The sequence below is a fragment of the Enhydra lutris genome, unplaced genomic scaffold, assembly GCF_002288905.1.
Source record: "Enhydra lutris kenyoni isolate GAN:26980312 unplaced genomic scaffold, ASM228890v2 scaffoldscaffold56, whole genome shotgun sequence".
Lineage (NCBI taxonomy): Eukaryota > Metazoa > Chordata > Mammalia > Carnivora > Mustelidae > Enhydra > Enhydra lutris.
The window spans coordinates 5,104,702-5,248,880 of record NW_019154140.1 but is presented as its reverse complement, the minus strand read 5'-3'; the positions used below and the strand labels follow the sequence as shown (position 1 = coordinate 5,248,880).

At 41.1% G+C, this 144,179-nt stretch overlaps 2 protein-coding genes across 3 annotated transcripts in view; both read left to right on the top strand.

Annotated features, from left to right (window-relative positions):
* The window catches only part of LOC111157806 (solute carrier family 38 member 2), a 14,040-nt gene extending 4,312 nt beyond the window's left edge, over window positions 1–9,728 (top strand). The window contains exons 1-13 of one of the 2 annotated variants that reach the window (XM_022519467.1): window positions 19–32; window positions 830–903; window positions 997–1,089; window positions 1,218–1,299; window positions 2,710–2,792; window positions 3,217–3,275; window positions 3,367–3,534; window positions 3,932–4,011; window positions 4,127–4,227; window positions 4,781–4,905; window positions 5,285–5,429; window positions 5,543–5,640; window positions 6,690–9,728. In XM_022519467.1, coding sequence (XP_022375175.1) covers window positions 19–32; window positions 830–903; window positions 997–1,089; window positions 1,218–1,299; window positions 2,710–2,792; window positions 3,217–3,275; window positions 3,367–3,534; window positions 3,932–4,011; window positions 4,127–4,227; window positions 4,781–4,905; window positions 5,285–5,429; window positions 5,543–5,640; window positions 6,690–6,788 — 1,221 coding nt within the window. In that variant the 3' untranslated portion in view covers window positions 6,789–9,728. Of the gene's footprint in view, window positions 1–18; window positions 33–829; window positions 904–996; window positions 1,090–1,217; window positions 1,300–2,709; window positions 2,793–3,216; window positions 3,276–3,366; window positions 3,535–3,931; window positions 4,012–4,126; window positions 4,228–4,780; window positions 4,906–5,284; window positions 5,430–5,542; window positions 5,641–6,689 lie in introns of those variants that run through there. The other variant, XM_022519466.1, reaches the window with a different exon arrangement.
* A 41,935-nt stretch (window positions 9,729–51,663) lies between these two features.
* Window positions 51,664–121,377, top strand: LOC111158010 (solute carrier family 38 member 1). The gene is made up of 18 exons (XM_022519786.1): window positions 51,664–51,983; window positions 57,630–57,800; window positions 66,892–67,000; window positions 70,855–71,071; window positions 80,896–80,971; window positions 81,255–81,370; window positions 101,551–101,624; window positions 103,256–103,348; window positions 103,659–103,740; window positions 104,746–104,828; window positions 106,260–106,318; window positions 106,439–106,555; window positions 108,300–108,379; window positions 109,975–110,075; window positions 112,668–112,786; window positions 113,288–113,429; window positions 113,540–113,637; window positions 115,403–121,377. The coding sequence occupies exons 4-18, from the start codon at window positions 70,950–70,952 to the stop codon at window positions 115,502–115,504; spliced, it is 1,464 nt and encodes a 487-aa protein (XP_022375494.1). The 5' UTR covers window positions 51,664–51,983; window positions 57,630–57,800; window positions 66,892–67,000; window positions 70,855–70,949; the 3' UTR covers window positions 115,505–121,377.
* Window positions 121,378–144,179: the final 22,802 nt, after the last annotated feature.

The window sequence follows — 144,179 nt, the reverse complement described above, 5'->3', positions numbered from 1 at the left end:
GAGGAAAGTAAATCTGTAATGAGAGAGAACCTGTATCCTTAAAGGAAAACTAAGTGATACTGGGGAACCTCTAGTTCCCCCTATTCTTTTTTTTTTTTGTTGTTCCACCCAGTGGAGCCAAGAGCAACCGCAGTCAGACTGATAGGCTACTTGTTCTAGCACAGGCATTGTTTAACTTCATCATAATACTGGGCCTGTATTCCACACCATGGCGTGCAATACAGTACATCATCCCAGGGCTTACTTCTTTTACTTGTGCCTAATTGTTCTAACGCTGTGCCGGATGCTTCCAATGTTGGTATCTCACTCCCTTCCTAGTCTCCTTCCTCTTCTTATTTACATAGTCCAAGTGGTCTCAGGGTCTTTCCTGAACCTGTCTCAATTGGATTTCACAAGTGCCTTGTGCGCTACATTTTTACTGACAGGCATTACCATCATTTTACAGATAAAAGGAACCTTAAAATGCAGAGAAGTGGCAAGAATACAGTTAAATATTTTGGTGCCAGAACCAAATTCTAGGTTTCATAACTCCACCACCTTAAAGTTAAGCTTTCCTGGGTTTCCCAGCATGCTTGGTGCAGCGGATAAACTCCTGCTCTTAACCAGTACCATGGAGCTAACACCTGAGACACAATACAGGTTTTTAATACCAGGTTAAGGGAAGATGTTGACACTAGCCTGGATGGTAAACACCAGTTCTTAGGGGCTTTCTACCTATCTATCTAGCACAGAAATATTAGGACATAATGTTTTGATAACAAGCACAAGAATTGCCTTTACATATAGCTGTGCTTATGTATAACCCTGTGCCTTTTCCTTCTCTCATCAGAATCCTCCTGACATTTGTGTCAATATTTTCCCTGTATTCTGTTCATCTCCTTCTGAAAACTGCCAATGAAGGAGGTATGGTAGCACTCTTGATACTTCTAAAACAATTACACCTGTCAGGATTTTCTTCGTTCGTTCCTTCATGCTTCTGTGTTCTTCGTATTTTAGGGTCTTTATTATACGAACAGTTGGGACATAAAGCATTTGGATTAGTTGGAAAGCTTGCAGCCTCTGGATCAATTACAATGCAGAACATTGGAGGTGAGAATTTTTTAAAAGGTCGTTTGGGTAGACTTTTTACTCTTTGTGTAGCAGAGTGGTGACACGTTACTTTTGGTGTTACATGCCACATTTTGCACTTGTAATGGTATAATTTTGTTTTCCTCCAGCTATGTCAAGCTACCTCTTCATAGTGAAATATGAGTTACCTTTGGTGATCCAGGCATTAATGAACATTGAAGATACAACTGGGTAGGTGCTAAGTAAGGTTACTCATAAGAAAAATTATAGTCTAACATGATTAGATACATTTTATCAAAGTTGAATACAAAATACTTACCAATTATTTTTCGTAAATGTTCCTCTTGAAATTGACCAAGAAGTCCCTCATAGACTGATTTGAAGTCTTAAGAATGAAAGACCAAAGATTGAAGCTCATGCTGTAATTCTGGATAATAATTTCTCTAACCTGTGTGTGAAAGCAGGTTTTGTTAACTTTCTTTTGGTATTTGTTCTCTAAGAAATTGTAGCAGAGTAACACAAAATCTAATCTAAGTCAGGTTGAAGCTTTGAATTACATTACAAATCAGTCCTGTCTGATTTTTCATAAATTTGAAATTCTTAAAACTTAATCTGTTCAAATGCATAAGACCAGCAAACCTTGGGCCACGTTGTAGAAACCTTATCCTTGTAGCACAGTTATTCCTCCCAGTGGACTAACAGGTTTTTATCTAGAGTAAACATGGGGAAGGGCAATTTACTTCCCCACTTACTTACAGCTCGTTATCTCAAAATAGAAGTGTGGTTATCTCTTTGGCTTTAGAAATTTAATAAGCTGATCTTTAAACATTAGTTTTCTGTGGGGTCTTTGTTGCTGAAGTAAGTAAGTGTAGTGAAATTCACAGGACAATTAGAATTTGAAAATAGTGATTTAAGAGAGGGTATGGTTGATTACCTGGGAAGGAAAAGACATTGTTAAAACATTTATAGGAGACATGGGTAATATTTTCTCTAAGTTCAGAAGAGACCTTTTGACTATTTTTGGAGTCAAGGTGGGTCAAGGTGTCACAACATAACTCTTGACAATCTGGAATAAATCCTGGTTTGGGGGGATTGGGTTTTGTTGTTTGTCTTTGCCTATGTGTTTTACCTAAGTATGAGAAGATTTCCTTATTGAAGTGTTTAATAATTCCACTTGCTAATAAGTGTCTAAAAGAAACTTGTTTTAAATTTCCTTGTTTCTCGCATTAAAAATTGTAAGCCAAAGCTATAACCGAGTTGGTGTACAATTCTTCTAAAAATGCTGAAAAATAAGATTACTGACTTAACAATGCTGCTTTGTTCCCTACATTAGTATCAAGCCTTTAAGAAGCGTTTTATGTTATGAATCAGCTGGCAGCCTTCCCAGAGCAAACAGTGGGACAAAAGTTATACTGTTCATACCCCATTTCTAACCTGAGTGAATATTCAGCTAGCACACAGCTAGAAATTTACGCCTATCTATATGCTTTTTGTGAATAAGAAGTGCTTTTTCCAGACTTGCCTTTTTTTGTTTTTATTTTTATTGTATCTCTATGAAATGAGTCCAGTAAGAAGAGGTGTATAGTCTCTTGGGAATGTTCATGATTGGTTTTGACCTTGTGTTTCTTTTCTTTAATTCAGATTGTGGTATCTGAACGGTGACTATTTGGTTTTGCTGGTGTCGCTGGTGCTCATTCTTCCTTTGTCCCTGCTGAGAAATTTAGGTGAGTAAACTCATCTCTAAAGAGAGCTGAAATGAGCCTCTCACTAGCTAGTTGGCTTTCTCTTAATAGACACTGAAAGCTAAAAAGCTCCCAAAAACATGACTTCGGGAGCTGCCACGTACACACGTGTAGGCCTTTTCAAAATCCTAACAGTGGCTACCAGGATGGGCCGGGATATTTTAACACTTGATAATATTTGTGCTTTGTAAATAGTAATAACACAAAATGAAAGTTTCTATTATTTTAGTTATTAGCAAGCATTGTTAAGTAATTCTGTCTATACCTCAGTACATAAGAATTAGAAATTTAATATTGTATTCATTACTAAAGACTTTCAGACAGAATTGAGTTACTGCCTAAAACTTGAGAAAATCTTTTTGCCTGAAATGTGTTCTATTGAAGCAATAATTTCTGCCTCCTACAGGATATTTGGGATATACCAGTGGCCTTTCCTTATTGTGTATGATGTTCTTCCTGATTGTGGTAGGTATAACTCTTTTTTAAAGCTAGAGATTGGTTTATGAGCCCAGTCACGTTATTCAGTTTAACAAATGCAAAAATAATCCATTTTCAGGTGATTTGCAAGAAATTTCAGATTCCTTGCCCTGTGGAAGTTGGCTTGATCATTAATGAGACACTAAACAGCACCTTAACCCAGCCGACGGCTTTTGCACCTGAGATGGTATTTAATATGACGGACGATGATTCTTGCAGACCACGTTATTTTATTTTCAACTCACAGGTGACTAAATGTTTTTCTTTTCTTAAGATTTTAGGGAAGAAGAGAGGGATACTAGCCCCTGGAAATTTAAAAATAACTCCCAAGGTAAAGGGAGGAGGGGTAGTAGCTACTCTTTAGAAAACATGAGTAGCTGATTACTGAATTATTGAAAGCTGAGAAGAAAATGTTAGATTGTATCTTAAAATGGATGGAGAACTGAAATGAAATAATTCTGTGATGTTAATAATTGACACATTCTGAGGTTAGGATGTTGATCACACTTAGTGAAAGATTAGAAGAAGGAAAACTTTAAGGGTTTGATGCTAAAATTCATTACTCTAAAAATATAAACTGCAGACCTGTGATGACCCAAGTGTGTTACATACGGATTTTAAGTAAGTGTTTACATTTTTTACAGACTGTCTACGCTGTTCCAATTTTGACCTTTTCATTTGTCTGTCATCCTGCTATCCTTCCCATTTACGAAGAACTCAAAGGGTGAGTGCTCTACCTCTTTTTATGTAAAGTCATTGGGAAAGTTAGAAGAACATTTGATTACTGCTTATAATTACTGCTCAAGGATATATCTGTATTTTTCTTTGAATTTACATAGCCGCAGCCGTAGAAGAATGATGAATGTGTCCAAGATTTCATTTTTCGCCATGTTTCTCATGTACCTGCTTGCTGCCCTCTTTGGATACCTGACATTTTATGGTAAATAATGTTTAGCTTTCAGAAAGAAACACTCCGTGAAGTAAAATTGATACTTGCACATGTATAATCTATCATTTAAATTCCATGTTTCGGTGTATTTCCTACTTGGAATGAGAAACTGAATTTAGAGCTGAGCATTTCCTATGGTCTTTAATCAGTAATTTCTCAAGCCCAGGGTCATAGCTTAGCCATTTGATGGCATTCTTACTGTACGCTTCCATCTGGGTTCATGCTATCTCCTCTTCCAGTCACCTTCACATTCCGTACCACAAACTGTAAGCCAGACCATGGGATTTAGCTATGTAGCTCCTGTTGTTTTTGCTGGGGGTCATGTGGCTAAATCTCTACTTGGCATTTAGGAACATTTTCCTTCAATGTTATTTTAATTGCATTAATTCTAATTCCAAATTAATCTTCTTAGCCTCTTAGTTTATACCCGTTTTGTGAGTAGCTAATAACTTTGTTGCGTATTTGCTGTAAGTTAGATTTCCCACCTAATCTCTAGAGGAAACCACTCACTTGAAGCTTTTTTTTTCTTTGTCTTTCCCCATAGAACATGTTGAATCAGAGTTGCTTCATACCTACTCTACAGTCATGGGAACTGATATTCTTCTTCTCATTGTTCGTTTGGCTGTGCTAGTGGCTGTCACCCTGACGGTACCAGTAGTCATCTTCCCGGTAAGTGGTCACCTGCCCTCCTTCCGCTCACCAGGAATGAGTTTTTAAACGTGTGAAGACTTGTGAGATTTTCTTCTTCTGTAAGAAGGGAAATGCTTTTAGAGCAATACCAAGTTGATGGTGGTTTTGAAGGGATTTTTTTAAAATACTTTGTAGATTTTTAAAACATTCTGAGTGATTTTTTTCCGTAATTGAAGACCTAAAGTGATCTTTTAACGTCGGATGTTAAGGAAACAGCAGTAGAAGAAGGGGCACAATTTAAGTATTTAGAAAGTTGGGTATTTTTAATTTTTTAAAAGATAAGCCCCTATTATTTGGGGATTTTTTTTTCCCCATTAATTTAAAGCTGGAATTTTCATATCTCTCTTTGCTTTTGCAGATCCGGAGTTCTATAACTCACCTGCTGTGTGCAGCAAAAGATTTCAGTTGGTGGCGGCATAGTATCATAACCGTGTCTATCCTGGCATTTACCAATTTGCTTGTCATCTTTGTCCCAACAATTAGAGATATCTTTGGTTTCATCGGTAAGTTTTAGAACGTGTCAGAGTCCTTCACCACATCAGCGATTTTAAAGTTTAAAAAAGGAATGACCAGTGAGTCACTGAATTCTCAAGAGGTGGTCTGCGTTCTTTCTCAGGGGCGTCTGCAGCTGCTATGTTGATCTTTATTCTGCCGTCTGCCTTTTACATCAAGTTAGTGAAGAAAGAACCTATGAAATCTGTACAAAAGATCGGGGTGAGTGAGCTGTTCAGACTTACAGAAACAGTAGTGATCTTCTAAAACTAGAATTACTTGATTTTAGTCCCTTAGTTCCACTTCTAAGTTTCTAGTGTGTATTTCTTGAATGGTGATCTTCACAGGTGGAAGGTTGGGTCAGGAAAGGTGGAAGACAGTTCGCCTTCGAATATAGGCCTAAGTTAATTGCAAGAAAGCAGTTGAGATATTTCAGAGGTAGGAGCACAGATAAAGAGTGTGTGTGCAGTGTGGAGGCGCTCAGTCAGCGTCCCGCATTAGTGGAGCTGGTGTTTGTCTGGCTGCCCACTTCGACACTTACATGGGCCTTCAAACTGTCTTCAAAGCAAGGAGCAGGGGGAAGAGGGCTATCCCTATACTTTAAAGTAATAAAATGTACTTTAAAGTGTAATGCAGCTGATTTTACAAAGAACATGATAATGTTAACTACAGAAGGTGCTGGGGGTGAGGTTATTTAGCAAAAATACTGCCTTTTAGTCCTCACCCTGCTACAGTTCTAGTCTGATTAAAACACTAGAATTGTTTATAATTCTATATAATTCAGCTGTCTTCTTGTTTTATTCAAAATACATAGTGGCAGTAACTGAAGGGGGTAGAATGAGGAGTAAATTTACTCATGTCTCTTAGAAAAGCTCTGGCTTTGACCAGGCTATATTGTAGGATGACTTCGGTTTGATTTTGTGACTTAAAATTTTTGAAGTTTTGAAGTTTTAAGAAATGTGAAAAGCAAATGAAAAACTAGTCCTGTTCTGCTTACGACATGAAGTAGTTCATTCTGTAAAGAAAAGTATTTACATTTCTGTCTGAAACAAAGGAATGAGAAAGCAAATTTGGGGAAGATTTCAAAAACCGAGTTACTTTGTACTGTACGTAAGCTCTTGATAACTTAAGACCGTTATCTGAGCAAGGTAAAAGTGTAGCCCTGGAAACACATCATTTCAGTGACTCCAAGCCCATTTTTAAAAGTAGGAAGGAATGTTCGCGGGTATATCTTCTGCTGGCTGATGAGTTTCTCTCTATGCTCGTTGCAGGCTGTGTTCTTCCTGTTAAGTGGCATAGTGGTGATGACCGGAAGCATGGCCTTGATTGTTCTAGATTGGGTACACGATGCCCACGGAGGTGGCCATTAACTGGTGCCGCTGAAACCCCGCTAGTCCACTTGATGCCAGTGTTGAGTCAACTCTCAACTTAACTATGAAATCTCACCTAATGTTTTCAGTTTCACTTCCTTTTGAAGTGCAGATTCCTCGCTGGTTCTTCTGAGTGCAGAATAAGTGAACTTTTTTTTTTCTTTTTAAAGAAACTATTCTGTATGATAGAAACGGATATGAACAACCAAACCACGAGTCTCGGGTTAATGGAAGTGACAATTTTATTCCATTCCAGAGAATGGACGAACTCTTTAACTTTTATCAAGCCACATGGTTGGCTGCGTCATTGTTTAACTTGGATATTTTATGATTTTACTTGAATGTGCCTAATGGAACCATTCGATGTGAGAAACAATTCTTACTAATTTACGGCAAAGTATTGAAATAACCATTGAGAAAAACACTATTATTTTTTTGTACCAAAAATATTTTAAGACCTCAGAAGCACTATTTTACTTTTAAAAAAAGTTGCTTTCTTTTTAAACTTTATCCGAAAAACAATTGTCAACAAATTCCATAAGAAAAAAAAACCATTGGTGTTTAAAAACAAATATTAGTATTGTGAAATGATTTGCCTTTTTGTAGGCATAATAAGCCAAATACTTTTTTTAACCCAAAAAAATTTTTAGAGAAAATGATGTAACGACAAATTGTACCATGAATAGGAGCATAGTTTTTTCCATCCAGACTTCACCATTAAAGAATAACTGATTGATTATATTGCTATACCAAATCAGATGAACTCGTTCATCACTTTTCTTCTCTGGCCCCAAATAATTTACTTCATTCAGACTGAAATACTTATGGCTTCAATCTACTAGAATGGAAGATACAAAGCAGTGGGAAGTAAAATAACTAATTTTGAGGTACCAAATAGTGCAATTGGGTAAAACAGGGTTTATTCAGTTGCATCTGTCTCCAGAGCTGTATTGACAGCTCTGGGGGGTTTTTTTGGTTTTTGTTTTGTTTTGTTTTGTTTTGGGCCAGCCCTTTTTTTGACATTGCTTCCAGCAGTGGGAAATGGGCATTTGATGGCTATAGGCCAAAACTATTCTATCCAGAGAGTACAACTTTTTGCAATGTTCATCTACTGCTGGAAGTGGGAATTACTTGATAATGTATGGCTTAGTTGTGTTCTTGTTTTGTCTACAGTAGAGGTCTAATTCACAGGTTACACCGGTATTTGGTATAAGTTCTCTTCAGACAGGCCACTGGGTTTTCTCATGCAGTAAGTTTTTAAAATTCCTTTGCACTGGATTGTCATCTCATTCTTGTACAACACAGAATTATTTGTTTACATCCAGCAAATGGTTAGCTAGGGAAAACAGTGCATCCTGAGTGTAAGTAGTTGGTCCAACTGCATGTTCACCCTTCCATTTCAGTGCCAGTTAGAAGTGAAAAAATCACGTGGCTTTAAGAGCACATTTATTGTACGTTATGGTGTATGGTGAATATATTAAATAATGTGGTACTTTGCTCATCAGACATCATGTCTAATATCTAATACACATAATTCCATTAGTGGTTGAGGGAAGCAAATAATGGAATCATCAATTGGTCCTCTGGCTCTAAGGTTTCCTCTTAAACTAAGCATTTTTAGTTTTAGGTAGGGGCCAGAAACATGGCAGACATGGTTTTTGTTACACATTCTTGTATTATATGTGACTAAATTACAGACAGGATATGTCTGTGAAGACCCTCGTGGAACTGGAAGACGTCTTGTAGTGCTACATCGGGTGAAACCAATGGTCCATTTGTGTTCTACAAAAATAACGTGATTGGGGACCATCCAGAAAGGCAGTGAAAAGATGGATTCTACGGCGCTGCTTTCATTTAATTGGGTTTTAGCACTCACTCCCTTCAGATCCAGAACCTCACCTCTAGTTCAGACCGAGAATTGGCACTTCTCCTTGAGTTCCTGGAAGAATTGCTGATTTCGTACCTGAGACCTGCCAGGAAGTACCAAGTAGAATTGTTTTCTACAGTTTACATCCTTTCATGCAGGAGAAACTACCGTGGCAACCAGGAAGGAACAGAAAAAAGGAATTTTCTTCTCACAGCAAATTGACGTGGGGAGGCTCGTTCAATCCTCTTTTGACTGTTGGAAGTTCAAAACAAACTGCCTAGGGTAAATTCCATTGCATGGTTTTCTTGGAGCTATCTTGTCTGCCCTGAGGTTCCTAAAACAGTGAATTCCCATTAATGAGCAGTCTTCAGTATTAAAACCACTGTCTTGTCACCTCATTTTGCATTACTGTCTTCCGTGGATGTTTCAGTTATAACTGTAATGTTATTTATAGAACAGCATTAATCCATTAAAGCTAACCTATTTTTCAATATTTATGATAATCTGTACATACATTGTCTGTCCATATGTATTTGTAATATATAATGTATATAATGTCAGGTTTGGGTCTTGGGTTCAAGTGTATATATTCCTGTAAGTTTCTTAACTGCATTTTGATGAACTCACATGTATCTATAAGAATTGTCCCCAAAAGTACCTGTACAGAGATTTCAATATAAACAAATTGACTGATTATGTAAACACTAAGAATTTAAAATATTGTTTAAATTGTATTTGCAATAAACAGACTGGATGAACATCACATTTTTTCATGAAAACTTGGTGCAACTTCAGATCTCTTATTTAAAATTTAAATAAGGTCTAATTTTCAAAATGCAGTAGTTTCAAAATGTGATCTAGTGTAATGAAACCAAATGTGATCTAATGTAATGAAAGATCTTTGAGAACCCTGGGTGTGTTAGCTTTCTGTATATAGTGTAAATACCCCCCCCCCCACTGTACTGTTAGAGGCCAGCGGTTCCAATAGGACTTGTTGGCAAAGAGTGCTACACCGTTTCAATGAAACAATGTATGTTTTAACTGAACTAAAATAAATACATGCTTAATCCTGAGTAACTGTTTTCTTTGAGGTCGGGGGGGGGGGGGGGGGGTAATGTGTGTTGTGAAATATCAGAGCGTAGGGGGGCCCCTGGGGGGGGAATTCTAATGAAGGGCATGGTGAGAAAAAAGTTTTTCCTGTTCCTAAAGTTTGCAACGTGTGAGGAGGAATACAAAGAAAATGGTAAAGGGCACCTCAAGGACCTAGGGTTGGGCCTGCCATAGGCCTGCCAGTAATGCATCAGGATCATCCAGAAGCTATTTAAAAATGGGGCTTTCTGGAACATGTGCCTATGGTAGTCTAATTCCACTGGTCTGGAAGGCAGCCCAGAGTTTTTTATTTCCTCCCCATCACCTGTGATGCAGAGGCACAGGTGAAAGTAAAGGGCACTGAGAAAGGTCTAGAAGTCTGGGGAATTCAGCTCAGGTGCTCCAGTCCAGGGAAGAAGAGGAAGCCCTGTGGCGGCAGAGCCATTGTAGGCAAGCTGAGGTTTATCTGACCGGTACTAGATACAGCTAACTATGAGGGGGCTTGCTAAGACACACAAGGTAGTGGTCGGGAATGGCCTACTGAGCCTTGGAAGTTTAAGGGCATATGCAGTGAGAGATCTAGGGCTGAAACAAAAAGGAAGATACCTCAGAGCAGCAGGTATGATTGGGAGTGGTTGCAAAGGCAAGTGAAATTTTCTGCAAGAGAATAATCCAGTAGCGATGGTCAAGCCAGTTATTTGTGGTTAGAAAATAGAGCAGAATTTGTAACACACCTGAACTGAAGAAGAAAAGGCTTAGCGGGTTATTGCTCCTCTGAGAAGTTTTAATTGAATGCCTACTGCATACAATTAACATACCCAAGGAAAAGAGGGTGGGGTTCTGTGTCAGACTCCAGTTCTAACAGAATCCATACACTTTGAATTAGCCACTCTAAAGAAATGATATCAAAATGAAGCAGAATGCCGATTAATCTGAAGTAAATATATTTATTTCAAATATATTTATATCAAGGGATGAAAATGCAGTTCTCTAACCACGGAAATACCAAAAGATATTTCCAGTAAACCTGAGGAATATTCTAGGAATGTTTCTAACTAAACTAGAGTAGTCTGTCCTGACTTGGGAATACTCTTCTCCTGGACAATTGGCTTAGATAAGCTGGTGAGAGTAAAGAAAACCTATTTAAATTAGCTTAAGCAAAAATGGTGCAGGGGAAAAGAGAACTTAGCAGGAGATCAGGTTCCTCAGAGAATTAGAAGATAAACAACCTTCCCAAGGGTCAAATGCTGGGTTTGTCCAAGAGACCTTAAGGACAGAAACCTACAAGACAGAATTACAGGCAGAAACCTACTATAGTGCTCCACAGTTAGATTCTGAGCAATTTCTTCAGCCAACTTCTCAAGATATGCATTGGCTAATAATGGGTCCTGATCTCCAATACAGCCCAGTGGGCAGGATGACACAGCACAAAAATTCATGGCTGCCAAGACCCAGCCTCGTGGTGGGGAGAATAGTTCTCAGAGGTGGAGTGACATGGTCATGAGCCGGAAATAGGGTCACCAACTGTCACAGCTTTAGCACTGGCAGTACTGCAACCTGGGGAACCCCTTAGTCCATGCAAACTGGGAGGGTTGGTCACCCTAACCCTAGTTAGGAAGGCATGCAGAAAGGTGTCTGATAAAACAGCCTCGTGATACCAATAAACTCATTTCTTCCGGATTTCCTTTTTCTAGACTTCTAGGTAGAACACCTGTCTTCTTTCATAACTTTGCCCCAAGTCAGTGGATTAGATCTTCCTTCAATTACATTTCTTATTTTCCCCACGTGAGTTGTAAGCTTCATAAGAGCAGACAACTGTCATTTTATTAACTCATCCCCAACATTCACAACAGTCCAGCACACAGCACATTAAGTACTCCAAATAATTGTTGAATGAATAAATATCCACTGTATTTCTTATAGCATAGCTGAGGTGAGGCTCAAACTTTTAAGTAAAAATTTCTAAATGCTTGTAAAATAAATACAGCGAGTACCATGAAATTCAACACTCTGACTTAAAAGAGAGTTTATTCAGCTTCAACCGGAAGCCTCTGTCTGACAGGAAGGCTTTCTTGCCTAGTCTGGGATCTGCCTCCAGGTGGCAGAAGCCATCCTTAACCTCTACTCCACATAAGTGATGCTGCAGCGGCGGTGAAATCCATTTGAAATGCTAGCCAGACCTGGTTGTGCTCCAGGTACCCTGAGGGGGAACATTCACGCCCCGGGTCTGGTTATTCTGGTTGCTTACTCCTTATGTCTTCAAGGGAACCATGAATGTTCCTTGGCCAACTCCTGGGGATGTGGGCCTCAGAAGGCTCTTCTTATGTTAGTGATTGATGGTTTTGTTGCATACACCCGAAGCAACGGCCCATGTTATACTGGCTTTTCAGGTTGCTCCACACAGATGCCAAGATTAATGATGTGCACCTGGTTTCATTGTTGGGGTCCTGAGTTTTGGTTGCCAAGACCGGTTGCCAAGCAGAATGTGCCTACGTAACCAGTCCCCCACAAAAGCCTTGGAGTTGGAACTTATTTTGGCTTCCCCGGGCAGAGACATTCCCCAGGCATCCCTGTAGTTCACTGTTAAAGAAAGAGCTCTCATTCCCATGTGGCCTCCGTCAAGGAAGTTCTTGGAACCCTGGGCCGGACCTCGCCGGATTCCTCTGTTGCCTCTTTTCCCTCTCCCTTTTGCTCTGTATCCCTTGCTGTAATAAATCTGAGCAAGTGAGTATCATCTGCTTTTGAGTCTCGGGAGCCCTTCTGGTGAATCACCAAACAAAACATGTGTATGGTATCTGTTTTTTCTCTACACCATCAGTTTGCAAACATCAGTATCTCTTGCCTTCTCCAGGAAGAATCTATCCACCGTGAAAGCCTTGAAGCCTTACTGAGCAAGTTTTACAAAATATCGTTTGGGGCATGGGGTGTCGAGAGGGTTAGGTACCAAAGAAATTTTTTTTTTTTACCTTAGGCATCCCACTGTTCACCACTTTGTAAAACCTGATTTGACATATTTCTTCTCCCAGGTCCCTCTGGCTATGCTTGTGAACTAGAGATTCTATCTGCCCTTCCTCCCACAACATACACAGCCTGTTTTCCATTCCCATGGGTAATTCTACTCTGTCTTCAAACCTGTCTATCTTTCCTAGATAAAAAGAAGTTCTTAAGTCATCAAGACTCATTTTCCTGAGGTAGCATTTTACTGAACACAAATTTATTGGACTTACCTTAGTATTCTTCTTGACTACTTACTTTTCCTGAAAGGAGTTGTGGCAAGTTCAACTTTCTCATCTGATTATATTAAAAATATCTGATGTAGAGTCCATTCTATAAATGAGAATAAAAGCAAAGCTATGCTGGCTAAAATGGGGAGGGGTGAGGTCTACAGACTAAGAGATCCAGCTTCCAACCTCCTTCCACTTGATCCATCTCTCCACAATGGTCCATGAGGTCCTACCGTAATCTAGAGACCTATGGAACATGGCGTGAAAACATGGCTCTAAATTCTGTCAGGAGATCGAGACCCCAAGATACCAAGAATCCTGCCAGCCTGAAGATCAGCTACTGAGTCACCATTTTCAAACAGTCTCTTTCTCTCCTTATTGACAAGGTGGTGGTGTCCTAGCATCCTGTCTGTAACCCAATCATCTTTTTTTTTTTTTAATATTTTATTTATTTATTTGACAGAGAGAGACACAGCAAGAAAGCGAACAGAAGCAGGAGGAGTGGGAGACGGAGAAGCAGGCTTCCCGCCGAGCAAGGAGCCCGATACAGGGCTTGATCCCAGGACCCTGAGATCATGACCTGAGCAGAAGGCAGGCACTTAATGAATGAGCCACCCAGACACTCCTGTAACCCAATCATCTTGACCTCAGTACAACCCAACAACCTCCAGATTGACACTAGAGTCACATAGAGGTCTCCGTGACTATGAATATGTGGCCGAAGAAATACTCAGGTCCTTCCAGGCATCTATCCCTAAGGTAAAGCGTATCTAAGTAGAGAATCTAGATTATCTAGAGTAGGTAAAGCAATCTAAGTAGAGAATCGGTACAGATATTGAATAATCTGTTTCCTGCCCCCAGTCAAAGATGATACCATTGCCAACAAGTGACTTCAGTTTGCCAAAAGAAGCCATCGTCTTTTCAAAGAGGTAGGGGAAGAAATCTTGAAGAAAAATTCAACTCTGGTTAGATCTAGTTCCGGTGGTCTTTAGCTGTAAAAGGACAAGTGATCACAAATGAATCCCGTGAATCATCTGTTTCTCAGGGGTTTCTGGAATTATTCCCAGGTCCTCAGTGTATAGCTTTAAACTTCCAAAGTTATACACATTCTTCCTGGAAATGTGGCAAAATCCCACATTGATACAATTTTTAAAAGTGAGGCATCTGGTCAACAGGCAGTAAAAGAAACCAAGTATATTGAAGATGCCTATTTTAAGGATGCAATTCCAGTAAGCAACTGTTTATTTTCTTGAGAGGAAAAGCACCCCTGAAGTTTTGGTAAATGACAGATTTTCTTCCAGTGTCTCCAATGGACTGCAGCCTAACACAGAATAGTGCTGTTTTCCAAGCCAAAAATAAGCTATATTTCTTTTTTATTTCCTTTCATTTTCTTTGTATTTCTCCTTGAAAGTGACTGAAAGTCTCAAGAGATGTGGAACTCAGAGTTCACAACCCTTTTGCTCCAGATAGAGGGATTGTATTTTTAAACTGATCCCTAAATAGAAAGATCCAAAGAAGGAAATATGTGGAATATGAAAATCTCTTCTCAAAATGCATGAGAGCCTCATAAATTTGAAAACATTCTTCTCTCATAAACTGTTCCAAAAAGAAATGTTTAGTACTTACTGCCTGTATTGAAGGCAATGAAGCAAGAGAAATTCCTTCTTGCTTGTGACAGAAAAACTAGTGAATTGCATTTTAAACAAGCACCTTTTCTTCTCTCTCTCTCTCTCTCTCTCTCTCTCTCACACACACACACACACACACACACACACACCATAATACACTGATAAGGTCTTGGGGATAAGCATGACCTTGTCGTTGTGTTGTGCAAAGACAGGTTCAAGTTCTGGTTTGCCATTACTAGCTATCTGATTGCTGGCAAGTTCCTCAATCTGCCTACGCCCCAGTGGGTTCGCTTTGTAATAAAATCTAACATAACTCACATCATTTCGTGCTTACCACCTGCCAGATCACACTAAGGATAATCATTATAGTCCCCTAAGGCAGGAGCTTTTTTTTTAATCCAAATTTTGTTGAAGAGGAAACTGAGGCTTGTAGGTCAATCTCAATCTTTCAAGGTTAAGTAACTTGCCCAGAAAGTGACGGAGTTGAGACTCGAGCCTCAGTCCTGATGCCTTACCATTAATTAATTTGCTCTCAAAGTAAGGATGAATAAGAACTGCCCATTTGGGGATTGTTTTGGAGATGGAGTGAAGTAACCCAGAAAGTGTTTTTCACTGTATATCAGACAATGGAATACTATAAACACTGAGAATTAGTGAACTACAGTTCATTTTAGTAATACCTTGAAGAAAAAAGCAAGTCTCAGAATATCACATACTTAGAGCTTTATGTGTGTTTCATAAACTTCAAAACAACGACAACTGGAGTATCTCAATTCCATACTTGTATGCTGGATACAACAATTAGAGAAAGAAGCAAGGGAGGGACATACACAACATTCAAGACAGCAGTTGCGGGAGGGTTTTGAAAAGGGAGGGAGGGGAGCGCACGCAGGTTTCATGGAAGCTGGTTAGGGCTCTAGTTCTCTAGTGTTTCAGGGGAACGTGGGAAAACTGACAAACCAAAGGGGGCCTCCTTGGACCAATGGTGAATGTGACTGATTAGGTCAGTTATGTACCTCAGAGGCCCACAAGGGGACTTTTACACAGTCTGAACCACATGAAATTGCCAACTTTTCCTCAATGTTCTGCCCTGGCAACTGGAAATTTCATGTTTTTGTTTGTTTGTTTATTTGTTTGTTTGCTTTAAGAGATTTTGTTTATTTATTTGACACAGAGAGAGACATCACAAGTAGGCATTGAGGCAGGCTGAGAGAGAGGGGGGAAGCAGGCTCCCTGCTGAGCAGAGAGCCTGATGTGGGACTCGATCCCAGGACCCTGAGATCATGACCTGAGCCGAAGGCAGAGGCTTAACCCACTGAGCCACCTAGGTGCCCCTGGGAATTTCATGTTTTAAACAAATAAGTAATCAATAAATATTGGTGTTTGTTTGTTTTTCCTATTTATCCTTTCTTGAGCTTGCTGGATGTGATGAGAGGCCTACACAGTCCACAGCAGCCTGGCTTCCTCAATGCCCCTCAGCCCAGGCTACAAGGACGATAGCGGTTTCCAGCCCACTACCAATTTTTGGTCTCTGTGTCCCAAGGGCTCTAAAGTGACAAGTTCATCTGGAATGCTGAATAATCGTTGAATTCATGATTGTTCAAAGTCTTAACGTAGTTCAATGGGAGAAGAAAAAGATTACACTGTGCACAGAGTAGGGAGAGGGGACTGGGCAGAGAGATGTACATAAGAATAGCTCTCAGGCCCCAGATGCTTGGTTCCTTTTATCCTGCCTCTCATAAAAAGGGGACATGTGTTGTGGCTTTGACGTTTCCTCTGGGATGTTGAAGCCTCCTCAGGTTCCCTGAGATCCCAGTTTTGGAACCCATGCCCCAGGCTGGCACTCACTTTCTGCTTCCTGACTCAGCCTGCTTCCTGGACTCCATCTTTGACTTCTGCCTTCTCTGACGGCAGCTTCCTTACACTACCAGGCTCGGCTGTCAGTCCCTGTTTCTGGCATCTGTGCTACATCCCTTGAGTGACAGGGCCCTTCCTATAACCCCTGGCTTGCAACCCTTCTCAGGTGGCTTCAAGCCATCGGCATTTCTGGAATCTGCCCTGGGACTCCAGCGTTGCCCCTCTCCAACCCATTCCCCATACTGCACTCAGACTTTTTCCACAGCACAGATGTGATCATGTCATTTGTCTTTTGAAAACCATCCATCAGCATGAAGCCCCAAATCTTTGTGGCCCTTCACGACTCGGACTTCTCCCACCTCCCCAGCTTTGCATCAGAGCATAGCGCCCACCCCTCCCTCCATATCCCAACCACAAAGAATCATTCCCAGAACCCACCCCACCCTTATACACTCCATGTCTTCATATAGGCTTTGTCTTCTGCCCATTTCCTGCTCTTCTCCTCTTTTCATCAAGACTCAGATCAAGCACCATGTCCTCCATGGTACCGTGGGCACTCTCTGAGCAAGTGTCTGATGGTTCTCTGAAACCGTCTCACTGTCTACACCTGGCTCACTAGACTGAAGTTCCCTGAAGTGGGAGACTGTGCTCCTTGTCCCTACACCCCAGCATCTAACAGTACTCGGAATAAGTGCTACATTAATAGTTGCAGAGTTACTTGGAATCCATTACAGGATGTCAGACCAAGACCTAGCTAGGTCTAACTCTTGGCAATGCCTTCAGCTTCCAGAAGACTCCATGTGTCAGGCCCTGAGATAATCATTAAGTATTCAAAGATGGAGAAAGTTCTTCCTTCCTTTAAGAAGTTCACAGTTAGGGCGCCTGGGCGGCTCAGTGGGTTAAGCTTCTGCCTTCAGCTCAGGTCGTGATCTCAGGGTCCTGAGATGGAGCCCCGAGTCAGGCTCTCTGCTCAACAGGGAGCCTGCTTCCCCTCTCTCTCTCTCTGCCTACTTGTGATCTCTGTCTGTCAAATAAATAAATAAAAATCTTTAAAAAAAAAAGTTCACAATCAAACCAGAGGAACAGACTAACAGTTAATTGCAATTTAATATTGGAAGTGTTATGATAAAGTGGGACAGAAAATAACAGAATGATTTAGTGCAGTATACAATTAAGAGAAGGCTTGAATGCATACATGGATTTGAATCCCAAACCCGTGCTTCCTAGATGTGTGACCTTAAGAATGTTATTTTCTTCAGCCTGAGTTTGCATCTCTGTGATGGGGGAAACAGTACATAGCAGGTAGAGAAAGAATGGTAATAAGAAGGGGGGTTATTATGGTAAAATTTATGTAATCTAATATTTATTCAGAAGCATGCAATTCAGTGGCACTAAACACATGACCATCACCCCTGTCCGTACCCAAAACTTCTCCATTATCCCCAAGAAAAACTCCATACCCAATAAACAACAACTCTCCCTAGCCCCTCCCCTCAGCCCCTAGTAATCTGTATTCTTCTACTTTCTGTTTCTGTAAGTCTGTGAATTCTAAGTACCGCATATAACAGGAGCATATAATATTTGTCCCTCTGTGCCTGGTTAATTTTGCTAAGCCTAATGTTTCTAGGTCCATCTATGTTACAGCATAGAACAATATTTCATTCCTTTTTATGGTTAAATAATATTTTATTGTATGTATATACCACACTGGGCTTTTTCATTCATTTGCTGAAGAACACTGGTTGTTTCCACCTTTTTGGCTATTGTGCTACGAACATGGACATAAAAATATTTGTTCAAGTCCCTGCTTTCAGGTTATATGATAATTCTATGTTTAACTTTTTGAGAAGCTACCAAACTGTTTTCCACAGGGGCTGCACCATTTTATGTTCCAACGAGCAATGCCCAAGGGTTCCCATTTCTCTCATCTTCAGCAACATTTGCTTTTTTCATTTTGAAAATGAAATTTTCATTTGAATTTGAAAAATCTTAGTCGGTGTGACTTACAATAAGAACAGAGGGCAGCTTCCTATCCTAGATGCATGACGCAAGGAAAACACAGAGAGCCTCGTTGGTCAGGAAAGATAAAACTCCCTTTTTCCTCCCTCTGGGCCTAGTCCGGAAAACTGAAAAAAGGGTCCAGTTAATGGAGAACCAAAAAAGAGGTGGGAAAGCAGAGAATAAGGTTTGAGAGTTCAGGGAATAGGGAAGAAGGAGAAGGCTGAGATACTACGAGAAGCAGTCAAAGATTATGTTTTGAGGATGAGAATGGCCAAGAGACTTTAAAGAGAGAAGTAATAATTTAAAAAACAATTTTATAAATTGCATTTTTTGGGTTTGTTTTCTTGAAAAGATGGCATAAGCCTGTGGTATGAAAAGCCCATCTTTCACTCCTGAGCCCCTAACCCTCTGCTTCCCTTCTCGTTAGGCATCTACAATTACCAGTTTCTTGTGTAATCTTTCAGAGATATCTGGCATCGTGTTCAATTTTAGAGTGTATGCTGGGCCGCAGTGCAACATGCTACTTGGTTTTTCTCAAGACTTTGGGGAACTTGGGGCGCCTGGGTGGTTCAGTGGGTTAATTCTCTGCCTTCGGCTCAGGTCATGGTCTCAGGGTCCTGGGATCGAGCCCAGCATCGGGCTCTCCACTCAGCGGGGAGCCTGCTTCCCCCCTCTCTTTCTGCCTGCCTCTCTGTCTACTTGTGATCTCTCTCTCTGTGTCAGATAAATACACAAATAAATCTTAAAAAAAAAAAAAGACTTCGGGGAACAATCTGCTTCCCCCAACTACATCATGCTAATGAGCATGGTGACGCTTAAGGAAAGGCCCACGTTCCATGTTTGGTAGGAAGCTGAGAGATGACACGGGCAGGAGAAAAGATCCAAGTGAGGTCAGGAATTCAGGAGGAATAAAAACATAAAACCAAGAAGAGACTATGAAAAAAACCAAGCCCTGAGAAATGTGCAGAAATCTGGGGGAAAGTGTTTCTGATAAGGGCTCCCACTATATTGACCCACATGCTGAAGACACAAAGATCCAAGACACCTGGAAGACTCGGGGAGACTCATTCTACCAATATTTGTGTTAAAGAGACCTACACATGACTTATCAGGATTGAATGAAATATGGTGGGTAACGCCTTTACCCTAGCACGGAGATACAGTAAACCTTTGGTAAGTTACAGTTGCTGTCATCACCCTTTATTGATTACTTACTGTTTGTAGGAGTTTACAAAGATACACAGTGTCCTTAAAGAACTCACACTGGTGAGGGTAACAGAGAAGTGGACCATTGGTTACCGTGACTGGCTTCTTCCCCTTAGCATAACACTTTCAATGTTCATCCATGTTGTAACCTATATCTGTACTTAATTTCTTCTTATTGATGGATAATAGTCTTTGTGTGAATATACTACAGTTGATTCATCCATGAAATGATACACTTTGGGGTCGTTTCCACATTTGGGCTCTTATGAATAATACTGCTATAAACACTTGCATGCAAGTTTTTGAACAGGCATATGTTTTCATGTCTCTTTCGTCATACTTCTTGAATTTTCTACATTTCTTTGCTTTATTGTGCCCTGCCCCCTTCTCTTTTTATCCCTTTCTCTCAGTTGCAGTTTCCTTGGGCCTGTCTTTGGTGGGACAGCCACATTTACCCTGAGCTAGTCTGTCCAACTGAAAAGATAGAGCAAGTGCCACCCTAACCAATACGGAGATTTTAACAATATGTCCAATGGCTGTAATTGATTCGATCCTTGCTACAGGTTTGAGTTTTAATCAGACTTTGTTAACCGAGCATTTTTCTCTGTCATTTTTTTAAAAGATTTTATTCATTTATTTGAGAGAGAGAAAGAAAGAGAAGGGAGCCCAAGCAGGGGGAGAGGCAGAGGCAAAGGGGCAAGCAGACTCCCTGCTGAGCCAGAAGTCCAAGGCGGGACTCAATCCCAGGCCCCTGAGATCAAGACCTTAGCCAAGGGCAAATGTTTAACTGACTGAGCCACCCAAGCACCTCTTAACCAAGCAATTCTCAATGCTACCTTTTATGGTCTGAGGTTCAGAAACGGTTGCCTTTTGCAACCTTATAAATTCCCAAATTTGTGAACGCTCTATTCCCTTTCCTGCGTGCAAATGGACCAATTCTTTCCTAAGCTTATCTCTTTCTTCTAATACCATGGCAAACTTCATCATCAGCAAGCAACACAGACTATAAACATCCTATTTTCCAACTTCTTCTTCTTGAACCATAAATTATTAAAAATTCGATGTGCCGCACAAATTACTTTAGATGACAACTGTACCAAATGTTTTACTCCTGCAGAATATGGATATACATCCTTTCATCTTCCAGTAATAGTTTTCTACCACCTGCTACCAGCCCCTAAGCCAATACCTCATTTTATGGAAATGTAATTAAAATAGAAATGTCTCTGACATCCAGAATAGGCTAGGTTATGCTCTGGTACAACAAAACTAAACTAAACTAAACTAAAACTTCAGATTGTCGGCAGCTTAACCTTGCAAAAGTTTATTTCTTGCTTATGCTACATGTCCAACACAGTTCATGAGAAAGTAAAAATAGCTCGGACGGTAAAAATCCATCCTGCCATTCATCAGATTGGAATAAAAGGCACAGATAAAGCCAGCTGCAGAGTTAACAGGAAACAATATTTCCCCCAAGGACACTCTGCCTCTGTAAACTGTCATCCGCCCCTCACCCCACCGCCACATAAGTGACTACTGCTTTCTCACTCTTTGAGAATCCATTGTCTAAAATCAGAGACTATCAAAATTTGAAATACTTTGATTTAAATTGTATGAAATGATGTCAGTAAGAATAAAACCACCCACTTGCCTGGGGGGTAATCTGGATTTACAGCCCAGGTGCAGACCTTCAGATAAGGGATTTGAGCACACACATTCCACATCTATCTTGTTGGGTCCTCCCCCCACCCACCCCCCGCCACCCCAAGGAAACAAGGCCCTCAGTCTCCTTTTCAATCCAGATATGATGTTAACCACTCCATCCAGCCTGGCTTTGCTTGGAACCTATCAAAACACTGATTTATTTAAATTTTACCTAAACTCGGGGCGCCTGGGTGGCTCAGTGGATAAAGCCTCTGCTTTGGCTTGGGTCATGATCCCAGGGTCCTGGGGTCGAGCCCCGCATAAGGCTCTCTGCTCCACAGGGAGCCTGCTTCCTCCTCTCTCTCTCTGCCTGCCCTCTCTGCCTACTTGTGATCTCTGCCTGTCAAATAAATAAATAAAATCTTAATTTTTTTTTTTTTTTTTTTTACCTAAACTCTACTCTTCCAGAATTCTATCAGTCCTAACTCTATCTTTCCCTTTGTTGGGTGAGATACCCGGCAGTTTCTCTAGTGTGTGGTCTCCCCCACAGCAATGGGTCAATACATCTGATTTTGCCTAATAAACAGTTTGTTTTTAGTGGTTTGGAGCTGATTGGGCTAAGAGAAGACATTCAACTCATTATAAACTTTTGGCAGTGGAAGATCTGTATTTTATATAATGAAATAATTAAAGCTTCTTGTCAGACCCTGCCTTGACCCTAAAAACTATCTTAGCTTTCCTGGAAAAATCAAGCCAGCTGGTCTGTATAACACAAACCCTCACTCAAAAGCTATGGGGTTTAGAAATAACAATAGCCAAAGTCCTAAATGGTTCAGGGTGACTTGGGTCCCAGGCTGTCTCTAAAAATGTCGCTGGGGCATAGCCAGACTGCCCGCTGAGGCTCTTTCTGTCTCTGTCCCTCTAAGACTAATACTCTGGAGGAAAGCCTTGTACTGTGTCACAGGTAGCTGTCATCTGTCAATACTATTTGGAGAATAAAACAGAAGGAAAGAAACTGTAAGTATGCCGTCCTTCTCCACTCCCCATCATCACTGTGGTTATTCCTAGAGAATAAGGAATGTGTTCAGAAGTGGTTAGCAGGAGTTGCACCAAGAAGCCTCAGAGTTAGAAATCAGGGAGATACTCAGGGAAAGGGATAGGATATCAGCCACTGTCCCAACAAGCAACAGAAGCAGGCAGGATTAAAGGAACTAACGAGGGAAGACGAAGCATCTGGGACATGTGCTGGCAGGAAACCATTATGGCCACTTGGTCTGAGAAGGCAGAGGGAGGGAAAGGTAGAGTCTTGTGAGAGCTGCAGATGTGGAAGAGGGGTCCAGGTTGTAGAGGGATGAAGCTATTGCCAGGATCACAAGGAGGCAAGGGATAGGAGTTGAGGAGAAAGACCATAAGAATAAATATCCCAATCTCTCTACCTTCACCCTCCAATCTGACTGCTGGTGCCTCCCATTGGCCAAACCCAACTGGACTCCAAAAAGCCAAAAGCCCAGGTGGTGCTTCAGTGAAGGTCAACCTCTAGAAGCACAGTTCGGGGTGGAAAAGAACAGATAATGGGCTGAGGTTGAGGGTGGAGCCAACGGAGACTAACAAGCATAGGTGTGTTGAGAAACAAAGTGGGAGATAATCTTGGGCAAATGCAAGAGATAGGAGAGGCACTGGAGAAAAATTAAGGGTTATGTCGTGAGTCCCAGGGTATCAGAAGTGAGGGCAGTGGTCCCTAGTTCCTGACCGGATGTCATGGGTGTCTGGTCATTGGATGGGTCATATCAAGAGTAGGGCCTTGAGAAGTGACTTCAGAAGTTTAAAAAAGACTCATTGTGGGGCAGTCTTGGGTTCAGACATCTCTAGTGCAGGAAGCTGTCCCTGGAAACCAAGGTATCACTGCACTTCCACTACAGCCCTCAGGCACTGCTGGTGTGGAATTCTTGAGTGACATCCGCTGAAAAGAAAGTTGTTTGGGCCCAGGGAAGAAACATCTCATTTGATTTTAACGAGGTTGCAAATGACTCATTCTGTCTCTATTTCTCATTTAATTTATTTTTGCTTTATTTTGAAGACTATGTTCTTAAAGGAGCCAGCCGTGGATTGGCTCACTGAATATTATAGATAATTTCTGATAATAACTAACAATAAAACTGGTTGGTAGGCTAAGAGGATTTGTGCTGTTATTTCTAATCTGTTTTATAGATTAGAACTTTTTTTTTTTTCAAAAAATGTAATTAAATGTATGATCCAAATAAGCTCTGTATCTAATCACATGATGTACTTTTTTCTGTGTAGGAATTTTTTTTATTGATAATTAAGGAAGGATCCCTAGCCCCAAAATATCAGTTATCATACCTATAAGATTAAAAACATAGCGTAATTTAAAGCCTGTAATATTACTTCAATGTACTTCCTTACTTTAGCATATTGATGACATTGTTCATTTTAATCCTTAAAGAATATCAAATGGAAAAGCAATCAAAAACTCCACTTTGTTTTTGGAGGGGACTTTATCATTGCTTGCTGGGTTTTCCATTTCTGGAAGAAATTCATTGCTTAAATAAATGGGGTATAGGAAAACAAGACTCACACATACTAGTAGAGAACAGAAGTAGAAGGCAAAGTCTTCACGTAGAACTTCATTAGTCATTCTCTTTAATTCTTCACGTCAAATGCGTAAGGCTGTTTTGGCATTACTCTTAAAAAGAATTCTTTTACCTCTCCAGGAAGCAGGAAACGTTCAGAAAACAAACATTGCCTCAAAAGCTTCAACTGATGAATGTGAATATTTCCATAATCCTCCAAGTGGGTTGGAGCAAATACACCGTTAATGTTGCCTGCTTTTCCTGGAAAATTCTGACTTTTTTTTTTCCAGAATAAATTGGCTTTATGTAAATAACCTCCAGGTTATTTATGAAAAATGCTGTGACTCTGCTATGGTGAAGTTATACATAGGTGTGATTAAAAACAACACGTCTGTGACAATCTAGTTATGCCTTTCTTTCCTTTTTTTTTTTAAAAACAACTTTAAAAAGGGCGAGCCTGGGTGGTTTAGTTGGTTAAGCATCCAACTCTTGACTTCAGCTCTGATCTTGATCTCAGGGTTGTAAGTTCAAGCTCCACGCTGGGTGTGGAGCCTACTTAAAACAATAAATAGATAAAATAAGATAAGAATGGATAGCATTAAAAAATTTTTAAAAAAAGAGCTCTATTGAGATACAGTCTACATACTATAAAATGGACCCTTTTAAAGTACACAACTCAGTGAATACAACAGAGTTGAATAAACTAAATACAAATATGTATGTATTTATATATATATATACACAGACAGATTCTATTGTATGGATACACCACATTCTGTCTCTCCATCAAGGGATTGACATTTGGGTTGTGTCAACATTTTGGCTGTTATGAACAATGCTGCTACGAACATTCACATACAAGTCTTTGGACATATGTTTTCAATCTCAGTATACATTTGCACAGCTTATTGACATGTGCTTTTGTTTTCGGCATGCCTTCTGAGAGAAAGACACTTTACCATCAGTTATGCCCTCACATTCTCTGTAAGCCTGAGTAAAGAAGAGAGTAGAGGTAAAAGGGAGGGTGACATGGACCCCCCAAAACACCCATTCCCTGATTAAAAATGAAGGGTTACACTCACTAAGGTTATCTGGCAATTGCATGTTTCTTTTTTTATCCTGTGGAAAAAAATATAAGTAGGCAAACTAAGAACACACACACACACACACACACACACACACACACACACACACACACCTATGAATACATGTGTCTGCACACATGTAAAGCCTTCATCCAAAAGGCAAATAAAAAGTAGGAAGGCTTTCCAATTTAAATATTAATGTTATTTTAAAAATATCCCTTTTGGGGCGCCTGGGTGGCTCAGTGGGTTAAGCCGCTGCCTTCGGCTCAGGTCATGATCTCAGGGTCCTGGGATCGAGTCCCGCGTCGGGCTCTCTGCTCAGCAGGGAGCCTGCTTCCCTCTCTCTCTCTCTCTCTCTGCCTGCCTCTCCATCTACTTGTGATCTCTCTCTGTCAAATAAATAAATAAAATCTTTAAAAAAAAAAAAATATCCCTTTTGAATATCTGATCTTTAGTCTTTTTGGGAAACCAACGCATATAACTAAGTCTCGAAAGACTATTTTACCCTTGTTCTAAGAGGTCATATGCTCACTCAGGCCCAGTTTGTGATTACAGGATAAATTCATGTGAAATGAGTTTTTTTCTGCTTGCCTATTTTCTCAATTTAATTGAAAACTCATTCTTTCTTTTAGAAAATCCACTACAAATCCCCATGTTGTTATCATCTCATAATAAAGCAACGATCCCCTCCACATTGTAAAGTGAGTCGGCTATAACATGCTGAGTAGTCACTCATCACCAAGCAGCATGAGCAAGAGAGAATCCTACCCCCGTCCTGTTGGAGCTTCTTCTCAGTAGAGTGTTAACACGCCTTGCCTCTCACTGGTGTTGGGCCTCGTGCATTGTATCATTACATATGCATTTTCTCCTTAATCCTCACAAGGGACCCCACAAGTAACTTATTATCTCCATTTCAGCAATGAATAAACTTAGGCTTGGAGAGGTTGCATAACTTTTTCCCGAGATCACATATGTAGTTACTTGCAGAGCTCACATTCAAACCCAGGTCTTCTGACTTTTTCTGACTCCAGAGCCTAAATTTGTATTCACTCCATTACAGTGCCTTTATATATCATGAACCCGGATGAGCGCAAAGAAACCTGTACAAAATTTGCTAAAAGACTTCACCTACTTAGAACTCAGCCCTTAGATGAAGTTCTTTGTGTAAAACAGAGTATGGAATCAGGAAAGAAATTAAAAAAGTAGTCAAAATGGAGTTTATAAATCTCAAATACTAAAATACACACACATTGTTTATAGGATAATTCCTCAGGTTCTCTCTCAGAGACTTTTTACGGTGCTAAAATATACATAGTGTAAAATTTACCATCTTAACCATTTTTAAGTGTACAACTCAGTGACATGCATTTATATTGTTGTGCTATCATCACCACCATCCATTTCCAGAATTCTCTTCATCTCGCAAAACTGATACTACATACCCATTCAACAATAACTCCCCATTTCCTCCTCCCCTCAGCCCCCGGAAACCGCCATTCTACTTTCTGTTTCTATGATTTGACTACTCTAAGTGTCTCGTGTAAGTGGAATCACACAGTATTTGTCTTTCTGTGACTGGCTTATTTCACTTAGTATAACAGTCCTCAAGGTTCATCCATGTGGTAGCACGTGTCAGAATTTCCTTTCTTCCTATTTAAGGCTGAATAATATTCCATTGTATGTAAACGCCATATTCTGCTTACCCATTTTTCTGTCAATGGGCATTCAGTTTGCTTCCACATTTTAGCTATTGTGAATAATACTGATATGAATACGGGTGAATAAATATCTCTCTAAGACCGTGCCTTCAAATGTTGGGGTATATATCCAGAAATGGGCTTTAAAGGATCGAACTGAAATTCTATTTTTAATTTTTTGAGGAATTGCCATATGGTTTTCCACAGCAGCTGTTTCATTTTATGTTCCCACCACCAGTGCGCAAGGGTTCCAATTCCTCCAAACCCTAGCCAACACTTGTTAATTTCTGGGGGGTTTTTGATAGTAGCCGTCTTCCTGGGTTGAGGTAGTATCTCATTGTAGTTTTGATTTGCATTTCTCTAACAATTAGTGATGCTGAGCATCTTTTCAAGCGCTGGTTGGCCATGTGTATATCCTCTTTAGAGAAGTGTTTATTCAGGTCTTTGCCCATTTTTGAATTGGGTTTTATTTTATTTGTGGTTACAAGGGGATTACATTTAATACCCTAGAGTTATAACATGCTAATTTGGATTTATAATAGCTTACTGTCAATAATGTACAAAAACTGCTCCTTTACTTTTCTGCCCCTACCCCTTTCAGTTATTGAGGTCATAAAATGATATCCTTATATATTGCATGTCCAAAAACATAAACTGATAATTTTTTTAAAAGTGTCAGTCTATTCGATTATGTAAAAAACAAAATGTGAAGTTATAAACCGAAGTTGCAATAATACTAGCATTTAGACAAATGATTGTTTTTTTTTAAACATCTTAGTCTCTTAAATCATGCAGAAAATAAAAAACGAAGATATAAACCTTTGTTACAAAAATTCTAGACTTTATAATTGTCCCTGTATTTATCTTTGTTGGGCTTTTTATTTCTTCATGCAGCTTTGAGTTCCTGTCTATTGTCTTTTCATTTCAACCTACAGGCCTCACTTAGCATCTCTAGGAAGGCAAGTCTGATGGTAACAAACGCCCTCAGGTTTTGTTTATCTGGCCATGACTTAATTTCTCCCCTTAATTTTGACAAATAGTTTTGCTGGATATAGACAGCATTCTTGGTTAGTCGTTTTGTTCTTTTAGCACTTTGAATATATCAGCCTACTGTCTTCTGGCCTCCAAAGTTTCTGATGAAAAATCTGCTTATAATCTTATTGAGGATCCCTTAGATGCAGTGAGTCACTTCTCTCTTGCTGCTTTCAATATTCTCGCTCTGTCTTAGTGTGTTGATAGTTTGATTATAATGTGTCTTAGTGTGAGTGTCTTTGGGTTCATCCTACTTGGAGTCATTGAGCTTTTTGGATGGTTGTACTCATGTCTTCATCAAATTTGGGGAGTTTTATTACATGTTGTTTCTTCAAATATTCCCTCTACCTCTTCCTCTCCTCTCCTTCTGGGACTCCCACAATACGTATGTTGATCTGTTTGATGGTGACCCATAGGTCCCTTAGACTCTTTGTGTTCACTTTTCTTCAATCTTTTTTTTTTTCTTTCTGTTCCTCAGACTTGATAATTTCCATTGTTTTATCTTCAAGTTCACTGATTCTTTCTTCTGCTACTCAAATACGCCTTTGAATCCCTCTAGTGAATTTTCCATTTCTGTTATTGTCATTTTCAGCTTCAGAATTTCTTTTTGTTGTTTTTTTTTAATTTTGTTTTGTTTTCTATCTCTTTATTGATAGTTTCATTTTATTCACGTATTGTTTTCATGACCTTCTCCACATCTTCTTTTAGTTCTTTGAGCATCTTTAAGACAGTTGTTTTAAAGACTTTGGAAGATCTGCCTTTGGGTCTTTTTCGAGGACAATTTTTTTTTTTTTTTGGCTTAATGTTTTCCCTTTAATGCGCCTTACTTTCCTATTCTTTGTAGCCTTGTGATTTTGTTGTTGTTGTTGTTGCTATTGAAAACTTAACAGTTGTATCTAATAATGTAGTAACTCTGAAAATCACATTCTTCCCTTTGCCCAGGGTTTTCTGGGGTTTTTTTGTTTTTATTTATTGTTTTTGTTTCCATTTTGATTGTTGGGAGCTATCTCTGTGCCAGGGATCAACCTGAGGAGTAAAATTAAGGTCTTCTCGGTCTTTTCTGTGCATTTGCTCTTCCCTGGGCATGTGCAGTGACTATCCAATGTCCCCATATATGAAGTTGCTTTTTTTTTTTTTTTCCTAAGTAAGCTCCATGCTCTATATGGGGCTTGAACTCACAATTGTAAGATCAAGAGTCATGTACTGTACTGACTGAGCCAGCCAGACACCCGTGAAGTTGCTTTTGAAAGTCTTAAGGTCTTTTTGGTTTTTCTGTTTTTAAATGTCTTGATTTTTAATGTCTGACTCCCAGAAGAGGAAAAAGAAAAACAAAGGGGAAAAAAGGTCATTGGCCTTTTAAGTTCTCTGGAAGTCATGTCAGCTAGAGCAGGAGGGGCTTGCAACAATAGGGAGAAGTGCAACAACAATGGCCACCCCCTTCTCTGTCTGCATTTCTGTGACCAGAGCAGTAACCAGTAATTGGAGTGCAGATCTTCAGTGTTTGGAGGACAAGGTTCTTATTGCCCACCCTGAATCCTGCAAGCATATTACAAAATTCTTCTGGAATGCATGCATGGCTGTCCATAGTGGATCATGAGGGTGAGGTCTTGGGTAGCTGATACTGTGCTAAGAGCTGAAACTGACCGAAATGAACTGCAATTTGCCATCCAAGCCTTCCTCTGGAAGTTGCAAGCCTTCAACAGATTCCACAGTTCCAAAAATAGTTACATCAGACCAATTCTGCCAGTATAATTTTTGTCTAGGTAGGGAAACAGATTTCTGGCACTTCTGATTCCACCATCATCCCAGAAACTTTTATTTCTGATGATCTGTGATCTGATGATCACAATTCTGATGAGATTGGGTATCTGGTTTCTAAGCCCAAAGTAGATCAGAAGCAGGAATTCAGAAAGAGGACATCAACCAGCTACAGGCAGGCCCACAGTCTTACTTATCATCAGTGGTGCCAAAGCATTGCTGCCCTACCTCAGTGTTTGGTCTTTCAGCCATCCCTGCTCCACTGGTGGTTATTGCGCTGCTCTGCAGCACCCTCCACCCCCACCCGGCACTGCCACATGCCTCTCTCATCCACTCGAGGGCATTTCTTGCTCTCCAGTTAGTTGGAGACACCTGCCTCCCTTACCAGCTGTTTCAGAGAAAGTTGCCACAGCAAAGATGTTGTATCCTAGGTGATATCTTTTTCTTTTCCTTTATTACCATCTTCTCTTTCTAAACGTTCAGAAACATGCCAGCTCCTTTTAGCAGTCAGATCCTGCTGTCGAGCCTGAGCCACTCTGTCAGAATAAATCTTTACTCAAAGAGACTTTTTCCTCAAAGCCTCAACTGCATTTTCCAGAAGTTTAATATATCTTTCTTTCTTTTTTGGAGATTCTCTCTTTTACCATTAAAACCTTCTGCATCTGAGCCCCATTTGTTGTAAGCTGAATTCTCATTCATTCCCACTGAGCTCCTGAACCAGGGCAAATTGGGAGATACAGTTAGGCATCTGACCTATAGATCCTGCAGGAGTCATATTTCTGGAACTTTCTAATTCCATGAGGAAGGTAGTTCACACAGATCCTGCAAAGTACTCATAGGGAGCAGTGCTTCCTAATTCCACATGCCAGCCTATCAGAGGCTTTGTTCTGCCTTAGCAAAAATATTCTTACATCATCATTCACTTTCACCACATTAGTAAGCATACACAAACACACAATGTGTGCATATGCATGCCAGCATGTACACACACACACACACACACACACACACATACACACACAGAAATTAAATTTAATTTTCAATCCTGGCAATGATACAGTAAAACTATTGCTTTTAAAAATTGATGATGGCATTATAAATTGGAACATGTTTAAAAAATCAATATAGCAAAATGTATCAAGAACCCTAAAAATGTTCATTGACACAGTAATTCTACTAAATTATATATAGTCTCAGAAGATTATCTAAAATGTGAAAAAGCCCTGTTCTGCATTATTTATTATGTTGAAAAATTTTAAGAAAATTAATGGCCACCAGTAAAGATGTAGTATATGTATCTGCTGAAATTCTATAGTGAAATTAAAATATTGATATGGGCATTAAAGTAATTATAAAGTCTACATAACACTATAGGTATGGTACAATAGCTACCATTCACTGAATGTCTACTGTGTCCCAGGCCACATAGTAGCTATATTGTGGATATTACTTCATTTCGGTCTCAATAATTCTGTGGAGTAGGTATTACCCTTATTTGAGGCTCTTTTCAAGGTTCTTCTTTTATCCCCCCTGCTTTCTTTCAATTATCTCTCCATACTCTCTTCCCTTTCTACTTAAAGGAAAGAAAATTCCTCAAAGGAGCTCCTACCTGACTTCAGAATACGGATTTTTAAACATTACCCTAAACTGCCTCCTATTCAGTATGGTGTTAAACAGAAAAGCAAAAAGAAATCAGATTACTAAAGTATTATATCCACTACAATTTAAAGTTTAAAGATGTTGCCTCCAGAAAAAAAAACTTGGAAGGGAATATATAGAATTGATGACAGTTGTCCTAGGGTAGTGGAATCTCAGGGGGATGAAATTCTCCACCCCCCCCAATTTTCTGTAATATAGTTTCATTATTCTTATAAGCATAAATACTTTAAGGCCCCCCAAATGGAAGTAATTAGATTTTTTAAAAAATAATTGGATTCTGACATGATCAATCCTTTTCAAGTTCTAAAACATTCTTTATGGTCATTGTAATATTGTTTTCAGAATTTAAAAATATGCTAAGTACTAAAAAATGTCTACTCTATTTATGACAATAACAGTGGTGAAGCTTTCAAGTTTTAGAGCTTAAGGAGAGAAATAATTGTAATCTCATACAAACACATCAAGATAGTGCTTTGGGTGTTTCAATTTTATGAATATTGGCTCACTTGATCTTTCTGATACATGAAAGGTACAAGTTCAACTTTCTGAAAGTTATCCAGAAAGCTCACTCCCTAGAGTTTCCGTGAAGCCGCAGCTCCACCATATCTACTGGCTGGTCCACATGCCCCAGGAAAGGGCCCCTGGGGCATTTGCCAAACACATCATCCAGCCCCACTTGCACAGCTGGAAACACAGCTGCAGGCTGCAGCTGGCCGGAACCCTGGAGTAATCATCACTGAAAAATGCTGGAGGAAGCTCCCCTGAAGGTCCTTCCTTCACCACCACCCCCTCTTTCTGTTCCTCGAGGCTGACTCTTCCACTTAATAGGAAGAACAATTCTACTTAGTGTCGCTAATCAAGTAACAGCTGGTGAAAGAGGGGAGCCTCACTTCTTCCCCGCACTTCAGGCTCTCCCAAACACACCAAAAATATGGCAACTGCAGAAATCATGGGGACTAATACTGCCCCCACCGGGCAAAAAACTCAGCCAAAACTGCAGCTTTCATTCAGATTTAAACCTCTAACAGGGAAAACAGAGATTCAAAATGTCACTTCTCTTTCTTAAAAGCGTGGGATTCTTCTGATTATAAAATGAATACATTCTTAGTGTGGAAAAATGAAAATGAATTTAAAGAAGAAAATTAAATCACCCTAAGTCCTTTCAACCAAAATTCCCACTCAGTAATTATTCATTTCTGAAAATAAATTCCTGGCCTTTCAAAAATACATGACAGATACATTGATACACACTTTTTGATTTTACCATTTAAGAATCCTACTGCATACACTATTCAGTTTTCTCTTATATTTGATGTTACTGTATCTTCCCATTTTCCTATGCTGCAAAAAATGCTTTTAATGCCTTCTGCCTCAGATCATAATGTTAGGAAGCATTCCCTGAGTTTTGTTGAACTATTAGCACCATTGATTCCTCTTCCTGTATTTCCTAACTCCGCTGAATCCTCATGGGCATTCAGCGTTCTCTGGCTTCAGTGAGAATTAAGTACAGGAAGAGGAAAAGCAGGCCATCTGTGCGGGGAAGGTAAAACCAGTGTAAATTAAATGGGGTGTGAAAAAAAGCCACTTATGCTCTTTAAACATGTGCTACTTGAAGGAAATGCTCACCTGTGTACAGAACTAATTACTGAACACACAGGCTTCATTCAGGTGACCAACTGGTGCTGAGTGTTCTTTGTCCAAAAAGCAAAAAAAGCAATGCTCTTTTTTTATTTTTCATTTTTTAAGATTTTATTTATTTATTTGACAGAGAGAGAGACAGCTAGAGAGAGTGCACAAGCAGGAGGACTGGGAGAGGGAGAAGCAGGCTTCCTGTCGAGCAGGGAGCCCTGACGTGGGGCTCCTGGGATCATGACCCGAGCCAAAGGCAGATGCTTAAAGACTGAACCATTCAGGTGCTCTGCAATGCTCTTTATTTTATTATTTTTTTAAATAACATTTCAAAGCTCCAAAATGATCCAAGAGATTTTAATCAAACCTTAAACATTTCAAGGACGGTAAACCAAAAACAAAAGAAGCCTCCTTCTCTGGCTCTGGGACCATTTTCCTCCCAACTCTGCTTACCAGCTAGAGTTCTTTTGGACTTTGTATACTCACCCAGGGCTGTTTGCTCACACACCACCATCTCTTCTCACTGATGGGTGTCTGTTCGCTCCTCCCTTTTCTTTCTGTTTCTCCCACACACCCCCGCTCCTTGTCTTCACCGATACACCAGTAATATGGAACAGCGTGGTGCTCAAGGGTGTCCGATGCGATTTGAATTTGAATTCCGTCTGTGGCAACTTAAAGCAAGTCACATATTCTCTCTGTCCCTCAGCTTCCAATCTGACAAGTGGAAATAGCAGTATCCAGCTCATGGGACTGTGGTGAGAAGTCCATGTGTCACGCTCTCTAAAGCACTTTCAGAATGGTGTCCAGCACACCGTGACCACCTCATCACTGCTTCTAACATTTCTACTACTGGTGAAGAGCTTCCTAGATGTTTCCTTCACTTTCAGTCTCTCGTTCCCCGCCCCACGTGCATAATTACAGAGACCTCTGTGCTAGGGGAGTGCTTCCCATGTACCAACCCTGTCTAAGCTCTCTACATATTTTTACTCCTTACAACAATCTGTATGCTAGAAATTACATTCCATTTTATAGATGGGAAAACTGAGGCTTAGAAAAGTTCCAGTCTGTCCTTTACAGCCTCTTAAAAATGGCAAAATCCTTTTTAGTTATATAATTTCTTTGCTCAAATGTCCACAAGATATTCTATTAACTGTCCCCACGTTGCTTCAGCTTTCCAATTGTGGGTATTGGGTTGTACCTGTTAATGCATTCTCATTGTAGGCAAATATGGCCTTCCCAAGTCTATTCCTAAAAACAGCTCCAGTCCCGAGGTTACTTTTGATTCTACTCATGCCCCTTTCTTTCCTCAACACCATTTTCATCAAAAGACAGAGGTTTAAATTTGCATTTTTTTCTAGAATTATAGTGAAGTCCTCTATCCCGGTACTTTTTGGAGTACATAAACCATATTCTGGACGTCCCTGAATTTAACTGCGCATGCCTTTAAAGAAAACCAAAGCATGTAGTCAAGGATAAAATGATTGGTGTAAGCTGGTGGAATTTTGGGACGAAGCATCATTATTTTAAGATTTTCCAGCCACTTGGTTTGCCTGGGTGGCTCACTTGGCTAAGCAGCTGTCTTCAGCTCAGGTCATGATGATTCCAGAGGCCTGGAATCGAGTCCTGCATCAGGCTCCCTGCTTGGCGAGTCTTTAGTGAAGTATTTAGGAAGTTGTAATGGGCTAAAGGGAGAAGAAGAGAGCAAGATCAGGAGTCAGATGTGAGAATTTGGAGGTAAAGCCTCATGGCCCAGAGCAACATCTTCTCCAAACAATGTTTAGAGCGTGTAGTCTGACACTGGACTAGCCAAAGTGAGCACAGATTGTAGATTTGGATTTTTTTTTAATATTTTATTTATTTATTTGACAGAGATCACAAGTAGGCAGAGAGGCAGGCAGAGAGAGAGGAGTAAGCAGGCCCCCTGCTGAGCAGAGAGCCCGATGTGGGGCTTGATCCCAGGACCCTGGGATCATGACCTGAGCCGAAGGCAGAGGCTTTAACCTACTGAGCCACCCAGGCACCCCTGGAATTTTTTTTTTTAAGATTTTATTTATTTATTTGACAGACAGAGATCACAAGTAGGCAGAGAGGCAGGCAGAGAGAGAGGAGGAAGCAGACTCCCTGCTGAGCAGAGAGCCCGATGTGGGGCTTGATCCCAGGACTCTGGGATCATGACCTGAGGTGAAGGCAGAAGCTTTAACCCACTGAGCCACCCAGGTGCCCCTAGATTTAGAAATTTTAACTGCAGCACCTCTTGTCTACCCTTGTGTAGGGAATGATCAGAGGAACTGGAAATACTCACATTGAGGAAGAGACGACAAGACAGGTTGGGGTAGGATTGGCCTGGGCCAGGTGGTGGCTACAGAGAGAATACGTGGGAGGTTGACCTTGACTATCTAGGGTCTGTCATGTGGCAGAGGGAAGGGGATGGTGGGTGGCGAAGGGCAGAGCTGGGAGAAACAGAATAACCTGAAAATAAAACAAATAACCCCAAGTGGCTGGACTTACCACTTATCGGTGATGTTATAAAGGAAATGCCGGAGTTCCGGCTCAGAATGGTGTAGGTCTATGATGTTTCCAAGATCTGTCTGGTCACTCGTTTAGCTGGCACCTGGGTGGCCACTGGCTTACTTTGGGCAGGTCTGCCTGATTCAGGGGACCTGTCGAAGCCCCCACTCAAACTTCTTTCTCCTTTCTCTTTTTAATGGCTCCTTTCTTTTCTCCAACTAGAAGTGTGAATGTTTTTAGATACCCGATGATACCTTTCCGAACCCAAAGTAGGACCCCTTGCACTGACACATGATCTGGTGAGGAAGTGGAAGAGCTGACCGGGTGAGGTCCAGCCAACCCCACACTTCAGGGGCGGGGAGGGGGGGCAGCAGGCAGAGCTCGAGCCCGTGACCCCACTGCTCCACCTGCTCTGGGCTCTAACCATGGCCACGACGTGATAGAAAGGAGGGGAGCAGGGGAGGGTGGACTAATAAAGCAGCTATTGCCCCTTCCTCCTGCAAAAAATGAAAAGGCCCTCTGGGAGGTTGCATGCCTAAAGTTCTTGGCAAATATTTTAATTAGAGTTCAGACTTTGGCAAGGGCTCATTGCCAAAAGTCACTGAAACCGGGCATCAGACCCAGGAGAGGCCCTGGGGGGTGCAGGAGAGAGTGGGAGTGGCTGAAGGAAGGAAAGGAGGCGGATAAGGAAGGTGAGGAGGGCACCGGGCTTGCCCTTTGCCCCAGGGTTGGCGGCGCCAGAGGCTGCTTATTCCTCCTGTCTTATCTTGCCCTTGCATTCTGTTCCAGAAGTCAGCTCCCTTTCCCAGGGAAATGCGGCAGAGGAGTAAGTGGGTGGCTAGTCTCCCCAGAGAATGGCCTGGAGCAGCTTGGACTCTTTGTAGCTGGGGTGTGTATGCATGTGTGTGCCTTCCAGTGTGCTGGGGTGTGTCTGAGGGCTATGTGTTCTGCAACATTGACTGATCTGGAGAAGCACATGTCTTTAACAAGCCAAGCAGTGATGATGATGGTGGTGATGATGATGATAGCTAATGTCTACATGGCTCTTTTTTTTTTTTTTTTTAAGTTTTTATTAGTTATTTGAGAGAGGGAGAGAGGGAGAGCATGAGCAAGAGGAAGGGGCAGAGGGAGAAGCAGGTTTCCCTGCTGAGCAGGGAGCCTGGTGTGAGCTTAATCTCAGGACCCCAGGATCACGACCTGAGCTGAAGGCAGATGCTGAGTGACTGAGCTGGCCCTACATGGCTCTTTCTACCGGGGATTATCCTAGAGGCTCTACAGACACTTACTCACTCAATCTTCACAACAATACTATGAATAGGAGCTGTATCATCCCCACTTGGCAGACAAGGAATTGAGAAACAATGTGGGTAAGTCACTCGCCCAAAGTCGTGTAGGCAGCTCAAGGCAGAACCTCCATTTGAACTCTGCTGTCTGGTTCTGGAGACCATTTTCTTAACCATCAGGCTCTACTGTCTCTCATACTGACTATAAACAGAGTTAAGTGTTCAAGTAAAGAGTACCAATTCTTAACAAGATCTAATAAGTAGTAAGCACTAAGTATCGGGCCCTATTTAAGCTTGTAGCTCATGTAATCCACTCAACAATCCTATGAGATTGGTACTGCTATCATCCCCATCTTACAAGGGAAGACACTCAAGACCGAGGTAGCTGCAACTTGCGTGTGGACAAGACTAGAGTTTGGTCTATTAAGTAGCAAAAGCCATAGTTGTGAGTAGGACCTTATACCAAAAGAAAGGATGAAGGGCATCAACTTACTATTATAGATTCTTCATTGAAACCAACAAACAATTCAGGAATGCCCCTCTTAACTTGTATTTTTACTCCCATTATAGAATACTCTTTTATTTTGCCTCCATTTAAAAAATGGGTCGCCTTTCTCTCCCCTCCCCATGCCAGCATATCCACCTTCATCTCCAAAAATCTATTTCAGGGTATACCTAATGCTTTTAATGTCTTTCTGATGCCCACTCAACATGCATTTAGGTAACTCGGGCAAGCCATCAAAGGAATTAATTGGATAACGGTTTCAGTTACTTTGCCACTGGCATAGGAGCACAATAGCAAAACAAACACCCTAATAATTAACGGGACTGAAAAGCCCAGTAGATCTTCATGACTACAACTGTATCTCATCCATCTCTTTTTTATCCTAACAAATAGGAAAGTGCCTGGTAAGCAATCCATAAATATTTATTAAACCAATGAATGACAAAACGGAGTTTTGCTATGGGGCACCTGAGTGGCTCAGTCAGTTAAGTACCTGACTCAGTTTCAGTGCACCTCATTATATCAGGGTTGTGAAACTGAGGCCCACCATAGTGACAGGTTCTAACGCACTGGGCGTAGAGTCTGCTTAAGATTCTGTCTTTCTCCCTCTTCCTCTGCCCCTTCCCCTGCTTGTGGGCCCGTGCAACTGCACATGTGCTCGCGTGCTCTCTCTTGCTCTCTCTCCCCCAAATAAATAAATAAATAAAATCTTTTAAAAACTGAGCTATGCGGGGCCCCTGGGTGGCTCAGTGGGCTAAAGCCTCTGCCTTAAGCTCCAGTCATGATCCCGGGGTCCTGGGATCGAGCCCCATATCAGGCTCTCTGCTCAGCAGGGAACCTGCTTCCTACTTTCTCTCTGCCTGCCTCTGCCTACTTGTGATCTCTGTCAAATGGATAAATAAAATCTTTAAAAAAAAAAAAAACTGAGCTATGCTAGAATGGAGGAATAATTTCTAATTGTTTTGTCCGGTTCTACCCCTCATATTTACAGCACATAGAGAAAGAAACACAGGCATTAAGAGCAGAAAGATCTGAGTTTGAATTCAGCTTAGCTGCTGTCTATGAAGTCTGGACTAAGTTCCATCCCCTCCTGTCTGTTTAGGAATGTATGGTGAATTTCCATCCCTTCCTGTTCTTCCTGGCTTCATTTTATTTTGCTGCCTCCCTTAAGAAGGGAATGGAAAGCAAAGGAAATGAGATTCGAATTCTTGCATCCTAGTTTTTCGTGCCCAAGACTCAGATAAGTCAGAACAATGAGAACCCTAGAATCCTTCCTTTTATATTTCTTCCTGTTTATGACATCAAGTACCCTAGGGTGTGTGCATTGTTAAAAAAAAAATTCTCTTAAGAATTTTCTACTGTCGCATTTACATTTGTATTTATTGAGTACACATTGATACCTGATGTGGAAATTACAAGGCCTACTTGACTACAGAAGACATTATGGGACATTGTCCATGTCCCCCTTTAGAAGCCCCTAGAAACCCTCTTTTATTTGCTCTCTTACAGAAGTATCTCAGCCACAGAAAGCTGATTCGCCCAAGGTCACACTCAGGTTCCCAGGCAGCGGGCATCCAGTTGTGGACATGCGGGTAGGAATATTCGGCCCCTCACCCTAACCCAAGACAACCCCGAAGGGCCGCCTCAGCCTCAGAGCTCCCTGAGGCGTGGTCTGAGGCTTTGGCTGCCACTGTACCATTATCCAACCAACTTCTCTGTTCCCTGTGCTGCTTCCTTCCCTTCCTCAAGTGTAGATCCCAAGGGGATAACCTTCTCGCACATTCAACTCAGTCTTCGACTCTTCCCCAGGGAATCCAAAACTTCAACAGTTACCCAATTGGTTGATTATTAAACATTTTTTGGTAACTCGGACCAAGAGTCTCTGTTACTCCATATAGCAAACACAAGTGATGTCTTTCATTTTAACCCACAGAGTAAGAATGTCAACAAATACACTGTGGGTGGTTAAAACTTAAGCACATTCAAGGGCGGTGCCCCTGGCGGTCCCCAGATCGGTGCGCCCCAGTGTGGGGACGGAACACACCCAGGGACGCTCCTTCTCCCAGCCTCCGACCACCCTCCAACCTCTCTTCCACACACAGACTTCGCCACCCTCTTCTCGGTCGCTCTCCGCCCCCGGGGCCCGCCAGCACCCCATCCCGCGCCGGGCTCCCGGCCGCGCCAGGCCCGGTCCCCGCGGCCGAGGCCCGTCCACCGCCCGCTGCCTGCGCTCCGCGGCCTCGCACGCTGCCGGCCTCCCCGCCTCTCTCGGCACCGCGAGGCCCAGGCTCCGGCCGCCGGGCCCCGCACCCCCCCGCACGGCCCCGGAGAAGCCCGAGGGCGCCCGCGGCTCCCGAAGATGCAGCCCGGAGCCCCCGCGGCCGCTCCCCGCACAGGCGCCGGGCTCCTCGCTCCCCGCCGAACCGCGGCCGGGGCCCCACGCGCCCCTCGGCCCCGGGACGCGAGCGCCCGACTCCCCTCCGCAGGCTCGACCCGCGCGGGCGGGCTGGGCGCGGGGCTCTCCCGGAGGCTCACCCGCGGGCGCGCCTGGGGGCCCGGCGGCCTCGGAGGGCCCTCGGGCTGCTGCCAGAGCCTGTGCGGTGGGCGACGGGGCAGCTTCGGAGACCCCCGGGAGCCCTCTCCCAGCGGAGGACCGAGGGGAAACAAGAACGCTTTTTGTAGCCAAAACAAAACCAAAACCAAACCCCAAAACACTGAAGTACATAAGGTTATTTATGCTCTCCTGATATAGAAATGTATTTTACTTTAAAAAGGGTGCCTTATTTTTCCCCCCAAGATTTATTTGTTTATTGGGAGGGGTGTGGAAGCGCAGAGGGAAATTAGCTTCAAGCAGACTCCCCGCTGAGCGGAGGGGCTGGTGGTGGTCGCGGAGAGGGGGCTCCAGCTCAGGATGCCTGAGGTCATGACCTCAGGGGAAACCAGGAGTCTGATGCTTAACACACAGAGCCACCCAGGCGCCCCTCCTTTTATTTTTTTAAGAAAGGTATTATGGGTCGGGGTGCCTGGGTATCTCAGTAGGTTAAGCCTCTTACTTTTGATTTTGGCTCAGGTCATGATCTCAAGGGTGGTGAGATAGAGCCTCGCTAAACGTGGAGCCTGCTTAGGATTCTCTCTCTCCCTCTGCCCCTCTCCCTCCCTGCTGGCCTTCTCTCTTCTCTCTCTCTTGCTAGCCCTCTCTCAAAAAAAAAAAAAAATAAATAAAAATAAAAAATAAAAAAGGATTTATGAAGGCGACTGTATGGCTTAGTCGGTAGAGCATGCAATTCTTGATCTCAAGATTGTGAGCTCAAGCCCCATGCTGGATGTAGAGATTAAAAATAAAATCTTTAAAAAATAATAAAAATAAGGATTTATGTGCAAAATTAATTTTGTATAAATTAGGAAAAATTATTACCTTCTGACTGTATGGTATATTTCCCAACATATTCAGTACTTCATTTATATATTAGTAAAATTTTATACTTTACTTCCTTAAGTACCTTTCTTTTATTTTTTAATAATCTCTACATCCAACATAGGGGTTTGAACTTATGATCCTAAGATCAAAAACTGCATGCTCTACCAACGGAGCCAGCTGGGGACGCTTATAGGTTCAAAATTACAGGAGGAGAGCCTACACATTTCTTTTTAAGGGAACTCTTAGATTTTTATGTGTTTTTATTGTAAATGTTTTCTGTGTATGTTTACATTGACTTATAGGCATAATCAAAGTCCAAATCTAGGATTTTTGTCTTATTGACTTAGTAATGATCTTAAAATTCACATGGAATAATAAACAGATAAGAATAGCTAAGAAAGGGGCGCCTGGGTGGCTCAGTGGGTTAAAGCCTCTGCCTTGGGCTCAGGTCATGATCCCAGGGTCCTGGGATGGAGCCCCACATCGGGCTCTCTGCTCGGCAGGGAGCCTGCTTCCTCCTCTCTCTCTCTCTCTGCCTGCCTCTCTGCCTACTTGTGATCTCTATCTGTCAAATAAATAAATAAAATCTTTAAAAAAAAAAAGAATAGCTAAGAAAAATATGAAAAGACTTGTGCCCGAGTTGATATTAAAGCACACAGCAAAGGTCTACTAAGTAAGTATAGATGATAGAATGAGCAGATCAGCAGACAGAATAGTTAGATCAGGAGTAAAACCTTGTTATGCATACATTTTAAAATGTAATAACATCTGATAAAGGAGGCACCACAGCTGAGGGTAAAGAGAAGGAATTTTCACAGCTGGTGCTGGAATAACTGGTTAGTGATTTGGAACAAATCAATTTAGATTCTTAACTCTCCTAGGTGGATGAAAGAATTAAATGGGAAAAACCCAAGTCATAAGAAGTAAGGCCAAATTCCAGTGAATATTGTATCTGTACAAGAAAAAACTCATAGATGTAAGAAAAAAAAAAAGCCAACAGTTCATTGACATAAAAATTTTAAATTTGTTTAAGCAAACAGAAAGTTGAAAAAATGTATAATTAGCTACAATTATGACTTTTAAAATATAAAACATTTGCACAAATGGATTAAAAAACACTAAAATATTAGAACAATGAGTAAAGCATACGATTTATAATTCATAGAACAAATAAAAAGTCTAACAAGCACATTTTAAAAGTTCAATAAAATCAGTAACAAAGGAAATGCAAATTAAATCCAGAAATTCTTTTTCACTTATTAAATTAATAAAAATGAGCAAAATTATAATAGTCAAGATTGCTAAAGATGCAATGTCAGCAGCGCTGTCACATACTCTTAATGTTTTAGTACACACTCTCTTTCTAGAAAGTGATCTTAAATTTGAATCAAGTATTTTAAAATATTGCTACATTTAAACACTTAGATTCTGTTTCTAGAAGTTTACTTACAGAAATAATCACTCATGGGGAAAAATACTATACATCTATATAATAAAATGAAAACCTGAAGTTAATGAGAATACAAAATGATATGATGGGATATTTTGTAGTCATTAAAATTTGTTTTTGGAGAATTGTTAATAATACAATAAAATGATCATAATTTAATGTTGCATGAAAACGCAAAACTGGACATGATTCTGAATGTAAAAAAGATGGGCACATATACGAAATGAACTAAATGTCAGTAGTGCTTATCTAATAGTCTATAAACTTATGGATGAGTTTGGCTTTCCTTAGATTTTACTGCATTTTCCAACTTTTCTACAGTAACACTAAATTCACTTTGCAATTTTGTGTTTGTATATGTGTGTGTATTTAAAGAATAAAGGAGAGGTAAAAAATTGGAAACATATTGTTAACTATTCTTTGGGGAAGCTTGTTCTTAAATAGAAGAAAGAGAAGAGCTGTGTCTAGAGAAAGATGTAAAATTGAGGGAAATTTCTTCCCTTTCTTTTTCCTGCTCCTCCTTTCCTCTCCTGTTTCCTCCCTGCTTCCTTCCTTTCTTCCTTTTTTAATGATTTGCTCTTTTTTAATGAGAGTTTCGAATACTTTATTGTCCGTAGGGGAGGGAATGAAAATGTAGTAGTAAGGAAATAAATGCAGGAGCAAATTTCCGAAAGAGATTAGAGAATCAGATAAAGAATGCTGTCTTTAAAAGGAATTAACTTCAAACACATTTGTTGAAGACATGAATGAATGAATGAATGAATGAATACACGAACACCAAGCGGTATGACACTTTTCCTATAATTCTGTTCCTTTTCAAAACTGAAATCACTGAATTAACAATAACAATTTGAATAGAGACAAAGAACTATCATATTCATTGTTAAACTGATATTGCTAAATGGCTCATATCTTAACTATAGGATTATGTCTAAATTCTCATTTTTATACGAAGAGCAAGGAGGAACAATAGAACAAATTGTAACTTTTTTTAAGCACAAAATTCAACTCGACTCCATTTACAAATGTTAATTTCATACAGGGAATGTGCTGTGGAGAACACTGGCCCTCATCCAGACAATTCTGAAAGTAAAAACTATACTTATTGTCAAGGAAGTGGTTGGGGTTCTGAATTTTCCAGATAATTCCTATAAGCTAGAAAACTGTTAAGCTAAACATATTACTTTTAAACATAGGCTGGGGTTTCTTTTTTCCTTTTAAGAATGACGCTCCATAGACACTTACCCCTGGTGTTTTAAAATTGTAATTTATTCACGAGATTCCGAAAATTGCTATTCATTTGCTATTCATTTGATACATATATACAGGCTCCTAAACTTTCAAAACTTAGCTAAATGCACATTCAATACATATTTTATGTTTTTGTTATATTCTTTGTCCTTTTAAGGACCTGACATTTAAATTAAATATGAAAGCATTCGAGCTACGTAACTATATTCTATTTACTCACTCATACATTCATTCATTGGACAAATATGTGTTGAGCTTCTATTACGTCTGAGTTACTTGGAAACAGGTGAAAACATGTCATCTGCCTTTATGAAGCTCATAGACTAGTGGGAAGGCAGTCTTTGAATACATTATTTCAATGCAGGGAAGCATATAAGCTAGTTTGGATTTCAGAAGTGGCAAGTGAGTTCTAAACTGCAGTGGAGAGATTAGGTGGCCAAGAGCAGGTAGAGTGAGTTGTCACGAGCCTCTCGGGAAAGGCTGACATGGAATGATAAATGGACCTCAGGGAGAAAATACCGGAACTGCTCTTTAGATGAATACATAGATCATCAATGACCCTTCCTCAGCCCACACGTTAGATGGCCCTCTGTCACTTGCAGCACTGAGGGTGTCTTGAGGAAGGAGCCCAGGGAGGTGACAATGGCACCTTTGTTAATTTGTCCCCTTTTGGCATATTGTGATGCATTGCTTTTCTGCATGCTTAACTGATTAAATTTACAAAATACTATTTTCTTTTAACTTGTCCTCTAAAAACGGACAAGTAGATTTAAAAGATTCATCTAAAGAAACTTCAGATTTAAAAAAATAATACAAGCACAAGGAAATAAGGAAAAGTAGAGCTGAGGGAGTCTATATTGCAAGGTAAAGCGGTACCCATCTTGTCAGAGTGAGTAAGAAGTCCATTAAAACACTCGCAGAATTATCAAGTAAGGTTTATGGGCTCTCTTCCATAGTCATCAATGACAACCCTCATCTAAGTGCACATTTGTAGATGAACAATGAATAAAATAAATCTTTGTAAATTAGTGGATGGAATTAAGAAACAAATGGCTGGATGTGGTAAGTGAAGCTAACAGTCACTCCTACATTGGGTCCACATATGTCTTTGAGGTTTCTTTGCCAGCTATGACAGCCATTAAATTCAGCGTCAAAATAAATCAAGTCTGGAACCAGACTTGTGAATTGCTGTATCACAGAACATTAAGCACAATTTAAAAAATAAAGTATACTGAATCAACTTTACATCATTGAAATGCTAACATTTAATAACAATAAGGAATATATTTTAGTAATAGAATAAAATATTCTTAAGCAATATAAAATGTAAAATCCTATTTAATTATTAAAAATTTGGGGAAATGTTTTTAATGTATGTAATAAATAGGACAGTAATACATATATGTTATTGAGAAATATGTACATGTACATATATGTACTTATATGATGAAGTACATAATCAACGTCCTTTGGAGAGGACTTGGCCAGGAGAGAGTTGATGGAAGCTTACGCTAGTGATAGCCATGAGAACCGAGAAAAAGGAACAGATGCTTGAAGTATTTAGGCAGCTGAGCAATGGGACGGGCGATTATTCCTTTGAAAATGCACACTGGACCATGTCCATTACCTCCTCCCGATTAAAACCCTTAGAATAAAGAGGAGGGAATCCAAACAAGGCTCCTGTCCTCAAGGGAAACTTCCTGACTCCCAGGCCAGTGCATGCTCCTCTGTTACTCTCACAGAATCACGCTCTCTATTCTTTTCCTCTGAGCACTCCTTTCCATCTGTAATTTTCACAACTACTGCCAAGATCACCTGAGGAATACTGGCCTCCCACTCTAACTCCAAGCTCCATGAAAGACCAGCAAAATGTCTGGCACTTAGTAAATGTTAATTTGAAGAATTAATTAATTTGATGTGAAAAGTAAAGGAGATAGCCAAGATACTCCCCTTTTCCTAGCTTGAGTGGTTGTGCATCTGGTGGTGTTGTTTCCCAAGATAGAGTCTATAGGAAGAGAGGACCCTTTGGGTTGGAGAAAGAAATGATGAGTTCAATCTTGGACGTGTTACATTTGAATGAAAAACTTTGAGCATTTTATTTGAGTGTGTATAAATAACTATATGTGCGTATAAATATATGTGTGTATAAATAACTATAAATACATACAACAGAAGACTATCAGTTTTACATCTCTTGTTAAAATTACCCCCTTTGTGATTATGAAGTAGTTTCATATGCCTAAAATAAAACTGAATAAAGAGTCCTTCAAAAGGGATATTTCGGGGTATTTCCTATTTTAAGAACAATCATTTAGAATAGAAACATATTTTAGTAAAGCATGTTACTCTACTCAAATCATGAATAGGACTCTTCCCCCTAAGGACTGTCAGCAGTAAAAAATAAAATAACATAAAATAAAAACAAAAATCAGTCTCTCCTTTTCAAAGCTATCTTTTCATCAGCAAAGGCAAAAAATGCATTTCCCCCAAGTAAGATTGTTAGCATCCAATAGCACCCGGAGAGCCTCCAACACCTTGAGATGACCCAGCTCTCTTCCGGTCCAACTGCTCAGGCACGCATTTCTGATTATTTTCAGATCTTCCTGCCTTCTGATCTTGTCATTCATTTTCTCATCTTCTTGTCTTTCTTATCTTTCCCTGATGCCTTTCAACCACTTCCCTATCACCTTCCTCTCTCTCACTCTTGGATGTAGATCCTCTCTCTGGCTCTATTGCCTTTGGACACTCAAACTGATAAAGAAAGAAGGATCACATTGGATCAGGAGAAAAAAACAGCCCTGTATCCTGTTTCCTAAGTATCTCTGGGGGCTGAGGGACAGTTTATAGTTCAGCCTGGCCACTGGAACAATTTATTTCAATCTGTTATTTATGAATTTATGTCACCCTTGCTTTAAATGAGTACTTGGGGAAAAAATGAATATTTGGAAACATGCTTTTGACCTTTACTTGCCTGATTCCAAAGACTGCATCCATGTGACATCTTTGTGTATTATTCTTAGGGTACTGATTCTCAGAAGTGACACCAATGAAATCTGAGTTCCTTCTACTTAGTGCCAAACTGTTTTCCAGTAATAATTTTCATTATTCGTTGAATACTTAAGATATGTTGCGAACTATTTTAAGTGTTTATTAACATACAAATTACACTTAACTTTATGAGATAGGTATTATTGTCCATTTTTGTTTTAAAGATGAGGGCACTGGGGCACAGAGGCATTAAGTAACTTGCCCAAGATCACAGAGCTGGTAAACCGTGGCATTGGAATTCGAACTCAATGTGGCCCGAGCCTGCACTCAGTCATCTAATTTGCTTCCTTACAAAAAGTCGTACCAATTTACGCTGGTACCATTAGTGAGTACAGATGCTATACTGCTTTGGAACACTTCTACTTTTTAATTAATACTTTATTAGGTAGATCCTAAACTTCCCTTTCTCTCCTTAAAGATAAGGTTGAGAGCTGAAATGGTTCTCTAATACCATCTCTCTCCCCATTCCCAGAGAGGCAGAAATGGGAGTAGAGCTGTGGCCTTGATATTCAGTATGAGGTGAGGACAGTGAAGTACTTCGTGCCTCTAACTGTGGTAGAGGTACTCAGCCAGTTAGTACTCTTAAGAGTTAGTACTCTAACTGTCCTCTGTAGATACCGATTCATTTGTCCATCAGATGGGTATCATTACCCCATGTGGCAACAAGCTAGGGAGATAAACTCACAGTTGACATGTACAATGATGCATAAATGTCATGTAAATTAGACATCAAACCATCAGGACTGATCATCCGCCCTGGGTCTTTATCTTGTCACATAGTCACAATACTTCATGAACCTTACTCCCTGCTCCCCTAAGAGATATAAATAAATAAATAAATAAATAAATAACCCTACAAAGCTGACCTGGGCCAAAATCAGAGACAACAGACACTGTTAAAGAGGCCCACTTTGAGATTTTAATTTAAATTCAGTTTAGAGTCAGTGGGGATTGCTGACCTCTTGCCAGAACCCATTAATTACAAATCTAATGAGGTTGGGGTGCCTGGATGGCTTAGTCATTAAGCGTCTGCCTTCGGCTCAGGTCAGGATCCCAGGACCCTGGGATCGAGCCCTGCTTCGGACTCCCTGCTTCGCCCCCTTCCACTACCCCTGCTTGTTTTTCCTCTCTTTCTCTCTCTCTGTCAAATAAGTAAATAAAATCTTAAGAAAGAAAACCAAGTCCCGTGAGGTACAATGTTTATCTCCGTGCTAGAAGAAGTGACAGTAGGCTCTGTCTGTCCCAGTGCTGCTGAGAAGGGTGAGTTCATACAGTGCTGTGTATCTGCAGAAAGATGGCCAAGACGATTGGAAAATCTTTTAGCTGCAAATTACTTTTTGCTGTGACTGTTTAACTCCTAGTGCCAAAACACTGTCACCTCTGGATAAGATTATTCAAAGAACAAGAATGGTAAAAATCAGGCAAAGAAATGTGATCACATGAGTTAAAAGAAAAACCAGTCATTTTAAAGACCATCTGTTATTTTAGAGTAGATCCTACAAATAGGAATAAAAACCCGATTTCAGAATAAATAGCTTATCTTCTGACAAGGTAGGTTTTGTTCACAGATGGCTGTACTGCTTCTGTTACAAGGAGAAAATGCACAGGACGCTTATTCTGGATTAACCTCACCAGTTGACTTTCCTATTTTTCATCATTGTTAAAATTCAGACTATCCCAAAACAGTCCTTTACAGATTAAAAGGAAAAACTACATATTCAGAAGAGAGTATTTATCCTATGACTCACAATTCATCCACAAGAAGTCTGCTAGTAGCAGGGCCAGATGTCTCTGGAAAGTTTTGAAACCCCACGGAGGAAAGCACCGTTGTCTCTGTTAAGCGCGCAGCTTGAGGGGACCCTTACAAGTTGTCCTCCTGGGCAGCACACACGGGAAGTGAGTCCCACCAAAGTGAGGGCAGGATGAAGCTGGATTAAGAGCAGATGTGACTTAAGTTCATGCTGAATCCTCTTTGGGGCTCTTTCTCCACAAAGCCAACCCTCCTTGGAACCATACAGAAAGGCCCCATGGGGCTACCAGAAAAAATCCCAGGTGACCCCAGGTGAATCAGTTCTCCTTTCACAGTACAAATTCCTTCTCCAGCAACACCTTCAGAGCAGACACAGAAATTTTATTTTCTCGGTTTCAAAGGGCAGCCCACAGTACAACCTGTGAATGTGTACAGACCACCTTCCATTATGGGAATGTTAGATACTATCGAAAATGCTCTTGGAGCTCACAAACCCAGTACAGAGCAAACGGACTCCTGGGACTCTCTGGAAACAGGGCTGTGGTTCCTACCTGAAGGCAGAGGGGCCTGGGGCCAGTCCTACCACCTGGCCCTCCAAAAAGGGTTGTTCCCATATGGAGGAACATATCAGGGCCAGAGTCTAAGAATCAGCTTTGGAGTTTGCTGGGGATTCTAGAGCTAGACGAGCCAGTTAGACCTGTGTGAACTTGGGATAATTTCTTCAGTATCTGAATCGGGGATTAGGATGGTTGGTCTGCACCTCTTAGTAATGTCGTGAGGATTAAATAAGAAACCATCTGTGAAGTGCTTGTCCTGCTGCTTGTGTCTCAGCAAGCACACAGTGAATGAGAGAGTTGTCATCACACCGCCCTTTGCCTCCATTCACGACCACAGCAATTGGGTTTAAGTGCTGAGCTACTTGAAAGGAAGTTTCACCTACAAGCAGTCCTGAAGAAAACCACACACTGCAGTGAGCAGACTCTCGTCCTGAACACTACCTCTTCCCTCCTGCCGCCCCCCCCCGCCCCCACCCTGTTCTCCACACAGCAGCAGCCCTTCCTTTCAATTCGCCATGTTGCTGCTTACAATCTCCTTCCAGGTTGTCAACTAAAATCCAGATGAGGGCTGAAGATCCTTCTCAACTCGAGGACCAAGTGTGTCTAGTGGCAAGAGGATGTGCCATCATGGTTAAGACTCAAGCACAGACTTTCAGTTGAGACCTGAACAGGAATCACTTCCTGGCTTCACCTTCACTGCCTTCTGTCTTAAATGAACTAGGCCAATCAGCCTCTTGGAATGTGCTTTCTTTTTTACATAGAGAGGATAATATGCAACTGAGCAGTTGGAGGGATTAAATGAGACAATATTTATGTGTAAAGTGCCTAGCAGAGTAGCTGGCAAGGAGTAGAAGTTCAAGTCACTGCTCTTGAATCCAATTCAAACAATTCAAGACTGCTAGGTAACTGCAGTCTTTGGGGTGCATAGAAACTAGCAAATAAGTTAATCAAGGGATAAGCTTGAGATCAGATGCTCTCCAAACAAATATTGGTGAGGATACATTTTACCTAATAAGGTAAAGATTTCAACAGCTTTTGGAACTACGCTCAATTTACCTACCTTGCCTGTTTAGATTTCTCCCCTCTCCTTTTTTTTTTTTTTTTTTTGAAGATTTTATTTATTCATTTGACAGAGAGATACAGAGAGAGAGTGTGCACAAGCAGGGGGAGCGGCAGGCAGAGGGAGAAGCAGGCTCTCCCACTGAGCAAGGAGCCCCATGTGGGACACAATTCTGGGACCTTAGGATCATGACCTGAGCCAAAGGCATACCCTTAAGCAACTAAGCCACCCACGCTTCTCTCAGGTTGCTTTTCTTATTTATCAGAATTATTGTGTCAGGCAAGGTGCACACTACTTAAAATTACTTAAAATTAATAAGCTCCATACTAAATTAGCTTCCTGTAGGAAAGAAGGGGGGAACAGCCAACATTTTGAGGATGTGTAGAATATTCCCATTATGTGAGTACAATTAACCCTCTGTTTTACCAGTGGGGAAAACAGGACAGGGACAAAATTGAAGCACGTAGGGCAACATTGTCAGAGACAGAATTTGAATGCAGGTCTGTCCGAAGTAAGCTACCATCATTTCGTCCCCTTCTGTTTGTACAGAATTTTCGATTTCTCAAGTTTATTCAAGAACATACCTTCTAAATAGTGTTCCCAGGAAGCTATTGCTGAACTAATGAAAACCACTTATGGCCATTTGAAGGGATAAGGGATTTTAATTATCAGGGATTTGAAATTTGGTTGTCCTCTCACTTTTCCAGGAGTGGTTAAAAAAACAAAAAACAAAAAAGCGATGGCTATTCCATTCAGTCTGCCCGCCTGAAAAGCTCCAGGTAGATTAATTTTTGAATTATGATTCATCTTCCCTTTCCTGTTTTGATGGAACACGGAGACTGAACGATTCCTGTCAATAAAGAGCTCGCGTTTCCACCCCGCAAATTCGCTCTATAATGACAGCCTAATTGACTGAGGCGCAGGTGGGATTTCCTGACGCCATTTTAAGGAAACACAACTCCCCTGCAAGGAAGCGCCCAGTTAAAAGGGTCTATGCCCGAAACAAAGAGTAAGCAAAAGAAAGGAAAACGGGCCCGGTTGCCCAGTCCCCTGCATCCTGTTCCCTCGCACCACACTGCCCCCGGATCTGGAGCGCCCGTACGCGCCCAGACAGGTGCGCACTCCGACCTCGGCACATCTATGAGGTCGCGTCCCACCCAGTCCCCCAAACAGAGCGCCACAGCACGGATCTCGGGGAAGGCTGGCGAGGTCTGCGGGTGCTGGATCCGGAAGAGGGGAGGCACCTCCCACTGCGGGGTAGGGACAAAGGGTTTTCAAAGGTGCTCGTGCGCCCCGCTCCCCCAGCCACTGCGCAACGCTCCCGTCGGTTCCCCCACCAACCCGGGCCTTCTCGGCCCGGTGCCCGGAGGCAACACACCGCTGCAGCGCGGCCCGCAGCTCCAGACACCGCCAGCTGTTCGCTGGGCTGCGCGGACCAGCCACTCCCGCGGCCATCCTCACGCTGCGCCCTTCCCACAATGCAACTCCCCTGGCTCCCTCGGCCCTTCGGCGCTCTGGCGTACCCCGAAATGGGGCCCCATCGCCCAGCCCTCCTCTCCTCCGGCGGCGCCCTCTTCGTCGCTCCCATTTCCATCCCCAAGGGCTCCGGGTCTCCAGCCCCCAACGCAGCCGGGTTCTGGGCCCGCTGCCGGGTCCCCAGGAGGGAGTGGGGCAGGTGTCCAGGCTGCTCGCCGCCTCTGCTCCCGGTGCCACCGCCAGTGCGCCCAGCACACTCACGCCCCGCAACCCCTCCCTCGCCCCTTCCCCGATGCTCAATCTCCGCCAGCCGCGGTCGCTGCATCCTCTAAGAGCTGCAAGAGGGAAATCGCGAGGCGCGGCCGCCAGCAGAGACACCATGTGACGGGCACCGCTCAGTGACAAGCAGCTTTGGTTAAAGAGCGGGCGCGCGGGAGGGGAGGCGACGGCGCGCGGGACGCGGGACGCGGAGGAATGGCCTGACTTTCCCCTTTAAACCATCACGAGCCATGGATGTGCAAAGGCGACGCGCCCCCCAGTAGGAGAATGACTGCGATTCGAGACCCTCCGTGCCAGAGCGTGTGGATGTAAGTGCGAGGCTGGCGAGCAGAGTGTGGGTGGGGGTTGGCGGTGGGGGGAGATTCTGATGCAATCGGCCCCGAAAGGAGGAGGAGAGCCAGAGAGCGCGGGCTGGGGCGGCCACGCCGCTCCGCCTGAAGGTCGCTGGGAACCTCCGCCCTTCACCTTCCTCGGAAATCCGCCGCCGCGTGTGAACCCTCCCCGCCCAGCCCTCGCTGACGGAGGCCACCTTTTCCCCGCCGCGGCAGCCGGACCTTGACACAAAGGACATCACACGGCCGGGGGAATCCCGGAAGGGCGGACACCTGGTCCCCTTTTGCCACTTTTCCTTTTATTGCCCAAGGTAAGGCGATTTTGCTTTTCCAGGGGGAATCAAGGGAGCGGCGGCAGGGAGGAAAGGGATGTTTTGGATGCAAGAGGAGGCGGTAACGTACAAGACACCCATGCGGGCGTGGAAGGAAGGAGTGCGCGGTTCTACCCGTTGCCTTCGGATTTTGCTTGTATTAAATACGGGAAAAGTCCAGATCGTCTGTTCTTCCGAACACACGCGGCAGCGTAAGGGGGCGCAGGGGCCCCTTAATTCACCTTTGCGTGGGCTGTGGCTTACTTTCTGGGTCTGTTTTCATAGCGGTAGAGTGTGGCACGCGATCTGGTTAAATGATACTAGGGTCGGGGACCACGCGGGTCTGGAGGGAGAGTGCAGCGGACGGGAGGGCGCTGCTGCATACCCGAGGAGTGCTCGAATCCGGACATTTGGGGGGGAATTTCCTGCGTCCGCAGGGCCCAGAGGAGAGCATGTGATGCCCCCGGGGGTGTGCGTGCGGCGGGCTGGGGCTGGGGTACTGGGCGCCGCGAGGGAACCGAGCCGCCGAGCGCGAGTAAACAGGAGCACGTTAGCAGCCCCTTCCTCGAGCTCTGCCCCCTCTCGCAGCAGCCTAGAGTAGGAGGATGCAGGGGGAAGATTACTAAAGGAAGCTGGCGGTGATTCACTGTCCTTTCCCGCCCTGAAGACGTGCTTTCCAACAGGAAGAAGGGGAGAAAGAGAAGTGCTGTTCTGAGAGCTGGATTCCGCGGGAGCTGGCGAACAAAAGGCCACCGCTCGTGCGGGGCCCGGGCGCGGACTGCCCTCGGCTCCTCTCCCCTTCCCTCCTGTCCCCGGCGCCTCGCTCGCGTCCCTAAACGTGGCCACAAAAGGCCTTTGAACTCGCCGCGTCGGTGCCGGGAGGAAAGCGCTCCTTCGCCCCAGTGCGCGCCCTAGGGCGCCCGCCACCCCCATAATCCACGTCCCTGAGGGTCTGGCTCCTTAGCATCCCCTGGGACCGCGCAGGTTATGGGGCTGCCTGGGTGCTGCTTCCCTGCGAGGTCGCCCGCCCCTGGATTTAGGGTGAACTGTGATCGGAGGATATACAAGAGCATATGGCGGCAAAAGGAATTTCGCGGTTGCAGCCTCACCGCATTTCGAGATGCCTTTCACAGGTGGTCTCGGGCTTGAGAAGGTGGTGCTACAGTTGAGAGCCCTTTGTGTCTCTCTCTGCGGCGCGGACCCAGTTTTGATAGCACTGTTTCTTCCCGTGGAAACCTTACTGCCGCCAGGATCACGTACTTTCTCAGACGAAACCATGGTGATCTATGTAGTTAAGAGTGAAAAAGACCCCGGCGCTAAGAAACGGTATTTATGTGTATGTGTACGGGATTTGACATCTCTGCAGTGGAGTTAATTTTTTTAATACAAGAGGGAGGAGAGAATAAGGCTGTGGTTTGCAGACTGCAGAGAACGGCAAGGCTGTAATTTGTCACCTTGATAGAAGAAACTGCAGCAACTCGTGCTTTTTCTGACGTCAGAAGGACAACGGAAATAAAACCTGAGCTAGGTGGCTGGCTGGCCTCATTGTTGAAACGTCTCACGGGGTGGGGGTGGGGGGTACTCCTGAAATCTATGCGAAACAGTCAAGATGAGGCACTGATCCTGGATTTTGCTTGGCCCCAACCTCAAAATGGCTTTACTCTTCCCGGCCACTTCAATTCTCAGCATGTCAGCTTATGTATTTAGGAAACTTGCCTAGTTTGGTTTGAGGTCTTAAAACCTTGATGAAGTTTATTCACGGCAACCCCCCTTTCCCCAATATTCAATAAATATTTCCTACTGAGGATTTATTATATGTGACTAGATAAAGTTCGTGCTTCCCTTCTCTTGGGGGAAGAGACCGTAAATGCACATATAATGAATTTCAGGTACTTGTTAGCTTAAGGGAGAAATAAAACAAGATCATGTGATGGGGAGGGCACTTGGAATAGATGACCGTCTAGCAGGGCCTGTGTGGGAGGGTGACGTTTGTCCAGAGACTAAGAGGCCAGGCATCTGTCTATTCTAGTCTTGTATTTTTCCTCCCTCTGGATGACACTTGTGGGCAAAAACCAATCTTACTCCTTATTGTTCCCCTAATGCCCTGCACACAGTTACTATTTAATAAATGCCTCTCAAACTGAGACCTTAGTCGTCTCATTCACTTCTTTATGCTGCTGATGACCATCCCTTCCTTTCTATATCCCATTATCTGTTCCCTTTCTCCCAAGCGAAGATGCAAGAGGTTTCTTTACTCTGCTTCTCTTTCCCTCTTACCCTCTCCCCACTTCTGAGCAGTTACCAGGCCCTTGCAAATGCCTCTCAAACCTATCTTCTCACCTCCATTCTCACTGCCCAAGTTCAGGTCCCTGTCATCTGTCCTAGACATGGCAAAGCAAGCCATGTGTTGGGATACAAGGATCATGAAAGAGACGTGGAGGTGCCTTGAAGAAACCCGTGCTTCAGGCCAGCACAACACGTGGTGAAGAGTGAAGCAGGGAATTCCTGAGGCGGAACAGCTTTCTGGTTGCTCTCCTTGGGTACCAGGTCCTGCTCCCCTAATTCAGTCTCCACACTTCCATGGGATCTGGATTTCTAAAACTTAGTTTACTTTTTTTTTTTTTTTTTTAAGTGACTTTGCTTCTAAAAACCTTGAGGGAGTTCCCATGGCCTAAAGTTAAAGTCTCGATTCCTTAGTCAGGCCCTGAGGACCCTCCACGGTCCGACGCCTCATCTCTTTCCATCCTTCTCACAGTTCACCCCGTGCTCTCCCTGTGGTTTTTCTGCTTCAGCATGGGCGTTGATTCTGGACTAGAATGCCTACTGTTATCCTGTGTATTTGGGAAGGCCTAGCCCAAATGCCTTTTTTCTTCCCTTTCAAATCACTGTTCACTGATCATCTCTCAGCATTTTCATAAAGATATATCTTTTACTTTTTGCACTTTTATCGCTCTAGGTGATGGAGGGCAGGAGATGAGGACACACAGACTTTGAGTCAAAAGTAAATACTGGGTTTCAACTTACCAGCCCAGGGACATTGGGCAAATTGTTTAGCACCTCCAAACCTTAGTGGGTTGTTTTTGCTTTTTGTGGGGTTTTCTGTTTGTTGTTTTGTTTTGTTTTTATTTTTTTAAGAGTTTATTTATTTACTTGAGAGAGAGAGTGCTGGGAGAAGGGCAGAGGAGGGAAAGAGTCAAAGGGAAGAGGTGGAGGGGGAGGAAGAGAGAATCCTCAAGCAGACTCCCAGCTGAGTGTGGAACCTGACATGGGGCTTGATCTCAGGACCCTGAGACCATGCTCTGAGCTGAAATCAAGAGTCAGCTGCTCAATTGACTGAGCCACCCAGGTGGCTACCTTTGTTTTTCCCCCTTTATTTTTTCATTTGTTAAATGGGAATGAAGATAATGATGATGGTGGTTATAGTGGTATCCATCTTACTGAGTTATCCTGAAGATTTAATTCAGATAATGGGTGCCAAGCCCTTGGCACCATGGTAGCACTCCATATGTCTTGAATTAAAAGGGACTTCAGGTATCTCAGCTATCAGAGGTGGTGGGAAATTTGATCAGTAATATTCCCTTTACCTCCAATATTCTGTGCATATTTAATCACTTAAAACACTTTTCTGAAAATAATATCTTAATGGAAACTATGAAAGGTGGTGTGGGTGTGGGGGAAGGATGTGTGCAGAAGTAAGCACTTTCAAAATCACATCACAGACTTCAGAAAAAGACACCTTGGACCACTGACCCTAAACCACGTCTTTTAAAAACAGTTACACTCACTTCTGAAATTTGATCACATTATAGTCATTGGTTTTCTAGTGCCCATCTCTGTGTTAGGGTTACTCAATAACAGTAATAATTCAGTGATCGGGATGGCCCCTTTGCCAGAACCAGGCTTACAATCAAGGAACTCTGCCTCAGGTGAAGTTCCAATGCATCTTTGCCAATAATTAGCTGGGGGCACTTGTGCAAATCATATCACATTTTTATGCCTCATTTTCTCATCTGTCCATTGCTAATAAATAGTGTCCAAGCTCACTGAGTGAGCTCACACACACAGAGCTCACACACACACAGAGTTGTGAAGACACAATGAGAACAGAGCTGAGGAAGCCCTTGCACAAGTTAAAAGAAGCACTTGAGATGATAATCATTTGGAGTTCAATGTGTTGCTAATCCACAGGTGTACGGGACGAGTTTAGATTAGTGATCCTCAACTCTGCCTTCGCATTAGATCCACATGGGGTCTTTAATTTTTTTTTAAGGATTTATTTATTAGGGGGAGAGAGAGAGAGAGAGAATGAGAGTGCCCAGAAGCAAGTGGGGGGAAGGGCAGAGGGTGAGAATCCAGGCAGGCTCCCTGCTAAGCCTAGATCCCATGATCCTTGAGATCACGACCTGAGCCGAAAACATGAGCTGGACGCTCAGCCACTGAGCCACCCAGGTGCCTCCCCGCCTCACTTGAAGTCTTTTAAAAGCTACCAATGCCCAGACTCCATTTCCAGATCTTCAGATGTAGTCAGCCTGGGATGGAGCTCAGACTTGCGAATATTTTTTAAAAAACACCCAGGATGATTCTAATTACAGTGGCTTAGATTTTAAAGCAAACAAAACAAAGTCAGAATTTAAATGAAGCGCTCCATATGTTGTTTGATATAAAGTCTAAGTTCTGCCGAACTGTGAGCTTGACTGACTTTTCCCCTGATTTGACTGAACCAACCCATTGTTGACTTCATGGATGCACAGCCTCAGGTTACAATTCATGGTGTGAGTGTTCCCAGCCGTACAGTCCTGCCCAGTGATACAGCCGGGGCCACATGAAGATTTAATGTGTGGATCTCAGTTTCCATCTTTTAGGAGTGATGAAGAAGATTGGAAAAGAAAGAAGCAATGGAAAGGAAAAGGAAAGGGATAGGCTCCGACCCAGGTGTGGGAGGAAGAGGCTGAGTAGGAGAGACAGGACAGACCACAGAGGAAAAGCTGTCTTTGATTTCTGGAACTCATTTAGTTGAGGCTGCATACTGGTGGCTAGAACGCCAAATAAAGCCTGTGGGTACATTTTGTGTGACCTACACTTTCCTTTAAAACTGTTTGAAATTAGTTGTCAATATCTAAACATCAGATCCTCACTTAAAAATTGGATTTCTGGCATTTATTTATTTTTTAAGATTTTATTTATGTATTTGAGAGAGAGCAATAGCATCAGAGATAGCAAGAGAGAGCACAAGTGGGGAGGAAAGGAAGAAGCAGGCTCCGGGCTGAGCAAGGAGCCCAGTGCGGGAGGTTGGGATCGTGACCTCGAGCAAAAGGCAGACGCTTAACTGACTGAGTCACTCAGGCACCCTGATTTCTGGCATTTCTTGAAAAAAAAAAATCAAAAGGTCTGTCCTATTCCTCCTGAAATAGGTGGGATACGTGTTCTCCAGGTTCTTACGCCCAGTCTACCTTGCTCATTTGTCACATGTACGTGGGCTGTGGTTGTATTTGCAATCTATCCATAGACCTTAGTACTAGCACATTCGAATTTAAGAGCATTTAAACTATCCATGCTTGATCCCACCCAAGACCAATTAAATCAGAAACTGCTGTGTTTTAGGTTATTTTGTTTTAAACTCTCTGGGTGATTCCTGTCTCTGTCTAGAACTGAGGACTTCCAGCTGAGTTCACCTATTCAGAAGATTTGCCCACAAGCCCATTTCTTATCTCTGAAAGCGATCCATTAAGAAACACTCGATAGGATCATAAATTCAGAGGGTTTTAAAACTGGAGATCTTGGAGAAAACATTGGTCAATCAGCACTTCCTGTCTTAAGGTAAGAAAACAGGCCTAGAGGGAAGAAAAAATTGTCCAAGGATTATTACATTATTTGGTATTGGGGCATAGTGTATTTTATGATGTTTTCTATTTTCACGCAAAGGTGTATTTGTACTTTTTTAGTGTGAATGATCTTTTTGTTTACATGCACTATTTTGTGATGCTTTAAAATTCTCATTATTTCTATTCTTTCTTGAATATTTTGTTGGGAACTACCTGTCATAGCTTGGATAAGCCTTAAAAACAAAGACAATCCTATCCAGTGTTTTAGTTCTTGATCAAAAACATCATTAGAGCAAAAACATACATGTGCCAAGAAGGAATTTTCTCAGAGGCTGAACTGTTCCAGGCTGTTTCAACGCTGTGTTTTTAGTAGTTATTTAAATCTATGAATTTTCAGTTAATGAGGAAGATTTTTAGTTTTGTGGTACCCACACTGCTCAAATACATTCACTGTTCTCATTTATTTAAGCATCATGGGGATTTTTTTTTTTTTTTTAATGTAATAGGCAGTTTGTCCCATATCCAAAGTTACAGATTGACTTTGTTAACTTCTGGAGTTTATCAGTATTTTCTTAGAGAAATCAGAGTTATCTCAAAACATCTGAATATGGATAGGTTAATTCCCAGATATCATAGGCTGGCCACATTGATAACGGACATTTAAAAGACCACATAGGGGGCGCCTGGGTGGCTCAGTGGGTTAAGCCGCTGCCTTCAGCTCAGGTCATGATCTCAGGGTCTTGGGATAGAGCCCCGCATCTGGCTCTCTGCTCAGCAGGGAGCCTGCTTCCCTCTCTCTCTGACTGCCTCTCTGTCTACTTGTGATCTCTCTGTCAAATAAATAAATAAATAATCTTAAAAAAATAAATAAAAATAAAAGACCACATAGGAACCGGAAGAGAAGAGGAATTCTGGAGCGATGGGTGCAGGTGTTGGGAGACTGTGAACAAGGTAGGATGCAGGGCTCCTCCTGTCCCAGGAAGTGAGCGGCTCATTCCCTGGCGAGCTTCCTTTGACAGGGGGCTTCTCTCCCTTGGTTCTGCTGACTTTTGCAGCCAGACAACTGTTGTGGACTGCCATCCTGTACATTGTATAACATTTCCCAGCATGCTCTGACCTCTCTCCCCTAGGAATCTGCAGCATCCCCTCACTTGTGACGGTCAGAAATGTCTTCAGACATTGCCAGAATTGTCCCCAGTAGAGAACCACTGCCTTAATTAATTCCACTTTCTCTGGACCTTTAGAAAGCATGCCAAGAATTCCTAAACATTCCAAGCATAGTGACTGTGATGTTCATGATAAATACTTTCCGTTTATATAATACTTTACAGTTTTAAATGTATTTCCGCACAATTCTCACATGCCCAGATTAAATGTAAAAGGAAGTAAGTGGCAGACTTCATGAAAACCAGGAGGTGAAGCTATTCATGTTACTTCCTTTATCTTCCCGATTCTATTTTGTTTTACTGAGAAAGTGTGTTTGTGAGGATCATTAATATATTGTCTGCAGACAGATGATCATAGCTTGTTTTTTAAATTTAGTCGTCGTTATTATTGTTAACGTATTTGCTACTACCATGTGCTAGGGAGCTACGTGGTCTATGACCCCTGTTTTCAAGGAGCTGAAATTCTAATTACAGAGGATGATACGTACACATGAAGACTATCAACATATGTAAGAACCCTTGTATAAGCCAATGAGTAATCTATACAAAAATGCTTAAAGAATCCATGACAGGTAAATAATCAATCATGGGTTGCTCATTAAAGAAAGATATCACAGAGAAGGTTGGTTTGAAATTAAAAAAAAAAAAAAGCATGAAAACAAGCTGGGCTTTGAGAGAATGTACTCTAATAAAAATGGGCTTCACGGGGCGCCTGGGCGGCTCAGTGGGTTAAGCCTCTGCCTTTGGCTCAGGTCATGATCTCAGAGTCCTGGGATCGAGCCCCGCATCGGGCTCTTTGCTCAAGCAGGGAGCCTGCTTCCTCCTCTCTCTCTGCCTGCCACTCTGCCTACTTGTAATCTCTGTCAATTAAATAAATAAAAATCTTTAAAAAAAAAAAAAAAAGAAAAGAAATGGGCTTCACAGGAAGGGGGAGGAGAGCATGTTCAGGGCCAAAGGAATGGTGTGAACAAAGCAGAAAACTGTGTTAAGACTAGATCGATTGAGGGAATGGAAGGTTCAGGAGAATGTCATTGGAGAGAAAATTAAAGAGCTAGTTACGAGCAATCTGGGATTGTGTTGTAAGGTTCCAGAGATTAGACTTCATGCTGTAGACTTCGAGAAATTATGATTGGCAAGAAGAGAAGAGGGATGGGCCAGACATGTATTTTCAGGAACAACCTGATTCTGTAGTGGGGAGAGGGCAGCGTCAGCAGGTAGCATGGAGGAAAGCCAGTTAGGATTGTGGGTGGGGAGGGATGAGGGGCAGGGAGGGGACATACGAAAGAATGTTGATGGAGCATGGTGACTGATTAGATAGTAAACAGCATTAAAGCCATACCCGGGCCCCAAGTCTGAGTGATGAGGAGAACAAACATTATCTTTAACAGGAATAGCAAAGCTGTTGTGTGAGGTCAGCGATGTGTTCTACTAGGCATGTGGAGTTTGAGGTAATGGCAAACATCCGCGTGAAGAAGTCCAGCGGGCCCCTGGTGTCTAAAAAGAATTCGTGGAAATTTTTCTGAGCTGGAAGGAACCTGAGAGATCCTCTCTCCCTCCAGCCTTCTCATTTTACAGATGAAGAAACATGTGACATGTTAAGTGACTTGATCTTTATCAAGTAGTATTTATGAGGGAGATCCTATTTCATAATGCAGAGGAATGCCAGTTTTATGAAATGAAAAAGACTGGGGGAAAAGTCTGAAAGATGCCTTTGTGGGATGGAACCTGACACTCCAGGCTTGAAACCTTAAAAAAGAAAGAATTTGGAGTGTGTGCTAGAAGGAGGAACCCCTACCCTCCAGGCGGGAGAAGGAAGTTAGCCTAGAGGCAGTGCTTAGAAGCAAGCGGTGGGGAGGTGGGGAGGTCAGGAAGCCATGCTCCCTGCCTGCCGCAGTTGGAGAAAATGAGAACTGAGAAAGGGCCACCTGCCTTGACCGGAAGTGGTAGCAGTAGTAGCAAGTATCGTCCCAAGTAGTATGAGGCACTGTTGCAGGTGCTGCCCGTGGAGTCGAGCATGGACTCTTGATAATGACTGTTTGAGGTGGGTATTCTTCATCTCCAGTTTACAGATTCAGAAACTGAGGCAAAGCGACATTAACCTACTTGCCTGGGGTCAACAGCTCCTGAATGGTGGAGCCGGAATTTGCCAGTTGAGCATGGTTTCAGGGGAGTGATGAAGACGGGAGCAAGTTGTTCAGGTTGTTGGCAGTAAAAGGCTGGTGGGGGCTGGTATTTCAAGGTTACAGACAAGTCACTTTCCAGATATGGAGCTGAGAGTGATTGGCGGAGGGCAGGGGAGCGCGTGGAGAGGAAGTGGTGATACAAAGTGCTAGCAGAGTTGTGACTTGCATTTGGTTAAGCCAGTCAGAGTCTTGAAGAAGAGAGAAAATGTCTTTACTTTGAGATTGCTTACAGGCTCCTAGGCTTTTCACAACCAAAGGCCACTTTTATTATTCCCCACCTCCCAAAGATCATTTTCAAAGATTTTGAGTATCAATTTTAAGCTTTTTAAAAAGTTTTTATTTAGGGGTGCCTGGGTGGCTCAGCAGGTTAAGGCCTCTGCCTTCACCTCAGGTTATGATCCCAGGATCCTGGGATCGAGCCCTGCATCGAGCTCTCTGTTCGGCAGGGAGCCTGCTTTCCCCTCTCTCTCTCTGCCTGCCTCTCTGCCTACTTGTGATCTCTGTCTGTCAAATAAATAAACAAAATCTTTAAAAAAAATAAATAATAAAAAGTTTTTATTTAAATTCAATTTAGTTAACATCTAGTGTATTACTAGTTTCAGAGGTAGAATTTAGTGATTCATCAGTTGCGTACAACACCCAGTGCTTATTACCTCAAGTGCTCTCCTAAATGCCCATCACCCAGTTACCTCATCCCCCATCACCTTCCCCTCCAGCAACCCTCAGCTTGTTTCCTGTAGTTAAGAGTCTCTTATGGTTTGTCTCTCTCTCTTTTCATCTTATTTTATTTCTTTTTCCTGCCTCCATGTTCATCTGTTTCATTTCTTAAATTCCACATATGAGTGAAATCATATGATATTTATTGTTCTCTGACTGACTTATTTCGCTTAGCACAATACCTTCTAGTTCCATCCATGCTGTTGCAGATGGCAAGATTTCACGCTTTTTGATGGCCGAGTAATATTCCATTGTAGATCTACACCACATCTTCTTTATCCCTTCATCTGTTGATGGACATCATCTGGGCTCTTTCCATAGTTTGGCTATTGTGGACATTGCTGCTATAAACACTGGGGTGCATGTGCCCCTTCAAATCACTGTCTTTGTATCCTTCAGATAAATAGCTAGTGGGAGAGTTGCTGGGTCGTAGGGTAGTATATAGCAATACAGGGCTTTCTCAAGAAAGAAGTCTTAAATACACAACTTAACCTTTCACCTAAAGGAGCTGGAACAAGAACAGCAAATAAATCCTAAGTCCAGAAGGAGAAGAGAAATAATATAGATTAGAGTGGAAATCAATGATACAGAAATTAAAACAAAACAAAACACAGTAGAACAGGTCAACAAATCTAGGAGCTGGTTCTTTGAAAGAATTAATATGATCAATAACCCCTTCACCAGACGTATCAAAAAGAAAAGAGAAATAACCCACATGAATAAAATCATTAATGAAAGAGGAGAGTTCACAACAAACACTGCACAAATACAAGCAATTATAAGAGAATATTATGCGCAATTTTATGCCAACAAATTAGACAATCTGGGATAAATGGATGCATTCCTAGATACGTATGAACTACCAAAACTGAAGCAGGATGAAATAGAAAACCTGAACAGACCTATAACCAGCAAAGAAATTGAGGCAGGAATCAAAAATCTCTCAACAAACGAGTCCAGAACCAGATGGCCTCCCAGTGGAATTCTACGAAACATTTAAAGAAGAATGAATACTTCTTCTGAAGCTGTTTCAAAAAATAGAAATGGAAAGAAAACTTTCAAACTCATTTTATGAGGCCACCATTACCTTGATCCCAAAACCAGACAAAGACCCCACCAAAAAGGAGAGCTACGGACCAATATCCCTGATGAACATGGATGCCAAAATTCTCACCAAGATACTAGCTAATAGGATCCAGCAGTTCATTTTTTTTTAAACATTTTTTATTTATTTATTTGACAGACAGAGATCACAAGTAGGCAGAGAGGCAGGCACAGAGAGAGGAAGGGAAGCAGGCTCCCCGCTGAGCAGAGAGCCCGATGTGGGGCTCGATCCCAGGACCCTGAGATCATGACCTGAGCCGAAGACAGAGGCTTTAACCCACTGAGCAACCCAGGCGCCCCGATCCTGCAGTTCATTAAAAGGATCATTCACCATGACCAAATGGGATTTATTCCTGGGCCACAAGGGTTCTTCAAAATCTGCAAATCAATCAATGTGATATACCATGTTAATTAAAAAAAAAAAAAGTACAGGAACTATACGGTCTTCTCAATAGATGCAGAAAAAGCATTTGACAAAATACAGCATCCTTTCTTGATTAAAAACTCTCTGCAGTGTAGGGATAGAGGGAACATACCTCAATATCATAAAAGCTATATGTGAAAACCTCACAGGGAATATCATCCTTAATGAGGAAGTACTGAGAGCTTTTCCCCTAAGGTCAGGAACACAGCAGGGATGTCCACTACCACCACTGTTGTTCAACACAGTACTGGAAATCTTGGGCTCAGCAATCAGACAACAAAAAGAAATAAAAGGCATCCAAAATGGCAAAGAAGTCAAACTTTCACTCTTTGCAGAAAACATGATGCTTTATGTAGAAAACCCAAAAGATTCCACCCAAAACCTGATGCAAAACTGATAGAGGAATTCAGCAAAGTCGCATGATATAAAATCAATGCACAGAAGTCAGTTGCGTTTCTATACACTAGGATTTGTTTTAGTTGAAGTGTAATTTATATGTGATGCAATATCCAGATTGTAAGTATACTGTTTAATGAGTGTTGACTACAACTTTAATATATTAATTTATTTCCAGTTTTTATTACTGAAAGAAATACAAAATTGCTGGTCAGAATTTAGGATCATCACAGCAAGGTAATGTAATCTAGCCTAACGCAAGGATACCTGACATTTTAGTCAACTTGTTTGGCTTGTTTGAGACCTTTTGAGATACAGAAAGCAGCTCATGGATTCATGTTATCCAAGGACCTCAGATGGGCAAACTGCCTTAGACTTGAGAAGAGATGGCAGGAAGAATAGGACCATCATTGGCCGTAGGCCTAATGCTTTCTCAAAACTACTGACCTAGCTAGTAGAGCTAGGAAAGGTTTAATCTTACTAGTTTCACAGAATAAAAAATTCATAACAATTTTTAAATTAAGTGTGTGTGACTGGATATGGAGGCATTATTATGTTTTTTAGGTTGATAGTGATCTGAGGTATTGTTTTATAAAAGTATTTTCTTCAGAGATAAGTGCTGAAATATTTACAGATGAGAGGATATCTGGGATCTGCTTTAGAATAATTCTCTGTGATGGTGGGGGTTAAACTTCAACAAGACTAGCCTGAATTGATAATTGTTGAAATTGGTTCATGGGGACTCATTATTCAGTTCTGTCTACTTGCATGTATGTTTAAAAGTCCCCATAATAAAAAATTTAAAAGGGGGGAATAAAATTATGAATATCAGTTAGGGTTTAGTTGCATGTTGCAGAGATCTTTCTACGTATGTTAAGTGAAAGGGATTTAATACAGGCAATTAAGTGCCTATAAAATTGTCAGAAGAGACGGCAGGACAGGCCCTAGGCTGGGTCTCTTGGAATAATTACTGGAATACCACCTCTTAAAACTAGTCCGGAGGGGAACCACTCCTTGTGCCTCCATCCGGAAGCCAGGGAACCAGGAAGCCAGTTTCTCACTGTCTCAGCTGCATGATACGGAAACACACCACGGGACCTAAATCTGATGATCAGGAATCCAGAGCCTCAATTGCTGGTTCCAGAGCCATCTGCACCTGCTAGAACTGCACCAGCAACATGGAAGCCTTGCCCCACCCCCCACCTTGCTCTCTGATTGGTGGGATCCAAATATACCTAGAACCCCATCTGCAAAAGATCGTGGGAAATGTAGCTCTCAACTTTCCATCATTACAGAACTGGACTAACAGGAGTAGGAACAAATACCGAGCAGGCCAATCCACTCTGAAGTATATTAGCAATTGAGACTGTATTTATCCCCAAAAGTGATTTTTGACGCAGCTTAAGTGACAATATATTCTTTGGTTTGTCTTTCCCTCTCTAGTATTTTATTTTATTTTTATTTTTTTAATATATTTATATTTTTTAAGATTTTTTTAAAAATTTATTTATTTGACAGAAATCAAAGGTAGGCAGAGAGGCAGTGAGAGAGAGGGGGGGAAGCAGGCTCCCCGGCGAGCAGAGAGCCCAATGCGGGGCTCGATCCCAGGACCCTGAGATCATGACCTAAGCCGAAGGCAGAGGCTTAACCCACTGAGCCACCCAGGCGCCCCATATATATATTTTTTAAGTAGGTTCCACACCCAGCGTGGAGCCCAGTGTAGAGCTTATTGTGGGGCTTGAACTCACGACCCTGAGATCAAGACCTGAGCTGAGGTCAAGAGTTGGATACCCAAGCGTGCCCCGCTGCAGTCTTTTACCAAAGTCTTTTACAGCATTTACCAAAGCTGTAAACCTTCCACTACTCAAGAACATGTACCTTGCTCCCTCTGCTCTAACGAGGTTCATCTGAATGGTCATGCAAGGCTGTTCTGTGTACATTTGGCCAGTGCTATTCCCAGTACAAGTTATGTCTTCCCAATCCACTGGTCTAAATCCACCTGGTTTTAGACATAGTTCAAGTCCTAACTTTGTAAAACCTTAGCTCGTTGCTCCAGGCCCCCCTTTTTTCCCCTTCCTTCCTGCCTGCTTGCCTTCCTGACTTCTGTACATCCGTATCCGTGTATACCTCCGAAATCTTTCTGGATTTACTCTTTGTTCTGCCATATAGTTGGGTCTCTATCATGCAGAGATTTGTCTTTCTTGCTTAAATAGGGTACAAGTAATGTAAGCCTAGACAAGGTTCTCTGTGTATTTTCTTCTCTGATACATAACACCATGAAGAGTAGAGACTTATGTCTTTTACGTTGGTACTCTTGGTAAAATGTACCAATCAGCATACTGAGATAATGCTTGCTTAAGAGTACCTCACAAGATTGTGGTAAAGGACCAAAGATGTTCTGTGCTGATTAAACTTTAATTTGTAACCCATTATAAATGTTGAGAGAGTGTAATTATGATTGAGCTAACATCAAGATCTTCACAAAGTGACCCTGTTAGGCCTTTTCATTAATTGTATTGTCTTTTAATCGCCTCTGTATTTCAGTGAAGGTGTCATTCTTTGCTTTTTGAACTCAACCTACACTTCCTGCCAGTGCCGTTGACCATGATCTCCTTCACTGAGGAGTCTCAGCTCAGGCCCCATCTCCACCTGTCAGTCTCTTGTCTGCTAAGCAGGGTCACTGTCCAGAAGTAAACGATTGGGTGTCAATTTACGCACAGTCCCGCAGAGCAGCAAACATTTGCAGCGATGGTGTAGACCCATGTTTACTATCTCCGCGTAACTTGGGATAGGAGATGGTATCTTGTTAAGCAAAAAAATATGTGGGGCACCTGGGTGGTTCAATTGTTAGGCGTCTGCCTTCAGCTCAGCTCATGATCCCAGGATGCTGGGATCGAGCCCTGCGTCGGGCTCTCTGCTCAGCGGGAAGCCTGCTTCTCCCTCTCCCACTGCCCTTGTGTTCCCTCTCTTGCTGTCTGTCAAGTAAATAAATAAAATATAAATATATATATATGTGTGTGTTAAAAACTGTATGGTATGATTTCCATTTTTGTAAATGTATACCTGTTTTTTATTTGTACACTTTTCATTTCACAGATACTTATTGAGTGCCTACTACGTGCCAGGCACTGTATCTATGTGGGTAGAAAGGCCCTGGAAGGTCATATATGTATACAGTGATCATCTTTGTGTGTTGACATAACAGGTAACTTTTTTCTGTTTACTTGTGTTCCCTTCATTTGCAAAAACATATTTTCTAATTTTCTCTGCAAAGCTTATATTATTTATTAATAAGGAACTAATATGTCTGTTAAGCTGCTGCCTCCGGCTCAGGTCATGATCCCAGGGTTCTGGGATCGAGTCCCACATCGGGCTCCCTGCTCAGCAGGTAGCCTGCTTCTCTCTCTGCCTCTGCCTGCCTCTCTGCCTACTTGTGATCTCTCACTCTCTCTCTCTGACAAATAAATAAATAAATACAATCTTTAAAAAAAAAATAAAAAAATTTTCTGTTCTACAAAATGCTTATAATCTAATTCTACATGAAGTAGGTTAAAAACAGTCTAAAATCCCAATATTAAAAAAAAGAGAGAAAAGAGAAGAGGGAGCTAGAGATGGGGGAAGAAAAAGAAGGAAAGGATAATGAAGAAAAAAGGAGAGGAAATACATCAGAGTCTAACAGTGGACCAGTTTTGGGTGGTGGGATCTTTTTTACAATGTCTGTTCTAATGATTCTACGGTGAGTGTGTATTAGTTATAGAATAAGAAAAAAAATTCTTTCTCAAGGACTGGTCTGAATGTGACTTTCCTATGAAGCTGCTTCAGATTCTTGAATTTGACTTTTTTCAAACTTTGAAATCCTTTACCGAGCCTTAATAGATAGATGATAAATCGCTCAGAGAGGAATTTCTAAGTGTGGCCTCAGTCTTGGTAAGAGGTGTCACTAACTTTAACTTACCCCATTTTGCAGCTTTCATTTTCAAGAATGAGTTAGATTTCAGATAGGTTATTTCATAACAATAAAAATGTATTTTTAAAAAAGGAGATTAGGACACAGACAACACAGAGACAGCAGCAAGACACGTGAGGACACAGAGAGAAGGCATAGCTATCCACAAGGCCTCTGAAGAAACAAAGCTTGTTGACTCCTTGTTCTTGGACATCTAGTCTCCTGAACTGTGAAAAAAAAAAATGTCCTGTTTAAGCCAAAGGAAAAAAACATTTATTCTTTGTGATGAACTTAGTACTGGTATTTGCCTAATACTGACATAATTTTAGTGGCGAGGATGTCCTCTGGTTCTTTTTATGCTTTTGCCTTTTTGCCATTTATTTAAATGACTATATAACTTGTACACACACATATATATTGATACAAAAGTTTAAATTCAAACAGTGGATTCCAGATCTATGATTAGTCTACTTTTCCTCTCCTCAGAAAATTTTTGTCTCATGTCCTATTTCCTACCAGTCTGTAGAGAGGAAAGGACACAGCCCAAACTGCAAACACCATCCACTGAATCAGCTTCCCACCAGCCCCGTAGGATCACTTCAGACTCTGAGGAAGGTGTACAGGAGAGAGCCAGTGTGGCAAGACTGCTGGAAATTACCCAGTCTAGCCCATCTGGGCAGCTTTCATTAAGGCGGCCAACACGTCAGAGTGCGTGTTAGCACACTGCAACTTGGGTCAAGTAAAGCCAGGTTGTAAACATTGTTGCTGTGTGAAGGCACTGAGAACAATTAGTGATGGCCCGGTTGCTAGCCTTACCAGCCTCCTGCCTAGAACAATCAGCCCTGAGCCACCAGGTGTGCCTTTGCCCAGGAGACTCGAGGCTCGTCTCTCTCTGCCCGGGCTTCCTGCTGTCCAGTAGAGGCCCTGCCCGGTAGGAAGGTGAGTCTCCCAGAACCTGAGGTATTAGGAAGTACTTTCTTTCTTACTTGCTTGCTTTCTTGCTTCCTTCCATCCTCCCTTTCTCTCTCTTTCTCTTTCCTTTCTCCCTCCTTCTCTCCCTTCCTCTTTCTTCCTTCTTTCCCTTTCCTTTTCTCTCTCTTTTTTCTTTTCTTTTTGTCTCCTCTCTTCTCTTTTCTTTTCTTTCTTCCCATCTTTCCCAGAGGGCAGTGAGAGTGTCTTCATCAGCAGGGGACAGAGTTGCCCTCTCTGAGGTGTGTAGGGAGCTCTAGGCCCTCACTTCAGGGTCCATTTACCCTGGCCCCAGATGGCAGGGGCGGTCTCTAGCACACTTAGGGCCGCAGGCTTCAAATGTACTATAATTGGCTTTGTCTCCAGGATTTCCCACCCGTACCTGGGTTCTAGCGTTTTCCGCATCCCCTCATTTGAGGGTCCAGACTCCAGAGGACAAGCACAGGGGGAGGACACGAACAGAGGTCTCTGGCACTGGGGGAATTTCCCTGTTGGAAGTTGTAAAGGATCCTGGAAGCAGGGGCATTTCGTGCTAGATAGGAGTCTGTGTGAACAAAAAGGAGTACAGTATGGCCTGGTTGTGGGAAAGAGAGGAAGAAAAGTTCTAAAAAATTATCACTCTAAGGTATTGCCTATGGGTCTGGAAAATTCTATCAATGAGCACAGTGCTTCTTGGGATATACTAGGGTGCTTAGCTGGGCACATCAGAATTTTTTTTTGTTTGTTTGTTTTTAAAGATTTTATTTATTCATTTGACAGAGAGAGAGAGAGCTCACAAATAGTCAGAGAGGCAGGCAGAGAGAGAGAGAGGGGGAAGCAGGCTCCCCGCTGAGCAGAGGGCCTGATGGGGGCTCGATCCCAGGACCCTGAGACCATGACCTGAGCTGAAGGCAGAGGCTTAACCCACTGAGCCACTCAGGCAACCCCACATCAGAGTTTTGACTCTTCACTAAGCTATAGGCAGCTTATGGAATTCAGGATCAGACAAAGTACTATTCAAAGGGGTTTGCCATTGGGAGGTGAAAAGAAAAACAAACTTACTGGCATTCTGCCTCATTCCACGGCCCCTATGCCCTCACTGAGATGACCCCTTGGGGGCTCCTCCACCTACACAGGCCCTGCTTTTCAAGTTGTGTCTAGCTCGTCTTGGTGGCCACCTGTTTCTTAATTTGTGATGCTTTGAATCTGAACCTCTTCCCCCCCATACCATGGAAATGTATGTCCCCGTCATCCACGTGGGAGAGACTGTGAACCCTGCAAGTTGTTCCTTTTTGGAGAGGAAATATAGTTTTAGGTGGATTAACCTAAATCCCCCGAGTATGAGTTTTTAATTCCCTAATTCCCTGACACAGAGTGATTTCACTGAAGAGATTGATTTAATCTCTTGCAGTTGATGGATAAAGTGTTTGCTAAATTTCAAACCACAGATTTGTCCTTTATTGCTTGACCCCCCCCAGGTTGCGTCGTTGATCCCGCATGATGCCATTTATTGGGGATCCGCATTTTTATTAAACTGGGCTTGCTAAATCTGAGGTGCTTTTGTGTCTGTGTAGTCTGTACCCACACTGTGTGTGTCCTGGGATCAGGTGCATTAAAATAACGGCATCACTTTCATTTTAAATGCACTGTTCCATTAAAGGCATCTATACTGGCCACTGTGGATGCGATATTCCTGTTAACGTGCACACAAGAGCATGGGACAGGACTCCTTTTGTAGTTAAAATGGAAAGAGATTTATGACAGGCATAAAATTTAGAAAGAAGCTTCCAGGGGAGCCTGGATGGCTCAGTCGTTAAGTATCTCCCTTCAGCTCAGGTCATGATCCCAGGGTCCTGGGATTGAGCCCTACATAGGGCTCCCTGCCCAGTAGGAAGCCTACGTTCCCTCTCCTACTTCCTCTGCTTGTGTTGCCTCTCTTGCTGTTCCTCTCTCTGTCAAATAAATAAATAAAATCTTTTTATTTTTTTTTTTTTAAAGGAGATAAGCCTCCTTTGATATACAAAGATGGCCTTAATGCATTGGATGGCAAAATGGACAAGTTATCAGGAAGTTAATTTTGTTAACTTTGTTTACTTGTAATGGTTTATCTTTCATTGGTGGTGATAGTCGTATGTTTAAGTAGTTTTCGTTGTGTTGTTTTCTAGGTCTGTCAAGCTTACATTTTTGCTGCTATCCATTTTTAATACACTCAGAACAGAACTTGGACGAATTTTTTTGACTCCAAAGATACTTTGTAAACATGATGCATTTCAAAAGTGGACTCGAATTAACGGAGTTGCAGAACATGACAGTGCCCGAGGACGATAACATTAGCAACGATTCCAATGATTTCACTGAAGTAGAAAATGGTCAAATAAATAGGTAAGTATTTTTGCGCTAACACTTTCAAGCCCATGAAAGAAATGTCTCTCAAATATTATTCTGGTTTTTGATTATTCTCCTGAATTATTCATTACTAAAGTTATGCTCCATTTGAAGACGTAATTTGAATTTCTTATGTGACATCTGTTGGGCCCGGTCTGCCATAGCAGAGGAAGCAAATAGGAAAGTAATTTATTCATCTTTTCAAATCTTTCAATTGAGTCTAATAAAAATATATAAATTCGATGGACCCCAACCAGCCCTAACTTTTCAAAAGCTCTGTGCTTGTGAATCAGACTGACTGCTGGAACTTCGCTGCTGAATGAGAGCGTGAATGGGCATCATCTGCCCTCACCTACATTGTCACCCACCAACGGTTAACAACCCCTTTGCCAATGATCCCACTTCAAAACTACAAATCCAGCATTATAATCATCATTTATAACACAGATTTTAAATAGTAATAACCAGAGTTGGGGCCCAGTGGCTCTCTTGAGAAACTGTAGTAGAGACTCAGTACATGAAACAGAAAGAAAAGATAGCATGAGTGGGAGGAGGCAGGTGGGAGGCAGGTGGGAAAAGTGTGCCCGTGAAGCTCTTGGCCCCAGCTGTGACCTCAGCAGGTCCTTGCAACTCTTGGGTCCTGTGTTTCGTAAGTTAGAAGAGTAGGGCCAATAACTTTTTTTTTTTTTTTTTTAAATGATCTGGGGCATTCTTTGACATGTGGATTTTGTAGCCAGATATAGGGGTCATTTCACAGGAAGTTCTCCCGGTTGGGACTTGGTGATGTGGTTTGTGGAAAGCATGTAGACTTCTAAAAGGCCAGGGGAAGAGAGTGGAGTAGATAGCACCACTTATGAGAACACCAACAACGTACACATTTGGGGGGTGTTCAGAAGGAAATTGGGAAACATATGTCAGCTAACCAGATACCTTTGTGGAAATTATTTCTGGAAATCTGCTCTCCTTTCTGCTGTGCTGTGCAGTTGGAAGTCCAGCAGAGGACTCGGGGGCCGTCATTCATGAACCCAAGTTCCAGCCCTGCCTCTTCTCCTCCCTTTTCCCTTCCTTAAATGTTCTTAGAGGTGAAGTGTGCCACCCAGACACTTCCTCATTATCATCCAAGTACCATTCACTGTGTTGGGATATGTCTTATGGTTGGACCCAAAATATGCTTCTTGCACCCTTTCTGAGTAATTATCAATAGTAACTTCCATTTCTTGAATGTCAGGTGTTTTTACATTTATTGACATTTTTCCTTATGACTTGCAAAGCTTTCTTATGAAAATAAGGAAAAATTAAAAATGCATTTTACAAATAAGGAAGCTGAGGCTCAGAAATGAAATGACTTGCCCAAGGGTACACACAGGTCTGTCAGAAATGCCTGTCTTTCTGCTCTATTCTGCTGCCTCCAACTATAATCCTGGGACATGGATGAAAAAAAGAGTCTTTACCAATTTTATTAAAATACCAGTGCTATCTTAAGCTCTGTACACCCAAAGTGTTCTGCAGTCATTGCTGACCTCCACTTAACAGGGGATGGGAGTCTAACCATTTCACAAGTAGGACATTTTGGTTGTATAATAGAGCTTCTTTCCTGAAGCAGTGCAAACCTTTGAGGTCCTTAAAATGAGTCATTATACTATTCAGTTCAGAATCTGAACTTGATCTTTAAAAGTTGTACTTACTAAACTAAGAATGGTAGGCTTTTGAAGAGATTACAGCTTGTAGTAGCTGGAAGCACCCATTCTTGCCTGTGGCTTGGGCACCTTGCCTGGGTGATCTCACTTCCTCCCAGACTGTGACTAAGGCAGTACGCGGGGACAGCGGGAGCGCTGGTGGGTGTTGACCATTTGCTTTGTGGAATCTGGTTTTGCTACTGCAAATACAGTGTGATGCATCTCTTTGCCTGACACAGTTCATGAATCTTGCTTCCTTTCTGGCTCTAGGACAATTCAAATTAAAAACAGCATGTGATAACATGAAGCCAAAACAGGCAAATGGAAAAGACCAAAAAAAAGACCCCCATCATGATTCCTGCAGAAGCTACACCTAAATACCTCTCGCTCTTCTTGTGGCTTTTTCACATGGGGAGGAGGGAAGCAGGCTCAATTATGGGAATCTAGGAGGGAGCCTTCTGCCAGAGCAGTGAACTGTTAGATCACAGAGTCTCTTTTTAGGAAGCCAGAGGGACTGTTGAAAGCAAATATTGATCTTTGCTTACCTGGCATGTAACTGATAGCTTTGCCTGGAAACTCCCCACTAGGATACTCTCAGAATCATCTTTTTAAGTTTAGTTAAAAATAGAGTAGAGCCATGTGGGTATTAGGACTCCTGCCCTTATTCCAGTTCAGTTGTTTTACTTCATGCCCTAATTTTTGGGTTGTAGTCATGGAAATCTATACTTGAAACAGGAAAACCTTTCAAAATGTCCACTAGGCCTGCACTGCTGACATTTTAATGTGCACGTAAAATGCCTGGAAACCTTGTGAAAATGCAGATTCGGGTTCGGGAGGTCTGGGACGGGGCCTGAGATTCTCATTTCCAGCCAGCTCCTAGGTGATGCCCATATTGTCGCTCCGGGCACCACACTTCAGAGTAGCAAGCTCTAGGCTCTTTTTCTAGATATGAGCTTCTTGGCAGAAAGAGCCGTCTTAATCATCTTTATATCTCTTATACCTTGTAATGATATGATAAGAGTGCCTGGGACAGGATGGATGTTACAAAATATTTGTTAAATGAGAAAAAGAGAGACAGACACACACACAGACACAGACACACACACACACACACACACACACACACACACACACGGAACCATTAGTGCATGGTTTAGAATTAGATTTGAATTGAATCCTAGCTCGATCACTTCTGTGATCTCATTCTTTGAGCCTTGGTTCCATCCCTGTGAGACAGGGATAATAATAATAATTGACTTCATGGGATTGTTGGGGAATAGTAAATGCAATACTCTTCTGCTGTTTGTAGGTTAAGAATTCAGGCTCTGCCTCCAGCCAGCTCAGGTTCAAATACTGGCTCAGCAGTTTAGTTTTTAGCAATGTAACTTTGGTCAAGTTACTTAATTTCTTTAAAATGGAGCTAATAATAGTACATGGTATACGATACCACATGTAAGTATTGTGAAAAGAGATGATAAAATCCATGTAAAGTACTTGGCAGAGTGTCTGGCAATAGTAACCCTTTTAGTAAAAAAGTAGAAAAGTCTCTATCAATCATAGGGCAACCCTCTTTCTTTGGGATGCACTTCTCTGTTCTCCACTCCAAGGAATAACAATATCGATTTAGCTTTCAGATGGTTGCTGGTTATTGTTACTTTAAAGCAGCTGAAATATTAAATTTGTTGAAACATTAGTAGATTATCCTAGCTGTATCCATGCAAATATTCATATATGTTGTCTATTGTTGTTCTCATCTCTGTGCAGAGGTAGTGCTGTTATGACCCCAGAAGCATCTAACAAAATTTGAGAGTCTTTCAATTAAAATTTTTCTTGAAAGGATCTGGGGCAGCTCTTGTCACTATACCCTTACCAGCCTCTGTTTGCTTGTTTTGGTCCCTCTATATCTTTCAGAATTTATGTCCTAAATTTGTCTTTCTTGGAAGGGCCCTTGAAAATGTAATATCTTCTCTACATATTAAGGAAGAAATTTCCACTATTTCTTCCTATGCTCAGTTTTCATGTCAGAAAAGTCCTTCCTTGCTTTAACAGCTCCTGTTCCAAATAAAGTCTGTTTTCTTTTCAGTAGAGTTTACCCGTCAACTAAGGCTTTGCTTACTTCCCAGTCTTCTCTTTATTTAAAAAAAATTTTTTTTAATTCAAGTATAGTTAGCATACAATGTTATATTAATTTCAGGTATGCAATATAGTGATTCAGCAGTCTGTACATTACTCAGTGCTCATCAAGATAAGTGTACTCTGAATCCCCTTCACCTATTTCCTCCATCCCTCCAGCCCCGCCTACTCTGATAACCATCAGTTGGTTCTCTATATTTAAAATTCTGTTTTTTGTCTCTTTATTCCTTTATTCACTTGTTTTATTTCTTAAATTCTACATATGAGTAAAATCGTACAGTATTTGTCTTTCTCTGACTGACATTGTACTTGGCATAATACACTCTAGGTCCACCATGTTATTGCAAATGACAAGTTCATTCTTTTTTGTGGCTGATAATATTCCATTGTATGTATGTATGTATGTATGTACCTTGTCTTCTTTATCCATTCACCTGTGGATGGACGCTTGGGCTCCTTCCATAATTTGGCCATTGCAAATAATGCTGCCATAAACATAGGGGTGCATGTATCTTTTCACATTAGTGTTTTCGTATTCTTTGGGTAAATACCAAGTAGGGATTACTGGATCATATGGTAATCTTATTTTTAATTTTTTGAGGGACCTCTAGACTGTTTTCCAGAGTAGCTGCATCAGTTTGCATTCCTACCAATAGTGCACAAGAGTTCCTTTACCCCTACATCTTCACCAGCACTTATTGTTTCTTGTGTTTTTTATGTTAGTCATTCTGATAGGTGTGAAGTGATATCTCATTGTGGTTGGATTTGCATTTCCCTGATGATGAGTGATGTTGAGCATCTTTTCACGTATCTGTTGGCCACCTGAATCGGTCTTCTCTTCAAATGCCTTCCATTTCTTTCATTCTTTCATGTTTTCTAATCTCCTTGTTACTGCTTCTTTCCTCTTATTCTCTTTTCCTTTTTGGTGTAGAGTGTTAGGATTTCAGGGAAAGAACGAACAAAGGTCATTCAAGTTCAAGCACTCGTGTCTTTTGTGTTATGAATCCTCAAATGAAACACTATAATCTAGTACGAACCTGATTGGTAGAGATCACAATAGGAAGATTATTCTCCTATCATACTACCCATCCTTAATTGGATTGTTATTGTTGTTGATTTATTTTTGGTTTTAAATAACTGTTCTAGATTTCTCGCCTCCTTTCACACTACCTCAGTGTAACGCCTACATCCTTTCCAAGGCTTTGTCTGTTGAAGGTCATCGCGACAGCCACTGTAGGTTTTGTTTTGTTTTGTGCACAGAACAACTGGCTACCTAAGATTTGGTTGAATTCTGCTTCATAGGTTGACCTGAAACACTTTTTTAATAACACTTTTATCATTTAAGACCACATGTCAAAGACCCCCTTGCCCACAGCCCATTTTTTTAGTCAATAAAGAGAAATTTTATTTCAATTTCTTTGCCAGAGGTCAATGCTTTTTAGCATGGAATTGCACTTTTTAAATGGTGAGATAATGGAAACTTGTAATAAGTCGCACAACCTAGTTATTTTGAATGGACTTTTCACAAAAGAGGTTGGTTTTGTTTGTTAAAAAAAAAAAGTTTACAGAAATGCAAAGCAGAGATATAAAGACTAAGAGAAGGAAAATTTGGAAAAACATAAAGAGAATAAAGATGCTTTCTTTAAGGACTTCATTCTTACTGAGCTAGATTTCCCTGCAGCCTAAGCAACTCCATACTTCTTAAAAAGAAGATGCATATTCAGGTTAATAGGGTCCTCTGAGTTGCGGGTGCATGGGCAGGGACATATAGGAAGAAGAGGGAGTGCGGACATCACATAACCACTCAGGATGCAAAATGACCTCGTGACGCAGAAAAATAGTAAATAGGTCAGAGTCCGAAAACTCCATTTAAGGCCAGAGCATAAGAAGACCATGGAAGATGAAGGCTTTGAACTGGCAGGATGCCGCTGGCTGAGAGGAGGATGGAGGGTCTCCTGAGAGGGGGAAGTGGATTGCTACTATAGTTGATCCTTGAACAACACGGGCTTGAACTGCACAGGTCCAATTTTTTTTGAAGTAAATACAGGACAGTACTGTAAATGTATTTTATCTTCCTCGTGACTTTCTTTCTTACTTTCTTTTTTTTTTTAAAGATTTTATTTATTTATTTGATAGACAGAGATCACAAGTAGACAGAGAGAGAGAGAGGAGGAAGCAGGCTCCCCGCTGAGCAGAGAGCCGGATGCGAGGCTTGATCCCAGGACCTTGGGATTATGACCTGAGCCAAAGGCAGAAGCTTTAACCCACTGAGCCACCCAGGCAACCCCCTCGTGACTTTCTTAATAACGTTTTCTTTTCTCTAGCTTGCTTTATTGTAAGAAAACAGTACGTAATACATATAACACATAAAATATGTGTGCATCAACCCTTGGCGTTACTGGAAAGGCTCTGGGCAGCAGTAGGCTGGTAGTAGTCAAGGTCTGGGGTGACGTGCAGAATGTCCTGGCCTGGCTTGTCTCCTCCTCACCAAAACAAAGATCATTTTGCGGAGCAGGGGGAGCTAACACTGGGATGTTGAGACAACCTTAAGTTAAGCAGTACTTGGAATTGCAGAGTAAGGGATCCTCACTTGAAACTTTGTCCATGGCGGAGCCAGTGAAGATTTAGGGGAAAACCGATTAAGCCAGGCTGCAGAAAGCGCCCCAGAAGAGGCAGAATCACAGAGGCATTTGACACACTGTGTTTTTTAATATGCTTTTTAATGGTTACTTATTACCACAGCTCTGCAAGTCACGTTCATTATTCTCATCCTGCAGAAATTCTGTAGGAAAGCCCTGGCAATCATGCAGAGACTTTATTCTTTATCCCTTTCCATGGTACAATGTTTGACCCTAGTAAATTTCCCCGGGGTCACAGTGCCTGCGTTCCATTCTTCTCTGCCCACCAGTCCTCCGCCATGGACTCTGAGGCACGCAGCCGGGCTGGGAACGTAGATCTGCCCCAACAGGCAGCGTACTGGTGTTCTGTTTGGTTTCTTTGAACATGTTGGGGCTTTTCTCTTGATTTAAAATAATGGAAATGCTTTTTGGAAAACAAGTCCCTCCACAAGAAGGGCAAATGGGGGACATTATGGATAAAGATTTGGTGAGACTTCAGTTGGCTGTTAAAGTTATCCTGATTAAATACAGTCTTTTATTTAATAGCAACACTAAATTCAAGTCCCTTTCATCCTGGCAAGTCCAGCACCCACATTTTTTTAAGGTTGCTGTCTGTGCGAAAAGGAAGACAGCTTTTCCTTGCCCCTCTTCAGCCAGATCTGTAAACCTCAATTCTGTGTAAAGATTTAAAACAAGGGCAGGGCACCTGGGTGACTCAGTCGGTTAAGCGCCCAACTTTGGTGTCCTGGGATGGAGCCGTGTGCTGGGCCCTGTGCTCAGCGCGGAGTCTGCTTGGCCCTCTCCCTCTCATTCTGCCCCTCCCCACTCATTCTCTCTCTTTCTCAAATAAATACATAAAATCTTAAACAAATATTAAAGGCAAAAGAAGGGTCACACCAATCATTAATAGCAACAGCAACACTATACCACTGCCAGGTTGGTCTCCAAAGATACTGGTTTCCCTAGGTCATTCTCTTGCTAAGAACCTGCAGTAGTATTTCTCAGGCCTCTGCCTTTAAGTTCCCTCTGGCTGATCCCACCAATATAAGAGGCTTTTCCTTTTCTGGATTCCTCATCTCTACTCCCTTTTGCACAGCCAGACCTCCCTGCTGCAGTTTTAGCTGGCACAGTCTCTCCTGCATTTCAGGGGACCGAGGTTGCCTTCTACTTCGGTTCACCCTCTTGCTGGACAGGTGGCAGGCATAGGCAGATGTCGAAGGGATAAGCCGCAGATCATGTGGCTTTTATGAGGTGATGGCCCCAGGGCAAGTTCGTAGTATGTATACCGCCTGTCTTTAGCTTATCCTGGCAAAAGAAGGCGAACTTGGAGAAGTAATGCCAGTGAGAAGCCAGACCCCTTGATGAAAGACGAGAAAGGTAGCTAAATTAAACCAACTTTGATGAGATGTATCTTTTATTTAAAAACGTTTTATTGTGGAATACAGCATCATTCAAAACACCATATGAAAATGTAACGTATAGTTTAAAGATATCTGCTTCTTTAAAATAGTCCAATTCAAGTGGCTTTACATTTATTAGTGAAAAATTCACTGTGACTAGTTCTTCCCAAAACTGGGCAATTAAATTTTCAAAGGAATAACTGAAAAGCATCCCTAACGTGTCTTACTAATCCATGCAGCAGTGTACCTATTGACTCTTCTTTGACAATAACACCTGTTTTGTTAGTGGGGATTTCTTTTAAAGATTTATTTATTTATTTGAGAGAGAGAGAGAGCACAAGCAGGCTAGGGGAGGGGTAGAGGGAGAGGGAGGAGCAGACTCCATGCTGAGCAGGGAGCCCTACAAGGGGCTCAGTGAGGGTCTTGATCCCAGGACCCTGGGATCATGGCCTGAGCTGAAGGCAGACGCTTAACTGATTGAGCCACCCAGGCACCCCGGGATTTTTTTTAAAACTAGGCTCCACACCCAATGTGGAAGTCATTGCAGGGGAGACCAAAGAGTTGGACACTCAACCAATTGAACCATCCAGGCGCCATGGGAATTTTTTTTTTTTTTTTTTTTTAGTTTTTTTTTTTTTTTAAGATTTTATTTATTTATTTGACAGAGAGAGAGAATACAAGCAGGGGGAGCAGCAGAGGGAGAGGGAGAAGCAGGCTCCCCACTGAGCAGGGAGCCCAACATGGAGCTCAATCCCAGGACGGAACTCAGGATCATGACCGGAGCCGAAGGCAGACGCTTAACCAACTGAGCCACCCAGGCACATCCCTGCTTCCTTTTTTTTTCATTGAAGTTTTTTGTTTTTAAAGATTTTAGGAATTTTTTTTAAATTGGGAATTTAGCCCATAACGGTCTCATATCAATCGTTAATATATTTGATGGTTCTTCGAGGTTTCTGGATTCCTGCTTCTATGTCTGTATATAGTTTACGCAGCCTGTCTGAATCTTTCCCATCCCAACCTCAGTCCCACCTCCCCCATGCAGAGGAGTGACTAACATCTAGTGCTGTTACTCTGTGCCTGGAGCTGTACCGATGTTTTACACATGGTCTCTTATTTAATTCTCCCAGTAATGCTACGAGATAATATAATAGTATTACTCCCATTTCACAGATGAGAAGACTGAGACAGGATGCCTTGTGCCTCAGAGCTAGTGAGGATTTGAGCTCAAGTTCTAAATGCCACACTTTCTTAAAGCCCTATAGCTCTGCCCCTCATCGCGGAACCTGCTCTGCCTTCCCCCACCATGATCTCCCAGCCTGAACTCCTATAGCCTCGTGTTGGCCTGTTGTCAGCGCCACTTACTACCCATTCCCGTGCCTCCCTCATCACCTGGCCTGCTGGTTTGCAGATAGCAGTTGCTGAAGGAATGTCTGATGGGGAAAGAGTTATTTTTTTTTTGCAGCAGAGAGGGAATGCTTTATTTACTAAGTTTGCACGCCAGGGATGTGAGCTCAGAAGGAGGCCTGTTTCCAGGATTCTTTTAAATGCCCCCTTTATAGTATCCTTGACATTATCGAATTGTCGGTCAGAGAAAATTCTATGTAAAAGTTAACTTCCATTTGCATCTAGTGTTTTAATCTATCAGTACTGAAATGATTTGAAATTATTCTTTTTGATTTATGGTTGTCCTTCATTTCATCTCGAGATGAGCACCTGCTATTAGCAATGGTTTCTACTAAGTAGAGTGAGGAGTAGAAAAACAAATGAAGCAAAGTATCTGTCCCTTGGAGCACTTGGAGTTTATTTGGTAAGACAGAAGTGGAGACAGTGAATTCTGGCAAAAAAAAAAAGGCAAAACAAAACAGGTGGTTGTATCGGGCTGTAAACTCTTAAGGAACTGACTGATAACTTTTCATGTGTGATGTTTTGATAAGTAATAATGTGAAGCTTCAATCATTATCGTGAAGTTAAATTATTATAACGTGTCTTTACAGCAAGTTTATTTCTGACCGCGAGAGTAGAAGAAGTCTCACTAACAGCCATTTGGAAAAAAAGAAATGTGATGAATATGTAAGTGTCATTATACTAAGGGATGCTTGTTTGTTTTAATCACATAAAATGGGACAGATGTTTTTAATTCATGTAGCATAATACCAGAAGTATAGCTACTTATATTCCCCAGGGTATCCTGTGTATCTTCTGCTGAAACCCATTTTAAAAAATAACTAGACCACTAAGGAAATATTTCTTGAATTTTATTGCCACACCGGTTCCTAATAGCGCTTTAAAGACTTTGGCACTATGAACTTTCCTGGGGACTGATTTGCTTATGTTTGTTTGTCTCTTTGTTTAGATTCCAGGAACAACCTCCTTGGGCATGTCTGTTTTTAACCTCAGCAACGCCATTATGGGCAGTGGGATTTTGGGACTCGCCTTTGCCCTGGCAAACACCGGAATCCTACTTTTTCTGTGAGTGTTGACATTGCTGTACTTTCCGTGTTAAAACTGTATTTTCTGTATATTTCTGCTTATAGAAGAAATTGGAAATATTTCTAAATAGTTTTTCTCTTCATATTTTTACTAACTCGGTTAAGTTATGAGTACATACTTTTACATTGTTTATTGGAATGATTTCCCAAGTTGCACCTTACGTTTATGAGGAAGGGGAAAAAGAAAACCTTTTTATCCACCCAAAGCACCAAAATGAGCCTTTATAAGAAGGATTAACAAATTTCAAAATAAGATTTTTGGTATTTTTGGATTCTCTGTCACTTTAAATCTCAGCTAAAAGGTCAAAATAATTTGGAGGTGTCGAATTCAACCACTCACCACTTTGGTATTTGGATTGCAATGGAACATGTACTATATCCAAAGGTAATTGCAAATTTGTTTGTAATAAATAGCCAAGAAGCACAGATGAGAAATTAGCATGTATTTTCCTCTGAGAGTTAGTTAAAAGAAAATAGGCAATTTTGTTTTCAGATAACTTTTCCTCGCACTGTTGAATGGGACTTTCTGCAGATGGACAGAGGGCTTGTTTTCAGTTGGAAAAAGAAGAAAACAGATCATAGAATTTATACCAGGAAAATGCTCACCCAGCCTGATTCCTCTCTCAAACCTGTAGGGAGTATCAGTGGTGTTTTGCCTGAAGAGGCGAGGAGGAAATTCTCTTCTCCAGCCTTCCCCCTCCCACAGACTACACTCAAGTTCCTCACTGGCCTCACTCAGTAGTTTTCATTGCTGGATCATTGAGATGGGAGCATTATTTCCTTGGAAGCAGTGACCAGAATGGCTAGTACTCCTACAAATTGTGTATATTCCTTTAGACTTAGAAAACTGTAAAAAAAAAAAAAAAAGAAGAAAAAGAAGAAGAAGAAGAAGAAGAAGAAAGAAAACTGTGATGAAAGTACACTGCTATCCATTCCATTACCCAGGGATCAATGATGTCCATCCATGCTGGGCCATTTCGGTCAGTAGCACTAGGGATTAACATTCTTCCTCTTACGTGTAAATGCACTAGACATGTCTTTCCTAGAAATAAAACTCTGTTTAGGACAGTGAATTCAAGACATTTTTTTCCTTATTGTCCACCCAACTCTGTAAACCCAACAGCAGCCTCTTCTCTCAATAGAGAAAACAAGAAAACAATGCTGGTGAATCATTTTGTGTGGTCTTTCTGTTTATGTATATCTTGAGCCAGGTGCCAGGTTTTAGGGTGAAAGGATGGTGTTGGACAAAATATTTCTATGGTGACTTTTTTGGTATGCGTGGAACTCTGACCCTCTAAGGATACTGCAGGGTCGCTGCACTTGTGACTTTCAGAGCAGTGACTGGAGACACCCGACTGGTAGTCCCAACTCCTCTTCTGAATGAAGTCTTCTGTAGTCTTAAGCAAGTTACTTAGCCACTCTGAGCTGCAGTTGCCTACTCTGTAAAATAAGGCAACTATACTAGAAAAATCTCAGAACTGTGCCAACCTCTGAAACCCGATGATTCTGTGACTATTTTCAGTTATTCCTAAGCTGGAAAAATGTTCGGTTCGGAAATGTGTTTTACACTGATGTATTTATGTTTACTATCACAGTATTAGTTAGTTCTATGTTAAGTAGTTGAAGAGTCAATTCTTTGATGATGGTAACCACAGTAACTCTTGTGGCTCTTACTTTGTACCAGGCACTATTCTAAGTCTTTATGCTGAATCCTTGCAAGTCTCTGAGATAGGTACTAGTGTTAGTTCCTGCCTCCACAGGTAAGGGAACTGAGGCAGAGGGAACAGACTTTTATTTTGAAATCTCTTTTTGTCACCATTCTGGGAACCCCCTTCTCTGGGAATCCCCTTCACCTCTCTTCTCTCCTAGATCCCCTATTTCTCCTGTATTCCATTTCTTCCTTTTTCTGGATTGACTTCCTTTTTGTTGCTGAGAAAGGATGAACAGAAATAACTTTTTCTGAGGGCTTCATGTCTGCAAAATGTTTTTATCCTACCTGCATCTTGGATTGGCAGTTTGGCTGGATAAAGAACTCTATATTGGCAATAATTTTCCTTCAGAATTTTGAAGGTATTGTTTCATCGCTCTCTAGTTTCTTCTGTTGTGAAGTCCCATATCCTCCTGATTCCTGATTTCTTTTATATAGCCAGGATTTTTGGGTTTTGTTCTGTTTTGTTTCTGGAAATTTGTTGAATCTCTTTGTCCCGCATGTTCTTCAGTTTTATAGTTATGTGTCTTGAAGTGGCCCTAATCATCCACTGTGTCAGGCTGTCGGTACCTCCTTTTCTTTTAGAAGATAATAGTCTTCAGTTTGGGGATATTTTCATACACATTATTGTGTCAATGAATTCCTTCCTCTTTTTACCTTTTCTATGTTTCTGGAACTGCTCCCCAGATTCTGGAACTTCTGGACTTGTCCTCCCAGTTTTATTCTTTATTTTCATTTCTATAATTTTTCACTGTAGTTTCTGGGACATGTCCTCAATTTCCCTCAGCTCTTTACTGAATGCTTTATTTCTGTTATTATTATTTTTTTTTTACAGGAGCTTTTAAAAATTCTTGGAATATTCCTTTCTTATATTATTTTGTTTTATGATTTCAGTGTTTTCACTAAGGATTCTAGTGATAGTTTTTCTCTGTTATGGGAAATTTCAAGCATAAAGTGGGAAGAAGAGTATAAAAGATTCCCATTTTCCCTTCATCCCATGGCCTTACTTGTTTAATCATACCCCTCACCTGGATTGTCCGGAAGCAAGTCGCAGCTCTAATATCATTTCACCCATAAATATTTCAGTGTATTTCTCATTAAAATATAAGGGCTATTAAAACAAAACCATAATATGTCACACCTAAAAAATTATCAACAGTTCCTTAATAACATCAAATATTCAAACAATATTTGAATTGCCTGTTTATCGCCTTTAACAAAACAACAACTGGATTTTCCAAATCAGTACCCAAATAAGGTCCATATAATGCAGTTGGCTGATACGTGTTTTAATCTCTTTTAAGCTGTAGGTTCCCCCATTTCTCTCTTCTTTTCTCCTATGCAATCTATGTGATGAAGAAACTGGGCCGTTTGTCCTATAGAGTCTCCAACAGTCTGAATTCCACTTACTGTATCCCTCTGGCACAAGTTGATTTTTTGTTTGTTTGCTTTGAAATTGATCTTTCATTTTAGGATCTTTTCTGAAATATCAGGTGGTCCTTCTGTGTCTGTTGTATTCGAAAGTAAGGGATGGGGAAAACAAGGCCAATTTACGCCTGCCACACATGAGTGGGGCTTGTTGGGAATAGTTTCACTTAAGGTGTTGTCACCAGCCTTTTACTTGGGGAACCAGCAGTGTTGGTTACTCTTTGGCTGCTGGGATCACTCAGCATCTTCTGGTTACCTGCCAGGAGGGTCTCAGCATTGCCGCCATCTTTTTGGGAACCAAGCTGGGGGCACAGTTTGGGGGTGATATCTCAGTTGCATGTGTTCACCCAATCCCAGTTTTCCTGACAGTACCCACACCCCCCAACCCAAGTTGTGCTGGGTCCCTCACCCAGAGACCCGAATATTATACTTTACAGAGAATGTCTCTTCAGATACATGTCTTTTGCCAGATAGGAGAGGAGCAACCCCTCAGCTTCACAGAATAGGTGCCTGGTGTGGGGAACCTAGTTATTTCTTGAGGATCCCCTTTATTTTAGCTCATCCTTTCCACTGTTCCCTACTTGCAGTAATGCCACCGGGGCCTTTTGGGAATTCTGTGGTGAAAATTGGATGAGTCTTGGCTTTCTCCACTGCCAGTTGAAGGTTCAGCTTTGTGTACTTTCCAGTTCTGAAATTTTGTGCTTATTGTCTCCTCTAGTGTTCTTAGGAGGGAGCAAGAGTAAGTTCGTATATTCAATCTGTCATTCCTAGAATTCAGTTGATTTTTAGTTACAGTGATTCAGACATAATTGATCTCTTGTCTCATGACTCTTCAGTTTCTGACTAAAGCAAAGAATTGGATAAACTCAACACTTAGAGTTGTAGGAAGACTGCCCTGCATAAAACTCTTATGAATTTTTTGGTTACTTGCAAGATGTGTGAATAGCAAGCACCACACACTGAATCATCAGGTGAAAGCTTGTGAAGGTAGCTGTATAAAGACCCAAACTTATAAGCTCTTCACAAAATGCAGCACTCTCCTACCTTAGAACAAGGACTCACTCTGTGTGTCGTAAAACCAGCTGCTCCTACAGCTGCTCAAAGCCAAGAAGCAGTTGGCAGGATCAAGGTATTTCATCTGGTACAGGGCCCTGTTCCAGACTCATATTAGCCAACACGGAAAAAGAGTCCAAGCCTGTCCAAGCTTCTTTAGAAAAGCAGCTGGGAAGGCTCCTCCGAGTCTCCCTGAGGCTGGGTGCGGAGCTCGTCACTGGGGTCATCTGAAAACCTGCAGGAGTGATTTCTTTTTCTTGGATGAATTTGGGGCTCGTTTTTTTTTTACCTAACCATAATGGCTGTCATCCCTGTTTAACACACATCTGATTCAGTTGGGATTAAGTGAACTCCGCCCCATTGGAAGAATGCAGTTAGGTTTTGTGTTTTCCCCGAATTCTGAAGCCCTGTATTCCATCTGAGGAACAGGAAGTATGGGAATGGGGAATCTTCAGCTTACAATTGTTCTGACGGTATATGTTCTCTTTTGGGGGCAAAATGGGGCTGTACCCTGAGGCAGCAAATTGGGGATATGCTGAGGCACAAGTATCTCAAGGTAAAATGCACCCATTGAACTCAGTTTTCCTAAGATTGGGGATCCAAGGAAAAGGCAGTGAATGCTGAAAACTCTTCCACTATAACTCCCTCTTCTATCACTTTTTTTTTTTTTTTTTTTTTTTTTTTTTTTTACATAGCTCCCCTGTAACTCCTTCATGGCCAAAGTGGTATCAAAAGTAAATACTGGCAGGGTGCCTGGGTGGCTGAGTGGGTTAAGCATCTAACTCCTGATCTCGGCTTAGGTCACAATCTCAGGGTCATGAGATTGAACCTGGAATAGGGTTCCGCACGGGGTGTGAGCCTGCTTAAGATTCTCCGTCCCCTTCTCCTTCTTCCCCTCCCCATCCCAAGGAAAGAAAAGAAAAGGAAAACAAAGTAGATTTTGGCATGGAAGAATGATGGGGTTTGTTTTATTTTTTATCTCACTTTACCATCTCTCCCACCCTAGCCCAAAACAGGAAAGTTATATTTCTTTTTTTTTTTAATTTTATTTTTTATAAACATATAATATATTTTTATCCCCAGGGGTACAGGTCTGTGAATCGCCAGGTTTACACACTTCACAGCACTCACCATAGCACATACCCTCCCCAATGTCCATAATCCCACCCCCCCAACCCCCTCCCCCCATTAACCCTCAGTTTGTTTTGTGAGATTAAGAGTCACTTATGGTTTGTCTCCCTCCCAATCCCATCTTGTTTCATTTACTCTTCTCCTACCCCCTTAACCCCCCATGTTGCATCTCCTCTCCCTCATATCAGGGAGATCATATGATAGTTGTCTTTCTCCGATTGACTTATTTCGCTAAGCATGATACCCTCTAGTTCCATCCATGTCGTTGCAAATGGCAAGATTTCATTTCTTTTGATGGCTGCATAGTATTCCATTGTGTATATATACCACATCTTCTTTATCCTAGCCTCAGCAATCAGACAACAAAAAGAAATTAAAGGCATCCAAATCGGCAAAGAAGAAGTCAAACTATCACTCTTCGCAGATGATATGATACTATACGTGGAAAACCCAGAAGACTCCACTCCAAAACTGCTAGAACTTGTACAGGAATTCAGTAAAGTGTCAGGATATAAAATCAATGCACAGAAATCAGTTGCATTTCTCTACACCAACAACAAGACAGAAGAAAGAGAAATTAAGGAGTCAATCCCATTTACAATTGCACCCGAAACTATAAGATACCTAGGAATAAACCTAACCAAAGAGACTAGGAAAGTTATATTTCTAAAGATACCTATTAAAAGCATACATTTTATAGAAAATGAATATCTTTAGAACGTATCATTTCCTCATAGTAGTAAGTAAATGAGAAGTTTATTAAACTGTATAGATTTTATATTTTTTCATAACTTCCTGGCATATTATTATTATTATTATTATTTTAATAATGTAACCCTTAAGTGTAAAACTGTGAAAAAGGAGAATGTAATTGATGATACTTCTGAGACCTCGAAAGATATGATCATTTATTATAAAAGCTGAGTTTATAAACCATCTGTTTGAAATGATAATTGTGAAACAATATAAGTTCAAATTTTATTTTGGTTGATTACAATTCCAGAGGCTCTTTTTTTGAGTTTTCATAGTTTTTGAGTCCCGTTTGCCATTTTCTATGTCACTTGGTTGTGAAGATAAAAATATAATATAGCTAAAGACACACTTTGAAAAGTGGCATGCAAGAAGACATTTATTAATTAGTGCCAACCCTATAGGACTGCTATGAGTGTGTATGTGTGTACACGTGTGTGACAGAGGAAGAAGAGAGTATGTGTGTGGAAAGTATGTGAGACAGAATGTGTGTGCATGAGAGAGAAAGTGTGCGTGTGTTTCTGAGAGAGAAAAATGAAGGGAGTACCAGTAATGCTTTGTACATACTAGCACTATATAGTACCTGTTTGTGGAATTATTAATTAGGTAGTCATAAATAATGATTAACATCTATTGAACAGTAATTACATATGCTATTTTATCTCATTTAATCTCCATCAACACTATGAAGTAAGTATTAGCTCCATTTTACAGATGAGGTAACTAAGGCTTAATAACAACTTACCAAGTTGGGGAGCCAAGGTTCCGTCCAGGCTTTTCTGACTCTAGAACCATAAAACACTATACTGTCTTTTTGTGATACCTTCATCAGAAACCAAATCTGCATTATTAATGTACATCATCGAGAAATTCTATTCTTATCAACAGATACCAGCAAGTTAATATTTCAGCTTTAAAAATCATCTTGTATAATCTTCAATATTCCTGGACTATGTTACTACTGTTTCACCAAGAATCGTCACCATTATTGTAATGGAAATAGTTTTATTATATCAAGTGCACCACATTGTAGATCAGGGGTGGTCAGGTTCCTGGTAATAGCCCATAAAACACATGCTTAAAGTATATCATGAAACTAACATACCTTCTGAACTGCTTCATATGTGTCATATCTATACCTGACTTGGCCTTGAGTGCTATTTAAGAATGTCCCTTGTCTTCGTGAGCCCTTAACCTTAATTCCTTCCAAATATTTAACTAAATGTTAAGAATTAAAAACCAAGGACTGACAAAGTCAGATAATACCAAGCCCATTATTAGCGAATTGGTTCAATACTCAGAGTAGTTCCATAAAATAGAATATTAGACAACTATATGAAAGAGGAAACTGAATTATATGTACTGGTATGGAAACATGTCACAAGAATATTATTGTTTGAAAAAGCCTGACCGTTAGGTGGAAGCGGGCAAGAGAGGAGAGTGTGTGTGTGTGCTTACGCCCTGCAGACTATTTCGGAGGGTGCATGAGTGAGCTGTTGACAAAAGTTGCTTCTGGAGAGTGGCACAGGGGCTGGGGTGGAGTGGGGGTGCAAAGCTTTCACTCTGTGTTGTCTTCCTACCAGGTTTTTTTAGGGGAAGAAACTAATGAAAAGAAGCCTGTTTTTTAAGGAATTTAAAACCAATGCCATAAGGCTTTTTTTTCCCCCTTCTTACCTACAGAAAACTGAGGAAAAGCAGATTTTCAGTACTGATATTTAAGGCCCTTAGAGCGAGAATAAGCAGTTGATGCCGTGCCACCTACTCCAAACTGTATTTTCAACCCCATCTGCCTTCAGAGAGCCTCCATTTCAGCCACACCACATCCTTCTTTTCTGTAAAGGCCACCTGCACCATCCTTATCACCCTGGCCTTTCCCCCTCCTTATTCCCATGCACCTCCGTGCTTCTGAATCCTGACAGGCCTGTGAGGCCCAGTCAGATGCCACCTCCAGAACTGTTTCCCTGATACTCCTTTACCTTTCCGATTGAACTCTGAGCCCTACAAGGGCAGGATTAATGTCTAATTCTTCCTTGTTCAAATCAGCCCCCACCCCCCGCCATCACTTCTAACCCCTCACTCCCCACCCCCCAACCCTGCCGGCCCCAACAAGATCTAGAACAGTTGCTTGCATATATGTGATTCTCAATAAAGTTTCATTGACATGAATGAACGAATACTTAAGAATTAGATTTTGCAAAACCAAACAAGTCTTTAGGGCAAAACAATGGCCCTCATAATTGGTGCAAACTTATTGGAGGGCAAATACCAACTGAAAGGTTTAGCTCACCCTCAAATTTTCAGTGGGCTGTGGAGATGTAATGATAATAACCAGGTTAGCACAGCACTCGCCCCCAAGTGGTTATTTGGTTACTTTCCTGGGAATGCCTCTTTCATTTGAACATTCTAAATAGTTCAGAGCCTGTTAAATCCTGTAAGAGGTTAGTATTACATTGCTAAAAGGGCATTTGTTGTTAAATTGCTATTTGCAAAAAGGAACGTAATTGTCATTTTCAGTGTACAGCAATTACCTTCACTTTGTGGTAAATTGTCTGCTTCAATTGTAGGTGAATTCTGTCTCTCTTTTTCTTAATATTTACTTCTGTGGACCACTAAAAAGATGCAATATTGTATTACCTATAATTACAGTGTTTACAAACAAACCAGTAAATGGCCATGCCAGTAAGGGTCAATCTAGAATATAAAGATCTCTGTAAATCAGGATCAGACTAGCAGGGGACTTCTCTCTTTAAATTCAGTGTTTTACAGTTGAGCCTACATAAGGGACAGACAGAAATGGAATTAGAACCATAGGTCCATCAACACATTGCCCTAAGTCCTGTTCTTATCTTGTAGGTATTTGATCATTATTAGCCTGTCACCAAAAAAGGGGGGGGGGCTTCTCACGATACCAGGAGGTTTATATTCTTAAATAACTGTCTCAGCATAGCTCTGAAGTCTCCTATCTTTTTTAGCAAATTCTACTAAATTGGAGTGAGACCGCAGTGTTCCTTCACAAATATGTACTCTGCATGATCCTGAATTGTCACTGCTTCGTTACTTCATATGTATTCCAGAAAGTTTGAATCACGCCCACCAAGATGATAATTTTGCTCTTAGCAGTAACAGAGATGGTCTGTGTGATATTTATCAAGTTATTCCTCGTAAATGTTAAGTCGTCTCTCTCTGTGCACTCCTTAGCAGGCAGTTCTTTGCCTGCTTCCGCGGAAAGACCAACTGGATCTTGTGATCTTAAAAACTGGGCGATTAAAGAGGAAGTCAATAGGGGAATCCCTACTCTTCCGGTGATCCTAGGAGGAGGTCCATGAGTATAGTCACAATCCTCTTCCCTCTTGTCAATCAGTTACTTGTTTTTTAAAATTCTTTGAGTTAAAGTCACTGTTCCTTAGAAATGATCTGAAGAGAAAATTGTTGTCCTTCAGCTGGCAGCAAAAATCATTGGCATCAGATTCTCTTGTTTGGGAATAATAATACTGGAAGAGGAGAAATGGCACATTCAGCCTTGCCAACATTTGAGATACATGTAAAAAGGGCAGTGGCAGTGCCATTGAACTCTATTGAAATTCGCTGGATTAAGCCGCTTTTCAGAAATCGGGAAATAGGAGAGTGGTTAGTGTTGTGCTAAAAATGAGTGCTTATTTTGTAAGCGAAGAGGGTTGGCAAGCGTAGGAGATGAGTCCCACCCATTGTTTTTAAGAGTTGAGCAGTTATGCTTAGTTGGTGAGTCATCTAAGATGTGTCTGATAAGGGTTCCAAGAAGGCAATTCTCGTGGCCCCAGAGGTGCGCGGGTGTGTGCACTACGCACATGCGCGAGAGCATGCCCCCGGAGTTGGCTGAGTCCTCTGTAGACTGAATCGCATCCTGTCCCGGTGCCCCGGTGCTACCCAAGGACAACAGCATGGCCCCCATTTGGAGCACTGTGTTTTTCTCAGGTGGCGAGAGGCAACTTAACTCTACTGTCTAAGGTTTTATCAGTATTAAGACCTCCGTGATGCGTGAGTGCCTTTCGTTCACTTTCCTGGGTTGCAGTAAGCCAGGTGTGTATCAGCATAGTAGGTCGGGACAGCCCAGAAATTTGGATTTTCAAGGTTAGCTTGAACTTTCACTACTCACAGAGTGGTAGCTGGTTTAGTAGAGTGGAAGAATGCCCTTGTGTGGGCCAGTTAGCTGTGCTTTGTTCAATGGCTACAGGCTTCACTTCACATCGGGTCCGTGTTTCAACCATCTGCAACTACATTAGAGGTTTGCCAGCTACAGCGTACTGACCAAAACCACCTGTAGCTTCTTTTTGTCTGGCTTGCTAGCTGCGAATAGCTTTTTTTTTTTTCTTTACAGAGTTAAAAAAAAAAAGTTATAAAGCATGCGTGTGCCATGGGACCTATAACAACCCTATTTATCATCCTTATTTTATAGGTAGAGAAGCTTAGAGTCACAGAGGCTAAGGCGCTTGCTAGGATGACACTGTGATTGGTGTGGGTTGAGGGGAAGGAGGGCAACAAGCCCATGGTGTAGTCCTCTTAACTCTTCCATCGCTCCTTCAATGTGCATTGTTACCATGGAAACAGAGTAGGAAAGTATGAATGAAGCCATAGCTCTATCGTTCCCCTTGGAATGGAAGTCCAAAATACCCACCGAGAACAGCACACTCCTTTATTTAATGGTTACGTGGAATTTTTCTGTCACTCAGGAGTTACATCTTAAGAGTATGATAAAGGGGGTGTCATTTTCAAAGGTAAGGATCTAGGTTTGAGGAAAAAGGAAGCCAGTTATTCTTGTGGAGTAGAAGAAGAGGAAGGAGGACATGTCAAGAGTTATAAATGGAGTGCCCACAAAACCCACAGACCTCTACCAACGACTATAAGCAAAAACAGGAAGTGGTAGTGGCACATGGCTTGCTTTCTTACCAGTACAACTTCCTCTTTTATTTATTTATTTATTTATTTTAAAGATTTTATTTATTTATTTGAGAGAGAGACAGTGAGAGAGAGCATGAGCAAGGAGAAGGTCAGAGGGAGAAGCAGACTCCCCTTGGAGCTGGGAGCCCGATGTGGGACTCGATCCTGGAACTCTAGGATCATGACCTGAGCCGAAGGCAGTCATCCAACCAACTGAGCCGCCCAGGCATCTCCAACTTCCTCTTTTAAACTCAAACCTCCTCCTAACTGTTTAACTTCATGAAGTATCAACTAAATTGATAAAATTCTAGTTCTGTCTGCATACATCTTTTAAGTACTTCATTCTCTGTAGGATCATACTAGATCTTACTTGATTTGGTCATCAGTGAGGCATATTTCTTTCATTAGAAATTAGACAAGATGAAATATCTAACCAGCAGTGAGGCTAGTTTAAGAGCAGCTTTGCACCAAGAAATGTAGATTTATCTACAAGGAAAGAAATGGAAGGAATTGTACGAATAATTGATCCCGGCCCGTTCCCAGCTCAGCATTTAAAAACCATCCCTTTCACTCTCTAATTTGTAAATATTACAAATAATTGCATGCCACCAGATCCTGGTGTGCTGGTCCTCTGACCCTCAGAATGTTGAAATTTAATCACAATGTAGTGACTAGAAAGTACACTTTGGGACTGAATAATTATATGTTTCTGCTCCTTTCTTTAAGTATTTTGTGAGCTCCTTAAATGAAATTGGGACTGTATTAATGATCTTGGGGTTAAACAAATGCACTCTTCCCCCTCCCTCCCCAAAAGGAAGAATTGGAATAATACTACTATCATTTAAGAGGTTCTTTACATTTTTCATTTTAATACTATTATAGTAAGTGAGATAATCATTAAAGACCATTTTGAAAATACATAAAATAAATTAAGTATAAAGAAATCACCCCAAATCTCACTGTTAACAACGGGCTCTGTTAGGCCTATGATGTATTTCATTCTAAGTCATTTGTCTTCTGCTTAGGTTTTACTTTTTACACTGTCATTCCTCTGTGGACATTTGACTTTGGCAGACAATGTAGCATGGGTGGGTAACGACTTTGGAATCAGACTTTGAGGGCTCTAATGCTAGCTCTGCGACCTTAGACAAAATACTTAACCTCTCTTAACTTCAATTTCCTTATCTGTAAAATAGTAATAGTACTACTATTTTTAAAATATTTTAAAGTGCTTAGTGTGGGCCTGACGTACTGAAAATACCCTAAATTTATTGGTAGCGATGATCAATTAAGTGTTTTATTAATTATATTGAATCCCTATTAAAGTAAAGTTCTAGGAAATGGATTTGTATGTAAAAGATAGGTTTGAATTTTCCAAAATATTTCAAATTTTCACATGGATTAGGAACTCAGAACACTTGGTCCCTCTCTTCTCACTTTCAGGCACATCCCCTTCCATTTGGGCTCTCATTAAATAGACGATTCTTCCTCCTCTGTGTTGCCTTTTTTTTTCCACTTAAGCCTCCTGCTAGCATGGCTTCCCTGGGCCAGGAACTGTGCTGCACCATCTGCCTCTGCAGTTGCCCTCCAGACATTCTACTTGTGACCACAACACCCCCTCCCCATTTCCAGGCTCCTCCCTTGGGTACTCCCATGCCTGTCCTCCAATGTCACCGACAGCCTTGGAGAACCTCAGGGAGAAGTACACTTCCTTCCCTGTCCAGTGCAGATATCATGGCCTTTCACTCGAAAACCCCTCTCTTTCCCATACCCTAAAATTCCCTTCCCCGCTAGCTTTCTGTCAAACTAGCTGGAAACCCCCCAAATCTGAGCTTTTTAACTATGCAGATGCGTAACTACATTCAACTTCTTCACTTGGGTTCTCCATACTGCCCAGCCCTCCCTTCATCCCCAGCTAGTGCTCTGCTCTCTGTAGCAGTGATTTTAGATCTTTACTTACTTCATATAGGTATTTCCCTTTGGAGGAGTTGACGGGGAGGAGATGGAGGGGCAGAGAGAGTTAGTGGAGATAAGAGATGAATAAAAAAGTGGAGGGGGGACACAGGAAGAAAGGTTGGAGAAAGGGAAAGGGTAGAAGAAAGTAAAAGAGAGGCCAGTAACAGAGGGGAAGGACTGGAGATGGTTGGCCAGAAAATAGTATGTTTCCTACAGTTTGTCCAACTAGCTTGTACTGGAATTTTAAATTTCTTGTAAATATCCTGCCTCAACCAGATCATGTGTCTCTGAATTTTGGAGGGAGGGGCTGTAGATTGGTGGGAGATGATGGTAGATAAAAGCAAAACTAGTGAAAAAGATTACTTTTGCTCTAATGCAGGGAGTTTTTATATGGATTATTCTAATCATGATGATGGTAAATGTTTTATACTTTTAACTGGGTTTAGAAGAGGAAGAATTAGATAGTGTAGTGAGCCTCAGATCCCTTTTGGAAGAAAAGAAACATGGCTGGGGTGGGGGGAGGGGTGTGGCATTGAAAATAATTTTGTTTATTTCTTGGGAGAAAGAGCAAGCAAGCAGGAGTCAGGAGTGGGGCAGATGGAGAGGGAGAAGCAAAGCAGGCTCCGTGCTGAGCAGGGGAGCCCGATGAGGGGCTCCATCCCAGGACCCCAGGATCATGACCCGAGCTGAGGGCAGACACCTCACTGACTGAGCCACCCATGGGCCCCTAATTTTAAAATATATATATTGGTGGAGTAACTAATGCCCTAATATCCCGAGGAAGTCAGGATCCCACAGGAATGGTCCGCATCCCATAGGAATGATAATGATTCGGCTGTAAATGCTTCACTTCACTCCATTCTCCCCTGGACAGCCGTGGGGCTGTGTCATAGGTAGTCACGCTGTGATGGTGGCATGGCACCCCAGCTGCAGACAGTGTGGCAGGCCAGGTGGCACTAGTTCAACAGTTGTGAGAAACGGGAACACTGAGATCTGTTTGCCACAGGGCCAGAGCTGGCAGCTTTAAATCCCTGCTACTCCAAGAGTGGTCCCTGGACCAGCAGCATCTGAAATACTTGGGGACTTTTGAGAAGTGCAGACTCTCAGGTCCCACCCCACATCTACTGAATTAGAATCTTCAGTTTAACAGTATCCTAAGGAGAGTTGTATATACCCTTAAAGTTTGAGGGCAGCTGCTTTAAACTTTGGACAGGGAGAGGACAGGGAGAGTCATGCAGGGAAGGCTCTTATTTTTTAAGAGAAATGGGTCCTGGAGGAGTTGAAAGCACTCACCTGCATGGCAGCCCGGAACACCCCCATGTAAACACCCCCATGGAAGCTATTTCTGGATCGGCAGTGGTGACTGCTGCTTCATCTCCACCTCTTTCCAGGGCTCTGATGCTGGGTGGGGAGCATGGTATATGATTTCTTGTTATTTAGCTAGGCTTTTAAAAGATGTGGTGTGGGGTTGGTCTTTTTAAGGTATAATTTATATGCAGTAAAATTCGTCATTTTAAAGGATAGGATTTGATAAATTTACCCAAATATAGTTGTGAAATCACATAGAATATGTCAATTGTTGGAGCACTGGGGTGGCTCAGTGGGTTAAGTGTATGGATCTCAGCTCAGGTCTTGATCTCACTGTTGTGAGTTCAAGCCCCACATAGAGCTCCACACTGGGCATGGAGCCTACTTAAAAAAAAGAAAGAAAGAACATTTCAATTGCCTTAAATATGTGGTTCTATTGTCACAGTTTTCCATTTGATTAGCATATAGCACTTTAAGAAATGAAATTTATTATAATGTTATCCATATAATGTCTAGGTAAGACATGGGAGAGCAAAGAATTACAGTCTTATCACTGTGATTCTAAACAATAACAAATAAATGTCTTTAAAATAGATGTTTAGGGGCACCTGGGTGGATCAGTGGGTTAAACTCTGCCTTCAGCTCAGGTCATGATCCCAGGGTCCTGGGCTCAAGCCCCATAGCAGGCTTTCTGCTCAGCAGGGAGCCTGCTTCCTCCCCTCTCTCTCTCTCTCTCTCTGTCTGCCTGCCTCTCTGCCTAATTGTGATCTCTGTCAAATAAATAAATAAATAAATCTTTAAAAAAAAAATAGATGTTTAGAGGCTATTGTTTAAGGTAGGAGCCAAAATTTTCTTGCACCAAATACACTAAATATATCTAGGACCCCTGTCAGAAATAATTAAGAAATCATGGAGAGCAGGAGTATTGCCAGAGAACTAGAAATGGGCAGATTTCATCCCAGCTTTCCCAGATCTACTTGGTAAAAAGTAGATCTCAAGCAACATTTAAGGACGAATTATTAAATAGCTTTTATGTACAAATACCATAGAAAATATTGCTCCTTGGAGGTCAATAGGGTTTTCCTATATAGTTGTGCTAAACTACTTTATCTTTTGAGATAATAGTGAACTAGTTGGTCACAGGATTGTCTTAAGCAGAATGTATCTTGATTTTAGCAAGACATTTGGCATAATCCCATATGACTTACAAATGAGATACTAATATTCTGTAAGTTCATTCTTAGCTAAAAGTCTGCTGTGTGCTTTGTTTGGTATTGTATGTAAATAGGCAAATAAGATGGGCCATGACTCCGAATGAAGTGTTACGCCCTGTCCTACAGTCTAGTTAGTAATGGAGGGACATAATAAAGCAATGAAATAAAAAGATTGCTTTGGCTGCTGGTTGGAGGATGGATCAGAGAGGGCAAGAAATGAGAGATAGAAATTACTATAGTTGCCCAGAAATTAGAGATGATGGTGCCTTGGATCAGAGTAGTGACAGTGGAGATGGGGGGGTGGAAGGCATATGGATTTAGGAACTATTTTTGAGAGAGAAGTGATAGGACATTTGCCAATGATTAGATGTTAGGGATGAGAGAGTAGATAAAAGATCAGGGGTGACTTCCAGTTTTCTGGCTAGAGCAGTTGATGGGACAGTGGGCCATTTTCTAGATTGGGGTCTTGTTCTATTCAAAGTTAGAACCAGTGACTTGGATGAAGGCAAATTCAAGATATGAAGCTTGATGAGGTAGCTGATACATAAGTAAAAAAGGTCAACAATTTTAAAAGATATCAGGAGACTGGAAAGACAAAATATAATGGAAAGTGTAGAATCCTTTCAGAAAAAGTATACACATGGGGCACCTGGGTGGCTCAGTGGGTTGAGCCTTTGCCTTTGGCTCAGGTCATGATCTCAGGGTCCTGGGATCGAGCCCTGCATCGGGCTTTCTGCTCGGCGGGGAGCCTGCTTCCCCGTCTCTGTTCCGCCTGCCTATCTGCCTACTTATGATCTCTGTCAAATAAATAAATAAAAATCTCTTAAAAAAAAAAAGTATACACAGGATGGAACCAGGAAGAGTAGCCTAATAAGCATTTCTAACAGAAGCTCAATAAGAATCAAAAGTGTGGCATGGCTGCCATAAAAATGAACACCAAAATGGGTTGCCTTCTAGGAAACATGACGTCTATCTCAAGTTAATAATCTTAACATGCTTTGTGCTATTTGGACCCAAACTGATGTGACAGCATTGTGCTTTTCTTGGCACACAGCCATGACAAAGGATGGTCGAGGAACTGGACCATGACTGAGATGTAAAAAGCCTGAACGCCCCCATCACAGGATGACAGCTGGAAGAATTGGAGAAGTGTAGGTCAAAGTGCACAATCTGAAAAAGAGCACCATCAGATGGACTGTTTGGCAGAAGAGGGTTTCGATTTTAAGTAGATTCAAGTAGGTCCAAAGGGTGAAATGGCAATGGTAGTTTCAGCTCAGCCTAAGTTCCTGTGCGCGGTGCTTTACAGAAGCAGGATGGGATGGGTGGCGTATGGGTCCCCTGTGACACACTTTGCAGACCTGGATGCCTGTGTGTGGGATGGAGCAGAGAGGTTGCCTGTGCTGGATGGAAAACCGGACAGGGTGGTGTCTAAAGACCCTTCCCTGATCCTGGAGTCTCGAATTGTTTCCTAACAGGCTCCTTCCCCGTAGGGGATATAGACTTTCTGAGGATGTCCCCACACCACCTCTTGCCAAGTGTGGCTGACAATGTGAGGGTTCTTGGAAGTCCCTGATCACATTCTTCACTAGATAACTCTCCTGCTGCTGCTTACCCAGTGCCCATGTCCACCTACAAGTTCTGGATCCCCTTCTCTTCAAGGCTGAACATAAGTCTGAAATATCAACACCTTGACAGCTCAGTTCCTATTGCCAAGATTTAGTTGCCCCCCAAACACCTTTTTCAGCAAGCGGCTTTTGCCATAACCATATTAGAACTTGTCGTCAGTGATCAGAAGTGTGAAAGCAAACATGATGTCTGGATGAGATGCAGAAAGGAATCACTCATGTTCCTCTTAGCACAGGAATACCGGTTTATATTTCTCTGCCAGCAAACCACAGTTATATGTACAAAGATCTCATCGGACAAATGGAGGTACAATCTCGCTCAAGACAGGAGAAATGTTCAAATAAGTTATTACATTCTCTCAAGTCATTCCTCCTCCTTTCTTTCTGATGTTATATTTTGCGTCTTTGACACCCTTGGATCCCCTTAAACTAGTCTAGCATCATTATAGCCAATTAGACAACTTAGAGTTTCTTTCTAAGAATCTAAACGAGGTGCACTTCTCTACATTTTAATTCCATTAATACTACTAGATTTCTTTTATAGCCCAAAGTGGTCTTAAAATTTTATGTACAGATTTTGCCTTTTATGACCTGCTAGAAAAAAGCATTTTGTTTTATATTAGTTTTTGGGTTTTGAAGGGAAGCTCTAGATTTTGGGAGGGATGGAGAAGACCATCTTCAGAGATGGGGTGGTTAAAGGCCGAGGCTGTCAGAATGTCGCTCCAGGTCCTTCTGTCTGGGGTGCAGTGTTATGTCTCTTAAACACGGAAGCAGGAGGGTTGTTTTCACCACAGTGGGAGGCTCTCACTCTGCTGTTGGTAAGTGTGGGGGAGAACATAGATGCCCTCCCTGCTAATCTCTTCCTTAACCAAGACTTTTCTCCCAGAAAGAGAAAAAGAGGTGATAGGAGTTCCTGAAGAAATCCTTGACTTCTTGCCAAGGGCCACAGGCCAGCTTGAGCATCACCTACAGTGAGATTTGACCCAGTAGAATGTGTTGGGAGGCAACCGTATGTAAGACCCATGTGGTCCCAGGGGCTGCTAGCTGAGGGAAGGAATGTTTCCTTATAATGTTTCTTTTGCTAATCAGTACCCAGTTCTCCTAGCCTTTGGTTAATCATTAGGTAGACATTAGTAATTGTCCCTCCTGCCAGGCACGTAATTCCTACAGGGTCATACTCTCTAGTCATTAGCCTGGGGCCTGGTGGCAGGACCCCCCTCCTCCCCAGATCAATCCCAGGGGAATAGACTCAAATGGGCATGTGGTCACTCCAGAACAGCAGCAACTTACATCTCTCCTGTCCCCTACTGGAAACCCATGCTAGGCTGCGTCACACCCAAGTCCTCTATGGCTTATCACATGCGCACATGGAAGTCACCCGTTTGTTTTATTGTCCCTAAAAATGTGAGTGAACTCTGAGCAGAATTCGAAGCTTGCTTCTTCAGAATAAATATTGTTTATCTCTTACAAGGTGAAAGAAAAATCATACCACAGTTGGGTCCTGTATCTTCCTCTCTGGCAGAACATACCAAATGGGGCTCCATTATGTATCTCAGAACTATGAGCTGGGTATTTTACTGCCTGCTCTCACTTCCTCCTGTCCCTCAGCCAGAAGAGGTAATAAGGGACTTACCTTCGGAATCACCCTCCCCCTTAAGGATCTTAGCTAAGTCAATATATGTCTGAATGCACTTCTTCCTTATCCTCATCTTTTCACCTAAATTCCCCTTTTTATTGGCTGGTCAGTTTGGTCTTCACCCAGAGTGTTAGGTTTTATGTTCTTTCCCCCCGTGTTTGTTTTACCTCTGCTGAGCTCTGTCCCTCTTTTATGTTTTATGACCAATCTCTGGCATTCTGTCTGCTCTGCAGTCGGCCATTCTGTTCTCCCCCATCGATCTCCTTATGGCCGCATTGCCTATAGGGGAAGCAAAACACGTGAGACATGAGACAGCCATGGAGCTGCCTTTCTGCCTGGGGTGAGGGAAGGCACATAAGGGAGTGACATCTGAGCTGAGCCCAAGGACAGGGGTTCAGTGGGTGTGCGGGCGGGGGTTGGGGTTGGGAAGAGAGACCCCACAGAGAGAGAATCCCATGATAGGCCAAGTACCTCTCAATGGCCCTTTCCAGAAAAATCCCTGCCTTATTTACTCAAATGTGGAATCAACTGCACGTATATACTGTTCTAGGGATAGATCTCCTACATCAGGGAGTGAGTGGTTTCATTTGGGGAGACTGGAACTTTTTTCTTTTTAGCATATAGGCTTTATTTTCAATTACCAAGTCAGTTTTAACCAAATGATTTGGAAATAATCTATGTGATCTCCCATGTCATTTCAGCTGTGCTTTTTCTTGAGGTGGGTTTGATAATGAGCCAGATGTACCAAAACAAAAACATGAGTTCGTCATTCAAAAATGTCTTCTCATTTTCCTAATCAAAATTTTCCCATCAGTTAGAAGAAATGCTTGGTCTTTAAGAGGAACTAGGTGCAAAAAAAGTGAATTATCTCAGTGGTCCAATGCATAGATTCAAAAATAGCCACAGAGTAATTAGATGAAAAGAACCATAGACATCATTTAGTTTGTGTCTATGTTACAGGTGAGGAATCTAGGGGTGGGAGAAATTGAGCAATTTGCCTAAAGTCACATGGTCATTGACCTAAGAGTCACTACAAGCCTTACCCTCAGCCCTTGCCCACCCCCCCACCCCATCCCACACCTCTTTCACACTTTCTCACTCAGATGTAACAGAAAGTGCATCATAGGCCATAAAAGCTTTCTTTCCTAATACTGTCTGAAAGTCATTTCAACTGAAATGACCTCAGAGAGCTATTTAGGTTTTGAATTAACATAGAGGATTTGCACTGTTAGGGTTACTCAGATTCTAATGAGCAGCTCTTTATTTGGTAGAACATTTTTATTGAGGATTTTAAAAAGGGTGTGACTAATCGTTTCCAAAATTTGGATGCTACCAACAAACAGTGTTAACCATATAAATAAGCCTTTGCCCTTCTAAAATGTAAGGTCTGAGTATGTTCTTTTATAGTTATTATAAGACTTGTTTTCTTTGCTTTAGGATACTTTTGACTTCCGTGACACTGCTATCTATATATTCAATAAACCTTCTTTTGATCTGTTCAAAGGAAACAGGTAAGCTGATAGTAGGTCTAATTTTGTTAAAGCCAGGACGAATGATTTGCATGGTGATACTGTGAACGAATAATGCCCTCCTGGTTCAGCCACTGATTACTGAAGAGTACATTGACCTACAGTTCCTCAAAAACCTATAGTAGTATTTACCCAGAGAAACAGACATGGCACCATGGACCTTAAATTGTCTTGAACACCGAGAGAATAGCATTGCCATTTAAAGCAAACCCCCAATCATACCTGTTTTTGTAGTTTAAGATGACTTCATTTGAAAAGCTTCAGTTTTTCCTTAGGTCTTTATAAATTCAGAACAAGGATCCCATGTTTTGATATTATAGCCTTCAAGATTTTAAAAGTAAACAGTGCTTTCATTCCCTTTTGTGTATATTCCAAGGAGAAAATGGTATGCCCGAGGCAATGTGGGAGTGAGGGTACTGGGGAAGGGCTCCAAGTTCTGGGCAGTGTAATACCTGAAGTGTTTATTTTCTGTTCCTGGGACAAATGGATTCTGTTTGTAATACTTTGACTTTTACTTTAGCTGAAACCACATTGGCCAACTATTACTGTACAGAGATGACTCCATTTAACTGGGACATTTTGTAATAGATTGAGCATCTACCATTGTCTTGTTTAAACACCAGTCTTCTGAGAGATTGAACAAAGCTTTAATTATAGCCTGACCCACAATTGCTTTCTGTGAAAGTTTTGGAAACGTGAGCCGAACTATCATAAAGACATATAAACATGTTTTCTTAATGAATGGTTTAGCAGTTTAGTATTTATCGAGATGAGACAGTTGAACATGTTGGGATCTTCCTGTAGCCAAATTATTCTTTTGACAGATTTGTCTGTTGGTCTCTTTTCTGAGTTATGTATCTGTGAACTAAATTTTACAAATGATGAACATTCTGGTGTTGACTATTGTATGTTTGTTATTGTGTTTAGGACACACGAGACATTCGTGGAATGTTATTAAGATTAAGATAATTCCTTATTAGCCTCATCAGTTCACGTAATTAATTTAAAGGAAAGTTTCGTCCCAACAATAAGGATTTTTATTTTGATTATTTTTTTTTAAAGATTTTATTTATTTATTTGACAGACAGAGCTCACAAGTAGGCAGAGAGGCAGGCAGAGAAAGAGGGGGGAAGCAGGCTCCCCACGGAGCAGAGAGCCCGACGCGAGGCCTGATCTCAGGACCCTGGGATCACGACCCGAGCCCAAGGCAGAGGCTTTAACCCACCGAGCCACCCAGGCGCCCCAAGGATTATTTTTAAATCAAATCTTTACTTTAATGATATGCACCAGACCTGAGAAAGATCAGAGTAGGAATCCCCCCACCCAGTACAAAAATCTTCAAGATAGTTAAAAATAAGCCTTATGACCTAATAATTGAACTGTAATGCTTTTGTAGCCAACCTGAAAAAGGAGAAATGGTGGTCATGTCTGACATTTTAAAATGTCACGAGGTTGTGGCACCTTAAGCCTTGCAAAGCCCAAAAGGCTATGTATGTGATTTTGAGAAAGACAGAATAACTTGGGGAATAGTCCCTCGAATGAGGATATCTTGGCTTTCTTTAACTTTTAGATCCCTGTCATTTCTTGTGTTCTCAACTATGATTTTTAAATAGGCTGCATGGTTTATGAAAAGCTGGGAGAACAGGTCTTTGGCACCACAGGGAAGCTCGTAATCTTTGGAGCCACCTCTCTACAGAACACTGGAGGTAAAAGGAACACGCTTTTCTATACATAACTTTAAAGTATGTGAATATTATTATCTTTTCTAATTCTGGTGGTTGGGTGGCCCGATGAATTTTAACAAAATGGAAGCAGTATCGTTCTCATTGCTAAAATGGCACATGGAAAGTAAGGCAGAGAGAGCAGTCGCTTATTTAAAACCAAGTATACTGAGTAGCTAAAACTGTCTTTGTGTCTTATTGAAGGTCAGTCTAAGAACAGGCTGGTAGCCTTTTATATAGCTTGCAACATGAGCCTTGGTATCTCCTTTCTAAAAATGTTCTCATTTTCCTCTAGCAATGCTGAGCTACCTCTTCATAGTCAAAAATGAGCTGCCCTCTGCCATAAAGTTTCTTATGGGAAAGGAAGAGACATTTTCGTAAGTGATAGACCATTTTTTTGTAAGATGACAAAAATATTCTTAATTTTAATGTGGACTAACCAAAGTTTTTGTTTTATGAAAACTACAGGAACCTGAGTTTTCTCTGGGTTGTTATTTTTTCTTTCTTTGTTGTTCCAATACATTTCTCTGGGGTTTTTATATAAATGAAAGAAACAGGGAAAGCCATTTGACGAGCATTTAAAAGGTAGATTTATCTGTCAAACTGCAAACAGTAGATGCTGCATCTCCCGGAGAGCCTGAAATCTATATCCAGTTTCTACGGAACAGAACAGATACAGAGTATTTTTAGCACAGACATATATTTAACACAGAAGTGGAACATGCAAACACATTAAGACCCTAGTCTCTTTCTTAAAGAAGGAAGCAGAGCAACATTTACATGAGCCAACTTCAATAAAGATCTAACTAGCTAAGCTTGGAAAATGTTGGAGCTACACCTGACATAGCCATTGTTTTAACTCCCTCTTGTTTAATAGTTCTTGCCAGTCTTAGTTTCTTTGTTTTCTTTCAAGGCAGAATCATAGGAGCCAGAATTCCTCATGTTCTGTCATCAGGACTCAAGGTCAAATACAAGAGGTTAGGGAGAAAGCAATGCCTACCTGTGCTGACTTGTTTTTCAATGGTATTAGCCCAGCAAAACAAAATGGAACTTCTCCTTAAATAATTGATAAGACATGTTGTAATCTGACAGAATGCAGTGTGTGTATTCAGCTTTGAAACCATGTAAATTATTCAGAGGACTGCCCCATTTAGCTGGTGGGGGAGAGGGGAAAAATCCCTTCTTCCATCACTAGGGGGAGAGACGATGGTAAATGGGAAGTGGTTGGATTAAAGTGTTTGGATAAGCCTGAATAATGATAGAAATTAATGGTAAAAATTAATAATAATAAAAATTCATTAAAATGTATTGTGAAGTTTTACATTTGAGAAAAAAATTTCACTTTCTATGAAAATATGACCCAACTTAAATGCCTTTTTCAGAGCCTGGTATGTGGATGGCCGCGTGCTGGTGGTAGTAGTTACCTTTGGCATAATCCTCCCTCTGTGTCTTTTGAAGAACTTAGGTAAGGAAAGAGCTTGCTTTTATCATAGTCTCTACAGTGCCCAGATGAGTCAGAAACCTAATGAAAATTAGTAACTTTGCCCCCTCTACTTTTAGTTGTAAGGTAAAGATTATGTGAATGATAAATTACAAGTATTAATCAGGCTTGACTTTAATATGGGCTAAAAACACTGGTCAGTATGTGACCTCGTAAGCAATCCCTCCATTGAGCTGTGGAGTGGGGAGGTGAGGCTCTGGGGCCAGCAACAGACTCAGTGCCGTATCAAAGAGCACAACTTACAGGCTACTCTGAGAAAAGTGCAGAATATGGAATTCTCCTTACACAAGGTTTTCAATATCCTGATTATTTAGATCAGTAGATTTTCAAATCTAATATCAAGACAGAAAGTTGCTTATATTTATCCCCTAAAGTATAGTGAATCATTCGTATATTATCGGAGTCTAACCCATCTCAATTATTTGCTTCATTGAAGGGAAAGATTGAAGTGAAAGGTCAAAGGTTGCCATAATCTAGGTCCTAGCCACTTGGTTTTGATATTTTCGTGTGTCTATGTTTATATTTGGAGACAAATGTGCCTGATGTTGTGGGAATTGTATACATTGAATCATGTGGCCAGATTGGTATCTAGTCCAAAATGCATCACCTTTAATTCTGGGCTAATTCAAGGAAGACATTTAGATTAAAGTTCTTCCTGCAAATGATTGCTAACCTTAGTGTTTTGTTTTGTGTGAATATCAACCCTCTATAGCTGTTATGTAAGATCTAGAAGTAGATCTTAAAAACGACTTAATTTTATGGTTCCTAGGTCTGTGTTTTGGCTTCTCTGTGTATACACACATAGCTATTTTCAGTTTAAGGAGGGAAGCACTCTTTTTCTCTGGGAACAATGCAACCTCCCAGAGACCACTTAACTCTGCCTTTGTGGAAGTTACAGTGGATGGGGACACCAAGGGGAGCAAGGTGAAGATCCCCAGACGCTCAATTTATTCCTAGAAATCACTCATCTCCTCTGTGTGGGCCCCTCATCTGGGAAGAGAAGTACTATAGCTGATACTCAATATGTACGCAATAGGTACATAATAAAGAATACCGAGATCAAGGAGTAAATGGATTTGGCTTAAGGCTCCGTCAGAGTATAGCAACAGAGAGCTACGGCCGGATTTGGGAGGCTCTTTTTCCCTATCTGGGAATCTGCATTGTCTAGTGTTATCAGGGAAAACTAGAATCAAAGTGATAATATGATACTTTTATTTAAAGTCGCCTTTTTTTTTTTTTTTTTTAGCTTGCCAAATAAAGGAGCACTCTCAAATAATAAATCTCCTATTCACATAGGCATATTTATATAATATTGGACCTATGCTGGAAATAATGCATTGAAAGAAACAAGGTGATACATGAAATAATAATAAATTTTTTCAACTTTTCTTTTAGGGTATCTTGGCTATACTAGTGGATTTTCTTTGAGCTGTATGGTTTTTTTCCTAATAGTGGTAAGTGCTAATGAAATGATTGGCTTGGTTTTGCCACAGTATGATGCCATACAGCAGTTATTTATTATTTGGCTTTATTTGATAAAGTCTAATTGTTTCTCCTATATTTCTTAATACCAGGTAATCTACAAGAAATTTCAAATTCCCTGCACTGTTCCAGAGCTAAATTCAACAATAAGTGCTAATTTAACAAACCCTGACATGTGTACTCCAAAATATGTTACCTTCAATTCAAAGGTAAGTTTCCTCATCTTTTCAATATAAAAAAGAGCATTTTGTTAAGAGCATTATAGTTCTCCTATTTGTTGTCATTAAACTGCTTTGAAAGAATTCATTCTCAGCAGAACACCAAACCCACTGCTTCCCAAATCCCATAATTCAGAGACCTTTGAGAAATAGGCAAATATTAGATTTCATGCTTCCTCCTATCCGGTTTACATAAAGGACAACCTTAAGCATTCTCTGTGAAAATCTCTGTGTGGGTTGTTGTCTCAGCTCCTCTCTTCCTTGTAGATCTTTAAAAACAGATTAATACCTCCTTAGCCCACTCCCTGCTCCTCCCTGGTGGTGATAGAAAGGCATCCCTCCGGTTTCCCAGCTCGCACAGTGGAAATACAGATGCTGAAATACAGACACACAAACTGACACTTTAAACTTTCACACAGTTGGGGTGCTGTTATTAGCATGGGGAACAGTGGACTACAGAACCAGTCAGGCTTGGATTTAAATCGTTTGGCAAGCTACCAGACCCCCAAGTGAAAAACAAGGATACTGTTCTATATCTCACAGCGTTTTTTTAGAATGGGCCTGGTCCAGTGCTTTCACAGAATTAGAGCATGAGAAATGTTACTTTTCTTCCTCCTTCCTTCCTTCCTTCCTTCCTTTCTTTCTTTCTTTTTTTTTTTTTTTTGCATCAGAAGTTGTATTGAGTTTGAGAGTTTTAAAAAAGTCTTATCTAAGAAAACTAAAGAGATCAGATGCAATTGGGCCCGTTCAGGGTGGTATGGTCATATTATGCTAAGCGAAATAAGTCAATCAGAGAAAGACAATTAAATATGATCTCTCTGATATGAGGAATTTGGGAAGCAGGGCAGAGGGTCATGGGGGGAAGGGAGGGGAAAATGAAACAACATGGGACGGGGTTGAGAGACAAACCATAAGAGACTCGTAATCTCAGGAACCAAACTCAGGTTGCTGGAGGAGTGGGGGGTGGGAGGGATAGGTTGGCGGCGTTATAGACATTGGGGAGGGTATGTGCTATGGTGAGTGCTGTGAATTGTGTAAGACTGATGATTCACAGACCTGTACCCCTGGGGTAAATAATACATTATATGTTAATTAAAAAATACATAAAGTAAAGTTACATGTTGAGAAGCCAATAAAAATGTTACGACCAGAAAAAAAAAAAAAAAAGAAAGAAAGAAAACTAAAGAGAGCTCTCTTGCATGCAGGCACAATTCTAAGGACACAGCCAAAGTAGTGACTGGGGAAGTAGTTGTCTTTTTAGCTGCCATCTTTTAAGTCTGGTTTGACGTGCCCTGTAGAGCAAAGAACAGTGGAACAGAGATGGAAGAAGCCCGGGGCATGTCACCTAACCTGTTGAAGGGAGTCGGGAGAGCGGCAGTGGTCTGTCTACCGATCAGGGTTGTTGTTGGGACTTCGTGAAATAATGCAGGGAACGTGCGGGGTGACCGGCCAGTGCCATGTAACTATGGGACGATGCTTTGCCCGAAGCAGTAAAATAGGATGTAGGTGAGGGGAACCCAAGAGCCCTGTGTGCCAAGTGCCTCACGTCTCAAGCTCGATAAGCCCTCTTAGAAAAGCTGCTTCTATTTTCGACACCAAAGCCCTCCTAATAATCGAGTAATCCAGGGATTCTGAAGAGCTGTCAGAGAAGACGACAGCACAGAAATATTGGAGCGGAATAATTTTTAGAGTAAAAAATGCTTCTTCATGATGTTTATTTTTCTCTCTCACACAGACCGTGTATGCTTTACCGACCATTGCCTTTGCTTTTGTCTGCCACCCGTCAGTCCTGCCCATTTACAGTGAGCTTAAAGAGTAAGAGATTTGTTTTTTACCTTAGTCATTTTACCTTTTTTTACCTTAATCAATTTTTACATCCCCTCATTAATAGGCAAGTACTGTATTGAAATAAATAGATTTGTATAATGATCTGGCAGATGGATTCGTCAGCCAGCTTCAACATTTACTTTCTGCCATTCTGGAGCAAGTTCTATATTAAAGGAAAAAGAGAATAAGAAAAATCAGAAAACTGCATTATGTTTTGGGCATAAATACATAAAGTGGCCACCTATGTGGACTTTTTTGTTAAATCGGTTTTTCACATACTATATTACTTAGGAGAGTTCAAGTCTTTGTGTTGCTTTATGTGACTTATGCTTCCTTGCCAAGTGTTAGAATCATAATCAGATTCATGTATAAACTGCAAAATGCGTTGTGTCTAATTTGGCTTGTATTGGTTTAGAGGGAAAAGGCTGCGAAATCAGGCAGAAAGAAATTAATGTTAAGGCCAAAAACTGGACAAGAGAATATAATTGTTCATTTTAAACTATTAAGATGATTCTGTGGATTTGTTTTTGATTGCTGTTTTAGAGAAAACTAAAGTCCTGCTTATAAATTTCCTCCTGGGTTCTCTTTTTAGCTGACTGTTAGCAGACTTTACAGATAAAAATAGTCTTCATGGCAGAGTCTTAAGCTCAGAAAAGATATACAATATTTTCCATTTTGAAAAATAAAATGTCATTTAGCATTGATTCACTCATGACTCGTCCTCTTTCACATTTAATTGATATATGGGTAAGTTTTACAATACCTTTATCTATCTATGTGTACAGCAATCCTACTTTATGATCCTATACTTAGGACATTTAAATGTGTCTTTGACAACTTTTAAATTTAATAGTCCAGCTTTTAGTTTGTAATTTTCTGATCTGTGTGCATCTCAGTTTTTTCTGTTATGACACAAACAAATGTTATGACTATCATGGTTTGTTATTGAGTACAAGTCTCATAGACAAATTATTCTGGCCATTAAAGAAACTTAAATGGCCACCCAAACTCCCCGAGTAAACTTGACCTAAGAGATAGAGCGCTTCATCATCACAGCTGTGATCACTTGGGATTTATTGTTCTGGAAACAGACTTCCAAGTGCATCTCCGAGGCTACTCAGTGGGAAAAAAGGAAACTAAATAACAGCTTTAGCAATAGAACACCTGAGATCAAGTTCCAGATTTGCCTGTGATCTCTGGGCTGGGAGAATAGTATTTGAATTTATTCTGCCCTTTTCCCCCGTACATGCTGAGTATGGAGATAATATCAAAAACAAATATTAAAAAAATACTTTCCTCCCTTTAGATGAGAACCTGATATTCTTTCAAAAGAATGGGGAAGGGCATTTGAGGGATTGGTAGTTCCATGAATCACTCTCTCACATTACCCGTTTGGCATAAAAGAAGCTATTTTAAACTGGTGTAATTGCTGGGGGCAGGGAAGGCGGATGGCGGGTAAGCTCCGCTGCTCAGATCTTCCCTAGCCCGACAGAAAGTTGTTAGTATTCTTCAGTGTTAACACCAGTACTTAAACTCAGTAACATGGTTTTTAATTTTTAAAATTCCCTTATCTTTGTTCTTAGTCGATCACAGAAAAAGATGCAGATGGTGTCCAATATCTCCTTTTTCGCCATGTTTGTTATGTACTTCTTGACTGCCATTTTTGGCTACTTGACATTCTACGGTAAGTGACTTCTGTTCGCACACAAATATATGTATTTGTAGATAAATTAGTGAAAAATCTGTATCCAAAGAACTTCTAATATTTTTTAAGAGATTTATGTATTTATTTTAGAGAGAGAGTGAGAGAGCACGGGGCACAGGGGAGGGCAAAGGAGGAGAGAGAATCCTGAAGCAGACTCCCTACTCAGCCCAGAGCCCAGCACACTCAGCTCAGTCCCAGAGATCATTACCGGAACCAAAATCAAGAGTCAGCTGCTTACCCGACTGAGCCACCCAGGTGCCCCAATACCCAAATGACTTTTAACACGATAGCCCCCAAAAGCAACAAATCTACCCATTGATTTTGCTGGTCTTTTCTTCTACATAAAGCAAATGGTGATGATTCCTTTACCTATTTGAGCAGACTGCGCAATAGAGAAATTACTGAAACAAGATACTGTAATTTTTTCTTCCTAATACTGTCCTTAAAAGAAACTGCATTGGGGTGCCTGGGTGGCTCAGTGGGTTAAGCCTCTGCCTTTGGCTCAGGTCATGATCTCAGGGTCCTGGGATCCAGGCCTGCATGGGGCTCTCTGCTCAGCAGGGAGCCTGCTTCCCCACCCCCCCCTCTCTGCCTGCCTCTCTGCCTACTTGTGATCTCTCTCTCTCTGTCTAATAAATAAAATCTTTAAAAAAAGAAAGAAAGAAAGAAAGAAACTGTGTTTTTTAAGCATGCCACCTTTACTGAGCAAAGTTGAAAACTATACCAGAGAAGGCTCTCCTAATTACTGGTGCAAATTGGGTCAGATTCCATTAATAGAGAAGAGAGACAGAGACAGATGTTGAAAGTGGGAAAGAGCAGAGTGCTACACTCGTGACACTTGTGTTAATTAAAAATAAAACGCCTGATTGTTCGCTGGAAGTTGGAGCCCTGCAAAGATTTGAAGGAATGGCAGGGATGGTTCAAAGGAATGAAGTCTGAAAAAGAGAACAACTGGGTTTCATTTGTAACTTCTTGGCCCTGTAGGACTAGTTTTCTTTCTTTTATTAGGTCTTCCCCCTCTGCTATTCAGATGATCCTCAAGCTGTATTGAACATCTTTCATTATCATTATAATTTGGGACCTGATTTAAATTTGAACACGTGTATTTCACATTGTTCTCTATTAAATAATATTTCTTTGGGGCATTTTTTTTTCCCCATAAACACAAATGTCTCAAAATTTAAGGGCGCCTGGGTGGCTCAGTGGGTTAAAGCCTCTGCCTTCGGTTCAGGTCGTGATCCCAGGGTCCTGGGATCGAGCCCCAAATCGGGACTCTCTGCTCAGCGGGGAGCCTGCTTCCTTCTGTCTCTGCCTGCCTCTCTGCCTACTTGTGATCTCTGTCTGTCAAATAAATAAATAAAATCTTTTGGAAAAAAAAAAAATTTAAACACGTTTGCAGATGATTAATTCAGCCTGGAGGGAAATGGCTACCCCGATTACAGAGTTGTATTGTCACCATTTTCACAAGTAATGGCAAACAGCATTGTCTGATGAATCCATAAATGCCATGTTGAATTTTTGCATAAAAATAGTGTTTCTAGGTTGCCTGCAGAATTGCAGGGCTGGGGGTAGGTAAAGGGAGGGAGGGAGAGCTTCATGTTTCTTAACAGTCTCACTGTTATCTTGTTCCAGCCACGAGTTTTCTTTGCAAATCCATATTTTTTCTTCACATAAAATAAAGTACCACACCCTTTTGTAGTCTTTGGTTAAAGAAAAGGGCTCAGCTATTTTTAGATCGTTATAAATTTTGACTCAAGAAAATTCGAACTAATGAGATTTTTATTATAACCTAGGCTCCCTTTTCCAAAACTGAGCCCAATCTATGGCACAGAGTAGAATTGGAATTCCACCCCCAGAATCTTGAGACCCGTGCAGTGAGAAGACCTTACAGGAGACATGGCAGGAGGGGAAGGAGGTCTTGTCAAAGCAGTGAGCATTCACAGGGACTGCCATTCTAGCTTTGGTTGTCTTTGAAATCACATCCTGAAGTTCAGAGTTAAGAAAAAGTTCAAAGTGGTACAAAAACTAGATTTTTTTTTTTTAATAAAAAAAAAACATACATGGAAGTGAATTCTTTGCTGCTGGTGGTGAAGTTTGTACCTCTGTTGGTTGGCCCCTGGAAGCTGAGTGATAAGAGGACAGTCTGGAAGGCTCTGTGGGGCCTGCTGTCCACCCAACAAGGCTGAGGCAGTGTGGTGTCCTTTGACGAGTGGCAGCAATTGGGGAAAGTCTAGATTAAGAAGGATTCTGTGTTTCAACTGGATGTTCTTTTTAGCCCCAATTTATGCCTAGGCTGAATTTGGTATAAATCGAGCACCCCCATACTGGGTAGCGGCTTGTAGCGATGACTTTACAGTCATCATTCCTCTTAAGGTGACATACGGACAGGTGGCGCCTGTCTCACACAGGGCATTTTTCTTCTCAACTTCACAAACTGTTTCAATAGTCATTGCAACACCCAGGACATTGCTTTCCTTGCCTTTTAGGTTGCAAGTTCTTTGTTGTTCAGATCAACTGTCATTCAGCAACGTGCCTTGTTTCTCTCTCAATACTCTCTTTTGCTCGCTTCAGAAAACGTGCAGTCAGACCTCCTTCACAAGTACCAGAGTAAAGATGACATTCTCATCCTGACCGTGCGGCTGGCTGTGATTGTTGCTGTCATCCTCACGGTGCCCGTGTTGTTCTTCACGGTGAGTATCAGGCCGCGGGGCCCTGTAAGAAAAGCCGAGGTCTCGCCCTTCGCTCCCTGTTTGAAGCCTGCCCCACAGAGAGCCCGCTGCGGGGAACATCCCAGGGTCGCTGGAACGGTACCAAGAAGGCACCTCAAGACTCTGGGGTCAGTGAGATAGGGCAGGCTCCGCTGGGATGAACCTTAATTTTCATGAATCTGTTCCTTCTTCAAAATGTAGACAGAGTGTTCGGATCTTGCTCGTGCGTGATGAGAGAACAGAAACAGACCGGAAGAGCACACACTTAGTCAGATAAAGACGGAAATTATCCCCCACCAGAGCTAACTACCTGTTTGTAAATAAACATACTTTCCTTAAGCCAAGCCCCCTACCTGTAATCCTGCACAAGGACTTACAAAACATTTCCCAGATTCCTGTGCACCAGGACATGTGTTTCTGCTGAGGACACGACGGTTGGTGTGCCAGGGGCCCTCACAGAGCCTTTGTTTTCTTTTCCTGTAGGTTCGTTCATCTTTATTTGAACTGGCTAAGAAAACAAAGTTTAATTTGTGTCGTCATATCTTGGTTACCTTCATACTCTTGGTTATTATCAACTTGTTGGTGATCTTCATACCCTCCATGAAGGATATTTTTGGGGTCGTAGGTATGGCTTTATGAACTTTATACTTCTCATTCTCCGCTAGCTGTTCAGAAAGCTAAAATTCCTGTAACGACTGCTGTAACGACTTCATTTTTTTTTTTCTTATTTTACAGGAGTCACATCCGCTAATATGCTTATTTTCATTCTTCCTTCATCTCTTTATTTAAAAATCACAAGCCAGGATGGAGATAAAGGAACTCAAAGAATTTGGGTATGTCTCAGGCCAGCCAATCTTTTTCTGATTAGTTTTTCATTTAAATTTACCAAATAAATAGTCCATCTCCCCCACCTAATCCTACTTTTAGCGGCCTCAAAAGGGGAGCAGCAGTCCTGTCGTTTTCCCCTTTGGGAGACTGAAAATACCGTATCCGACTCTGATCTGTTCTCTGAAGATGTCTTACTCTTATTGTGCCTTAACTTGGGCTCTGAGCTAGGGCAGGGCCAGCTGGGAAACTAGACGTCTGTCATCCTGTGTCTCTGTGGGGCGATGCCTTGTCTTTAGCAAGCTAGGAAAGGGAGAGGAACTCGAAGACTTGATGCAGCCTGCTGTTTCCGTACATTCCCGGTCCCGTAACTCCTTCCGACAGCCCAGGGCACATGGGATCCCTTCCTGAGAACGGCGGCGTTCGCTTAAAGAGACCTCTTCTAATTCGTCAGAAATACTTTGGAACAACAGACCTGGATTCAGAAACTACCTTTCTATGAGGGGATTCTTGTTTCCAGGTCTGGTGAAGTTCAAAGGCATCTTGAAGGTGCCGCACTTGGAGACAGTGAGGGAAGCAGGGGTGGAGTCGTGGCTGCCTGAGCACCTCCTGGAGCACCATTTTGTTTGGCCTCAGAGAAGGCTTCTCAGCTGCCCTTCCAGATAGTGTCAGCGCTCCAGTGCACACATGACCCGAATCAACAGAGCCGGGTGAGAGATGCAGGCAGGAGGAATCATCCTTGTGCTTTTAGGAGAAGCAGCACTGATCTGGTAGAGCATCTGCCTCCCCAGCAGGATTCTCCCTGAAACCATAAGCTCCACATCCTTCTGAACCATACCAGGAGGGGCTTCGTAAGCACAGAGAGAGAGCGGTCACTCTGGCATAGCAGTAAAATACAATGCACATTAAATCTGAAAGTGCCGAAGGCCTGTTGCCTGTGAGTTCTGTGGGCCTCCCCAGCCCTGCTCTCACCTTAGAACTGGTGGTAGGATCTAGCAGAAAGCATTAGACAAAGGCTCCTGTCCATGTGGGCCCCTCAGGGAGTTAAACCAGACCTCCGATGAAAAGCCTGTGGACAACCCCACCATTTGCCTCTTCTCCTTCCCTTAGCTCTATCCTCCAGGTTCAAGTTCAGCCCCCTTGGCTCTCAAGTTCCTTCATGCTTCTCCCTGCAAAACTGTGGTTGGATACTTTCAAGGCCAAGCAATTTCTAATCTCATGCTCTCCAGAGTCTGGTTTTAGTAACCTGTACCCCTTCTGGCCTTCCTCAACCCTTACAATAACTTAGTTCTGGACGCCCATTTTCTATTTCACTTGATCAAATTGACTTTGCTTTTATATATCTTTTCCCCCACTTTTTCAAATAGAAATGTTTGCCTGCCAGTGGTAACTTCAGTTGGTTGGTAAAAAGTAACAAAATGGCCTGCATATTTTCAAAGTCCTTTCTCTCTCTCTCTTTTTTAGTTGTAATCTTAGTTTGAAAGAAACTGTAAGGATACTCAGTGAGTAGAATGGATTCATTCTGAGGTGACCGTGAAGTCAAACAAAAGAATATGGGAGATGGCCCTGCATAGCTAGTTCTTGTTTGCCCCTCCTTGGAGAATCAGAGCCATACAATCCTGGAATGATTCTCAGAGTTTGCCAATGGTTGTAACAGACTCCAGATACAAGGGGACACAGAAAGAGAGGGAAAAGCATTTCTATTTGTTTCCCAGGTGTATGTGGGAGATGTTGGCTTCCCTGAAAATAACCCATGCTTTTATGTTGCTCCAGGCTGCCCTTTTTTTGGTCCTGGGGGTGTTGTTCTCCCTGGTCAGCATTCCCTTGGTCATCTACGACTGGGCCTGCTCATCAAGTAGTGACGAAGGCCACTGAGACCAGCTGAGGACAGGAAACATTCCAGCCCGTGGCTCGGTCACGTCACCACACATCAGCAGTCTATCATCACTTCTTTTGCAAGTTTACAGAAGCAAAACAGGAATTCACAGGATACTTAAAATGGAATAACACTTCGGTAGCAAAACAAAAACCCGTTTCTATAATAGTTCCTGTCCCTCTAAGAGTTGGGATCAGTTTAAGGATTGTGGATTTTTTTTTAAGTTTTATGCAATTGTATTTCTCAGTACCCTTCACAATCAGTTATTTTTCATTCTCCTAACTCTATTTTTTTGTGGTTTCATGGTCCTTTAGAACCTTGGAAACATAATCATCGATCATGTTTATTTATTATGCGTCCAGGTTCTGAAATCATTTTCTTGCCGGTGTTCCACTCACACCATCGGTATCTTTTTAGAAGAGAAAAGAATCTTGAATTGTATATAGTTATTTTGCTTTACAGAAAAAAAAATGGTTTCATAAATATTTTGCCTACTTTGGTTACCATAGCACACAGGGATAATCATAAGAGAGTGACAGGGTGTGTGCCATTGCTGGGTCAGAACCTGCCCAATATTTGAGGGGGCCCTGATCACCTGGCAGCCAGGCTCTGGTGGTCCGTGGCCTCACTAGTACCACACCCTGCATCCTGGGGAGACCTTTTCCAATGAGTGTTCTTAGCTGGGAAGGGGGTGAGAATGATTTCTTACCTTGGTAAACATCTCAAACTACACATTTGGGTTATCTAGCAAATGAAGTTTTGTTTCCCTCTTGGCCAGTCATGTCAAAGTTACTCTAATCTGAGTCACCTTCCACTGAGGGAGACCCACAACACCTTTGTAATAAATTGAGAAGCACGAGTATTGCAAAAAGAGCATCCAAAATGCCTAAGCAAATATTCCTCTGATGCAAATAGCCTTCAACCCTACACCTGTATTGTTGAAGGGAGAAAAAAAAACACTTTCTTAAATTATAAACCCAGCAGCTTTTACTCATGTCCACCAGCTTTTGCACAGGGAATAATGTGTATCTAACCAAGGGTGATCTAGGATAAGTAATTCCTGTTTTATATTGGGTACTTTAGGGGGTCTTTAAAAGACTTGTTTTATATCTATAAATTTAGGTTATTACAAATACAAGATTTTTGTACCTTAAATAAGCCTCATTCCTATTTCTTCTCCATCAATAATCCACTCAGAGTCTTGAAAAAAGAAAGAAAGCAAGCAAGCAAGCCCTCAGAGATAGCCTTTGAGAAGAACTTGTGACAGAATCAGTGTACCTTCCTTCCCTCAGACAGGGACTGTGGTGCCTGTGCTATCTCCTCTTCTTATCCCTAACCCCCACCCGACATGACCCACACAGGAGGACAGAGCTGCCTCACACCCCTACTCCAGCCCCACTATCTCCTAAGGGGGGTGGAGGGAAATTACACAGAGACTACAAGAGAAGAGAGTTGGGGGTAAGACATAGCTTGGAAAGTTGTGGGACCGCAAGGAAACCCAGAATTACATCCTCCTGAAGCTGGACCATCACCTGTGATTGGATTGTCTCTATCACACAGCAAGAAATGTTGGTGCTCTCTGAGCTGGTCTTTTGAAACAGGACTTGTGTTTTATTTATATTCTGGTTGAATTTCTCAAACACATAAGTTCACCAAGCACAGATTCCTTATCCAGAGATACGGAGACTCTAACCACAGACTCTTGGGAGGAATTCCAAGCACTTAGCTCTGAGTTCTGTTCCTCCCTCACTAAAATCCCTAAAGGCCTTTACTCACCATTCACTGGGAGTAACAAGGAGCTGTCCCCTCCCTCTTTCAAACTAATGTTCCATAGAAAAGGCAGACATCGAAGCACCTTGTTGTGATCCTCTTGGGGGGGAGAGGGAAAGGCTATTTCCTGCATTTCTTGGTAGGATCATTCATAGCATTTAATGTAATGGCTCCAGAATTACATCCACCTTAGGTCAGAATTTCAGTAATTAGATATGAATACCTACCCATACGTGAATACTAACCTAGTAAAATCCACAGCCACCTCTGTCCTTTTCAGCGATGTCTTCCATATTGGATGAACTGGGAGAGAAATTAAGCAAAACAAGTCAGGTGGCCCCTCAGAGGCTTGTCTAGGGCACCGAGTAATGAAATAGCCAAGTAGTAGACGGACCCGCCATTAAAAAAATATACTTAGTTGAGCTTGCAAGCAATATTATGCTACTTTCTATTTTCCCCATTAGTTTATAACAATTCATTTGACACAAAGTCAACTTAGAAAATTACCATTAACTTTTGGGATGGGTAGTGGTATTTTGGGATCTCTGGATTTTATGTGTCAGGACAGGGAATTTTTATTATTATTTAAAATATTTATTTAGAGGAGGCACATTGTTGTTGATGTCTGTGATACTGCAGGTTTTTAAAAATCTTTGTATGTTTATCTAAGTTTATTTTTGACAGGATATAATAGACCCTACTGTAATTTGTCAGATACCACGGATTAATTACATCATTTGTGTGGGATTAGCTGTAAAGTGTACTGCAATAATTCTTCTTGTTCAGAATAGTGAACTGGTAGCCAAAAATACATGTATCACAGATGTTAGGTAGAATTTACACAGCAGTCAAGTGCTATAGAAGTTTTTCTGCTAAATTAGTAGACTAAAGAATATTATACCTTAGCCACTGGGAGCAGCACGTTTTCCTTTGGTAGATAGAACCTTAACACTAGCGAACAGTGCCAGTTTCATATTTTGGATTTAGAACTGTTCTCTAGTTATTATAACACAATATGCTGTAAATCCCTAATTTACCTAATGTTACTTACTGGGAGTGGAGTAGGAAAGGATGTACAGGAAAGAAATCGAGTCTCGTTAAACACAGGCTGTCCCCAATTTATAAGCAGATCATGTTGCAAAACCCTGTTAGGTGGTTGTTTGCAAGCTGGAATGTATTTTCCTCTAAAAACCAGGTTATACATGGTGGTTAGTCCCCCAGAGCAGCTAGGAAAGATGATCAGACCCATCATTCAGCAGAATAGGATAATATAGCATGATGGCTAAAAAGCCTTAACAGCCAAAAATAATATTATTTTGAAGGAGTCTTTGTTCGGAGTTGCCAAGAGTATGTCACTCCCGTTAGTGGAATCTGGACTGCCCACGCCAGCTGCCGGACGGTGGGGGTAGGGTCACCACCAGTGAGTGGAGATCAGCGGGGCCTGAAGCAGGGTCTCTAGCAAAGGAGGGGAAAAAGAAGTCCAGGGCCACCGGAGAACCTGGTGGGAGGAGGAGGGGAAGGAGGATGAGGAGGCTTCTTGTGAGCCCCCCAGGGACATTCCTCAGCTGGTAGCTTTCCTTTTGCCTGGAGGTCTCAGGCTTGGCCTTACTTTTCTGTTCATAGGACCTGCTGCTCCTATAGTTTGTCTCTTCCCCTGCCTGTTAGAGAACAGGGTGTTGCACAGCCTCTCTCGTGTGCCAGTCACTGGAGCCAGCCCGCACATAGCACTTTTAATGGGTTTCGTGCTAGTGAACCATGGTTTAACTGTCTAGTAATCAGGTCGGTGTAAGAAAGCTCCCTCCTGACATTCCTTCTTTCTATTTGCAGACCCTGTTGAGAAAGGCACCCTGGGGGCGGGGAGGGAGGGAGATAGTCAAGGGGCTGGAGGTGGACGAGGGACTGGGATAAGATTCCTGTGTTTGAGAGACACACCAGAAATGGCCGCACAGCTGACTTCCTTCTGGAGTTGGATTCAAGTCTCTAAGCCCGTGGTCCTCACAGTGTGGTCCCCAGACTGGCAGCAGCAGCATCACCCGGGGATTTGTTGGAATGCAGGGTTTGGGGTCCCAGCCCAGAACTAAGGAAAAAAGAAACTCTCAGGGGGGAAACCCTCAGCAGTCTGGGTTTGAACAAGCCCTCACCCTGATCTCTATGCGCGATAAGTGTGAGAACCACTCCCAGTCCGTTTGTCTGTCATTTCTTTTCTCCCCATCAGTCCTACCTCAGAGTATGGTTCCTAGGAGATGCTGGTGCCGGTGCTCAGTCGTCAAGGAAGGCCCCCTGCCCTCGGGTCTGTCAGCCTGGGCTGAGGGGCACTCAGATGACATTGTGTGAGGCTGTGAAGAAATGGAAGTAAAGTGTTTGTGTTTTTGTGGAGAAGGAAAAGAAAATACCCTTTGTAAAGGCAGCCTTAGATGAAATACTGAATTCGCATCAGGAGTAAGCTCTCCACAGCGTTCGCGCGCGCCGTGTGATGAGCCGCCTGTCCTCTTCAGGTGGATTCTCTAGAAAGGTCTGTACTGCATAAGCACCTACAAACTGCTCGGAAAGGGATGGAGAGCTCAGCTCCATTTCAGTAAATCACAGTGCTGGAAGGCACATGCATGAGGGTGGGGAAGAGGTTGAGGACAAGATAGATATTTGATTTGATGGCTCAGAGCAAAAGCCACGCGTTTCCCTCAGTTTATCCAGGTAAATGGCTTGAGGCTTAGAAAGGGCAGAAGCTTGAAGAACAGAATTCCTCCATTTCACTTCACTGTCAGCTTGTAGCCACTCTCAAAACAGAGAAGATACAGACTGTGCCATTTAGCAGTGCTAATAAATGGTTTTCCTGAGCGATGGCAGAGCTGGGGATCCTTTAGCAACAGAACATACTTCCTCCAAAATATACACAGGGAATTTATGATGACATAGGGCTTTCAGGTACAAATTGGGAATAGGGTGGCTAACAACTGAAAAATATCGCTAAATCGGAAAGGGAGAGTTCTTGAAAATTGTAACATTCACAAGGCTAAGTCATTTTCCTTTAGGGTTTTCTCAGAGGAAGGGCTGCAAACTGGGCCCATCTGTCTACAGGCTTGAATTTGTGTTTTTAAAAGGAAGAATCTATGCAGCTGAGGTTTATTGTAGGAAATACTTCATTTGTATGTAAATATGTTGTAAATAAATAGGAGGCTGTATATTTTTGCAGTTGTTGATCCACACTGAAATAGAAGTCTGCATATCAAGAATCTAGTATTTGCATATCAAGAATAAATGTTGTCATAGATATTAGTGGTTTTGTTTGGGAATTAGAAAAAATTTACATTCTCGCCCAGGTAACATCATTCTCTCAGTGTAAACGGGGAATCTAAAAATCTTCCTTAATTGTTTAGAAAGCAAAATGTCGGAGAAATAGTTGCATTGATTTCTTATACTGGTATTAAGCTCCGTTATTTAAGAGATAATCCTCTGAGCTACAAATAAGGAATATTTAGACCCAAACTATTGTCATATAGAAATAGATACACCCAAAAGGACAAACTGTGTCTTCAAAATGCGCTTATGCTGTTAACACCGATAGCGCTACATAGTATTTGTGAAAACAGAAGTGGGGGAGAATTTTTTTCTTTTCAAAATTAAGTTGAATTGCTGCATTTCCCAAGTGTTGGGATCTTTGGGGATGGGGGGGACCTGAACATTAACTATGAGCACAAATTTGAAGGACAAAAGAAGACCATTATTTTATCAAGCTTTTGAAAGTCTTGCATGTTCGCCTTCCATTTTCAGTGTTGACACCAACATAAACCATCTTAAGTCATTTTTTCCCAAAACACTTGAATCTTGACCATTGGTACGTAACCCATTCTCCAGAGTCTTTGTTGTATTTTAGACTTCATATAGGTCCAGTATGTGTAACACACCGCTTTTATTCATGTAAAAACTTGTAAATGACTTTCAGATGAGTGATAGAAGTGAGTCACAAGTCACAAAACTTTGCTATTCATGGTTAATCAAATAGTTTATTTTCCCCCCAGGATATGGTGTAAATAAAGAAATATAAGAAATTCTGTTCTATAATTGCTCTGTTAACATAGTTTTTAAACATTAAAAGTGTGAGCTAAAAGTACTTTTGAATTTTGCCTTTCTTCCTTTGGGATGTAATACTAAAATGGGGGGGAGCGTTTGATCTTTGGAGACAGATTTGCACACAATTTGTCAGTGTCCTAGAACATTACTTGTTCATGAAAGCTTATATTTATGTACCCGAACTTGAAAAAAAATTCTTCTGATAGAAATCTAGGGGCGCCTGCCCCTAGGCTTAGTGGGTTAAGCCACTGCCTTCAGCACAGGTCATGATCTCTGGGTCCCGGGATCGAGACCCGAGTTGGGCTCCCTGCTCAGCAGAGAGCCCGCTTCTCCCTCTCCCTCTGCCTGCTGCTCTGCCTACTTGTACTCTCTCTCTCTCTCTGTCAAATAAATAATTTAAAAACTTTTTAAAAAATCTATCTGATCTGAAACATACTACCTATCCTATTTCTCCATTCTCTGTAATCAGAGTAGGTTAAACATAATATTTTCTTTTTAAACTCAGGTTAATCTTTATGGAGATCAATTTCTGTACTATGTTGTTACAGGGATTCTACTCATATTGTAGTCTCCCATTAACACAGAAAATCCTATCAGCACTTCCAGTTCTCTGAAACTTTTAAGGGGAAAGCTTCTACAGCTTGACCTTTTCTCTGTCCATTCCTGGCTCCTCCCCCATGATCTTAGGAAAGTTTTATCAGAACAGCAAGATGGTCAGAGTCTGATATCCAGATTCCTTTTGAAGACGGGGCTAGTGCAAAAACAACCTGGGCCTTCATGGTATGACTGAGTATAAGGCCCTTCCTGACTCCCTGAGATGCCACGATGATAGCCCATTCTGCAGAGCACGGGTGCACATGTGGATCTTAAGGTGGAAATTTGGGGCGCAGGAATTCAAGTTGTGTACTCCAATGTAGCTTCATTGACCAAAACCCCAGAGGCAAAGGGTGTAAGTAATTATTATTTTCAAACTCAAGCAGTTGTTAAAATGCAAACATCCAAAAGGCCATTGAGCATAGGAGTGGGTTTTGTTCTAAGTCAAAAGCTTCAAGCCTCTGGTGGTTTTGATAGTTCTGACTTCTTCCCCTATCACTCCATGAATGCCTCTGCCAATACTGTTCTATTCTCCATGTTACATATAATTGTCCAGGTGAGGGTTATTCTCTGACCCCCCCTTATGGAATAAACGATGGGCTTACTAACTTCGCAACTCAGAAGACATGCTTTCTTACCTTCTAGACTCATAATTGTATTCTGCCTGGTTAGGATAGTCTGGGAGGGGTCGATGAGGCCCAAATAACTAGGCCAATCTTTTGTAAACCAATGCTTTATCTTTAGTTTAAATTTTAGACTAATCTAAATTGGCAGGACAATCTGATCTTCCTCCATGGGCTCAGTGCAACATCAAAATAACCCGTCAGATTATTAAAATGTATTATAAAGCTGTAGCACCTACAATAGATTTTTACTGATATGGAAATAAATAAATAGATCATAAAAGAGAACACATAAATTGCCCAAATAACACCAGAATGGGGGCCTTCAAATTAGGGAAAGCAAGGGCTATTCAATAAATTAAGAAAAAAGGACTAGTTTTTTGAAGAAAATAAAGCTGGGTCCCTGGTTCACCTCTTATATCTAAAGAGAGCTCAAATACACAACATGTGTATAAATACATTTTTTCACAAGTGTAAATCCATGACTCTCATAAAGCTGTCTTACGTCGAAAATTTTATTTAGCTCATTATTAATGAAGGAACATATAAGATGTTTAAGAAAATGGTTCAAAGGATAATTTAAAGAACAGACACATACATAAGCAATCAGGAGAGCTAAAATGTATTTGCTAATAGACATAAAACTGGCCTTATCCAAAGGGGGAAATCAGTTGATCTCCACCAGCAGAATTCTTTTACTTCTCTGGGCAGTAATCATTTCTACATCGGTTTTCCATAATTTACAGGACTCAAAGCCCACAATGCCCCCCCCAAAAGGCAAAATGTGTATAGAATCAGATAATTCAGAAGAGATATCTGGTATTCCATCAAAGTATTCCCAGTAGCCTTTTTTGCCCCTTTCAGTCTTTCCAATTTCCCTAACAACTTCCCTTTTTGTGACCATAAAAATCACAAGGATTATTCTTGACCATAAAAAAAGAGCTGGACTCATTATGTTTGCCTGATTCTTTTCATAGGTGCAAAAAGTGTTAATTAATCATGTAGGGTTCCTTGGGTTTGCTTTGAAAATTGAGAGCCATGTAGTATTGAACAGCTAATGGAACCACAGAATTGTAGTTTTACATGTCTATTATTCGTTAGCTCAAGGCTGGGGAAGGAACCCCAAGAAACTACCCATATTTTGCTTGCACGATCTATAAGTTTTGGTGAATTCCTCTCTACTTGAGTCCCGTCCCCCACCCTCCCGCCCCGTTCTTACCACCTTTAGGGATGATACTAAAGTCAGTTTTCCTGAGATGGTTTTGTAGCTCCATAACTAAAATCAACCTTTGTTCCTTAGAGTTGTTTGCCATAACTGATTAAATGAGCATCATTCTCAAATAGGACATTCCAAGAAAGGCCATGGTTCTAAGATCAGTTTTTTCCAATTATATTCTGGTAGAAAGGAAAAGATTCTTGTTGAACCCATGCAAATACATACATTGCTGTGAAAAAGTAAGGGAACTCAGAGCTTCTTAATTTGGGTGGTAGGTAGTTCCTTGAGAGGTATAATATAACTGGTCTAATCTGACTCTCAAGTTTGAGGTCAAAATTATTCAAAATATTCCCTCAGTCAAATTACCAGGATGCCCAACAACTCTTTCTTGATAGTCCCACCTTCAAATTGTCCAAGAACCCTCGAGGCATTTGATTCCTGAGGTGCCTGCTTCCAAATTCAAGAGAATGAACTGGTGAATGTAATCCATTCACATCAGCCTCTTTCCCACTGTGTGCAGCTTCTGGTGCTGCCACACGGGGTCACTGTTGAACACCAGCTCTGCACAGTTTCTTAACCGGTGTCTACTGTGGCAGTAATGCCCTGAAAGGTCCACAGCTCAATGAGGGCTGAAGTGATGGAGGAAGGATAACCTTAATCCATATAGTGCCATGCTAGCTATCACCTTGACAGCCCAAACAATCTATAATGCTTCAGCTCACCAGAAGTTTGTTCCCACCAGGCTCATGCCCACCAGGCTGTCTGGCTCAGAAGGGGCTCCAATTAGAGCTGCATACTGTATCAGAGCCAACCCTGTCCCTTTCCCCATCCATGGGGAAACCTGATATTGATCTCAGGTCTTGACTCTAGATATCCCTCATGGTGAGTTTCACTTTGAGACTCTTAGGACTGTTTCCTGTCCCTTCTGAGATCATCTCAATCTATAAGAGAGGTTCGGAAACAAAACTCAAAAGGAAAGGAATTGGGTAGAAGACATAATATGATCTTCCCAGGAGGCAGCCTGGTGCTCTGCAGATATGCTTGACCTTTTCAGTAGCTACTGTTTCAACATACAAGGAATGTTTGGCTTTGGACAGTCATAGATAAACCACAAAAATGTTTCAGTTACATTTTTTTCTAAAGGTGATGCCTGTCAGTTTGACTCCTACTTAGAACTTAAGAGGGGCCATTCAATTGACTTTTCCTTGCTTAACAGCGACTAAACTGTCTTCAAGAAGAAGCACCTAGAAACTTCTTAAGGTTTTGCCTACACAGTCTTTAACATAGAGTTAATTTCCTTAATAAATCAAATTTTAAAAATCACCAAGAAAAAATATAAAAAACCCGATAGAAAAATGGACTACATTAATATAAAAAGTGAACAAAAAAAGAAATAAACCTTGAAAAGGCATTCAATCTAACAATTTAAGTCATAGGTAAATAAATGAAAATTAGAACATCTGTGTATACCTTTTTAAATTATTGCTTTCGTATTGGCAAAAATCAAAACAGTTGCTATTATAGTTTGGGTAAGGAAGTAAGAAATACCATTTTCATATGTGGCTGATGGTAATGTAAACTTTTTTTGGAAAGAAATTTGGCAATGTCTATTAATATTATAAATGCTCTTAACTTTTGTCCCATCAGTTCTATGACTGAGTTTTTGTAACTCAACAAGAGTGATATGCTGTCAGATTCTCTTCCTGTTTCTTTATCTCAGTTCATACTCACGTCTCTCTTCTTCTACTGTTTCTGTTGTCCTTTATGTTGTCTCTTCATCCCTTCTCTTTTCTCAGTAAGCTCTTCAACAGTCTGTATGTTATCACTCCCCCCACTCCAACTAAACCCAGCGCCCAGTCCTTATTTTCTATCTTCAGGCTCCCAGCTGGCCTTGTTCCATATCACACATAGAAACTAGAGACATTTCCTGGTCTTTGCATCACAAAATTTCCATTGGTAGATCCCTGTTCAATCACAGTTTGGCTCGTCATAGCTAGTTTCAAAATTGTGGTGGGTAGGTTTTATGTATTTTATTAATTTAGGGCAACTTTAAAATAAGCCAGTGTCCTTCTTCAGACCAACTAAATTATAATCTCTAGTGCTATGGCCATAGATGTTTAAAAAATTATCCAAAATTTAGAAATAACACAAAGAGAGGACATAATACTGGACCAGGATGTTATTTACCAATCTCACCCATGCATTATTAAATCATCTGGGGGCGCCTGGGTGGCTCAGTGGGTTAAGCCACTGCCTTCGGCTCAGGTCATGATCCCAGGTCCTGGGTTCAAGCCCCACATCGGGCTTTCTGCTCAGCAGGGAGCCTGCTTCCTCCTCTCTCTCTGCCTGCCTCTCTGCCTACTTGTGATTTCTCTCTGTCAAATAAATAAATAAATAAATCTTTAAAAAAAAAATCATCTGGAGGAATGTACTTTTGCTTGATATGCTGCTTACTATTGACTAAAGGCCCAGATTTTGCAATAAATCTATATATGTTGTAAAAGTATATACTGTACTATTTAAATGTAATGTAATTCCATATTTACAAATGTGATTTGTAATATGTAATAACATAATTATATACATAATATTTTTATGTAAATATTATATTATGATATATAAACTTCACATGTTAAATATTAACGTCTCAATTTTTATCTGATAGAGATGCAAATTATTTCTGTCTAGGTGAACTATAACCTCCAAAAATTTGCATTTAATTTAGCAATCTTATTCTATCATTCCTTTTAAAATGACTATAATCAGTTCCTTAAAATAGCCTTTATTTAATTTATTTTTTTAAAGATTTTATTTAATTATTTGAGAGAGAGAGAACCAGGGGAGGTGAGGGGAGTGGAGGAGAAGGGAAGGGTGGAGAGAGAGGGAGAGGCAGACTCCCTGCTGAGCAGGGAGCCCAATGTGGGGCTTGATCCCAGGATCCCAGGATCATGACCTGAGCTGAAGGCAGACGCTTAACTGATTGAGCCTCCTGGGTGTCCCTATTTATTCATTTTTTATGTAGGCTCTGCACCCAGCATGGAGCCCAATATGAGGCTTAAACTCAAACGCTGTAATCAAGACCTGAGTTGAGATCAAGTGTGGGACACTTAACTGACTGAGCCACCGAGGAGCCCCTCAAAATGCCCTTTAAATGTATTTGGCAATTTTATTTCAGATTGGTTGAGTGTTATCTTTGGCTTATTATTCTTATTAAGGAAACTATCCAAAGGATCTGAAGTTCCTGTCTCTGTTGTGATATTTTATGTTGCCACATTCACTGTCCCCCTAGCATAGATTATTTTATATCTTTGACTCCCAGCCTTTTTATTCATATTATGAATACTGTGAAGACTGAATAAATTTTTGATACATTCTTTGTGCACAAAATATATCTTTTATGCAGACAAATATTGCAATTCCAATTTTTAAACATATGTAGCCAAAAGAAGCATGTCTGAGGGCAGGATAGATTCCTGAGCACCAGTGAGTCCTTTCTCCTCAATCAGGTAACTGGCAACTAAGTCTGCATGAACCGCTCAGCACATGGGAGTTGGGCATCAGAGAAAGTATTATGTATTATCTACATTTTTTTTTGGAAGATCTTTTATTTATTCATTTGAGAGAGAGAGAGAGAGAGCACAAGCAGGGGGAGAGGCAAGGGGAGAGGGAGACGCAGGCTGCCCACTGAGCAAGGAGCTTGAGGTGGGACTTAATCCCAGGACCTGGAGATCATGACCTGAGTCAAAGGCAGCAGCCTAACCATCTGAGCCCCCCAGGAACCCCCTGTCTGTACCTTTCGAAAAGATAGCTCTTCTAAGTAGTTAAGAAGCTTCTCTGCCTGAGAAATTATCTTGCTTTCATTTTTCAAACATCCAAGTTGATATTTGAGCCAAAGGTTTATTTTCCTATGGAAGCATGATGGTTTGAAGGAAAGAGTGAGACGTACTTTCCATTAATAGTTTTCAAAGACCCCTTTGGTAGTCAAATGATGTCCTTATCCTGGATCTTGTCTCTTAGTGATTTTCAGTGGAGTCCACTCTGTGATTTGTACGCCTGAGGATTTAGCATCTCTTCCCTTCTCAGAGCACTTGACCAATAACTGACGTAAGGCATCACTGGTGTTAATCTGTGGCGTAAAGAGCGCAGCGACTTTGCCCTAATGGGGCCAACACGGAGGTGTGCCCACTATCTGCAGAGCTCCCTGTGCCACGGAGCCAGCTTCCCTTCAGACTTTCATGACACTACATGCTTCCTTGCTTGGTTCCTTCTCTCTGACCTCCTGTAGGTTCTTCTTAGGAATACTCCCTAATAAATCACTTTTACACAAATCGGTCTTAAGATTTGCTTCTGGGGAACCCAACCTAAGCACAAAGTTTGCCTGGGCCCACAATGTGTAAAATATATTTGAAATGATCATGTTATTCTGAGCTTTCTTGACAAATCAAAATCCTGGGGGTTTTATTTGTTTTGGTTTGTTTGTTTTTTGGGTGAAGAGGTCAAGTCTTAAGTAAATCCTATGAACCGTCCTCCCTTTGCTGAAAATCAAACAAACAAACAATACTCCTTCTAGAATAAAACATCCTTATCAGTTTTCCATGGTTCTTTCTCTGAATAGGGTAGCTGCAAAGCAAACCACATGGCCAGCACATTCTGTCAGAGGGTCCATTCAAACAAGAATAGCATTTCTAATTACCCTCTGGAATCCCACTTGATTGTTCTCTCAGACTTCTCTAAACACATTCCCAGGCCATTTTAAAATTCTCTTTTCCAATAATGCTCTCAGGAGACGCTCACTGCAGTGTCTGTATGTACTGTGTGGAGTGAATGGCAAATACTGCACCATCTTCAAATTTGAAATGACCAACTCATATTTGTCATTAGCTAGTAAATCATATCATGTCATTATCTGTTCAGCATCCTCCAGTGGTTTCCCATGGCACTCATAGAAAAAGCTAGATCCTTTATTTATATGGTCTTCCCATGATCTCTTCCTCCTGACCACCCCCTACCCCATGCTGACCTTCTGGTACCCTGAACATACCAAGCATACTCTGGTCTCAGAGCCCTTTCACTTGCTCTTCCTTCTGCTCTCACACTCTTCCCACAGTTACCAACATGGCTGTTACCTTATTGCCTTCAGTTCTCTTCCCAAATGTCACCTTATCCCTAAGATAATCTCTGACTGTTCCACAAAAATTGGCAACTCACCTACCCATAACACTCATACCTCATTTCCTATATCCCTTATCTTGTTTTATTCTTGTTGCTAGAACCCTTATTTCCACCTCAAATGTTTTAGTTAGCATGGTCTAGCTAGGATGTAACCCCATGAGAGCAGGATCTACGTCTAGTCTCTTCATTGCCATATCCCCAGCACCTAGAACAGGATAGGCAGGTGTTCAATAAATATTTGTTGAAGAATGAATTAATTAAAGAGTTTATATTAGTCACTTTCCCTCTGTAAGTGGAATAATTAGATGTAGGATTCAGCATCGTGCTCCCAGAAGTTTTTTCTCCCTCTTTTAATTTTCTTTTAAGTTTTTAATTCCAGTTAATTAATGTATAGTGTTGTATTGTTTCAAGTGTACCATATTGTAATTAAAACCCTTTTTTATTTTTTGAATTTCATTTTCAAATATTTTTCTTAATAGGTGTTTTAAAAATTATAAGCCCCTTCTTGCAACAAGTCAAATATTACAGAGATGTATTAGGAAATGGTTAAGAGGGGCGCCTGGGTGGCTCAGTGGGTTAAGCCTCTGCCTTCGGCTCAGGTCATGATCTCAGAGTCCTGGGATCCAGTCCCATATTGGGCTCTCTGCTCAGCAGGGAGCCTGCTTCCCCCCTTCTCGCTCTCTGCCTATTTGTGATCTGTCTGTCAAATAAAAAAATAAAATCTTAAAAAAAAAAAAGAAATGGTTAATAATCATTGTTTGTTTTTGGAACACTAGATTGATACTAAACATCCAAAATGTAACTTTCAGAATGGTGGTTATACACGTGGATTCTAAAATCAAACTGTCTGGATTCAAATTTATTGGATCTGAAAGCTCAGATATGTTACTTCAATATCCTGATACTTAACTTTGCTTTTGTAAAATGGAAGTAATAACAGAACCTTTCCCATAGAATTACTGTGAGGGTTAAATGACTTCATTAAAACATGAACAAAAACTCAGAATAGTATATATTGTACTGAAAACATTGAGCAAATTATCTAAATTTTTTCCCACTTAACAAGATCTTGGATTTCCTTCCAGCACAGTACCTACAGATTAAACTCATTCTATGACTGGATGCATTAGCATCCCCTGGTGTGGCTAAGCCAGGATATGTATTTTTTTAATCTTGTCCCATGACAGACATATAGATTTTAATGGTATATAGGCTATAATAAATATCCATGACTACAGGACCTTATATAAATTGGTGTATTATTTCTCGAGGATAAAAATTCACAAAGTGAGACAGCTGGGCCAAAATATCTATCTAACTTAATTTTAATAGAAATTATTAAATTACTTTCTAAGCTACTAGTAATAATCCACACACCCACAAATAATATATATCTGTCCCTTTCTCTGCATCCTCCCCAGAAAAGGAAGTTGTGACACATTTAAAGTTTTTGTCATGATGACAAAAGAATGGGATCTTGTTTTTATTTTATTTTAAATTTCTAAACTATTAATGAAATTGACCTTTTTAAAAATATTTATTGCCGTTTTCATTTTCTTTCTTATGATTTGTCTGTTCACATTCTTTATCCGTTGTTCAGTAGGACTGTTTATCTTTGGCTTATTAACTTGTGTAAAAGGGACAAAGGAATGCTCTGTTTACTACATATGTTATAAAATATTAATTTTTTTCCAGTCTATTATTTTTGTTTTTGGACTTTGTGATGCATCTTTTTATTTTCTGCCTTCATATAGTCAAACAAAGCTATCTTTACAGGTTTTGGCTCTCTTGTATTTATAGTCTTTATAAAGAAATTTGCTCTCAGTGCCAGGTAATAAAAGTATCATCCTAATTTCATTTAACATGTTTATTATTTTATTTATAATAGTCAGGATTTTCAATCCATCTGTAAGATATTTGTGTATGAGAGAGGGGACTAAAACTTTTCTCATAGATGGATAGGTAATTAGGTCAGCACCACTTATTATATAAACCACCATTTTTCCTTGCTTTACTAAGTTCCTATAATTTTATCTCTTTCCGGATGTTCTTTCTAGTCTTCCTATCAATATTTGCAGTCTTGTGCTAACACTGTCTTGAATTAGAGTCTTTTTTCCATTTTTTTCAGTTTCCAAAATGTTTTCAGTTTACTTAATGTTCTTTTTTTCTTGTTTTTTTTTTTTTTAGCTGTATTGTGCTATAATTGACAAGGTTGTAAGATACTTTTAAAAAAAGATTTATTAATTTATTTTAGAGAGAGAGAGAGCAGGTGGTGGGGAGGGGCAGAGAGAGAGGGAGAGAGAGAGAATCCAAAGTGGGGCTCAGTCCCAGGACCTGGAGATCATGACCTGAGCTGAAACCAAGAGTCGGGCACTCAACCAACTGAACCACCCAGGCACCCCAAGATTGTAAGTTATTTAAAGTATACAACATGATGATTTGATATGTGTATACATTGTAGAAGGAGTCCTGCCATCTAGTTAATTAACACATCTGTCACCTCACATATATTATCTTTTTTTTTTTTTTTTTTGGTGAGAACATTTAATTTCTACTCTCTAAGCAAATTTTAATTACACAAGACAGTGTTAGCTACAGTCATAGTTATTTCATATAATGTCTTAATAATTGGTAAGACATGCCCTTCTCAATCTTTCTAAAAGATTATTGGTCACATTTAGATATTTAACTTTCTATCTTCATTCTAAAATATTTTGCCCAGGATTTTTTTAAGCTTATTGGGTTTCAGGTTGGAATTCCAATACATGAATCTTATTTATTTGGAAAGAATAGACATTTTTCTTAGAGTGAGTCTTCCTACCATCCAAAACAAAAGTGTCTCTCAAGTTATGTGGATCTTATTTTACATCATCATTCAGAGAGATTTTCCAGTCTGCTTCATAGAGGTCATACACTTTCCTTTTTAAAATTTATTCCTTAAGAATTTTATAGTTTTTGTCACTATTATAAACTGAATCTTTTTCTCCATATTTAAAGAATTTATTTATTTATTTGAGAGAGGATCTGCCACATCCTCTGCTTTCCTGCCTGTGTCCATAGATGAACTACTTGAACTCTCTACAAAGCCAGTCATGTATATGTGGACTCTGTGGCCTTTCATCTAATCAAGGACATTGCTCTAGTAATTTTACTTTGTCTCTCCCACACTTCCAGTCTTTTTCTTTCTACTGGATCATCGTTGTTAGTCATAAAGGCATATTTATATTTCTCCCATTTAAAAACAACAGTGATTACAACACCTCTCTTAATCCCTTATTAGCTCCTGTTCCATTTCTTTTCCTTTCCATTTGTTGCCATATTCTTAGAAAGAATGGTGTATGTTTACTGTCTCCATTTACTTTTCTTTTATTCCTCTTGAACCCTCTCCATCAGGTTTACCCCCACAACTCCACTGAAATTGCTTTTGCCAGGGTCACCAGTGACCTTCATGTGGTTAATTACAATGGTCAGACCTCAGACCATCACCTATCAGCAGCTTATGATACTCTCTTTCTTCTTTAATATTTTGTCAGCATATCACATTCTCTTATTTTTTATCCTACCTGTTGGGTTGCTTCCTCTCAGTTTCTGTTGCTATTTGCTTTACTTAGTTCATCCTCTTAATGTTCAAGTTCCCCAGAGCTCAGAACCTGAACCTCTTCTTTATCTGTATCTTGATAACTTAAATCAGTTCCATGTCTTCAAATAAAATCTATATGCTGATGATTCCCGTGTTTCCCTTGCTCTTGAACTCCAAGCTCAAGAACCCAAGTGCCTACTCAACATTTCCACTTGGTTGTCTGACATTTTCAATACAAATCTCTTGATTTCTCCCTATTCCCTAAACTTGCTCCATGTCAGCCCTCCCCCATTCACTACCTTGCCTTCCTCAGCTGATGTCAACTCCAATCTTCTAGCAGCCTGCAGAAAAAAGTTGAAGTTTTTCTTTGCTTTCCCTAGCATTAGCTCTTGTTTTGTCTTCTTCTATTAGCCTCCTGTTCAATCTGTTCCAGCTACACTGGCTTCCTGACTATTCTTTGAGCGTGCAAGGCACATCTCTGCCACAGGGTTTTTGCTCTAGCTTATCCCTCTGACTAGAATGCTTTCTCCAAAAACATCCTCTAACTTCCTCCCATCTTTTGATCTTTGCACAATTCTTATTTTCTTTTTTTTTAAGATTTTTTATTTATTTATTTGACAGAGAGAGAGAGAGATCACACGTAGGCAGAGAGGCAGGCAGAGAGAGAGAGGGAAGCAGGCTCCCCACTGAGCAGAGAGCCCGATGTGGGGCTCAATCCCATGACCCTGAGATCATGACCCAAGCCGAAGGCAGAGGCTTAACCCACTGAGCCACCCAGGTGCCCCCACAATTTTCATTTTCTTAATAAGGCTTACCCTGGCCGCTCCATGTAATACCACAACACATATACACACACATACAAACACACACATACATGCGTGTGCACATAGTCCAAACTACTTTTTCATAGCACTTATTGCTTTAATTATGTTGTTTATTGTCTCTCTCTTATACTGGAATATAAGCTCTATAACGTCAGGGATTTTTCTATCGGGTTCACTAAGGTATCCCAAATGTTTAGAACAATGCCTGGCACATAGTAGGCTCTCAAATATTGAGTAGGTGTGCACAGGTTGTTGAATGAATGGGAGATAACTTAAATGCTAAATCCTGCTTGGTTTAGTTTAAGAATCTAAATATATTAACATCCTGCTTATCTCGGACGTAATGGGACCAGGAATGGGGCTGGACAGGAGAGTCTAGTCAATGTAGTCAATGCAGAGGTAGGTGTAGGGAAAGGAAAAGAAAAAAAGAAAAGAAAAAAAACAAAAACAAAAGAAAAGTCCAGAAGCTCCCTTAACCTTGGAGCAGTGTAAGTCTTAGCTGAGAAGTCCCTTGTCAGTGTTGAACTGGAGAGTTCTCCATGGTTCAGATGTGAAGAAAATAAGAGGTCAAAGGTTTACTCAATGTAAAGAAAGTCTTCACTAATGATTAAATAAGCATCTCAGAATATATTTGTAGAAAATACTAATGGGGGGCGCCTGGGTGGCTCAGTGGGTTAAGCCGCTGCCTTCGGCTCAGGTCATGATCTCAGGGTCCTGGGATTGAGCCCCGCATCAGGCTCTCTGCTCAGCAGGGAGCCTGCTTCCTCCTCTCTCTCTACCTGCCTCTCTGCCTGCTTGTGATCTCTGTCTGTCAAATAAATAAATAAAATCTTTAAAAAAAAATACTAATGGGTATAGAAATTATTGTACACACACATGAGTGTTATTGTTGTTGCTCCCACGTTCTCCCGGATGTCATTTATCTCATCCAAAGGAAATGAAACTATATGCAAATTCCAGACCAAAGATGGGTTCCCAAGATTCTCTGTTCAAGTTTCTCTACCTGAAGTTTCACTTCCTGAGGAAATGCTGTATTAACACCTATGGATACTAATCTCTTTTCGGATGGTTTCAATATCCTTCAAAGTATGATCTGTGGGTTACCTGAATCAGAATAGTAGGATGTCTCTTAAAAACGTAAATTCCTGAGTCCTTCCCAAACCCACTAAATAGGGCCAGGAATGTACAACCTTAGTAAGCTCTCCAGGCAATTTTGATTCCTACTAAAGTTTAAGACCCACTGTTATAAAGGAAGGGAATTGTTTTGCCCTAGATTAATGTTTTGCCTAGATTAACGTGTCTGTTTTCTGTGTCTCATCTTTTTTGTTTCATTTTTAAAAACATAAAAAGAAGACTTTATTCTGAAAATGACCCATGTTTGGGATTAGGTGGGAAGTTACAGATGAAATTGACTTGATTCAATAATTCCTGTGACCCATTTTATTCTGTTCCAAGTATTGTGAGGTATAGGATAAGACACACCAAACCACATACTAACCAGGCATACAAATCACTCTTTTCTTCTGGTTGGACCTGTGGTGAGCTTTTAAATTGCCTTGCTCCCAACTCCAGACTAATAATTCCTTCAAATTTAAGGACTGTCTCTTGGAGAAAGTGGACGGTTTCATACCAAACATAAGAACACTGAAGAAACAAGCTAAAATATGACTCCAGATAATCAGTTAACTCAAGACCAAATTATGCGAGGCAGACCATCATCTGTATATCATTCATTATTTAGAACAATGCATTCATGAACTGCAGTCCTTGGCTATGTTTCCCTTATAGACCAACCCACTGACTGAGCAGCACACAGACATAAGGTCATAGCTAAGAAAGTTCCTCCAAAAGTTATCACTCAATTTTATTTTAGCAAATAATTGGATAATCTTAAAATCTTCCAGAATATTTCTTAAAGAGAAGTTCAATAGAAGAAATTTAGGTAATAAAACTCCCATCATTCCAACTTTTTTCTTTTTTCTAAAATAAAACAAGTCAGCTTTCATCAAACGGGGCTTCAAAGGAAGTTCTTTTTGTCCAGTTCATCTCTTATCCTTGAGGCTTAAGAGAATTTAGCATATACTGGGATAATTCCAAACAGACTCATTTTGGTGTTATCTCACTCTCTAAATATTACCCCAACTACTGGCAATCAAGCAGAATTCTAAAACCCTTTCAGGGAATAGGAGACTTTCAGTATACCCTGTTTCCTCAGAACCTAGTTGCCTTGAGAAAGAAGTGTTCTGTTTATTCCTATGTTAGAAGCGTATGCTGAAATGTTTGTCATTTTGGAATTCTTATTTATTCAGTTTTACTTTTCATTTATTTCTTAAAGTAGACTCTACACAGAACTTGGGGCTCGAACTCACAACCCCAAGATCAAGAGTCACATGCTTTACCAACTGAGCCAGCAGGCACCCCATTCTGTATTATTTTTCAGTTTTTAGTTCTATGAACATGGCTACTTTTCCAGTTTTCCTATCTTTGGAGGAGGCAGTCAAATACTTTATGAAGGTATTAAATTCAGGCTAGAATTGCATAACATTATTTATTACAGAGAGGAATTGGTAAGGTCCCCCTTAAATGGCCAGTGAAAGGGAAGGTTTAACTGGCAAAGGCAGCTGTCCTCATAAGGCAGGGCCACCTATCCCCCAGAATTAGATCAAACCTCCACATAAAATGAAAATAAAATAGGAAACATGTCTTCCATCTTGTTGAGGAGGCATTCGTCACACCCTGCTTTTAGGGAACTGGCTTGGGCCTCCCATTTGGAAAGTAATCCTGAGGTAGTTGGGGAAGGGGAAAAGCTTTATTCTTGGGGTGGAGAACTGGCCTGAACAAACTGGTATCTCAGGGTCACGAACCACCAGCGGACGCTTCAAGAAAGGACTGTTTTTTGGAGGGAATTCGTCCCCTAAGCCAAGCAGAGACTCCCTGTCAGTTAGCTCTACAAGTACTAATTCCATGTTTTATTGGAGGCAAACCTAGACTTGTGGGGGGGGGGTGTAATGCTTGATCTTCTCTCCCAGGATTTTCCACCCAGCCCAAGGACAAATGGCTTGCCTAGGAGAAAATGTAAGGAGGTAGGAACATGGCATTGATCTCAGACTGACCTTAGCTGGAATCCGGCTCTACCCCATACAAGCTACATGACTGTGGGCAGGTTTCTTCATCTTTCTCAGGCTCAGTTTCCTCCATCATAAATTGGGAATAATGATGGCCACTCCACAGAGTGGAGCGAGGAATAAAGGGGACAGCATATTGTCAAACGCTCAGCGCAGTACCTGTCAGCCGGTAAGCCTGCAGCAAAGGTTACCTATTATCACCGTGATGCTCTGATCTGTGGGCCCATGTTCTGTGTTTCAGTAGAAACCCGTGAGAAAACTCTACTCAGCAAGAACGAAATCACTGTTTGTATCATGTTTGAGGCCAGTGTAAAAGCCAAAAGAATACTGTGGTTAAGAGTATCAGAACACAACCCTCACTCGTCTGAATTCCCACATGGGTTACTCAAGGTAGAGCTGTCACAGAATGTGGGACTAGCCCATTGTACAAAAGCCAAACACACCCATGCTTTAAAGGAGTTCTTTTCACAAGGGTAATTGGCAGAGACTGAGCCGTTAGGAGTCAAAGCCGAGGTGAGTCTCATCAGGAAAGTGTGCACACAGCAGAAACTCCCGGCAAAGGACCGAGAGCATTACACTGTGACGTCAGATCTGTGGTCTGCTGAGCCATCTAAGCAGGGCCAGAAGGGCAAAAGCTCACCAGTAAAAATCAATGTCAATGGAAGTTTAAGAACACCAGTCTCCAAGAAGCGTGAAAAATTCACATGTGCTGCGGGACAGCCCGTTCCTTCAGTGCCTGAGATCATTGTCAGATTCAATCTTTTCCCACAATAATGTAACACCTCTGTTCATTTGTAAGATTCCACGGTGAGATCATAGGAAAAGCACTAGATGCTGCGCAAATGCCTCCTTATCCATAACGAGAAATTACGTGTGTGGTCATTAGTTTGCTGTAGCTAAAACTGCGAGCCCCAACACGTCAATCTTGTCCTTCACACCATTAGATGCTTGAGCAGTTTTATTTTAGTTTATTTTTTAAACTGTTATTGGCAACTGCCCAGTAACACTCGGAATGAAGCAGCACCCTCCCTCCCATTTAGCCTGTTAAACAGGCTTGTTGAGCAATAGGGCAGAATAGTGAAATCTTCCTCGCCTTCAGTCAACCTTTCCTTAATTGGGAGTGCAATGCACATTGCCATCCCCGACAAAAGAGAAATGCAGTTTTGGTTTTCCAGGAGCACGCTATTAAGATTGCAATTCATTTGTCTGAATTCTAGCTTCTTAGGTGCACCCACATGCCACCAAAGAAACGAGCTCTCTGGGATGTACATACTCATCTTCATGCTTTTTACTTCTTCATACTCCACCTTTTTTTGCCTTTTCAGCAAGGATTTAAGATCATCAGCTCAAGGGGCGCCTGGGTGGCACAGTGGGTTAAGCCTCTGCCTTCGGCTCAGGTCACGGTCTCAGGGTCCTGGGATCGAGCCCCGCTCGGCAGGGAGCCTGCTTCCTCCCTCTCTGTCTGCCTGCCTCTCTGCCTACTTGTGATCTTTGTCTGTCAAATGAATAAATAAAATCTTTAAAAAAAAAAAAAAAGATCTTCAGCTCAAATACAAAAACACTCTTAATTTTTAAACATTAGCCTTTTACTCACCTCGGGCTCATTCAGATTTGTGATTGAAATAATAGCCCAAAACAGCTATTTGAGTGGTTATAGCTGCACAAATATTTTTGAAAGAATGGTGAACCAAATAAGACATTATTGGCGAAGTGTTCTGAATAATTGGTTGCACAAGTGTCCTTACAATGGAGAGCTTTTGTTCACGTTTATAGTCCCACGTAGTGGGTGCTATTTAACTTCTGAAGTGGATTTGCAGGTTGAAAAGTCACAAGCTGGGCGCCTGGGTGGCTGTCAGTTAAGCGACTGCCTTCAGCTCAGGTCATGAGCTTGGAGTCCCAGAATCAAGTCCCACATCAGGCTCCCCATTCAGTGGAGAGTCTGCTTCACCCTCTGACCCTCCCACCTCTTGTGCTCTCCTCTCTCGCTCTCTCTCAAATAAATAAAAAAAGCTTAGAAAAGAAAAGTTGCACCTTACTCCATGGACTAGGATAGTGGTTTCCAAAAATCTGTTCGTGTGTCATAGGAGTGACCCAAGATCTGACTTTCAGTGGTCAGGAAACGAATGAGAAAATGAAGGATATTAGAGGGAGAGGGAGACTTGTTTATATATTTGAAATTACTCTATTTAAAGGGCAGAACTTTATTCTAAGATTTTTGGTCTTCTATTTACCTCCATATTTCTTTTATTTTTAATTGTACTTGTCCATGAAATCCACATTCTGGGAACCACTGCTGGAATGCCTAGAAATATGAGAGCCTGTCAGTGGCGAATTGGCGGAGCTCACTATATTCCTATCATGCTGGCCACAGAGAAACTGCCAGATTTAGGTCAATAACAATCTGGCTGATCTAGCTGAAAATATCCCCAGATGGTGTCCAGTCTCTTGCCCTTCTCCAGGTCTATTAAACCCACTCCCTCCTGGAACCCTGACCATCACTAAGTGCTTTCATTTTAAAACATAGGAAACCTTGGACCAAACCCTTCCCCCATTTGATTCCAAGAAAAGTGAGTGACTACTGGGTAAACCATGCTGAATTCTATATGAACAAATAATCCCTGAATGGAAATGGAGGGAAACAAATATTCAAATATTCTCTCCTCCCTAAAAAAATATATAATAATAATAATAATAATAATCAGCAAACATAAGAAATCCGTATGCAGGCAGCACCATTTTGATTTATCTAGACATTTTCACACTAGTGAAGAAAACATTTTGGCAAAGAATTATTTTAACCAAGAAGTAAAACACAAAATTCCAATCTTAGCTAAGGCTATCTGTTATAACCCACATGAAAGCACATTGGAAGGAAATCTCTCTATCCATTCCATTGTAGTATTACTGATGCTCATTGGCTCTCTTCAACGTCAAGCACCAAAGTGAATACTGCACTTTTTGGGGCTGAATTGGCTGAGAAACTGCATTCCCTGAAGGAAGGAAGAGCGTGAGAATCCTCAGAGGAGAGGGATCCTACTGGGGACTCTGGTTATGAGTCCAGCCCACGTGGATTTCAGATCGTTTGCCATGTTTATGGGTCTATCCAGTTTATCATCACTGAAGGGAAAAAAAACCACTGCAAAGCCCCCACTTCATAGAAGATATTTTTAGATTCAGATTTTAGATAACTCCGAGTTTTTTACACAGAGAACAAGATACACAGAACACTGTCCCTTTGAAAAAGTTCTAGGGAAAAGTTAATATGATTTTATAATCCTATCTACTGAGTTTTTTTTTTCAGTAGCCATCCCTTCCTCCCTCTCCCCCATAACCAATTACCTGCTCTGGTTAAATGTGAATCTTCACAGTGATTCTTTTGGCTAGATGTTATGCCATAAAGAAGGCAGGGTTTCTGAATTTGACACAGAGAAAATCTTGGTTTCAAAAAGTCTAAGGAATTGAAAACATTGATTATACAATAGGAGTCTGAGGCAAGAGATTGTGGCAATCTCCTCTTCCCCCATCTTGGTCATTTCAATCTTTTCCCATATTCTCCTACTTTCTCATGTTCTTCTCCTTCCTTCATGTAGTGTTTCCTACTCCTCCCTACTGCAAGGTCTGAGGAGGCACTATTTAGTGTAATGAATAATGGCTTTTGAGTAGCTCTTTAACACTCACCAAGTGTGATCACTTCTCTGCCATATTTCATCACCTCAGAAGACAAGCAGCAGATAATCATACTATCCTCAGCATCTTGATAAAGAGACTGAGGTTCAGAGATGGGTCACAACTCCTAGAAAAAGTGGTGGAAATGAAACTCCTACCAGTTTTCCTAATTTCATATCCCAAGTTTTAAGCAGCATTTGAGGCTAAAGAAGTCAGCACTCTCTGGTCTAAATTGGGATCCCAACATTTTTGGTTAAATATACTTTCTTTTTTCTTCAGATCTGTAGAGACTTGTAACTCTCTGAGTTCCTAAGACCTGGTAAAACAACAACAATAACAAATCTGAGAGTAACCAAGACCTCAGCATCCAATTCTCCTCTTCTCTCAGGAAATTTCAGTCAATAGGAGGAAAGGGGCAGTGGGTAAGCCAAGTGAGCCTCTGAAGATACAGGGAAAGGCAGGACAATAGGATTTCAGGCTAAATCTCAAAGCTATGTCTAGAGCTGGAGAACAGGGCAAGAAACCAAGAGTGCCCTCTAAGGGTTGGAGAAGCGACACCAGGAGAAGGCTACCAGCACCAACCTAAACCCCTAGCACATCTTGCCTGTCCAGCACAGCGTTCAAACAGAACAGAAACATTTACTGATTCTCAAAAAGATGAACAGACAACCAAGACCATGGAAACATTTGAGGAAAATTAATACCTCGGAAGAAAATCCAAAATTCAACAAATAAAGAATTTTGAAGAATAAGAGTTAAAAGAGCTCACAAGTTTTCAGAGTAAGTATAAAAATATCACTGGAAAGGTATAGGATACTGTAGCTAAAACATTAATGGAATATAGTAGAAATAAAAAATTTGAAAATTAAGATAAAAAGATCAATTTGGGAGTTAATAGTAAATGAACACATATGAGCAGCCTTTTGAAATAGCAAATTGAGGAACTGTCTCAAAACATAGTGGGGAAAGACAAAGAGAATATGAAAGAAAAGTTAACAGACATAAGGATTGACTCAGATTCCCATAGCCATTTAATAGTGGTTCCAGAAAGAGAGAACAGAGAGAATATAAGAGAGGAAATAATTGAGGACTTAGTAAAATACAATTTCTCTGATAGAAAAAAATATTCATATGTATCTAATAGGTCCTAAGCAGGATAAGTGAAAAAAAGAATTTACATCTAGATCCATTCTTGTAAAATTTTGGAACAAAGAGAATAAAGAGAGCATTCTAAAGGCTCTAGAGAGTTGGAGCAGCTGGTTGGCTCAGTTGGCGGAACATGGAACTCTTTATCTCAGGGTGGTAAGTTCAAGGCCCATGCTGGGCATAGAGCTTACTTTAAAAAAAAAAAAAAAAAGATAGGGATGCCTGGGTGGCTCAGTTGGTTAAGCATCTGCCTTCAGCTCAGGTCAGGATCCCAGGGTCCTGGGATTGAGTCCCACATCAGGCTCCTTGCTCAGTAGGGAGCCTGCTTCTCCCTCTGCCTCTGCCTGTTCTGCCTGCAGCTCTCCATGCTTTTGTGCTCTCTCTGACAAATAAATAAATAAAAATAAAAAATAAAATAAAGGCTTCAGAGAGTAAAAAGTAGATAACCTGCATAAGAACAAAGATAATATTAACATCAAAACTCATCAATAATATTGAAATCAAGAAGAAATTAGAACAACTTCAAAATTCTGAGAAAAAAAAACTGACCCCAAAGTTTTGACCCAGCCCATTTTTGTAAATGTAAAGTCTCAAAAAAGTTGTCAATCAAATCATTTCTGAAAAAAACTAGTAAAGAACATATTTGCAAATAATGAAAAACAAACCCAAGTAGAAGACATAGGATAGATAAAACAAGAAAGAGGGGTGTTAAGAAACCAGAATAAATTACACTTGACCTTTGTTAATTGTTGGAGGAGTGATGAAAAAATAAAAATCAGAAATTAAAATACCAAATGATCTCAGGGAAGAAAATGGCAGCAGGAGCAGAGGGAGCTGGTAAACGAAAGTGTGCAAAAGTTCATCTGGTCTTAGCATAAAGTTAAATGCTGCATAATTCTAGATTAAAAAAAATACATTGAATAGGCATTAAACATCTAAAAATAACCATCAGAAAAGTAGAAATAGATTGTGTATTCCAAGCAAGTGGAACAACTGACTGCAACCAAAACTAACCAAACTAAAACAGATAAAAAAAACTTCAATAACCGAATCAAAGAGCAGAAAGAAGAGAAAAAAAGCAATGAAAAATACAAAACCCATAAAACAAGATGGTAGGAAAATGGATGTACAAACTGACATATACCCTTTAAAATGTCAAAATCATGAAAATAAAATAAAGACTTCAGAAATGTTCCATATTAAAGGATACTAAAGAATCAGGCCAACTAAATCCAGTGCACAATCCTGGATTGGAAGCAGGGGTGGAAAAAGAATTGCCATAAGACATATTAGTGGGAAATATTTGAAGATGGATTCTAGATTGGATAATAGTAACATAACAATGTTAAATAGTAACATAACAATGTTAAATGTTAAAGGTCTGTAGGATAATTTTCTTTTCCTTAGAATACTCATACTGAATTATGCAGGAATAAAGGGATATAATCTTCACATGTACTCTCAAACAGTTCCAAAGTGAAAAATGACCATGTGTATATAACTATGTAATACATAATACATATGACATAGGTGTGTATATATATATCAAGAGAGGGAATGATCAAGAATGTGACAAAATATTAACAGATGATGAAGCTGGGTGAAAAGTATACTGGCGTCCTTCAGACTATTCTTACAAGTATTCTGTAAGTATGAGACTATTACAAAAAGGAAGTGATAAAATAATATGGCAGAAATAAGTATAACAATCAATATTCATGACAATATGAATGGATTGAATTCCTTTATTAAAAAGCAGAGATTCTCAGGCTGGTCTAAAACAAAGCAAAATAAAATAAAGACAGAGACCTCAACTACCTGTTATTTGTAAGAGACACAGCTGTAACTTTAAAAAGGGAGAATAAAGGCATTTTCCAGGCAAATGCTAAGAAACAGAAAGCAAGTACAGCAACATTCATATCAAGCAAAATAGAATTCAAGATGCAATGTTCCAAGAAGGAGAACAAGGAATATTTCATATTGATAGAACAATTCATGAAGAGGGTAGAGCAATCATAAATCCATTTTGTCTCTGATATTACAGCATTAGTAAATAAGGGAAAGATTGGTGAGCATGCAAAGAGATGTCAAAAACTCCCAATTACAATGGAAATTTCAAACATTCCTCTCTTAGAGGTGGATAAATCAGGTCAGCCAAAAGGAAATTACATCAGGTTTGAACCATGGTTGAAAAGGAGGTCTAATATGTATATAAAGAAATTTGTGCTTGGAATGCAAAGGTTATACATTTTTTTATAAATTTACCTGAGATATTGAGAACAATGAAAACAGGCCTTAGAAGGAGGCTTCGTTTCAGAGTAAGGCATCTTAGATGGAGGGACCCCTTGATCTTATACTTTGTGTTTCAGGAAAGGATGATATTGAACCCAGGCCTATCCAAAGCATCTGCCTCAAAACCAGACACTTGAAAAGCCAGATTTCTGTTTTGTATATTATACATTTCCTTCTCACAGGAATCATACCTTCCTACAACATGATATGCATGTGACAGCTCCAGGATCATGCTGCACGCTGTACTGCCAAGCAATTTTCACAGGAACTCCATGCCCCTGTAGAGCTTATAAGCATATATAGAGCATATATAGTACATATGTGTATGTGTAGCTACGCATGTATATATATATATATATATATATATATATATATATGCGTATATATGGTTTTAAACTTTACTATGATATACTTTATATACTACAAAGTTCACTCATTTATACTGTACAATTCAATGGCTTTAGTATACTTTCAGAGTTGTGCAATGATCAGTATAACCTAATTTTAAAACATTTCATCACCCCCAAAAGAAACCTTTAATCCATTTACAGTCACTTCCTACCTGATCTTCTGCTCCCTCATCCTCCAAAGTGGCTCC

Coding starts and splice junctions, on each gene's coding strand:
- LOC111158010 (XM_022519786.1), top strand. CDS start 70,950: ATGATGCATTTCAAAAGTGGACTCGAATTAACGGAGTTGCAGAACATG. Junction 110,076..112,667: donor TGGCTACTTGACATTCTACG/GTAAGTGACTTC, acceptor TGCTCGCTTCAG/AAAACGTGCAGTCAGACCTC. Junction 113,430..113,539: donor GGATATTTTTGGGGTCGTAG/GTATGGCTTTAT, acceptor CTTATTTTACAG/GAGTCACATCCGCTAATATG.